Source organism: Schistocerca nitens, chromosome 1 (genome assembly GCF_023898315.1).
Source record: "Schistocerca nitens isolate TAMUIC-IGC-003100 chromosome 1, iqSchNite1.1, whole genome shotgun sequence".
Classification (NCBI taxonomy): domain Eukaryota; kingdom Metazoa; phylum Arthropoda; class Insecta; order Orthoptera; family Acrididae; genus Schistocerca; species Schistocerca nitens.
Genome location: NC_064614.1, coordinates 869,407,529 through 869,551,707, shown reverse-complemented (window position 1 = coordinate 869,551,707; position 144,179 = coordinate 869,407,529).

Below are 144,179 nucleotides of genomic sequence, written 5' to 3'. Positions count from 1 at the left end.
CAGACTTTAACTGTCAAAGAGTGAACAAGACCGGTGAGCAACACTAAAATGATGTTACACATCAAGACCGAGAGAGAGAGAGAGAGAGAGAGGTGCAAACATAGAGGAAGCGGAGGTAGCGTATTTATTAAGTGTCGAATTCCATAACACCAAATTGAGGAGCAATCATTGAAAGTGTCAGTACATGAAAATACAGTATAAAAGTAATAACAGATAAAATAAAACGTTTATGAAACCAAAAACAGTCAAGCCATAAGTTTAAGTAAACGCAATCAACAATATAACATACGAATTAGCCCAATTTTTCAAGGAACTCCTCAACAGAATAGAAGGATTGACCTGTGAGGAAACTCTTCAATTTCAATATGAAAGCGCGTGGATTATTACTAAGATTTTTGAATCCTTGTGGTAGCCTATTGAAAATGGATGCAGCATTATACTGCATACCTTTCTGCATAAGAGTTAAGGAAGTGAGATCCAAATCCAGATTGGATTTCTGCCGAGTATTAACTGAGTGAAAGTTGCTTATTCTTGGGAATAAGCTGATATGGATAACAAGAAACGACAGTAAAGAAAATATGTATTGAGAGGGCAATGTCAAAATAGCCAGACTAGTGAATAGGGGTCGACAAGAGGTTCGCGAACTTTCACCAATTACTGCCCGAAATGAACGTTTCTGAGACAAAAATATCCTTTGAGAATGGTAAGAGTTACTCCAAAATATAATACCACACGACATAAGTGAACCAAAATAAGCAAAATAGACTAATTTTCGTGTCGAACGAACACATTTCAGATACCGTTACAATAGTAGTAATGGCAGCATTAAGTCTTTGAACAAGATCCTGAACGTCGGCTTTCCACAACAGTTTACTACCTACCTGAACAGAAATTTGAACTGTTCAGTTTCACTAATCATATGCCCATTCTGTGAAATTAAAAGGTCGAGTTTTGTTGAACTGTATGTCAGAAACTGTAAAAACTGAGACTTACTATGATTTAGCGTTAGTTTATTTTCTACAAGCCATGAACTTATGTCAAGAACTGCACTATTTGAAACAGAGCTAATGTTGCACAGAACGTTCTTTACTACCAAGCTAGTGTCATCAGCAAACCGAAATATTTTAGAGGTAACCATAACAATAGAGGGCATATCATTTATATAAAGAAGGAACAAGAATGGCCCCAACACTGATCCCAGGAGCACCCCCCATGTAGCTGTAAACCCATTCGGACCCCACATCACAGCCATTCTCAATATTCAGAATAATGACATTTTGCTGTCTTTTGCTTAAGTAAGAGGTGAACTAATTGTGAGTTAATCCCTGTATTCTGTAATGGTCCAACTTCTGAAGCAGTATTTTGTGATCAATACATCAATCGCCTTAGTTAAATCAAGAAATGTGCCTAGAGCTCCATAATCTTTTGTTTAATAAATCAAGTACCTCACAGAGAAAGGAGAACATAATATTTTCAGTTTTTAAACGACTGCTAAGGCTGAACTGTACATTTGAGAGCGAATTATGTAATATAAAACGATCAATTATACTTACATATATAGCCTTTTAAGTAACTTTAGCAAACACTGATGGCGTAGAAATAGGTCTTAAGTTGTCGAAATCATCAATTTCTCCCTTTTTATAAAGCCACATTACTACTGAGTACATTAAACGTCAGGAAACTGACCATTCCTAAAGGAAAAATTACAAATATGGCTAAGTACAGGGCTAACATGTGCAGCACAGAACTTTAATATTCTGCTCAGCACTCCATCATATCCATGAGCGTCCTTAGTCTTCATTAATTTAATTATTGACTCAATCTCTTCTTGTCAGTATCATAGAGGAGTGTTTCAGAGATAGGTAAGGGAAAGGCATTTTCCAACAGAGGTATATGATTCCCTGCAGAGAATAAGTCTGTATTTAACTCACCAGCAATCGTCAGAAAATGACTGTTAAATTCTGTACATATATCTGACTTATCAGTAAGAAAATATTTTTGCTGTGAACTGAATTTATATCCTCGACCTTGTGCTTCTAACCAGACACTTCCTTCACATCTGCCCGTATGGTTTTGATTTTATCCTGTGAATTAGCTATTCTATTTGCGTACCACTTACATTTTAAGCACCTTACAATACTGTTTGTAATGGGCTACTGTAGGTTGATTGTGACTACTTCTAACATTTCTATATAATTCCCGCCTTGTTCTACATGATATCCTTATCCTACTAGTCAGACAACCAGGCTGCCTCTTACTGCCAGTAGACCGTTTAAAACGTCCTAATGGAAAGCAACTGTCAAATAGCATGAGGAATGTGTTAAGGAAAGCATTATATTTGTCATTTATGTTATCAGCATAAAAAATATCCGGCCACTCTTGTTCCTTAACTCTCTGCTGCCATTGGATTAGCTTTCCTATTAGTTTGTAATTACATGTGACAGTTGTTTGAATGCAAAAGCCTTTTAGGGTTAAAATTTGTGCATCATGGTCTGAAGGGCATTCACCCTTTTAGTAACAGAATGCCCATCTAATAATGAAGAATGAGTGAAAATATTGTCTATGGCTGTCCTACAGTTCCTCTGCATCCTAGTTGGAAAAAAAAAACAATCCACATCAATGAACTGTAGATGAAGCCCGACCAACAGGCATTACATGCATTGATCAAAAATGATAGTGCATTGAGAATGGCTAGTTTCTGGCTGAAATCTACATGTGCCAATAAAAATTCCAAAAGACGACTGATAGCTGAAAACTATTATTTACAAGTCAATATAACAGTCGCTGCGTGCAACAGCCTCTGGATGGAGAGTAATCTGATTATTTACAAGATCGTATCAGTTTAGGAGATCTACCAACACCTTTTTTTCTGGCACAACAATATGCAAAATTAATATTGAAGTAATTAATTTCTGGCACTTCTTATAAAGTTAACTATGAACCCTTTCTAGCTTGAGCAGAAATGCTCTGAAGTCAGAGTTAGGGGACCTATAAAAAACAATTAGAAGTTTAGTTTCACTAAATTCAACTGCTCCTGCACAACATTCAAATATCTGTTCCGTGCAGTGCCGTGATACGTCTATGGATTCAAACGGAATATTGTTTTTTTTTTTTTTTTTTTTTACGTACATAGCCACTCATCCACTCCGCAAGGAGCTCCTTGAAAAACAGCCAGCTAATCTGTATACTGGTAAAGGAAGCCTCTGAATTGTCAAATTATTCAAGTGGTGCTCCGATATGTCAGAGTTATATATAAGCATTTCACTAACTTTTTCTCTACTACCTCTTATACGAGGGCCGTTCAGAAAGTAACCTCCGGTTGATTTAAAAAAATACACCAAGTTAAATAAAAATATTTTAATATATACATCTTACAACTACATCTTTGCACTATTTTTCTACATAGTCTCCATAGCGATTGAGACACTTATCGTATCTCTTCACAAGCTTTGAAATTCCTTCTGCATAAAAATCACCCGCTTGTGCCTGGAGCCAGCCTGTGACCGCATCTTTGAGCTCTTCGTCGTCATCAAACCGCTGTGACCCGAGCCATTTCTTCAAATGCATGAAGAGGTGATAATCACTTGGCGCCAGGTCTGGGCTGTAAGGTGGATGGTTGATAACGTCCCACTTGAAGGACTCAAGAAGGGCCGTTGTTCTGCGAGCAGAGTGAGGACGGGCGTTATCGTGCAAAAAAACGATACCGGAAGTCAGCATACCACGGCGTTTGTTCTGTATAGCCCGTCGTAACTTTTTTATTGTTTCACAGTACACGTCTTGATTAATGGTCGTGCCACGTTCCATGAATTCAACCAACAACACTCCTTTGGCATCCCAAAACACCGTTGCCATCAGTTTTCTGGCAGAAAAATCTTGCGAGGCTTTTCTTGGTTTGGTAGGCGAATTTGAATGTGCCCACATCTTTGATTGTTCTTTTGTCTCAGGATTCACGTACTTAATCCAGGTTTCGTCACCGGTCACGATTCTGTTTAACAATGGTTCTCCTTCGTCCTCATAACGTGACAGAAAGTCTAATGCAGAGGCCATTCTTTGAGTTTTGTGGTGGTCGGTAAGAATTTTGTGCACCCATCGTGCACAGAACTTACGGTAACCCAATCTTGCTGTCACTATCTCGTACAAGAGAGTCTTAGAAATCTGTGGAAAACCAGTAGACAACTCCGACATTGAGAAACGTCGATTTTCACGAACTTTTGCGTCAACTGTGTGAACGAGTTCGTCAGTCACCAATGATGGTCTACCACTCCTCTCTTCATCATGAACGTTTTCTCGTCCACTTTTAAATAAACATACCCATTCACGGACAACTCCTTCACTCATAACTCTGGGTCCGTACACGGCACAAAGCTCACGATAAATAGCTGCTGCAGAATATCCTTTGGCTGTAAAAAACCTTATGACAGCACGCACTTCACATTTGGCGGGGTTTTTCTATTGCAGCACACATTTCAAACTGCCACAAAAACTAAACTAGCGCAGGTACGACGTTCACTCGACCACGGCTTGATGCCGACTGACCTGTTGAGTGCGTGAACGCACAGATGGCGTCGCTACTCCCCCCACAACCCGCACTGTGACCAATCGAAGGTTACTTTCTGAACCGCCCTCGTATTTTGATGAAATACGCTAATTCCTTCTCTACTCTGAAACATTACATCTTCTGAAGGTTAGCCCTTAGTTAGAGGGACTTCCTTTAAGCAGATATACCTATCAGCTGACTTCAGCCAAAATAAGTGCTGCTCTAACACCAATTACTACTGGAATTTTTCCATGAGTTACTCCACCCCCACTAACTACACTGTCACCTATAAGCTTTGCCATCCTCCCATTCCCACAGCTACTGAGGTGCAGGCCATACCTAGTGAAACGTGGTCTGCTAATAGAATAAACTGGCACCACTGGCCTTCTGCCATCAGCACCTTCTCAAACCCCATGTTAACACGCCTAACAGCCGCATTAAGATGATGCCGATCATAGCGCTCAAACAGATGCACGAAATGCACGTTAGTGGCACCAGTTTGGGTAGCTATCCTTACCAGGTCACCACCTATATCATATTCCCCGTCCCTATAAAGACTATTTGCTTCTCCACCCACAATCGCTACCTGATCCTCTTTCGTAAAATTCGTATATAACTCCCCTATGCCATTAGTCACCTGAGCCAACCCTGGACTAGGCGTCTTCACCGTATCTCGTCTTTCAGCGTTGCTGTTGCAAAATACAGGGTGACGCTAAATGCGTGTTAGAAAGTCTTCGTTTACTGTGATATTGTTGTATTGTAGCTCTGAAAGTTCCACAGTTAGCTCAATGACGTCTCAATCTGCATTACAGAATGTAAGTACTAGCATTGGAAGAGCGGTATTCTGAATCCACGCGTCCAAGCTGCTTCTTCGCTTCATCCACAAAAGTCACTTCTGTGCACATTCTGTGCAAAATGCAGTTTTGAGCCCATTTTTATTTAGGAACCAGTCAGAGAAGACAAGTCCGGGAACTTGAATTTGTACCGGCTGCACGACGTCGCCGAATGGTCTGGAACTACTGGTTCATGCAGGATGGAGCATGTGGACACCGTACTGTAGGCTCTTCTATTCTCTTCAGGCGACATTCAAATGTCGGATAGTCACGCTGGACGCCTTTGTATTCACTGGACATAGTGAGGAATGGCGCCCGTATAATCACCATCTCAGCCCATGTGATTATTTCTCATGGGCTTATCTAAGGGACAGAATTTTCCAAGTTGTTCCAGAAACACTTCATGATCTCCGTACTACAATTTCCACAGATTCGCGCAGTTGAAGATGCTGTTCTTCAGAAAGTCGTCACGGAGTACAGTTCAAGGGTCTGCACGATCACTGCTGCGGAAGGAAACCTCTTGGAAAATGTACTGTGCTAAATTTCAGGTTGTCTGCTGCAGAAGAAATATCACAACAAAATTGTATAGCCCCTTGTCACGTCGTAGCAGAAACAAAGTTTCTATCACCAACTTCGCCCCAACGTGTATGTATGCTCTGCTTAGGAGGTCTAGCCGGTAAGACTGATGCAGACGACACACGACTTTCAGTGGCAGAGTAACACTCCAGCTCATCTCTCAGGGAGGCTCAATAAAGAATATTCGTCGTTTTGGGAGAAGCCACTGATTCTACTACAACAGATCGTGTAGGGCCGTTATTAGATTTTCCAGACATGATTTCAGTGTACGATGCAGCAGGATGTAGTTCCACGACAGACAAATGAAATCACAGGAAAAGCCTTAACAGCAGGTATCTTCGTAATTCGGAAATAATTCTCTCCGTGGAAACGAACAATCGAGAAACTTGGTCGTTCAAGCCAGAGAGAACTAACGATGATTAGCTGGAAAGAATTTGAAGAGAAGGTGAGAAAATTGTGGTTAGAGGGGGTCAACTCATTAACAAGCAACCACCAGTAATTTGCCCAAGTATTGATAACTCTGAAAAAATGTGTGGAGAGTACTGACTGAGAAGCAATTACACACACTTGATTGGGCATTTTAAACATCTGGCATTTGGCAGTGCACCACTAAAGCTTTCTTCTAAGTTATGCACCGGGGATGACACATTAGTTATATGGCGACATAGTAAAGAAGAGGTTTATAGACTTCATAGTTTTTTAAATGACATCCACCCCAAAATCACATTCACTTTAGAGGCTGGTGTGACATGACGTGTTGCTCTTTAGAAGATCTGACAGTAGGGGAGACTGGAACATATTTACGCGGATTTCTTTTCGGAATTTTTAAATTTTTTTGGTTAAATGTATCGTGTTTGAGTAGTCTCATACGTATTACTGGGTATATACACTGATGAGCGAAAACATTATGACTACCTGCTTAAAAGCCTGATTGTCCACCTTTGGAACGAAATACATCACTGATTCTGGGTATCAGGGATCTGGCAGTTTGTTGGTAGGTTTGTGAACGTACGTGGCGTTAGATGTTTACGCACAGATCATGTAATTTGCGTAAATAACGGCCAGCAAATTTGCATATATGGTGATGGCGCCCGAAAGTGACCCAGATGGCTTCCATAGGATTTACATTAGGAAGATCTGGTCTCCGAGATATCAATGTGAGTTCACTATAACGCTCCTCAAACCACTATAGCGCATTTCAGGCCTCGAGACACGGACAACTACACTGCTGATGGATGACATCGTCAATCTCAAAGTCGCTTATCTTAATGGATTTTCTCATTCGCAGCCTGTATCTTAGTTAGGGTGGTCCCCCATCCGTCTCTGCTCGTCTTACATAATTTTTTTTACCGCATCACGTGTCTGCAACGTCACCAGGCGGCATGCAGCGTCAGGTTGGCGGTGAGCATAATGTTTTGGCCGATCACTGTATATTTCTAACTCAACATTACGTTTAAGAGTGGAAAAAAATAGTGTGTAGACTCGTCCCGGATATGGGGCAGGTTTACGCACCTATTGGGGAACGCTTATGCATATCACAGAACGCAATAACGAGTAAACAAAATACACTACTCAATTTTTCAAAAATGTTAGTTGGCAGTACACAAAACTGCGGATTTACTTACACCAATTGTCATGGTAAAACACCACAGTTTTCTTTTTTGTATTCTATGTTTTTGGTGAACTTCCAACTGTTAGCATAATGTGGCCCACGTAGAAGTTTGAATCTTAATTAAAGAACTATTCACTATCATTGTTCGGGTCACAATTAACGCACACGTAAACGGTGTTTCCTATGGCACAATCGTCGTAAGCCCACCTTTTAGATCCAAGGCAAAGGACCGATTCTTGTTATCCTTTTGAATGGTTGTATCGTTTCGAGCTGGCAGTTTTCGACCTCTTCATCAGACTGCTGCAGGTTGTAGGAGAAAGGAGGAAAAACTTTTCAGGACATCGTAGATGCGAACTACTCGTAGTTTGTGCGAGCTCTCTCTGGTTTGTGAGCCGATTGGGAGGAACGAGAAGATAACAGATGATACACGACATAAATTACGCATACTTAGACAGGATTGCAGGAGATAGGAGACCATGGAGAGTTACCATGTGCAAACCTGCCTTTGGGCAGAACACTAATGATGCCATCAGAAGTAGGCCTACCAAAATTTCTCCTTGTTTTTGAATTTAGCAATTTCTTGCCGTTATTAATCTTGTCCTCGCAGAATTAATTATGTATGCTTGAGACAGATTAGCTTCAAAATTTACTCACCTCACTCAAATATAGAAATATTTTCTGCGCACTGTGACGTTTACTCACCTGCTGCCGCTAAGCTTGTGAGAGCTCTCAGCAGAGGACACTATTAATCTTCCATTGCCGGTAGCACTCTAGCTAGCAATAACGATTCCTGAGAAAAGTGTTGTGCGTAAACGTGCCCCTCGCTTAAACCTTTACCGGACTTCCCTATTGTAGGAGACTACATACACAAAAAACATACAAAAAAGGCTTACGTGTATTAGATGCCACTTTCCACTGCCCGTCAGCACAGACGCAAGCATTGCTGAACGCGTGGCTTTCACATGCCTTCAGTTTCAGTAACAGACTGGAATCGGGGCTGAATTGCAAAAGGGAGACACAGAAGACGATGTGCTGCGATAATATGTCCATTGACAGGGCTTTAAAACGAAATAATGTTAATTATCCTGCTAAAATGTACGAGCAACCACCTTCATAATCTGTAGGATTAACGTTCGTTTCTAGAGTAACTGACTGCATGAACCAAGTTCTTCGATGATACGGTACAGATACTACTTTTTTTCACTCAAAACGGAATGAAAGACATTTTCCGACGTAAAAATTATGCATTTGATCATCTTCACACTCTGGGACGCCATGAAGTGACTTACGGGTGCGGTGGAGTGTATAAGGCGAAACTGGGGAACTAGTAAAGAACGGATCAAACAAAACGAACGTTTCATGCATGTAAAACAGTGTGAAATCTGCGGCAGCGGAGCTTCTGAGGAAAAGTGGCAAAGGATGTAGAATGCTTCAACGTACGACCGCTAGCCGTATTATGTAGCATTTATGGAAACGAAACCTGAGACACGGAGAGAGAAAGTTTTTTCAATGGAAAAGACGGCTGTAGGCTTCCCGCCAACAAGGAAGTAAATATCCAACCGCGATGCGCGAGAAATACTAACAACAATCAGGAATCTATGTTCAAGGCATGGTAAGAATATTTCTCTTTCAGCTATCGCTCCCTTCCAGTGACAATAGCGCACCAATATTTTACGTCTGTTAGAGGATTATCTGGCTTAGTATTGTAGTGCAGAACTACTAACAATTTCACTGATGAGGCATTTTTAATCCGTCAAGTGTTTTCACCTGCCGCTCCAACTTTATTTAGTCTGATTTGAACACATCGGCCAGGTACTTCTCAGATCGCTACCAAGGATACGCTCCAACGTGGAAATCGGAGCAGTACTAGACCAAATGAAAGAATATTATTCGCAGCATCTTGTTTGAATAGCACTTGGTGTTAACTCGAGATGGACTGCTCATCTGCCCGTTGAATTCCTTCGATGAATTTGCATTTACTACGACGGTGCACCATCCCATTACCACAAAAAATGACTGCGGCCACCAGAACAACAGATCACCTCATTGGTAGATATGAATGGGAGGTGTTCCCCCTAGGACAGTGTGATCGATGAATCCTCAATTAAACCATTAACATATGAAAAGTGTTATGTTCCTGGCTCTTGCATCCACAGTATTAAATCCCAAGTTTCACTTGGTAGCTGAGAAACAATGCATTAGCTACTGCCTGACGTAAGATGTAGAATGAAGTGCACTTAAATGATGTTACAAAGGGTAGTGCGCCAGTGGGCGGGTAATATGATTGGATGCAACGACATACGATGGAGCGGAAAATCTCATGCCAATGCGCCATATCGTTAAAATTCCTTCATTAGTATGGTTTGAAAGATAAAGTTAACATTTAATTGAAAATCATAGTAATTATCCTCTCGATAGTAAGCTATCACACACCATTCACATTTCATTATCACGTCCATTTTTAATAACATTAGAATTACGGTATGCGGAAGAAGCACTTCGCCGGCCGCGGTGGCCTCGCGGTTCTAGGCGCTCAGTTCGGAACCCCGCGACTGCTACGGTCGGAGGTTCGAATCCTGCCTCGGGCATGGATGTTTGTGATGTCTTTAGGTTAGTTAGGTTTAAGTAGTTCTAAGTTCTAGGGGACTGATGACCACAGATGTTAAGTCCCATAGTGCTCAGAGCCATTTGAACCATTTTTAGAAGCACTTCGTTCCTCATCGACTCCCATCAAAACTACGCACCGAACAGAGTGATTCGGGTGCCAAGCCCAGTTGGTAAGGGAAACAAGACGCATTCTAGGAGCCGCAGTCAGCTGCTTTCTGTATATGCCTTGAACTTAAGACATCGCTACGCTGAAACCAATACAGAGAGGAACAGAGATTAGGCTGTTTTATTTTATCTGTGACTGCAATTTCAGCGCCAAAGGATCTGGTGCAGGTATGTGTATTCAAATACAGAGATGTGTGAACAGGCAGAATACGGCGCAGCGGTCGGTAACGCTTATTTAAGACAAAAAGTGTATGGTACAGCTGTTAGATAGATTTCTGCTGCTACAATGGCAGGTTATCAATATTTATGGTGTTATAGCGGCGCACGAGCGATGGGACACAGCATCTCCGAGGTACCGATGAATGGAGGTTTTCCTGTACGACCATTTCACGAGCGTACCGAATCACGAATCCGATAAAACATCAAATCTCCGACATCCCTGAGGCCGGAAAAAGATCCTGCAAGAATGGGACCAACGACGACTGAAGAGAATCGTTGAACGTGATAGAAGTGCAACCCTTCCGCAGATTCCTGCATATTTCAATGCTGGGCCAGCAACGAGTGTAAGCGTGCGAACCATTCAACGAAACATCATCTATACGCGCTTTTGAAGCCGGAGACCCACTCGTGTACCTTTGATGATGGCATGACGCAAAGATTTACGCCTCGCTTGAAGCCTTCAACACCGACATTGAACTGTTGATGACTGGAAATATGTTGCCTGGTCGGACGAGTCTCGTCCCGAATTGTATCGAGCGGATGGACGCGTACGGGTATGGAGACAACCTCAGAATCCAAGGAACCTGCATGTCAAGAAGGGACGACTGTACAAGCTGGTGGAGGTTATGTAATTGTGTGGGGCGTGTGCAGTTGGAGTTATATGGAACCCCTAATACGTGTAGATACGACTCCAACATGCGAAACGTACATAAGCATCCTGCCTGATCACTTGCATCCATTCATGTCCATAGTGCATCCCGAAAGACTTAGACGATTTCACCAGGACAATGCGACATCCGACACGTTCTGAATTGCTACAGAGTGGCTCCAAGAACACTTTTCTGAGTTTAAACACTTCCGCTGGCTACCATATTTCTTCCGACGTGCTGTTCAGAAGAGATCTCCACCCCGTCGTATTCTTAAGGATTTATGGACAGCCCTGCAGGATTCATTGTGTTAATTCCCTCCAGCAATACTTCAGACATTAGTTGTGAGCCGTGGCGAGCTGGCGCCAGTGTTATTTTGTTCATGTATCCTTGAGATCGATTGTAGTTGGGCTAAGCTATCTTTGCTTTTCGCGAAGCGATTTGGTTGTTAGACTTCGACGGTTAACCCTAGAGATCTCGTGACATTCGCTGGGAGACGAGTGTCAACGGCTGCCGAATGAGCGTGATGACCGTTATATGTTGTGGTGTGAAGTTGGTCGGGTGTTTTGGGGACATGGGCAGCTTGGAGATACAAGTTCTCTGACTTCGCTGGAAACAAAATTTGAAGTGAAGCGGAGAAGCTGTGAAACCCGTGATATGAGTAAGTAGTCGTAATTGTGTTTTGTTGACCGACACACTCAGAGGAATTTAGACTTTATTATTGTTTAGAGACTTTCATATTCGAACTTTAAGATGGTGTGGAGGAGTTAAGTTGGCCTAGTTAAATCGTGGCCTATATTTAAAATCTTTTTCAAAAGTTTTACTAGTGCTTTGTGTTTCTTGTAATGCCGGCGTTTTCAAAGCGAGTGGTCGCCGGTCCGGGCTTAGTTATTGCATCTGAGTCTGCGCGTTAGGCTGCCAAACTGCTCGAGTTTGCTCAGGCAATGGTCTTTGGCGGTTGGATCGATCGGTTGATTGGTCGCGCACTGAGACACAAGACGACTTGTCCGTCTAGAGCGTCGGCGCATGTCAGGTCGTCACGTGAGTCCAGTGCGCCGCGGCCTATAGCGAGGTGTAGTGACATCGCGGTCGAAACGAGAGCAACAGAAGTCAGCCCACGACATCAGCATGGCCGGTGCGAGCTGCGACGCCGTGACACGGGAGATCGGCGCGCCTTCGTGCGTCCGTTGAAGCGGCTGGCAGCGGACGGATCGGGAGAGCGATTTGGGGGTGCTGCGCTAGGTCTTCTCGAGAAATCGCCGTTTGTTATAAGTGTTGGTGATATCTTGTTTGTATTTACTCTTGTTAAATTCTACTTGTTTTCTTGGTGAGGTCACCAGCCGTTTTGCTTTGGGATCGTCCCACCATTCTTCTTCGTTTGCCCACCCGCGGGAAAGTGGTTCTTTATAAATTGGATGGTCCGTTTTTCCCTTGTGGAGTAGGGCCGTGTTAGAGCAACCTGCGGTTCGGGTTGTTCGGTAATCTCCCTATATGTCTACCCTACGTTAGTAGCTGCCTCTGTCATGTTTGTCGGATGTGGTGTGTTAACGAATTTATCTCTTGGAGTGTAACGGCCTAATACCTGAAATATGTTTTGATCTTTTGAAACTTTGATATTATTGCCTATGATCTTGAGAGGCGGTATCTGTGTACTGTAGAGCATCTTAACTATTGCTTAGCCAACCTTGAAGAATTTTATATAAGATCGCATTTCTTGGGCTTTTATTTAAATGATCATTTTAGTATATGAAGTTTCCACCCTTTCACCGTAAGAAATTACTTAGAAGTTAAAATCAAGTTGCGCCTTCGGTGGCAAGGTTAATATTTTAATTGTTAGTGTTTTGTACCATTTCCATCCCTCTTACGGGGAGTGCATAGTTTGTGTGCTTGTGTAATTTGTTAAAACTCTTAGTTTAACGTTATCTGGTGTGTTGCAGATTTGCACCAGTGTGGTCTTTCAGAGGCTGTTGTGAGTGGTCGTAACTACAGCCGTGTCAAAAGGGAGCTCATACAGTCTAAACTTGTTTCTTTCTGTCTCTGCCTCTGAATAAATTGTAACTTTGATATTTAGAGAGTGCTTTCTGATTATAATTTTAAATCTGTTTCTTAAAAAAAATGCTTTTAGTCACTATTAAAGTGAATAAAATTCCCATTTGTTAAAAGGAATTTGGTTATGATTTCATCAGTTGCTCCCTGGCAACTACTTCCATGCTTACATAGTGTGATTAAATGTGTTAATGTTCTTGATGAATAGCTAGTAAATAAAAAAAATTGTTAAGAATATTCTTTGAAAATAAATCACGCTTCAATGGGCATCTGCAAATGGTACCCAAGTAACTGAACATATCCATTTCCAGTCAGTGATCGGGTCAGTTGGACTGGAGGACCCTGTCCATTCATGTAAAAACAACCCAAACCGTTATGGCTTCCACAGTGTCTTGTTGACAACCTGCTTCCATGGTTTCGTTTCCTCTGTGCCACAGTCAAATACTACCGTCAACCCTTACCAACTGAAATCGGCACTCATCTGACTAGGCCAAGTTTTTGCAGTCGTCTGGGAACTAACCGACATGGCACACGAGGCCAGGAGAGGCACGGCAGTCGATGTCATGGTCTCAGCCAAAGCAGTCACTTGCGTTGTCTGCTACCATTGCCCATTAATGCCATATTTCGTCGCTCATTCGTAACACATACGGTCGTCGTACGTGCCATTCATTTCTTCAGTTATTCCACACAGTCTTGCTTGCCTGTTAGCCCTGATAACTCCACATAAATGCCTGTGCACTCGGTCGTTAAGAAAAGGCCGCCGGCTACGGCGTTGTCCCTGATCAGAGGTAATGCCTGATATTTGGTATTCTCGGCAAACTCTTGACGCTGTGTATCTCGGAATACTACATTCACTGATGATTTTCGAAATGGGATGTCCCGTGCGTCTAGCTTCAACTGCCATTCGGCATTCAAAGCCTGTCAATTTAAACGTGCGGCCACAATCAAGTCGGAATTCTTTTCACCTGAATCATTTGAGTACAAATGACTGCTTCGCTAATGCACTTCCCTTTTATACCTATATTACCGCCATCTGCTTTTATGCATACTGCTATTACACAACTTTTGTCACCTCATTGTATTCTAGCGACACAAATTGACAAAGCGCAGATATTTCATGACATTATATTCGGCGTTGATTGTAGCAATTATTTTTCAAGATTATAATCTCGGAATTTTGGTTAAAAAAATGTACATGTCCGTAAACTTCGACCATCAAGGTAATATCATGATGTCAATCAGATTGTTGAGATCCGCCACTTTGGGGACGTGCGTCTCGGAAGAGGAAAAGCTGCTCGGCTGTTATTCGTATGCTGTTGCCCTAAGCATCATCTATGACGCACGAGCGGTTACAGCACGAGCAGACCACAATGTATTGGAAGCACACTACTCATCGCAGAACATGGGGGTCGGTGGCTTCCCCACACCGTAATACAGCATAGGCGGCGTTTATGGTAAAGCTGATAATAGGGTACAATGCTGGAGCAGGAACAAGTCTGTTGAAGCACATCGTTCAGTTCGCCATGTTGGACACGGTACTCTTCAGCAGACGACTCTCTCATATACTCGTATTGACACAACGACATCGCCTTTTACGATTCCAGTCGGTACGGGTTCGTTGAGATTCGACTGTGGATGAGTGGAAACTTGTCGCCTCGTCGTATGATTGAAGTTTATTGTTAACAGCCCATTATTGTCGTATCCAGATACCCTGTCGTCTGGGGGAATAGTTCTTCGTAAGATACACTGTGCCACAGACATAGGAAAATGGTTAAGGTGTCATGCTATGGCGGTATTCACATGGACTACGGTGGGACCAACGGTAGTGATCAATGTATATTTCATTACCATTATCTCGTACCAATTGCATCCCTTCATACTTGATGTAATTCGCAACGTCAGTGGAAACTTGCAGCAGGATATCTGTCCATGTTATTACACAGGAATCATGCTAATATGATTTCAGGAACGAGAGAGTGAACTTATGTTGATGGAACAGATCTGTGACGCTCCAGCTCACATCCACAAACCACCGGCCAGTAATGTATAGTAATTGCGTGGCATGTTTGTAATCTTCTGGTTTCATATACCCCGCAAGCCTACCAAGCACTGGCCGAATGCACGCCCCAGGCGATCGTTGCCGCATTGCCTTCCAAAAAAGAGCAGGGGGTCATAACGTTTTGGCTCATCTGAAAGTGAGGGAACTTTGTGCACCTCTGCAATAGACGCATGGGGATTGGATGTCACCACTTTGAATATTATCTGTGAGCTTCCGTTCTTTATGTCAAAAAAAAACCAACCAAAATATTCATTTCCAACCTAGTCCTCAATGAGCTCTATAGCCCTGAATGTTACGGCGAACAATACGTTCTGGAGTCTATCATTCCGATAGTTTTAGGGTTCCGTACATCAACCGGTAAAAATGGAAACTTTGTACGATCACTTTGCTTTCCGTCTGTTAACGCCCCGTTTGCTCACGAACGGGATGAGAGGTGATGTTGAAATTTATGTCAAACACTGAGGCCTATAGTCCCTCGGCGATGTAATAGAATAACTATTTATACAAACAATTAAGTTTGTAGGGAACTCTCCTGCTGCTGCTGCTGGTGATCACGATCACGATATCTATCGTGGTGTGTACCAGACTCCAGTTACTAGGACCTTGGGGTTGTGGGTGATACATACCATATAAGCTAAAAAGAAGTGGTACAGACCCACCATGGTCATGAAACTGTGCCGACCGATGTGGCCGAGCGGTTCTAGGCGCTTCAGTCTGGATCCACGCGACCGCTACGGTCGCAGGTTCGAATCCTGCCTCGGGCATGGATGTCTGTTATGTCATTAGGTTCGTTAGGTTTAAGTAGTTCTAAGTTCTAGGGGACTGGTGACATCAGATGTTACGTCCCATAATGCTCAGAGCCATTTTTTTGAACCATGAAACTGTTGTTAAAGCAATGAAAAATCATGATAAATTTAAAGAATGCAAAATCCCAAAGATATGCAAAGTTTTACACAAGCTCGAAATTTAGCTTAAACTTCAGTTCCAGATGCTTTTAAAAATGTCCACAACGAAACTCTCTCTCAAAAATCTGGCAGCAAATACACAGATATTTTGGCTGTATGTAAAATAGGCCAGCGGCATGATAGAATTAACACTTTCGCCACGTGATGCAATGGTAATGTCACTGATGACAGTGCCACTGAGGCAGTGTTAAAAACACGGTGTTCCGAAGTTACTTCACCAAAGGAAACAAAATAATATTCCACTATTCGAATCAAGAGTTGCTTCCAGCATGGCTAACTTAGAAGTAGATAACCTCAATGTAGCGAAGCAACTTAAATCACTAAGTAAATAGAAATATTTTGTTCCAGTTTGTATCACGTTCCTTTTGATGTATCCTGCTGCCGCAGCTCCATATTCGCTTATAGTATACAACCGCTCGCTAAACGAAATATTCGTACCTAAGGGCCGGGAAATTGAACAGGCCACACCAATACGCAATAAAGGAAAGAGGAGTAATGCGCTGAATTATGTATCACTGTCGTCGATTGGTACCAGGATTCTGAAACGTATGGTGTGTCCGAGGGTTATGATTTACCTCAAAGAAAATATTCTATGGATGCATAGTCAGTACTACTTCGGAAAACACAGTTCTTGTGAAACTCAGCTAGCTCTTTATCCGCGCTGAGTAATGAATGCTGTCGACAAGAGATCTCAAATTGATTCCATATTTGTATATTTCCACAAGACGTGTGACACCATCTCAGAAGAAGCTTTTAATCAAATAGCGTGGCTATAGAGTATCAGCACAGCTCTGCGTCTTTATTCGTGATTTTATGTCAGAAAGGTAATCGTTTGCAGTAACTGACGGGATATCATCTAGTGAAACCGAAGAGATGTCTGGGTTTCGCATGGAAGTATTATAGGCCACCTGTTGTTCTTAATCTGTATAAACTGTTTGGGAGACAATTTGAGCATGACTCTTACTGTCTATAGATGATGCTCTCATTTATCGCGCAGCAAAGACATTATCAGATCAAAGCGAATTGCAAAATGTTTGGACAAGACATCTGCTAGGTAAGAAAAGTGGCAACTGACCCTAAACAATAAAGAAAGTGGTCTATACCAGATGAGTACTAAAAAATTCAGATTAATTTCAATTACACCATAAACAACACTAATTGGAGTGTTATTTATTCATCTAAATATCGTTTTGTATTTTCGTGATATATGGGAGAGGGTCTCACGAATAGGATACGCGAGTTGAGGTGGTGATCATTAAAACAAAGGCGTTTCTCCTTGCAGAGAGTTCTTTTCGAGATATTTAAAGCACCAGCTTTCTCATCCGAAGGCGAAAATATTTTGTTAACTGCCACCTACTTCGGGAGAATTAACCCTCGTAACAAAATAAGAGGAATCAGAACTGTTACGGAAATATTTCAGATTTGGTTTTTACCACGTCCATTGTGGGGGGGAATAAGTGAAAGAGGAAACCGCCTGGTAGAATTTTGCACAAAGCATAACTTAATCATAGCTAACACTTGGTTCAAGAATCATAAAAGAAGGTTTCATACATAGAAGAAGCCTGGAGATACTGGAAGGTGTCACATAGATTATATAATGGTAAGACAGAGATCTGGGAAACAGGTTTTAAATTGTAAGACATTTCCAGGGGCATATGTGGACTCTGATCACAATGTATTGGTTATGAACAGTAGATTACAAATTGAAGAAACTGCAGAAAAGTGGGAATTTGAGGAGATGGGACCTGGATAAACTGAAAGAACCAGAGGTTGTAGAGAGCTTCAGGGAGAGCATTAGGGAACGATTGACAAGAATGGGGAAAGAAATACAATAGAAGAAGAATGGGTACCTTTGAGAGACGAAATAGTGAAGGTAGCAGTGGATCAAGAAGGTAAAAAGACGAGGGATGATAGAAATTCTGGGGTAACAGAAGAAATATTGAATTTAATTGATGAACGGAGAAAATATAAAAACGCAGTAAATGAAGCAGGCAAAATGAAATACAAACGTCTCAAAACTGACATCGACAGGAAGTGCAAAATGGCTAAGCAGGGATGGCTAGAGGACAAATGCAAGGATATAGAGGCTTATCTCACTAGGGGTAACATAGATACTGCCTACAGGAAAATTAAAGAGGCCTTTGGAGAAAAGAGAACCACTTGCATGAATATCGAGAGATCAGATGGAAACCCAGTTCTAAGAAAAGAAGGGAAAACAGAAAGGTTGAAGGAGTATATAGAGGGTCTATACAGGGGCGATGTTCATGAGGACAATATTATGGAAATGGAAGAGGAGGTAGATGAAGATGAAATGGGAGATATGATACTACGTGAAGAGTTTCACAGAGCACTGAAAGACCTAAGTCGAAACAAGGCCCCGGGAGTAGACAACATTCCATTATACTGACAGCCTTGGCAGAGCCAGGCCTAACAAAACTCTACCATCTGGTGAGCAAGATGTATGAGACAGGCGAAATATCCACAGACTTCAAGAAGAATATAATAATTCCAATCCCAAAGAAAGTAGGTGTTGACAGATGTGAAAATTACCGAACTATCTGTTTAATAAGGCACTGCAGCAAAAGACTAACACGAATTCTTTCCAGACGAATGGAAAAACTGGTCGAAGCCGACCTCGGGGAAGATCAGTTTGGATTCCGTGGAAATGTAGGAACACGTGGGGCAATACTGACCCTACGACTTATCTTAGAAGCTAGATTAAGAAAAGGCATTTGTAGACTTGGAGAAAGCTTTTGACAAGGTTGACTGGAATACTCTCTTTCAAATTCTGAAGGTAAATTACAGGGAGCGATTTACAATTATTTACGATTTGTACAGAAACTAGATGGCAGGTATAAGAGTCGAGGGGCATGAAAGGGAAGCAGTGGTTGGGAAGGGAGTGAGACAGGTTCGTAGCCTCTCCCCGATGTTATTAAATCTGTATATTGAGCAAGCAGTAAAGGAAACAAAAGAAAAATTTGGAGTAGGAATTAAAATCCATGGAGAAGAAATAAAAACTTTGAGGTTCGCCGATGACATTGTAATTCTGTCAGAGGCAGCAAAGGACCTGGAAGAGCAGTTGAACGGAATGGACAGGGCCTTGAAAGGAGAATATAATATGCACATCAACAAATGCAAAACGAGAATAATAGAATGTAGTCGAATTAAATCGGGAGATGTTGCCGGAATTAGATTAGGAAATGAGACGCTTAATGTAGTATATGAGTTTTGCTATTTGGGGAGCAAAATAACTGATGATGGTCCAAGTAGAGAGGATACAAAATGTATACTGGCAATGGCAAGTAAAGCATTTCTGAAGAAGAGAAATTTTTTAACGTCGAGTATAGATTTAAGTGTCAGGAAGTCGTTTCTGAAAGTATTTCTGTAGAGTGTACCCATGCATGGAAGTGAAACGTTGACGATAAATAGTTTGTGCAAGAAGAGAATAGCACCTTTCGAAATGTGGTGCTACAGAAGAATGCTGAAGATTGGATGGGTTGATCACATAACTAATGAGGAGGTATTGAATAGAATTGAAGAGCAGAGAAATTTGTGGCACAACTTGACTAGAAGAAAGGATCGGTTGGTAGGGCATATTGTGAGGCATCAAGGGATCACCAATTTAGTATTGGAGGGCAGCGTGGAGGGTAAAAATCGTAGAGCGAAACCAAGAGATGAATACACTAAACATATTCAGAAGGATGTAGGTTGCAGTAGGTACTGGGAGATGAAGAATCTGGCACAGGATAGAGTAGCATGGAGAGTTGCATCAAACCAGTCTCTGGACTGAAGACCACAACAAGAACAACTAGTGTGTGGAACGTTAGCGAAATAGACTGAATGTAGTTCGATGAAGCTTTTGCCAAGCACTTACACGTGAGATGCAGAGTAAGCACGCAGGTGTAGATGCACTTAGACGAAAATGTATTGAATACGTTTCTTCGTATCCTCTTGCGAACGCTTGAAAAACCTCTTTGTGTCTGGAGAACACTGCATCAGTCCTTCCACGGCGTTTTGTTTCTCTTCTGGAGCATTTCAGGAAACAAATTCTTCCCTATAGATACGAAGAATACTAGGCGATTACGGTTCTCAGTAACATGAATTCATACTTCTTACATAAATGTGAAGATACAGAACATAAAATAGTATTTAAAACTGGTTTCCACTGAAACAAATAAACATCACAGCATACATGGTAAGTGTCTGTGTACATAAAACTATAAAAAAAATTTACAGGTTGTCAAGAGACCACTGCATTAAGGCATTCTACCCTTATCCGATTCCACTTCGCATGCTTTACGCAGAAGGAGTCTCAGCACCACTCGATATACTTCCGATGTGTTTTGATTTTACTCCTGCGATCCACAGGTGAGATACGTGCAAGAGGGAGTACAGCGTATCTTTACCCCATTCTGAAATCGGCCTTTCGAAATTTTTCACCTAAGCCTTTCGCTACAGCACATCATCGCTTGTTTAACATTTAAATTTAGATTTTTTCCAGTATTCTGGTGACAGCATCGTCCCATCTAAACACACCAGCAACGAATTCAACACTTAATACCACCTGAATTTCTCTTGTCTCCTCCATAATTCTGATTTTTGAACATCTGAGTTTGACGAATTACACGCAAAAGCCAGGCGATCATTCGTTTCATAATGCAAGTATACTTAATCAAGTTTCGTGCCTTTTTTTCTTATTTTTCTTTCTTTTTTTTTTTAGTAGGCTTGGTTCACAAATGGTGAAGATCGAAAAGAATAACCAGATGAGGCAAGTAGATGACCAAAATGTTGAGACTACATAATGGGGCAAACAGTTTACCACATTACCGCATCCTCTATTAGACATGATCGTGAATTTTCTGTAAAATTATCCTAGAAACGGTTGAAGTTCTGTACTACATGTAAGCTTTGAATGGGCAAAGTAGGTATGTTGGTTAAGCCATACAGAGATATTGCAGTTGTTATATCAAGATGTTGCAGGCATTATACTGCAGAGGTTAGCTAAAGCCATTATTACTAAAGGAATGGTTGCAAGTTTCCATGAGCAGTTCCAAGTAGAGCCGTGAGGACACTGATCGACGCTCATTGTGCAGGGAGCATGGGTACCGTTCAGAGTGCAGATGAATCGCGTAAGAATAGCTCCTACATACAGAGGCAAAGCGTGTAGCAATCATAGTGGAAGTTATTAAACCAGCAGTTTAGTCGCTCATAATGATAGCTTAATCCCTTCAAACATTCCTTGACTTGGAGGAATTACAACAGAGAAATGCATAAAACCTTTGTCAGATTTTTGCTGCAATTTTTGGAGGAATTAGTACAGAAAATTGAAGGTTAAAGGTACAATGATCAAGGGAGGGGGCAGAAAGGGAGGAAGCCAGTAAACATAGATCGATGGGTCGGAGGAGACAAGGGTGTAGTTTCACTGCTTTTTCCTCTGTGAGCCTCAGGATATTTCAGATGAGGTTGTCCTCAGGCAGAGAGTTACTAACATGAGTAGATGATGGTTCCCTAAGGGCATCGTACGAACTTTTTTGTGTACTCACTGCCTTACCGAAACCACTGAATGCTGGGTGCATAGCCCCACCTAAGCTGATCATTCTCTGCGTTTCTTGTGTCGTCTTGTCGTGTTTGTTAAATTGTACTTTTTGTAGTTGCTGTCCTCGGGTTGTCCCTTCCTCCTGTGAGGTGAAGATGGCGAGCAGCTATTCGGGGACCAGGGAGTTTTTTGTACCGTGAATAAGCTATCTCACGCAACACATGAACGTCCACCTCGCCCAGTAGCGCAACGTCAGTACAGGTCATGTACTCCAGTCGTGCAAGAAGGCGCTAGTATCGGTGACTGGAATCACCGCTGGTGATGCAGCACAGCAGAGGGGAATTGCATGACTCGAATGGAATCGGCCACACCTTCTAGGAACAAGGACCAGCTCGCTGTGGGAAGTGGCTGCGAAGCCTGTGGTGTGTCACTGGAGGAAGGCATTGACACAATGGCCGTGCTTATTTGGTACCAACTGCTTGGCTCAGGATGTGATGCGGTTGTACGGCTGTGTGTGTCAGGGAACGGGTGCCCAGTGGTTAGTATCAGATAGCTGCGGTGGAGCCGGGAACTACAATTCGTGGGAAAAGTGGACCCATACTGGGAGAAGCTCATCAGTGCTGCCTGAATTCCCAGCAGATGGCGTGGAGGCAGCAAGGCAGTGGGGTTGCGGACCATTAACCCTGGGTATGGCGTGGTGATCACGTGAGGCATCCTTTGCTCCATAGATGCAGAGGAGTTCGCTGCCAGGAAACATTTGCAGAACATTTCAACGTAGTATTACATAGTCAGCGGTTGCTAATAACAGTTTGGTACTTCGACCTATGTTTCGACGTGTTTCTTCAACAGAATGAAATTTTTTAATCGTAAAATTACATTGCGGAAAAGCAGTTGTCGGAATTTAGAGCAGCTGTGTTGAAGTTAAAGAAAAAGGAAAGAAAATAAAAGGAAACGTTCCAGCCTTTGCCACCTGTACCTAGTAGACAACGACATCAGACTGAAGAAATACTTCTGTTAAAACGGGTGTAAGGCTGTGTCTGAGTTACTTGTGTCATTTTGTTGAGCTGAAATTTGAGTCCGTGGTGATATTAGAGAAAACCCAAGGTTCGACCCTTCCACTTTTACCGTGCATTTCTGTGAACATTGATTAACACGAATCTAGCGAACATACTTTATTATTATTTTCAAATAGCCACGCGGGTCAATCAAGTCGGTAGAAGTAATCAGTGAATCACGGGCAATCAAACATTCACAGGTGAAGGTCATCATCGGAGGTTCACCACCGCAGCTTGGCGACAGTGAATTTAGTGGTCTCTGATTCAGCATCCCAAACAGAGGCGCTTCCTGCACCCAGAGTGAAGCGCGACGCGTCTTCCCTCTAACTGTCCATTTGGAAGAGATCTCTTGTTCGACCGCGAAACACATTGGCCTTCTTTCGGGCATTTGCTTCAGGGAATCTGTAGCAGCGGCTCTTGCAGTTTTGTCAAGCCAGATGGTGATTTACATTACCTAAGTCTTCTCTAAAGAGTAAGAATTTACTCACTTTCTGCCCCAACAAAGCACCATTGTGCCCTGGCCACGCAACCAAGGGCCGTATGTCGCCAAATATGCGCTATGCTGTCTCTATGTTATCTACGCCGCTAACACCGTAAAACTGTATCTACAAATACATAAAATTTCCCCATTAGCAAACGTCCTGTGGTGTCGTAAAGCCTCTAAATGTTTGTATCAATACAACTGCCTATGAATGTTGGGCGTCAGATATTTAAAGAATGATGTTACTGCGCTGGAAATTTGCAGCAACTTATTAAAAGGACTGTTGCAGTGTTGCTGTACATTCTGGTTTCATGATAAGAACTCCGGTAAAGCAATTTTATGCACGATTATGAGCTGTTTCAGGTGACGCAAGTGTTAAGTCACTGCATCTGTACTACAGAAGAGCGGTACTTTAATTCAGGTCAGCCAACTGATAAATCTGTCAAATGTGAGGTGCAGGTCGAACAAAAAATTTGTGGCAAACATTGGGACTCGAGAGTCAGTATAATCTGGCCCATTTAATTTCATTGATTTTTAAATTTCAATGATAACAACAAAACAGCTCGTTAACATGTCATATTACAAAGATTTTGGGAGAGAATATAACAATAATGTTATTGTTCTATTATGGTTCTGTAACTCATTACAGTTGCAATTGCTGCTTAGAACACAGTGGTCTGTTGAATATGCTAACTATCTTGGATTTTATTCATTACGAAGAAACTCTATAGTGAACCAGTAATATTCTTGGATTTTCTGACGTTGTTCTCTTTACGTTCTAGGAAAAAATGTTCCATTTCCTGGGACGACGGTGTATTACTGTATTTACGTCCTCGAACATCATATCTCCGTATCAGTTTCGCTTGATATTTGGTTTATCTGGTGTTTTCAACTCTAAATTCGCCGAATGAAATATACTTTACTTTTAACTAGAAACAATAGAAGACTTAAAATTGCGACATAAGCAGTACAACTATTTGAATAACAATTAACATACCAGAATATGCAGTGGTTAACACAGTACGTGTTTCAGATTTAAAGAATTTGACGTTGTACTCCTAAAATAAAGACCGAAGAACTTGCCTCTGTTAAGTTTACGGAACTTCCTTGGTGTGAGTTTATTTCGGCTCTTTACTTCTATGTGTCAGTTAATACTCCACATAACAGAACGATCTTCAGCTGGACACTATACAATTATTAGCAATGTAGGTCTGATTCTATCCAAGTAATATTTTGGCATTGTAGGTGAAGCTCAAGTGGATGTAACGAACAGCTAATAGATTATCAACTATCTTAAGTAGCTCCCACAGAAATTAATTTAAAAGGGGGTAAAGGGTCTGACTTCTAGCTAAATTAAGGTGTCCAGTGCGATTGCACGGATTTATTGTCAAAATACTCAAGGGTGAAATTCGATGAGCAAACATAAATCTTAATTAGACTGAATACAAGAATTTCTGTGGTAAACATGACAGAGTAAGAAGATGGTGGTATCTCTTCACCGCCGTTCTCTCTTAAAATGGGATAACGTTATCCGATTATAATTCTCTAGACTGACAGAAATTATGGACGGAAATATATGTCATGAATATGTGCAGCTACGACTGCTGCTGTTTGTGGGGGCAAATGGCGTACACCGTGAGCAGTTTACCTTCAATATTCCTCAAACTGTGGCACCGCAAGCTTACTGCACAACATCGGGAGTCTGCGAAGCGGCACCGTGCGCCACAGTGGTACCGATGAACCAGAGTCTCCACTGATCGATATAGGAGCCAGATCAGTGTCTCCAAACAAGACACAAAACTGTACTGCCATGTGAACTAACGTTTGGTCAGAAAATTGGCTCCGTTTAGCAACAAAACGAAAGTTGACCAGAGTTACCTCGCACCAGTCGCCTAATCTATGCTGACCTTACAGCTACCACACAGCACTTACGCCTCCATCTAATTATGTCTCACTCCAGCAGTCTGATCGTGTAGCTCCGTTTTCCAGCTACTCACTGCCTCTACTTCGCCTTAGTACTCTTCAGGATAACCCTACACTGCACATGGAGCTCCTTCAAAACACACAATCAGCCAATGGCGAGGTGAGAGTGAAGGCTTTTGCCAATAACATATTTGTTAATACTCGATATGGTCTCCCTCCAACAGACAGGCAGGTACTTTTCCACCAACCCCCTACTTTTTACGGCTTCGATCATGCGCCCTGCAGTACATGCATTAACAGTACTACGTTTCAGCCCGCCAGTCATGACATAGATTCACCATTCGCGGAGAAACACTGGCGTTTTAGCGACCATCCCAGTCACCGACGCTAGCGCCGTCTCGTACGACTGGAGCACGTGACCTGTGACCTGTGCTGACGTTGCACTACTGGGTGAGGTGGGAATTCAGGTGTACCGTGAAATAGCTTATTCCAAGTACCAACTCCCCCGCCCCCAGCATAATTGTTCAGCACCTCCACCTCACAGGGGTAAGTAACAACCAGAGGACAGCAACTAGAAAAAATACAATTTAAGAAACACGACAAGATTACACTAGCATTACACTAGCATTGCAGAGAATAAAGTGGCTGTTCTGAGTAACTACCACCCCAGCAGCAGCTTTTGCTGTCCATCAGGAACACACGCTTCCAGCTTGAGCACGAATACCATCATCTCAAAACATCGCATGCAAAGTTCATTACAACCAACACTGTGCCTGGTTCTTGATACTGTTCATTGAAATTGCCACAGTGCCTCTGTAATACCACAAGAGTGCCATAATGTGAATTCTGTCCATAATTTTGATTAATCAGATGAATGAGTGGTGAGTTTAAAGGATTACCCATTTTTCAGATTTCCTGGTAAGATCTATTTTGCGCGTATCCTGGGACTGACACTAAACCTCGTCTTCTTTGCCGACTTTTAATTTAACGGCCCACTCTCTTACTGTCAGAAGAAGTGTGTAAAATCGTTCCCGACATGTATGTAAGAGCTTCGTGTTGCATAATGTTTTGCGTCTCTATTTTAACTCACTTGCATCTGAAAACTGTATCTATAAACACAACATTGACCAATTAGTATATGTCCATCGGTGAGGTAGAGTGTCAGAATGGTTGTATCACTACACTATGGTAGGCATGTGGACTGTCATTTGTCATTCGTCTTACTTCTTAAGATGTAGTAAGTTGCTTATTGCTCTTACAATTTGTTATCATTCAATAAGAAATAACCTACAATCTTTTCGACATGTTCCTGAAGAATGGAGATGGAAATAATTGAGGCATGATGTGGCATAGAATGCAGCAAGAATTCTTATCTATGAAAGTTTGAAAACGCGTTGGCAGATTTAACAACCGTATTGCACGTGTCCATAGCACTGAAATGTTCTAGTTATCCTCCACAATAAACTTTCTTGAAGGCTACCACCTAATATCCAGTTGTGATGGCTCTACATGTGGAGCATATTGAGTTCCCTCAAATTATTTCTATAAGGAGTGAACGAGAACCATATATCACGGTCATATTGACTAAAAAAACATTTGAATTTCTTGGAATACCTTAACTCTGATGATACTTGCAGGACTTGAAGTTAAACGGCAGCCATTTCTCGCCGGTTCTCATACTGGAGGGGCCACTATATTTATAGGAAATCAAAAGTAACGCCATTGTTCCCTATGCCTTCAGCTATCATAAGCCCTTAATATCCCATTACAGCCCTCCGTAGAGTTGCCGTAACATCAGCCTTAGCCAGGCAGATAAATTACACCTAATCATTACCTTTTAATTGGGTAGTTATCTGACTGGCGCAACAAAAGACAATCAGATCGCTAAAGGAGAAGAAAACACGATGCCATGTCCATTTCCTATCTGCTAGGAAATTCGGCAGATGGGTACGAAAAATGAGATCTGAGATAATTAAGGGGAGACGATGGCAGTCTTGCACTACTATTTTTGTAAATCCATATCTTTGCCATTTTTCGTTCAATCTCATTGAAATTTTGCACTCTTATGTATAGAGATCTAATATAATTTTTTTTTTAATTCAGAATTTTTAATAACAATCTAATGATGTGAGATAATTCTGAATATTTTATTGCATTATTGTTTTAAGGTACACTTTTCCATAATTTCTAGACAAATTTGGCAAAATTTTTAATGGTAAAATAATCTACACTAATAGGTGTACAATTAAGTGCAATAACTTTTTGGTAAATTAATGCTATTATTTTCTGTGATATTTTGGATTCGAACATGTTTTACAAGCAAACTTTTCAATATATTATCAACCATAAAACTGTGCATAATATCTCGATTAAAAATTTTTTCCACTTAAGTATTGCTTCAAAGAAAAAGAATAGGTGTGCCAAATTTGATTGCAATCCTTCCGGTAGTTTCTGATATATGTGTTCCTGAAAGCAGAAAACATTAAGTTGCAGAAAAATCATTTTCAAGTTTGGATGAAATGCAAAAAAAAAAAAAAAAAAAAAAAAAAAATCTATCAGACCTTACCTAAAACTGCCCATATCCATATTCTATTTCTTCCTCACCATCCTCTACAGCTCTTTTAGCTTCTCTGCTCCTTTGCCTAGCAAATTTTTGTATGTTCTGGACTGAAGTCTCCGCCTTCGCGACTCTTTGCTTATCGATGATCTGCAGTATCTGCTCAGTGAAGACTCCAGGTGTGAAGTCCATCTTCAGTGGAGAACAGGATTTACTAATGCCGAAATAGCCGACATGCTCATGTTGTATAGAGAATGTAGGAAGAGTGCAGTTGGTTTTTCGTACAGTGTATGCGGCAAGATATCCCAATAGACGCCAACCATTTCGGCAGTTATTATTAATAAAAAATTTCCAACAGAGACTGTTATATATTTTTGGAACATTATACTGCAGTAGATATTTTTCCTACAAATTTATACGCAATTTTACCTTATCCTCTGTGTATCAGAAATGAACTCATTTTATTACACAGCTATCAAACGGATACAATTAAGTAAGAATAAACCAATTCATACGAATTCAAAATTTCATTCTGTAAAGCAAAATTGACGTTATGAGTAATTTCATCTGTTTTAAAGAAGTAATAAGGATGGAGTTGAACATAATTTTTTTATATTATAAATTCGTTTTCTCACTTCTATCGTTGATAGATCCCTCATCCGGGGCCTCCCCAGTTGGCAGATAGGGGAAAGCCACCCAGATACTGGTGATACTCAGGAAATGAAATACCCATGGTAGACCAAACACTAACATACGCCTAAACCCATTGCTGACCTTCCAGAGATCCAACGGCTAGTCGTCAGCGTGAATTCACCAAGTTGGCGGTGCTGCTACAGATATGTCTTGATCTCAACAGTCGAGTCCTTAACATTGCAAAAACAGACATATTGTCTGATGGTATACCGCAATCACTCGTTATACAATGTTACTTACAATCCGTCTTGGTTTCAAAAACGTTTATTTACATAAATATTTAAGTAAACATTTTTGCGGTCAAGACGGATTATAAGTAACATTGTAAAATCGAGTCCTTAACTTCAGAAATCGTGGTGGAACAAAATAGGAAAAATATCCACTACCACGGCCCCAGTAAATACTTTGGACTTTCCTGGTCATCGGATTCTGGAGAACCAGGAACGTCACGAGAAGGAAATGAGTCGGAGCTTCTAGAAATCTCTTCGCAAACACTTTTATATTGGTACATTTGTGTTAAATACGCTGGACACGATAGGCAAACTCAAAAAGCTTACGGATGTTCTCGAACAATTCCACATCAAAATATTTGCAATGCAAGAGACGCGTTTAGCAGACGAAAACCACTTCAACACAGAAAAATACAGGATATACAAAGGAAAACCTGCTGTAAGAAGAGGAACACCGACATTGTTTGGCACAGTATTTGCTGTTCACAAATCAGTCATAGACAACATCATAGACTTCAGTGCAGTATCAGAAGAAATCTCTGCAATTACCTTCAAATACGGAGACAAAAGATATACAGTCATCGATCCACTTGCACAGACAAACTACCACAAAAGAGAGAAACCACAAGAGGTTGAAGACTTGTAGCAAGACATGGAAAAAGTAACAAATGAAATACTAGAAAGACATGTTAACATTGTTTTAGAAGACTGCAATGCACAACTAGGAAAAAAGATGAAGTGTAGGCTAATAACAGCCCCATACACAACACCCAAACTCACCCACAGGACTGGGAAACATATTTTACTGTCAAAATTTGAACTTAAAAATCATGGCAACACAATTTTAAAAGCCAAGACGAAAACACGCAACATTAAAAACGCCTAGAAACATGTGGGGAGAATCCCAATTCGATCACGTAGCCATAACAACAAACAAAAATACAAGAGAAATTCTGAATGTGAAAGCAGGCAAAGGATTCTTCGAGTTCGACCATTACGTGCTACAAGTAAAAATTAGGCCACTCTCAAGAAACAGAAATTACACGTTCTGCAAGAAAGACAACACAAAAAATTTATTAGACCAGGGCCAGAATACTTGAAGATTAACAAAGGTAAAATTTTTAATGATACTGCAGTTGTACAGAAAATTGGACAGACCTCGCGAAGGCAATTCCGAAGACAATGCGTTGGGGTCAGCCTCCTACGAAACGAAAACATCTATGGTGGAATGCAACCCGTGATCAGGCCATTGAACTTAGAAACTAGGCCTGGAAGAAATTTAGCAGCAACAGAACAAAAGAGACAAGGCAGGTCTTCCATAAAATTCAGAAACAATCCTCGAAAGGTATTAGAACAGTGAAAAGGAGATACAAAAAAGTAGAGTAACTGAAATCGAGGAAGACATGAAGAGATGTAACACGAAAAGTTTCTACAGAATTTTCATGGGAAATATGAAGAGTTATGAGCCTCAAAATAATTGCTTCGATAGAAGAGACCGATCTCTGCAAACAAATACTGAAGAAAACTGAAAATTCTTAAAAACTGTTTTGATAAACGCCGCAACTGCTGGAAGCCTAGAGAAAAATCACGCTTAACGAAAACAATATCAAACGCAGATTCAAGATCGCCTACAGTAACAGAGTTAGAGATTATAAAACAACTAAAACGAAACAGTGCCTCGGGAGAAGATGGAAAATATTGGAACAATTCCAATATCTTGGGAAATGTATACAAATTTGAGGATCAAAGAAAAATTTTAGAAAGAGCACAGAGTGACGTAAACGTACTGCTATCCACGAAATATTTAAAACCAAGCCGAAGTCAGGTACTACAACGCATTTGTACTACCAGAAGTACTATCCGCATCAGAAACAAACACAATGGGAGCGTCAGGCATCACAGAGACAGAAAAAGTAGAACGTCAAATCCTCAGAAAAATTTTTGGTGCAGTACCACATAGGAGGTATATGGATGCAAAGATCAACCAAAGAATTGTATGAAAGCACAAACAGGATCACAGACACGATCAGAGTACACGGATTAGCATTCTGTGGACACATACATAGTAGTGTAAGCAGATAAAAAAAAACGGAAAAGCCAATTGGTTTCAAGAAATAGAAGACCTAACACAAGCCGAGGTCAGTACTGAAATGAAAATAACGGAGACAAATTCAGAAACAAAATTATCAACACGACATATGAAGCAAAGGTAAGGAAGGAAACAGTCAAAACATGGACAGAGCCATGGAAACAGGAACACAACCAAAGAAAGAAGAGATTTTTGGAAGGGAAAAAGATGAAGGAAACAAGAAAAAATTAATAATCTTGTAGCATTCAAGTTAACCACTGTCCTGGAGTCAAAGATGTGCAATAATAATAATAATGATAATGATAATAAGATTCGTTTTTTGTGTGAATTGCATATATATTTTTTCAGAACAGATTGTAACTGATATTTAGACTAATTTCGATAGCATACTGTTTACTGCTCCTTTCGTACGTAAACGAACATGAAAAAAGAATCATTGTCATTAATTTGTCCACTACAAAGTAAGTAGTAGCAACACCCCTAAGCAAATCCTGGCTACATAGAGAACTGTGGCGAAATGTCCGTTGCATATCGTAATTCAGTATTCAAGGTGATTCTGAATATAAACTGGAAAAAGAGATAACAACCCAGAATTAATATAGGAAGGAGAAACCAGAAGAAGATATGAAAAACATAAAAAAAAATTGCTTTACTGTGGGAAGTATCAAGCAGTCTTCTGAAAAGTTGCGTTGGATGAAGATGCAAGGTTGACCTCACGGAAGTTTACATCCTGAATAACGGCAGGGACGGAAGACGAATTTCTCAGCTGAAAATATGACGAGGGGCAAGCTGCTCGCCACCTCCATAAGTAAATAACGCAAGAGGAAATTTTACAAAAATGTGTCGCAAGCCGTAGATTTTTCGCAACAAGATAGTTTACTGTGTTCACCGAATTCACCAAAAATTAAACCTCGTGAAGTATAGGTCTCAATCAGCAGATCGAAGGGTACAGTGAAAGAAATGTCTTTAGTGTCCTTGCAAGCTGTAGCATTAGCGAGCTGTCGGAGCGCAGTTCCACAGTTACCAGTGTACGGGCTTTTGCTTTTGTCATGTCATCTGCGTGAAACTGCAGATCTGTTGCGCATCAGAATGAATGACAGTCATTTGAACCCGTGTCGCCTGATTCATTAATCTGGCGCGCCCCGAATTATAGATGAGTGACGGGTTTGGCGCCGCGGCGTGTTTGTATCATCAGCCGGTCTAACTCTACACGACAGGCGTCACCGCCGCGAACAAAGCGGAGAGACCGGCCGCGGAAGACTACGGCCGGCGCTACTGCGTCATCGGATTCCTGTCCACAGCAATTCCCTTGCGCTTCAGTTCTGCGCAAAGGCAGGAGAAAACGCAAAAGGGGCACGCAAATAATTCACCGCAGCGCGTAAAAGTACGCTACTGCACGGAAAAAGATACCTGACAGTTACGCAACACCCGGCAGGTTTACTGAAGCGACTGATTACTAACGACAAGTGGACAGGTCTGGAATCCACAGTGTCAGTGTCAGATCAGACCGAGTGTTAAACATGAACAATATTCATATTGTGTAGTATTTCGAGACGAGAGAAACTTCACTCACTGTATTCCAGTTGCCACGGACAGACGTTGATTTTGTGTCTCTAGGCATTACAAAAGCTTTTGTTTTACCACATGCACGCTTTCTGTAGAAAATATGTCATTATGTGGTCGGGGTAGCATCTTTGACTGCCAGTCAAAAACTCCTGTGTCCTGGGCTTCGGATCCAGTCACTGCTTCAACATCGACTAAAAATCACCAGCAATCACGGCCAAACCTTTCGCCATAAGAAGTCACCCTCACTCTATAAATGGCCATTTCAAAGATGGTGGAGACCAGACAGTGGTTCAGGCCTCTCTCTTGCTCTTGGTGTGGAAAACTATCCATAATGGACAACGGCATGAGGTTGCTGGAAGTATTATAGGCACACGACGTGTATCAACAGGAAATGTGACAATAAACTGAAAAAAACTATTTTAATGATATCTATATTGTAAAACGGTTCCAGATTACTGCTCCATACGGATTTCCAGTAGGGGACTGCCAAGAGGAATGCCGACCATGAGAAGAAGTTAGCATAACCAAAGAAGTGATACATTCTACGCGTCTGAACATGGAATGTCAGAAGTTTCAACGTAGTGGGGACGTTAGATTATACGAAAAGGGAAATGCAAAGACTCATTCTAGATATGGTGGATATGGTGGCTGTCAGTGAAGTGAAATGGAAAGAAGATAAAGATTCTTGTCAGACAAATATAGCGTGATACCAACAGCAGCAGAAAATGGTGTAACAGGTGTAGGATTCGTTGTGAATAGTAAGGTAGGGCAAACAGTGAGGTATGATGAACAGCTTAGCGATAATGGTAGGCCAGCCGGAGTGGCCGTGCGGTTCTAGGCGCTACAGTCTGGAACCGCGAGACCGCTAAGGTCGCAGGTTCGAATCCTGCCTCGGGCATGGATGTGTGTGTTGTCCTTAGGTTACTTAGGTTTAAGTAGTTCTAAGTTCTAGGGGACTGATGACCAGAAGTTGAGTCCCATAGTGCTCAGAGCCATTTGAACCATTTTTGATAATGGTAGTTTTCATCAGATTCGACAGCAAACCATCACCTACAACAAGCAGAAGAAGATGAGGAAGTGAAGAAAGTATGTGAGAATACCGAACAGATAGTTCTGCTTGTAAAAGGTGATGAAAGTCTACTACTCACGGGGGATTAGATCGCGGTTATAAGGGAAGGAGTAGAAGAAAAATTTAGGGTGAATATGAACTTAGTAGTAAGAAAGAGGAGAAACGTTGAAACTTCCTGGCAGATTAAAACTGTGTGCCCCACCGAGACTCGAACTCGGGACCTTTTGCCTTTCGCGGACAAGTGCTCTACCATCTGAGCTACCGAAGCACAATTCACGCCCGGTCCACACAGCTTTACTTCTGCCAGTATCCCGTCTCCTACCTTCCAAACGTTACAGAAGCTCTCCTGCGAACCTGCTTCTGTAAAGTTTGGAAGGTAGGAGACGGGATACTGGCAGAAGTAAAGCGTTTCATATCAGCGCACACTCCGCTGCAGAGTGAAAATCTCATTCAGGAGAAACGTTAATTGATTTTTACAATAAATTTCAGACGGTACCAGCGTATACCCTATTCAAGAATCACAAGAGCGTGAGGTATACTAGAAACTGTCCCAGAGACAAGAGAAGATTCCGTCTGGATTACTCCATTGGTCAGACAGATATTCGAAAATCAGTTACTAGCCTGTAAGGCGTACCCAGGTGCAGCAGTAATGATGAAAAGTAGACTCAAGTTCAAGAGAATAGTCTGGAATAATCTGTGTGACAGGAAGTGGGATATTGAAGTAGATGTGTTTGCAGTTGGCTAAGGATATGGACAGTGGTGTAAAGAATACAGTAGGCCGTTCAATTCAAGAGGTGTGAACATCTCTGTAAAGTTCAGTTATAGATGTTGGACAGAAGACGACACATCAGCGACCAATCTGGAAACGCGTGGTCTAGGGGTAGCGTCCTTGACTGGCAATCGTGCACTGTCCTATGATCGTGCTATCAAAGAAACCGAGGAGCAGTGAGCAACAGCCATAGCGTGCAAAAAATTCTGAAGGTGGTTTTAACATAAACCTAGACATACAATCTGACTTTCGGAAAAATATCATCCACACAATTTCGAAGACTGCAACAGCCGACAAGTGCGAGAATTATCACACAGACAGCTTAACGCTCAAGCATCCAAGTTGCTGAATGGAAAACAAAGTTGAGCATGTGCTAGTGGTGGTCAGTTTAGCTTTGGAAAAGGTAAATCACCATAGAGGCAACTTTGACGTTGCGGTTGATACTGGAAGTAAGACCAAAGAAAAAGCAAGACACCTGCGTTGGATTTGTTGACCTGGAAAAAGCGTTCCGAATATAAAATACTGCAAGATGTTCGAAATTCTGAGGAAAATAGAGGTAAGCTGTAGGGAGAGATGATAATGTACCCTATATGAATAGGGTGTAGGATGGGTGTAAGATAGGTACGTAATCTTTTGCCCCTAATGTTCAAACTGTACATCGAAGAAGGAAAAAGCTCCCCAACAGCGAACAACCAAAACGAATCACACAACATGAACGTACGTGACTTGGTTACATAACACACCACTCAACTTTGACGTCCTGGGTTGGTGAGCCACGAAGCTCGTACCGATCGGACAGCCCCACACATGCTCCGACACTGTGCAGGAACCGCCAGCGCACCCAGCCGACTGCATTGCACGGAGATCCTCCCTGGTCCGCACCAACCGCCCGACCACACTCAGAATGCTGACAACATCTAAAATAGTCGGCAATGGAAATAACCCCAACTACACATACAACCTGACAAACACTGCATGAAGACCTGAACGATACCCAACAGTAACTAAGAACGCACGAAGACAAATCGGGAGTCGATGCACACACACACGCCCACAGCCGACTCATGAGCGATCGGCGAGCCAGGACACGTCGCCCGGTAGGACGACCGACCGATGATCCTCCAAGACCGAGGCCCAGATAAAGCGATGTCGAGCGAGCCATGTCGACGCAGACCTCATTGCTTGAACTCAACTGCACTAGTGCCGCATTGCAAGTCCCCGACTGGTCGGTCCGGACTGCTCTCCAGACACTTTCCACTGACTGGCAGCCCGAACTCGCTATCCTAACTCCCATACGACAGGTAAAGACCGGGAACCAATAGCAGTAGCGCGAAGATACTACGACAGGGGATATATCGATACGCGCTGCAAGCAGCAACACAGTTACAGTAGGAATTTAAATTAACTTAGTGAGGTGGAAGCACGTTAAAAACAGGGTGTAAAATACGTGATGGTGGGAACACGAACCACGCACGGCTGAAGGACGTAGGTCGCAAGTGCTACTCTGAGATAAAGAGGTTGCCACGGGACGGGAATTCGTGGCGGGCCGCATCAAATCAGTCGGCAGACAGATGACCCAAAAAATGTGGCATATAGGCAGAGCCAGTCTTCAGTCTTTTCATTCTTGTGTGTGTGGTCGTCTCAAAATCGAGGTTTGCAGCCCTCCGTCTGATACGCTTGAAGAATCGGATCAAGGAATTGACAAGATGATCTGAAGGTGTTTATAAAAACGCGTAACTCACTACAAGGACGGGTGCACTACTGCAACAAAATGCGAAGAGGGCTCGTGGAATACCTCATGTAGCACGTATGGGACGAGTGCTCGTAGAAGATAACACTTAACTTTCAGGAGTAGTGTTATTTCCTTTTAAGGTAAGCTTTGTGTGAAATTTGAATCTAGTCAGATGGGAAATTATCGAAAAGTCTGTATTTCAAATTAATTAGTACTTACTAGGAAAATATTTCATACCGCCGTCAGTGGTGGCTTCTAAGCGTAAGTCGCGATAATTTCGTAAGCAGCTCGATTGCGGACACACTTTACTTGAATACTTTTGCTCCTATTATAACACATTTTCTCGCAAGATAGTTTTCCCTATTATGGTATACACACTGTCCAGTCACATTAGTGTGACTACCTGTAAAAAGTCTGATTGACCACCTTTTGCAGCTAGGAAAGCTGCGAGACGTTCAGGCAATCAGTGAGGTTCTAAAATGTACCGACATATATGTGGAGCGAATGCGACTGAGGCCAGATGCGCCATGTTTCTCGCTTAAGGATCGATGGAGCGAACAGCCCGATCGGGATAGTCCCACAGATTCTCGATTGGACTTAAATCCGGGAAGTTGTTGGCCAGGGGAACACGGTAAACCCACCCTTGTGCTCTTCAAACCACAAACATAAACCGCGAGCTGTGTGACGCATTGTCCTGCTAGTAGCCAAGGGAAGACGAACTGCGTACAGGTGTGGACACACTGGTGCTTGTATACCTGTATCGATCCACTGTTATTTCCAGAATGACGAGATCATCCAGGGAACCCCACGAAACATTCCAAGACCTTAATGCATACAGGCTGTTTGCCTTCAAACGTTTCACGTCGTATACACGAACGGCCATCTGTACGATGATTCATCTGAGAAGGTCGTCACCACTCAACTGACGTCCAGTTGCGCTGCTGGCATACAAATTCCAGCCTTCGTCGCCGATGATTAACAGTCGGCACGTGTGCTTGAAGCAGGCACCTGCTACGGAGGCCCACACACAGGAATGTTCGGTGAACAGTTGTTCAGGCTACACTGCTGGTAGCTCCTTGGATCATCTGGACGGTCGATTTCTCAACAGTTAAACATCCATTAGCCCGTACACACCTCTGTAGCCGTCGTTCATCCAAATCATCTAAGGCCCGTGGTGCCTCGAAATTGCTTCGGCACCGGTTTTGTATTGCGCCATTTTCCCATACACGGTATACTTTAACCACGACGACACGCGATCATTTACTAACCATTCGTGTCGGAAACGCTTCCACCCCTGACCCAAAAGCTGAGAACGATACCCTTTGGGGCATTGCTCCGTTTCCGCAGTATAGTAATGAGCGCACTGTTTTCCGCGCCAGCCCGACACTCTTCATGTACCGCTCACTGCTGGTGCTGCCACCAGTCGCCTGTAACTGGTTATTGTACTCTGATGTCCAGCGTGGGTGGTGGTCGCATCAGTGTGGCTAGATTGTGTGCTATACTTACTACTGTGCCTGAAACGTATCAGCACTGTAAAACAACGTCGTCCTGGGCAGAGATTTCGCTAGAGTTTGCTGCGCTCAAATGCTACAGATGTCGTTGTGAAGTGGAAACGTCAGGGAAGCTCGAGACGAAATACAATTCTAGTATACCTACGATGCGAGAACTGTGTCACATACCGTACGTACAAATTATCAGACACCCTTGTGTTATGGCTTGTTCAGTTTTTATTTGAGCTCAGAGACTGACATCAAACATAGGTCGACCCCTGAAGATTCGTTGTTTACAGTAAAATATGTTCGACGGTAGCAGAAGCAGAAAGTCTTTTGGAGCGATGAATTACGACTAATGACATATCATCACGAAGGGGTGATTGAAGGTGCCGATAATATGCCCAAGCTCTTTGACGCGAGTATTTTGTGGTGACAGTGAAATTAAGTGCAGGGACTGTAACTGTGTGACGGTTTATTTTAAAAACCGTGATAGTGAACAACGCCTCCGTAGGGCGCAATATAAATCAGCACACACCAGTCATGTGATACTCTTCATGATCTGTTTGTTTGCAACGTCTAGACGTTAGAGACGCCGAGTTTCGAGACTCCAAGAAATAATTCGATGTTGTTCCTCACGTCTTCACTCCAAAGTTTGATTTGAGCCACCTCTCTGCAGTGGACCACCCCGTGCAATCTTATTACAGCAAACTACATGCATTTGAATTTCCTTAGTGCATTCGTCCATTGGTCTTTCTTTACAGTTGTTACTTTGTCACCCAACTCCAGTGCCAAATTTACAATTCCTTGCTGCTCTGAATATGTCCTATTAACTGATCCCTTCTTTTGTCAAGGTGTGCCACAAATTTCTTTTATCCCCATTCGATTTAGTACTCCGTACTTATTACCTATCCATCTGATCCTCATCATTAAAATGTAGCACGTATTTCAAACGCTTCTATTCTCTTCTCGTCTGAACTCCTCATCGTCCATATTTCACTTCTGCACAAGAGTACCCTCCAGATAAATACTCTCAGGAAGATCTACCAAACAGTTAAATTTATATTCGATGTTAACAAACACGTCTTTTTCAAAAATGCTTCTATGCTCTAACCAGTCATTATTTTATATTCTCTCACAGTTATTTTACTGCCCAAATAGCAAAACTCTTCGATAATTTTAATCTTATTACCTAACCTAATTTGATCAGTATCACCTAATGTAATTTGACAACAGTCCATTATCTCTGTTTTGCTTTTGTTGATGCGCACCTCGTAACCGCTTTTCACGACACAATTCCATTCAGCTGCTCTTTCCAGTTCTTTGTTGTTTCTGAATTTTTTTTCGCTGAACTGCTATTCCTTCTATAAATTTTTCTTTTTGTCCTTTACTTCTTGCTCGATGTACTCGTGTAGATTGAACTACATCGGGAATAGTCTATAACCCTGTCACTAAACCTCTTTTCCCTTTCTAGCCCTTCAACTCCTGCAACTGTCGTCTGGTTTCGGTACAAGTTGTATATAATCTGTCGGCCCCTATATTCTAACCCTGCTACCTTCTGAATTTCAGACTGCGTATTGTAGTCAACATTGTATCAAGCTTTCTTTAAGTCTACAATGGCTGTAAAGGTATGTTGGCCTTTCTTATCCTGTCTTCCAAGATAAGACGTTGGATCAGTATTTTCTACATATCTCCGGAACCCAAGCTGATCAGCCTCGAGGTCGGCTTCTATAAGTTCTCTCATTTTTCAGTAAATAATTCGTGTCAGTATGTTGAAGCCATCACTTATTAAACCAACAGTTCCGTAATATTCACACTGCACCTGTTGCGTTGGAATTAGAATGTTACATTCTTTCTGAAGTGGCAGGCTACTTCGCTTTTCTCACATACCTTCTGCACTAGTTTCTTCAGTCCCTGCTCTCAGGGATCTCAGTAGTTCTTAGGGAATTTTCCGATTTTTGCTCAGTAATGGTCTGCCATCGGACTTCTTTCTATTCACGCTGTTACTTGTCTTTTCTCCAAAGGCCTCTTTCATTTCCCTAATAGCGGCATCTATCGTACCCCTAGTTATACATGCTTCCTCGCCTCGCATTTGTCCTGCAGCCATTCCTACCCAACCATTTTATGCCATTTCAGTTTTCTTTTTTATTTTGACGTCTGCTTTCAGTTCGACCTGCTTCATTTTTATTCTCTCTCCTTTCATCCAGTACATTTACGAATGTCAGTAAATTCTGTGCATTTGGAGTACTGTATAGATATGCGACTGAACTGAAGACCTAGTAAGTCGAGGAGAAAGTAGCCATTCCATGACAGAGTTTGAAATTCAATCTTCGTTACAATTTTTCCCTAATGCGGGTGGCGCGGTTTTACGTGGATTCCATGGGTCACTGAAGCTGTGGGGACAGCCCGCAACTCACGGTTTATTAATGAATGTATGCCTGACGTACATCAAATATTTGTTCAATTGAGTCCTGAATGTTTTCAGTAGGACTTACATTGATGGCGGTGGTGACCACACATCCTTATATCAGTGGACAGTGGGCAGTGAACCGTACACTTACCCTCATATGGCCGAGTCCCAAAGTATTGTCTAATGGTGCCGTAGGTAATTGACACTGGTCACGACGATTTAACTACGGTACAAGCTCCACAGAGGGGACCTGAAAGGCCAAGTTTCATATGTTTCCAGCGACAGTCTTCTACGTCTTGCATGCACTATGTGGACAGTACCACATGCCCCGATATTGTGTTTCTTGCTTATCTTTTTCTCTACGGTTGCTCAGGCATCGTGGAGTTCTAGACATACGAATTGTTCCATTTTCCATTGCGACAGTAACACTGTCTTTCACCGACACAGGAGATAATCATAACAAAATCTTTCACGAGTTCAGGTTGGCACGGAACATAATAATGGCCTACAACGGTCCGCAATGCTGCAGAAATCGTTGTATATTTCAAAGATAGCAAGATATAAGAAAAACCAAGACATGTTCGTCTGTCGATCTACAAAAAGCGTACGACGATGTAATATGTGGTAACATCCAAATTCCCTACAGAAAAGATGTAACCTGTAGAAAGAAAACCGGTATCATACAACATGTACAATAATCACGAAGAAAAGGGAAAGAATAGACTGGTAACGAAGTGCTCAGATCAGAATGTGTGTAAGATTTCTTTTTTTTGTTTTTGAGTCAACAGCCTCATGACTAGAAATCATTTCCTTCACCATCCTCTTTATCTCAGAGAAGCACTTTCTACCTACATCCTCAACTATTTGCTGGATGTATCCCAGTCTCTGTCTTCATCTACAGTTTATGCCCTCTATAGCTGGCTCTAACACCATGGAAGTCATTCCCTGATGTCTTAACAGCTGTTCTGCCATCCTTCCTTCTCCTTGTCGGTGTTTTACACATATTCATTTCCTCTCAGATTCTGCGCAGAATCTCCTCACTCCTAACCTTATCAGTCCATTTTGAATATTCATCTATAGCAGCACATCTCAAATGCTTCGATTCCCTTCTGTTCTTGTTTCCCACGGTCCATGTCTCAATACCACACAATGCTGTTCTCAAAACATACATTCTCAGAAACTTCTTCCTTAAATAAAGGCCTATGTTTGATACCAGTAGACTTCTCTGGATCAGGAATGCCCTTGTGATAGTACTAGCCTGCTTTTGATGTCCTCCTTTCTCCGTCCGTCATTGCTTATTTTCCTGCCTAGGGAGCAGAATTCCTTAACTTCATCTACTTCATGACCATCAATCCTGATCTTAAGTTTCTCTGTGTTCTCGATTCTACTACTTCTCATTACTTTCGCCTTCCATCGATTTAATCTCAGCCCATATTCTGTTCCCGTTAGATGGTTCATTCCATTCAGCTTATCATGCAATTCTTCTTCACTTTCACTAAGGATGACAGTATCATCAGCGAATCGTATCATTGATATCCTTCCACCTTGAATTTCAATCGCTTTCCTGAACCTTTATTTCCATTATTGCTTCTTCGATGTACAGGTTGAACAGCGGGGGTAAAGACTACACCTTTGTCTTACGCTCTTTTTAGCTCGAGCACTTCGTTCTTGGTCCTCCAATTTCATTATTCCCTTTCTGCTCATGTACATATTGTATATTACTCGTTTCCCCCTGTATCGTACCCTGTTTTTCTCAGATTTTCGAACATCGTGCATTATTTTCCATTCTCGGACACTTTTTCCAGGTCGACAAATCCTACGAATGATTTTTCCTTAGTCATGCTTCTAGTATTTATCATAACTTAAGAACTGTCTCTCTGATGCCTTCACCTTTCCTAAAGTCAAAATGATAGTCATCTAACATCCGCAATTTTCTCTTCCATTCTCCTCTATATTATTCTTGTCAGCAACTTGGAAGCATGTGCTGTTAAGCTGACTATGCGATAAGTCTCGCTCTTGTGAGCTCTTGCAGTCTTCGAAACTGTGTGGATGATATTTGACCGAAAATCAGATGGCACATCGTCAGACTCACACATTTTACACACTTGAGAAGTTCTGAAAGAACTTTATCTGTTCCTTCTGCCTTATTACTTCTTAAGTACTCCAAAGCTCTCTTAAATTCTGATTGTAATACTAAATCACCTATCCCCTCTCAATCGACCCCTGTTTCTTCTTCTATCACTTCAGACAAATCTCCCCCCCCCTCCCCCCCATAATAGAGGCCTTCTGTGTATTTTTCCAGCTATCTGCTCTCTCGTCTGCATTTATCAGTTTTATTGCATTTTATTGCACTACCAATGTTACCAGCCTTGCTTTTAGTTTTAGTGTAGGTTGTTTTGACTTTCCTATATGCCGAGTCAGTCTTTCCGAGAAACATTTTTTTTTTATTTCTTCACATTTTTCCCTGCAGCTACTTGGTCTTAGGTTGGCTGCACTTCCTATTGATTTCACTCCTCAGCGACTTGTATTTCTGTATTCCTGAATTTTTGTACTTCCTTCTTTCATCGATCAAGTGAAGTATTTCGTCTGTTACCCACGGCATGTCTAAGCTAGGGATACATTATTTCCCTCCTATTGTCGAAGGTATTAATCTGAAAATCAGTGGCGGAAATGAAAGATTCAGAAATATAAGTACAATTCACGGAGAAATGATATCAATGACGAGCTGATGACACTGCCGTCTCAGCTAAAGTGAGGAAGAAATACGTCTAATGAGCAAACACTATGGACTGAGAGTAATTTTTGAGAATGTATGATCGGAATACAGCCTCGTATGGTACTGAATCATGGACTGTGGAAAACCGGAATAACAGAGAATCGGAGCATTTAATACGTGGTGCCAGGATTTTTGACTGGTGAGGTAAGAATGAAGGCATTCTCCACAGAATGGAACACATGGTAAACAACGGAAAGAAGGGACAGTATGGCAACAACGTGTGAAGATATCGGGGAATAACTTCCATGCTGCCAGAGGAAACTGTAAATGTAAATATCGTGGGGGAAGACTAAGTCTGTAAAACATCCAACAAAATCCTGTGGACGTGCGGTGCTAGTGCTACTCTAAGACCCAAGAGAGAAATTTGTGGCCGTGACTCATAAAATCAATTCATGACTGGTGATAATAAAAACAGTAAAAAAAAGTGCAACACGTCAAAATTCAATCTTGCGACTTAGCACATTCTCCCGTCGACCCCATCAGTTGCACTTCAGCGTCCTTCGCTTCCCCTGTGTGACGAGACGCACTACGAGAGGCAAGGTTAGTGTCGTCCTTTCGGCACACGATCGTGGTTAAGTGTGTAGTTGTCAGGTAGTTACTAGTTACGACCACCACTGACAACACTGGAGTTACCACATGAGTTTACCTGGCGTAATGTTGAAGAGTATACAGGAAATATCAATAAAGGAATTAAATAAGTCGGAAATAAGCCCTGACTTGAGAAGCCATCTCATACAGAGTGATTTTTTCCACCATGATCGATGATAGGATACGGAGCAAAGAAGATCTAATAAACTTGTGTCCGGAAATGCATGATTTCTGTGCTACAGACCATTTATTCATGCATACATTGTTACAGAGACTGCGGTATACTACGCTCCGGATCATGCAGACACAGTTACAGAATGTATTGAAAATGGTTTCCACGTACCTCAACGTATGCGTAAAGACGCCGTAGCATGTTCTGTCTCACACGTCCACATCGGCCAGGCTGCATCCGAACAGTGTCAAACGCAGCGTAAATACACTGCTCATGTGTCTCCACATATCGAGTGGGCTGTGCATAAACGATGCTTTTGAGACGGTCCACACAGACAACCGACGCGAGTGCCTTTGCTAACATAATGACAAGGCCTGCAGCGTCTTTCCTCGGCCTGTGATCGTATCTGTTTGACCCTAAACGAGTGGAAAACCGTGTCTGGTCCGATTAGTCTCGATTTCAATTGGTAAGAACTGTGGTAGGGTTAGAGTGTGGTGCAGACCCCACGAAACTACGGACTCCAATCTTCAAAAAGGTACTGTGCAAGCTACCGGTGTCTACATCTTTGCTGGGTCCTTTGGTGGAAATGGCTAGGTCCAGATACTAGGAGGCCAGTGTCAGCCATTCGTGGACTTCATGTTCCCAAAACTACGAGGGAAGTTTTCGGATGAAAATGCGCTGTGTCACCTCGGCCACAGTTTTTCGCGATTATTTTGAAGAACGTCGCAGATAATTCGAGCGAATGAGTTGGCCACCCAGAACACCTGACATGAATCCCATCGAACATTTATGGGGCATAATCTAGAGGTCATTTGCTGCACAAAATACAGCGCCGCCAACACTTTCGCATCTACGGACGACTGTAGAGGTAGCATGGCTCAATGTTCCTGCAGGGGCTTCCAACACTTTTCTGAGTCCATGCCACGTAAAATTGGTTCACCGCGCCTGGAAAAAGGCGTTGTGACACTTCATTTGGAGGTTTCCCCTGACTTTTGCCTGCCCAGCGTAACTCTGTTTTGTAATTACAGTGCACCTGCTATTGTACTTAATTTCATCTTTGTCTAATTTCACACTGCATGAATACGTTCACAGATTTGAAAATGGTAACCATGTTTACCGAAACCGGAAATGGACAATAAAGTTTGTTTCCAAGTGATCTTGGTTAAGAAGTTCATCTTCTACACAATAGTTATTAGCGAACACCCTTGCCCACTGAAAATGAGTAAACTAAGTTTCAGTATTACCTGTGGCTACATCGGAGCATCAACGATCTCTCTGTTTAGATTTCATGGCCTGTGTGAGGCACGTTACGAGTCAAGCGTGAGATAAGCCTGAACGGGGCTACGCCCGTAAATTTAGATACAGGTGCGGCTGAGAACCGTGAGTACTTCATTCCCTCTTTTTTCTCTCCGGGCCGGCGCGCCTCCTTGCGCTGGCTGTACGTGCTCTCGGCTGCGGCTCGCGTGATTTCTCTCCGCGCCGCCCTTCCTCCCTACCCTGTGCAGGGCTCGTCTGGCTGCCAGCCAGCCGGCCGCCGCATTGACAGCCGGCGATTAATTGCTCCGCCGCCAGCACGACCACACCAGGACCAGGAGCACGTCCACGACCGCAGCCGCAACAGCGGAAACGGCACGATCGCGCGGCACCCGATCCGGGCTCCGTGCTCTCGCGTGCTGGCAGAGCTCGCAGCTCCGACGCCGGTCTCACAGTAAATGACTGCCCCTAGCTCCCTTCCGAAAAGTTGGAAGAAAGAGGCTAAACGCGTGGTTCATAAATGGGGACTCAACGAAAGGAGATGGCTGGATCCATTCTTGATGCTCCTGGTTCGTCCGCAAAACGATGTAATACTACCGTGTAAGGGAATTAAGGAGATAGACCAGGATACGCTGAGAGTTGCAGAGAGAACATTAAGCAACGGTTGACTCTAACAGAAGATAGGAATACAGTAGAAGAAGAAAGGGTAGAACATATACACTCCTGGAAATGGAAAAAAGAACACATTGACACCGGTGTGTCAGACCCACCATACTTGCTCCGGACACTGCGAGAGGGCTGTACAAGCAATGATCACATGCACGGCACAGCGGACACACCAGGAACCGCGGTGTTGGCCGTCGAATGGCGCTAGCTGCGCAGTATTTGTGCACCGCCGCCGTCAGTGTCAGCCAGTTTGACGTGGCATACGGAGCTCCATCGCAGTCTTTAACACTGGTAGCAAGCCGCGACAGCGTGGACGTGAACCGTATGTGCAGTTGACGGACTTTGAGCGAGGGCGTATAGTGGGCATGCGGGAGGCCGGGTGGACGTACCGCCGAATTGCTCAACACGTGGGGCGTGAGGTCTCCACAGTACATCGATGTTGTCGCCAGTGGTCGGCGGAAGGTGCACGTGCCCGTCGACCTGGGACCGGACCGCAGCGACGCACGGATGCACGCCAAGACCGTAGGATCCTACGCAGTGCCGTAGGGGACCGCACCGCCACTTCCCAGCAAATTAGGGACACTGTTGCTCCTGGGGTATCGGCGAGGACCATTCGCAACCGTCTCCATGAAGCTGGGCTACGGTCCCGCACACCGTTAGGCCGTCTTCCGCTCACGCCCCAACATCGTGCAGCCCGCCTCCAGTGGTGTCGCGACAGGCGTGAATGGAGGGACGAATGGAGACGTGTCGTCTTCAGCGATGAGAGTCGCTTCTGCCTTGGTGGCAATGATGGTCGTATGCGTGTTTGGCGCCGTGCAGGTGAGCGCCACAATCAGGACTGCATACGACCGAGGCACACAGGGCCAACACCCGGCATCATGGTGTGGGGAGCGATCTCCTACACTGGCCGTACACCACTGGTGATCGTCGAGGGGACACTGAATAGTGCACGGTACATCCAAACCGTCATCGAACCCATCGTTCTACCATTCCTAGACCGGCAAGGGAACTTGCTGTTCCAACAGGACAATGCACGTCCGCATGTATCCCGTGCCACCCAACGTGCTCTAGAAGGTGTAAGTCAACTACCCTGGCCAGCAAGATCTCCGGATCTGTCCCCCATTGAACATGTTTGGGACTGGATGAAGCGTCGTCTCACGCGGTCTGCACGTCCAGTACGAACGCTGGTCCAACTGAGGCGCCAGGTGGAAATGGCATGGCAAGCCGTTCCACAGGACTACATCCAGCATCTCTACGATCGTCTCCATGGGAGAATAGCAGCCTGCATTGCTGCGAAAGGTGGATATACACTGTACTAGTGCCGACATTGTGCATGCTCTGTTGCCTGTGTCTATGTGCCTGTGGTTCTGTCAGTGTGATCATGTGATGTATCTGACCCCAGGAATGTGTCAATAAAGTTTCCCCTTCCTGGGACAATGAATTCTCGGTGTTCTTATTTCAATTTCCAGGAGTGTATATGGAAGTGAAACGTGGACGATAAACAGTTTAGAGAAGAATAGAACCTTCTGAAACGTGGTGCAACAGAAGAATGCTGAAGATTACATGGAAACATCATGTAACTAATGAGGAGATAATGACAAGGGAACTCCGCGGCACCACAATCAGATTTAATGGTAAGATAGCGAAGTTGACGACCCGTCAAAAACTGAACACAAATCAAGAATGAAAACAAGAAAAAGTTTCACTGAGCTTAGAAAAAAGAAACAAACTCGAAACAGTGGAAGGTCCAAGCTCAAGATGTGCAGCATCGAGTCGTGGTTATGTGGTCACCGTATTATTCGCGAAGGGGGAGATTCGTGGTCAGATCTCCCTCGTGCCCTATACATTTTCTTTATTCACCAAATTATGAATGTCCATCCGGTCATTGACATGTCTGGTAGCTGTGTTCCGATTTGTCTCTGTTTCGTGGTTTAACGTCCGTCTCAGCTGCGAGATGTAAGGAAGGGACCTCTAGGCGTACGTACCGCGTGTTTGTCCTACACAAGTACCACGTGTTATGGCTCTTGAGTTCGGTTTTGTACGTTTTGCCTCTTGAATTCCTTTGTTGTAACGTAGTTCACATCTGTTTATTTGCTGTTTTCATTTTTGTGAGTGGTCTATGCGGCATCTCGCCTGCTCTCACAATTGCTCACATTCACTTGTGACGTTAACATATGCTTACCACATGACTCGTAAACTATAACGGAAGTATTGCGTAGGATGAGAATTTCCAAGACTACAGTAGAAGGAGATGCACATCAGTGACTGGAAAGAATGTGGGCAGAAGGAAGACTTGAACACAGATCTCTCGCTTTACTGTCCGACACCGTAGACGACACAACCACGATTACTTGATTTCTGACATTCGCTCGATGTAGCGCATCTTGAGATTGGACCGTTTATTGTTTGTATTTTGCTACTTTTTCATAGTTTAACACAACTTCTTCCTGTTTTCATGCAGTCTGTCCAAAAAATGGTTCAGATGGCTCTGAGCACTATGGGACTCAACTTCTGAGGTCATCAGTCTCCTAGAACTTAGAACTACTTAAACGTAACTAACCTAAGGACATCACACCATCCATGCCCGAGGCAGGATTCGAACCTGCGACCGTAGCATGCAGTCTGTGTTCAGTTTTTGACAGACTATCCACTGGGCCATTTTACCACCAAATCTGAGGGGGTTGTGATTGAGACTTTCCCTTGTGAGTAGAATTGAGGACACAAGAAATTTGTAGCACATCTTGGCTGAAATAGGGGATTGGTTGGTAGGACACATTCAGAAACGTCATGGGGGATTAACGTCGTGGAGAGAGAACAATAGGTGAGTACAGTAAGCAGATTCAGAAGAATGTAGATTTGGTCAGTTATTCGGATATGGAAATGCTTGCACAGGAGAGTGTAGCATGGAGAGCTACATGAAACCAGACTTCGAACGGAAGATTACAACATTAACGGTGTTTCATGAAGAACTGAACTTCTGAGTACGCAATTACATGCAAATTTGTTAATGAAATTAGGTAATTGCCCATATTATTGCAGCATATGCTAGCCACAACTACGTATGAAATATATTATTCAAATATCCTCCATAATTCTGCCGGCACACTCCCGTTCTTGAGATGAAATTTTCCTTTGCCCTTCGGGTTATTCGAACCCCTGTTACAGAAATTGCCCTGTGAAATTGATTGTGCCTCGCTGGCGTACACATGGAATCCCCAGTACCCCAGTAGAAAGAAATCACATGCTGTTACGTTACAAGATCTCGTTGGTCATTTCACTTTACAATTGCGAGAAATCACCCGGCCAAGCAACATTTCTCCTAACAAATGCATAGTCTCAATCGATGTTCCGCAAGTTGCACCTTCTTATTGAAAGCAAACCTCTTCAGCATTCTCTCGATTCAACTCAGACCATAAACATTCTCTTAATACTTTTTAGCACCCATCGGCGTCAACTGTTAATACGTGTCTGCACCAATGAAACTTTCATTCCAAATGCCACACCATAAGGTCACTCTTTGTCGATGTAATTGTTTATCTGTTTTCAATGGATTGGAAATAACACACGACCAGCTACAAAATGCAGGTTTATTAAACCGTGACAATAATTTCTACAGTTTTAAAGCGGTAGAACTCTGTTGCAAAACTTTTAAAAACATCACACTGAGAAAAGTACTTAAGACAAAGCTCTACGGTAGATAGCTACTAATTTTAAATCATATGTTTTAAATGGTGATTAAGTGGGTGACAAAAAAAATGGTTCAAATGGCTCTGAGCACTATGGTACTTAACATCTATGGTCATCAGTCCCCTAGAACTTAGAACTACTTAAACCTAACTAACCCAGCCATCACGAGGCAGAGAAAATCCCTGATCCCGCCGGGAACCGAACCCGGGAACCCGGGCGTGGGAAGCGAGAACGCTACCGCACGACCACGAGATGCGGGCTAAGTGGGTGACACTCACACGTACTTGACAGAATTAACGACTCTGACATTGAATATAGACAGTGTGATTCTACGTTCAAAATCTTCTGAAGAAAACAATTTCTTAATTCTCAAAATCATGGTAAAGGTTTACTAATCCTGTATTTTGTAACTGGTTGGCTATTATTTTCAATTCGCTGAAGCTCTTGCATGCACAGTTTCTGAAGCGCTGCCATGTTAAAAATCTTATTCACTTGAAGGTTATCTGTGCAAAAATCCTACAAATTTGCTTCTTCACAAATCCGCTCAACAAAAGTGCGCATCAGTGAACATTATTTTGCAGATAAAGTTTGAGTTCAACTTTTATTTAGCAGGCACCCAATTGAAAAATCTTGGCGCTTCAGTTCTTGGGTCAGGACCAAGGGTGCAGTTCTCCTTTCAGAATTCGTTTCATTCTGGTTCTGGGAACACCCAGTTGTTTTGAACATCAGCGAACAGATTACACCGGCCTTACAGCAGATACTATCACTTACAAAGACACTGTTTTCAACACTACGACGACGCCCGTAGGGTTTAATGTCCACAACCTAAACAGTGGTGTTCTTTTTTTTTCAAATTTAGCTATGAATCTCATCACAATCGACGTGCAGTACGTTGACGAAACGTGCCACGGTTTTAGAGATTTTGCGAACAGTCTTTCGACAGCATTCAGCACATTTAGAATTACCTTTCACTATGAAAACATGCTGTTCCTTCCTGAAGCGCTCCATTACTAACAAAAAAAAAGATGAAAATCGTATAACTTTCTGTGCTACAAAGCTTACTAGAGTAAAAATTTAAAAAATTTTTCTTTATGGGACACTCTAATAGAACTGTTTGGATGTTTTTAGATTACGATAGTTACGTTAGAGTAATTGACCGCATTTTTTTTCTCAGCCGAAAACAATGCTACGAACACAATCGTTACATATGTATTTGAAGTCTCCTGAGCGAGTGCGCCAAGTTTCCGTCACTTCCGGAGGGCGGCGTAGCTGTAGGACAGTCTCAAAATGGCGTCTGCAGGTGATGTACGTTACAAGCAACTCCCGTCATTGAATTTCTCACTGCAGAGAAAGAAACGGTGGAGAATATTCACAAACGCTTGTGCAAACTCTATGGAGCATCTGCTGTCGTAGGCGGCGGTGGCCGAGCGTTTCTAGGCACTTCAGTCCGGAACCACGCGGCTGCTGCGGTCGCAGGTTCGAATCCTGCCTCAGGCATGGATGTGTGTGATGTCCTTAGGTTAGTTTTACGTAGTTCTAAGTCTAGGGGACTGATTGTAACGTCTACGCTACTGCGCACGATACTTATTAAAACCTGTACTATGGTAAGTTGATGGGCTTCACCTTATAAGAAAGGATTTTGGTATATATGTTGACCGCGTGTACCTGAATGGAGGCAAAATCAGACTTTCACCCACTCAGTAACAACAATAATACGTCAAGCAAGTCTGAAGTGCTACTACACGTTAGGACGGACAAGAAACAACACCGCAGATGCTACCAAATTGTTAATAATACGGTCGCCAGCCTAATTAGGCATTAACTGGGTTTCTTCCCAGTACAAGTTGATGTACGTTCATACAAAACAACACGTAATAGCACTGCATAATATGGTAAATTTTGGAACCAGAAAATCTACTGAACTAATAATTTCACTTTCTGTACTAATATGGACAAGCCAAAAATACACAACAATACAGTATAATGTTTACTACAAACTTCGTACTGTCTATTGATCTGACTAAAATCGGGCATAGGTTACCCTAGAAACAGCACTTTCGAAACACACATACAATGTCAATTTTGAAAAAGGTAAAACACTAATAAATTTTGATTTTATATTGACTTTAACTTTGCTGGACAAATCAGTTCAGTACACTTCAGAATTTAAATGAATAGAAAAGAAAAAGGTGTGGGGGGGGGGGGGGCTGAAACTGTTATGTTCACTGTACTGAAATTTTGGTTATTTAAATCATTAAGCACTCAAGAATTCCAATATATGATTTACTACTCTTTTTGTCTTATTTCTTGCTCATTTAACTACCATTATTTTTGACTCAAATTAATTAAACTTCATTACTAAACCAATTTCAATATTATCTTCCAACTTTGTCAGACCTATATTGTTCGTTTATTATTTCATTAACAACAAAGTTCTTTAAACATCATTCTAACATAGATAGGTCTGCCGGTAATTATTATTAACATAAACTCTAAATCTTCATCTCGGGACACTCGGATTGCGCAACATGTGGAAAGGACCCTGTCTAGGTTAGTGATGAGGATAATTAAATGATAGGACAGTTCTGGTAAAATTTAAGTTGTTATTGAACAGTCAGGAACAAAAGTAACACTGGTCCACACGAATACAGTACTAAAAGATTCAACCTGTTCGTATCGATGCGGCGGTTGGCGGGCGGCGAGATGGCGAGGCGCAGAGCACACATACAATCACAGCTATGGCTCTTGATGTATCGGCACTTTACTTCTTCATAGCGTCGCAATAATTTTCCATTTAGTGCCTATAGAATTTTGCCATGCTGTATAGTCGTCGGAACCGGCACATCCGAGGCTCAATGAAACTACGTTTTCCAGGAGAGCCTCCTCGATCCAGAACGTGTTACTCAGACCGATGCCCAACTCCGACTACTACTGCTGAGCCCGTTATGCCGTGCCGCGCCCGTGTGCATTTTCCCGCGCTCGCCTGCCATCCACCTTTTACCGCTCCCCTGCAGACGGGGTATTCACCAAAGGTTTTGCATTCTACATATCCTAATACATTGCCTACGTATGGACCAGAAACACAAGTACAACTTTAACATCTTACAAAAGTTTCAACATTTCTTACATTCCCATTTTGTTATAACATTGCTTGAAATTTGACATAAACATTAATATTCACATCGAGAATTGTTTACAGTTTCTTTACCATAATGACATGAAAAGAAAAAAGAAATGAAGTCAGAACATCGCTTACACTAATTTATCGAAAATCAGAAGAAAAAAATTATTATATGTACAGTTGTTGTTGTTACATGATGACCTCAGATGTTAAGTCCCATAGTGCTTAGAGCCATTTGAATCATTTGAGCATCGACAGAAATTCAGTTGGTGGCTGGACACGGAGGGTGAGGTCATCAGAAGGCGGTTCGGCGAAGCTCCACGATTTGCAGCGGTCGGGGAGACCATCCGGCAACGGCCTTCCCGCAGTGGATATACCGGTTCCCGTGAGATCATCGAAGTTAAGCGCTGCCGGGCGTGGCCGGCACTTGGATGGGTGACCATCCAGCTGCCATGAGCTGTTGCCATTTTTCGGGGTGCACTCAGCCTCGTGATGCCAATTAAGGAGCTACTCGACCGAATAGTAGCGGCTCCGGTCAAAGAAAACCATCATAACGACCGGGAGAGCGGTGTGCTGACCACACGCCCCTACTATCCGCATCCTCTACAGAGGATAACACGGCAGTCGGATGGTCCCGATGGGCCACTTGTGGCCTGAAGACGGAGTGCCTGCTAGGGAGACCATCCACGGCTGTCACACCTGACAGCTCTGAACTAGCCCCCTCGGAATTTCACTTGTGTGTAGATAAAACACCATTCTTTCGAATGTGTCATTCTCATTATGTTCAATAGAGAACTGTCGAAGAAAAAAATGCGGTGCACTACTTTCTAGGCAACCCTCGTAATTATAAAAAAATAACCTTTATCTGTGAAAAAGGTAAGTAACTGACAGAAACGTTTTACACAGCACTGAACGCAGTATATCTTCACGTTTTATTTACAAATGTTCAATATGGCTTTCTTGTGTAACACGACCTACGCCTCACGGATAATTAGTTTCCTGACACATCCTTTGAACCAAGTTATGATGTGTAGTGGCAACGCTTATGTTATCCCTTGTCGCATCTCATCGACGTTTCTCGGAAGTGGAGGAGCAAACACTTTTCCTTTAATGTAACCCCATATTCAGAAGTCGATTGGGGTTCAATCAGGTGATATTGTTGACCAGCACAGTGTTCCACCACATCAATCCAAGTCGGAACATTCCTATGGAGATTCGTGACAACCCAGGCCTATAACGTGTTGGTGTGCCACCGTGCTGAGAAATAAATTCTGTGCCCATATACTGTTGTAATTTAGGCATTATAAAATGTTCAAGAATGTTCAGACGCTATACGGCAGTTACAGTGACTAGAGAAAAAAGATAGGAACTTAAATATTGTTACACAATTTACCTTAGGTGAGTCTCGTACATGTTGGATTACGTGTGGAGTTTCTGTTCACCCCGTATCCGAACATTATGCTGATTCACTTTACAGCAAGTATGGAAGACGGCTTCGTCAGTAAAAACAGTTTTATTACAGAAATCATATTCAGTCCCCATTTTCTCACTCATTGCAACACAAAACACACCTCGTTTTTCTTTGTGTCATTTTCACAAAGCTTGCAACAGTTCCAATTTTTTAAGGTTTGAATGACGAGCGTTTGCGTAATACCTTCCATGCTGTAACACGAGCAATATTCTATTCTAAATTGGCACGCGTCGCTGATTTAGTCCAACCGGACTATGAACGTAAGAGTGTCAAACTTCAGCTGCTGCGTCAGAGACTTCTGGCTGACCCTGACCCGGTGCCCTTTGCAAAACACAACCCGTTTCCGCAAAACGAATGAACCAGCTGATAACAGTTTACGAAATTCCAGCATGCTGGAGCAGCTGTGTTTCAGCAACTTCTGTTGATCAGTAAAACAAAAAAGCAGATCGAAGGTGCAAATTTTACTTTTTTATTCACTCGTTGACTAGTTTCAAGCCGAGACTCATTTTGAAATAATCGGCTATGTTATGATAACTTATAAATAGTTCTCGGCCCTAAACTAGTCATCGAATGATTAAGAAAGTAAAATTTGAAACTTTGGACTGGTTTTTCGTTCTACTGGTGCAAGTTTGTCTTTGAGATGGTCGCTTGCGATATTTAGTCCTGAAATGTTTCTGAATCGTAGTAGCGGATTTGTATTCATGAAACCAAAAACAACACTGCGCGCACAATGCACTGTTATACGACTCCATGATGACTGTAGGAATACCTCATATGCGCATGCCACCTAGCGAGAACGTCGCGAAATAACAGCGTTAAGCGGGAGTAAAACTTTAAGATATACTGCATTCAGTACAGTACTAAACATTTCTATGAATTATTTACCCTTTTCACATTTAAAGGTTACATTTGTTTAACTAATTTATAAAGATCCTGTACATTATTGTTATAAATACATGACCTTCAGTGGGTGGTGAGAAACTAATTAATATCTTTCCAGGTGTACTGCCGTCATCCTATGAAATATTACTTCTTTCCTGCATGTCAAGTATTAAGCCTCTGGATGTTACGGCGCCCATATCGTCCTTAGTCTTCCCAGACTTCTTCGGCTCCCTCGACTTTGGTGTCGCTGTCGTTGTGTCAACTATGTCTATATATTCCATACGCACAGTAAAGCAGGGTGTTCGTTTGTGAAAGAACTTGACACTTTATGTATCAACTGCTTATGAAATGCTACGTTCTTTTATTAATGACCAAAACTCCTGTCCTATTTTACACACGGAATATGTGAAGATGAATTACAAAAGGACGCTGTCCTCTTTAAAAGAACGATGCATTGACGCACTTTATTAGCTATCACCTGAAAATGGCATTGTAAATTAAAACCGCGATTTTGGTGGCTAAATAAACTTCATAACGGGCCAGGCGGAACAATGTGTAGTTTGAAAAATATTGCACGGTTGCGGACACGAGCAAACAGAAAATAATCAAATCACTGAAAAGTTAACATACAAAGATAACAGATATTTCGGCCTTATTGCAGTGTTCTTCTCAGAGCTGATGATGTTACAATATATTGCATTTGTACTGGTGTCATACGACCAACGACGTCATGTTTATTAGATTTTATCAGCTCCAAATACGGTAAGAAAAGAAATCATCAACGCCGGCGGCCGAAGACTCCCGGCACAAGCAGTGACCATCATTCTGCCAATGTCCTTGTCAAAGAGAGCGGAAGATCGGACAGAGGTTCACGGCACACTCTTGCCAATCGGGTGGGAGACTGATCCTAAGATGCAGGATGCAGGAGGTATTGGAAACTACTGCATTAAAGACACATAATGTCTACCCAAAGGACGTGTGGACTGTAACTGAAAAAGTGTCATAATGATCTCTCCACTGACAAAATAGATAGTCCTCCATTCGTATCACTGGGAGGGGATTACCAAGGGAGAGGTTGCCACGAGAAAAAGATGGAATAACCAATGAAAGGATAACGCTCAACGAGTCGGGGCGTGTAATATCAAACATGGCAGGGAGGCTAGAAAATATCAAAAGTGAAATTCAAACGCTCAATCTAGGTATTGTGGGGCTCAGTGAAGAGTAATGTCAACAGCAGCAAAAAATGGTGTAACGGGATTACGAAATGTCGTGAATTGGAAGGTAGGGCAGCAGGTGTGTTTCTATAAATAGTTCCGTGATACGGCTGCCATTAGAATCGAAAGCCAACCAACACCGATAGTTCAGGTATGCACGCTGACGTAGCAGTGTCAAAATGAAGAGACAGAGAAAGTACAAGCTGGTACTGAACAAGTAATAATACATAAAGAGAGATGAAAATCTAATAGACATGGGAGACTGGAATGCTGTTGTAAGGAACGTTGTGGAAGAAAGTGATACCGGAGAAGACAAGCTAGGAATGCGAGAGGAGAAGATTATTTGAGTTCTGCCATAAATTTCAGTTAGGTATAGCGCATGCTCTGTTCAAGTACCACAAGAGAAGGAGGTGTACCTGGACAAACGCGGGAGATACGGGAAGACTTAAGTTAGTTTACATCATAGTCGGACAGAGCTTCCGAAATCAGATACTGGACTGTAAGGCGTACCCAGGAGCAGAAATAGATTCAGATCGCAATGCAGCACTGATGAAGAGCAGGCTAAGGTCTAAGGTCAGTAATTTTTGAGAACATTTCTCGTGGACAACACCCGTTTCTCTTAGTACTTTAAAATAAACGTAAACAGTCTCGACCGCAAGAAAGCATTATTTTTGTGGGTACCTGTTTCGGTCAGTCACTGACCATCTAAAAATCTCATACTGTGTTGGTAGGCGGAGACGGTGAACGGAGCAGGAACTTCACGAACGCCGACTGCTTAGTTTACGGGGGTTAGTCAGCACGAATCAGTAAGCAAAGTAGTGCGATACGGAAGTACAAAGGAGTGAAGAGATACAATTGAAGTTGTCTAAGGCTATATTGAGATAAGGAATAGCTGAGTAGTTAGTCCAGTTGAAGAGGAATGAACATCTCTAAAAAGGGCAAGAACACATGGGTAACAGAAGAAATACTTCAGTTTCTTGATGAAAGAAGGAAACGCAAAAATCTGATCTGGGAAACTGAGGAATACAGAAAAAAATTGCTTAGGAATGTAATCAATATGAAGTGTAGGAAAGCTAAGGTGAAACGGCTGCTAGAAATGTGAAGAAATCAAAAAAGAAATGATTCTTTGGAAAGACTGACTCACCATACAGAAAAATGGAAACAACCTTCGCCGAAATTGAATGAAAAAGTGGTAATATTAAGAGTGCAATGGAAATTCCACTGTTAAATCCAGAGGAGAGAGCAGACAGGCGCATTGAAGGCTTCTTTGAGGGGGAAGATTTGTATGATGCGACAGAGAAAGAAACGGGAAGCGATAGGGAAGGCATAGCTTATTCGGTATTAGAATCGGAATTTAAGAGAACTTTGAAAGACTTAAGATCGTATAAGGCAGAAGGCATAGATGACATTCCAATAGAATTTCTAAAATCGTTGGGGGAAGTGGCAACAAAACGACTATTCTCGTTGGTTCAGAATGTATGAGTCTGACATCATACCATCTGACTTTCGCAAAATGTCAGCCACACAATTCCGAACACGGCACGAGCTGACAAGTGACAGAATTATGGCCCAATACGTTTAATAGTTCATTAACCAATTTTTTGGACGAGAACAATACACAGAAGGATGAAAAAGAAAATTGAGGATACTTGAGATGACGATCAATTTGGCATTTGGAAAGGTAATGGCACCAGAGAGGCAGTTCTGACGTTGCGATTGATAATGGAAAGGAGATTAAAGAAAAATGTACACACGTTTATAGGATCTGTCGACGTGGAAACAGCGTTCAACAATTATAATGGTGCGAAATATTCGAAATGTTGAGGAAAACTTGGGTAAGCTACAGGAAGAGAGCATTGTATGACATTGAAACATGGACCCCGAGACAGCCGGAAAGAAGATGGTTCAAATGGTTCAAATGGCTCTGAGCACTATGCGACTTAACTTCTGAGGTCATCAGTCGCCTAGAACTTAGAACTAATTAAACCTAACTAACCTAAGGACATCACACACATCCATGCCCGAGGCAGGATTCGAACCTGCGACCGTAGCGGTCTTGCGGTTCCAGACTGCAGCGCCTTTAACCGCACGGCCACTTCGATAAACATTCTTTTAGAATAACTAATTCGTCAGTAGTAATGTTAGGTAAGTGATAAGGTCCTATCGGACCAAAATCGAATCATTTCAGATGTGGCGCTACAGACCAATGTTGAAAATTAGGTGGATTGATAAGGTGAGAAATGAGGAGGTTCTGCGTAGAATCGGAAAAGAAAGGAATATGTGTAGAAAGACTGACAAGGAGAAGGGACAGGATGATAGATTATCTGTTAAGACATTATCAATAACCACTATGTTACTATAGGAAGCAGAGGGAGCTGCAGAGGGTGAAAACTGTAGAGGAAGACAGAGATTCAAATACATCCAGCAAATAAATGGGGACATATGTTACAAGTGCTACTCTGAGATGAAGAGGTTGGCACAGGAGAGGAATTCGTTGCGGGTCGCATGAAACCAGTCAGAAGACTGACAACCCAAAAAAAAAAAAAGTAAGAAGGAAAACAATGAAATTCCTTGCCGATTCGTGGTGGGCAACTAATTACCAGCAAGTCGGGTAACCAACAAATAATTAGCTGCTTATTGTCTGTCTGTTTTTCATAGCTCCATTGGCATTTGGGGTCGATAAAACGTAAGTAACTTAATCAATGGTCTTTTGACACAGTTGGAAACTCACTTTATTGAAGAAACAAGATTAATCTATGCCCTTAGAAAGGTCTTTGCAACACGTCAGGAACCTCAGGTGTTTACAATTTTAGCAATGTAAATGCTTATCACCTGACGCGGTAGCACATCTAAGAGGATTTTAATGAGCACTAAAATATTGTTATGTGTTTTACGATCAGTGTAAGGGCTGTAAGAAAGCTACAAATTGTCAAGGAAATGTGTCTTTAATCATACAATTGTAGCTAATGTACAAGCTTTTGCCAGTCTATGGAACTTGCTGTATGTTCGCTTCTTTCGAGAAACAAATTTCACCTCTGTAGGAGTCAATACGTGTTCTGCAAAAAGTGAGGCTGAGAAACTTGGTACATTCGGTTCGTACATGAGACTCAGAAATGGTTCAAAAGCCTCAAAGCACTGTCAGACTTAACATCTGAGGTCATCAGTCCCCTAGACTTGTTGTTGTTGTTGTTGTGGTCTTCAGTCCTGAGACTGGTTTGATGCAGCTCTCCATGCTACTCTATCCTGTGCAAGCATCTTCATCTCCCAGTACCTACTGCAATCTACATCCTTCTGAATCTGCTTAGTGTATTCATCTCTTGGTCTCCCTCTACGATTTTTACCCTCCACGCTGCCCTCCAATGCTAAATTTGTGATTCCTTGATGCCTCAAAACATGTCCTACCAACCTATCCCTTCTTCTAGTCAAGTTGTGCCACAAACTTCTCTTCTCCCCAATACTATTCAATACCTCCTCATTAGTTACGTGATCTACCCACCTTATCTTCAGCATTCTTCTATAGCACCACATTTCGAAAGCTTCTATTCTCTTCTTGTCCAAACTGGTTATCGTCCATGTTTCACTTCCATACATGGCTACACTCCATACAAATACTTTCAGAAACGACTTCCTGACACTTAAATCTATACTCGATGTTAACAAATTTCTCTTCTTCAGAAACGATTTCCTTGCCATTGCCAGTCTACATATTATATCCTCTCTACTTTGACCATCATCAGTTATTTTACTCCCTAAATAGCAAAACTCCTTTACTACTTTAAGTGTCTCATTTCCTAATCTAATCCCCTCAGCATCACCCGATTTAATTTGACTACATTCCATTATCCTCGTTTTGCTTTTGTTGATGTTCATCTTATATCCTCCTTTCAAGACACTGTCCATTCCGTTCAACTGCTCTTCCAAGTCCTTTGCTGTCTCTGACAGAATTACAATGTCATCGGCGAACCTCAAAGTGTTTACTTCTCCTCCATGAATTTTAATACCTACTCCGAATTTTTCTTTTGTTTCCTTTACTGCTTGCTCAATATACAGATTGAATAACATCGGGGAGAGGCTACAACCCTGTCTCACTCCTTTCCCAACCACTGCTTCCCTTTCATGCCCCTCGACTCTTATAACTGCCATCTGGTTTCTGTACAAATTATAAATAGCCTTTCGCTCCCTGTATTTTACCCCTGCCACCATCAGAATTTGGAAGAGAGTATTCCAGTTAACGTTGTCAAAAGCTTTCTCTAAGTCTACAAATGCTAGAAACGTAGGTTTGCCTTTTCTTAATCGTTCTTCTAAGATAAGTCGTAAGGTTAGTATTGCCTCACGTGTTCCAACATTTCCACGGAATCCAAACTGATCTTCCCCGAGGTCCGCTTCTACCAGTTTTTCCATTCGTCTGTAAAGAATTCGCGTTAGTATTTTGCAGCTGTGACTTATTAAACTGATAGTTCGGTAATTTTCACATCTGTCAACACCTGCTTTCTTTGGGATTGGAATTATTATATTCTTCTTGAAGTCTGTGGGTATTTCGCCTGTCTCATACATCTTGCTCACCAGATTGTAGAGTTTTGTCATGACTGGCTCTCCCAAGGCCATCAGTAGTTCTAATGGAATGTTGTCTACTCCCGGGGCCTTGTTTCGACTCAGGTCTTTCAGTGCTCTGTCAAACTCTTCACGCAGTATCTTATCTCCCATTTCATCTTCATTTACATCCTCTTCCATTTCCATAATATTGTCTTCAAGTACATCGCCTTTGTATAAACCCTCTATATACTCCTTCCACCTCTCTGCCTTCCCTTCTTTGCTTAGAACTGGGTTGCCATCTGAGCTCTTGATATTCATACAAGTGGTTCTCTTCTCTCCAAAGGTCTCTTTAATTTTCGTGTAGGCAGTATCTATCTTACTCCTAGTGAGACAAGCCTCTACATTATTACATTTGTCCTCTAGTCATCCCTGCTTAGCCATTTTGCACTTCCTGTCGATCTCATTTTTGAGACGTTTGTATTCCTATTTGCCTGCTTCATTTACTGCATTTTTATATTTTCTCCTTTCATCAATTAAATTCAATATTTCTTCTGTTACCCAAGGATTTCTATTAGCACTCGTCTTTTTACCTACTTGATCGTCTGCTGCCTTTACTACTTCATCCCTCAGAGCTACCCATTCTTCTTCTACTGTATTTCTTTCCCCCATTCCTGTCAATTGTTCCCTTATGCTCTCCTTGAAACTCTCTACAACCTCTGGTTCTTTCAGTTTATCCAGGTCCCATCTCCTTAAATTCCCACCTTTTTGCAGTTTCTTCAGTTTCAATCTGCAGTTCATAACCAATAGATTGTGCTCAGAATCCACATCTGCCCCTGGAGATGTCTTACAATTTAAAACCTGGTTCCTAAATATCTGTCTTACCATTATATAATCTATCTGAAACCTTCTAGTATCTCCAGGGTTCTTCCATGTACACAACCTTCTTTCATGATTCTTGAACCAAGTGTTAGCTATGATTAAGTTATGCTCTGTGCAAAATTCTACAAGGCGGCTTCCTCTTTCATTTCTTCCCCCCAATCCATATTCACCTACTATGTTTCCTTCTCTCCCTTTTCCTACTGACGAATTCCAGTCACCCATGACTATTAAATTTTCGTCTCCCTTCACTACCTGAATAATTTCTTTTATCTCGTCATACATTTCATCCATTTCTTCATCATCTGCAGAGCTAGTTGGCATATAAACTTGTACTACTGTAGTAGGCATGGGCTTTGTGTCTATCTTGGCCACAATAATGCGTTCACTATGCTGTTTATAGTAGCTAACCCGCACTCCTATTTTTTTATTCATTATTAAACCTACTCCAGTATTACCCCTATTTGATTTTGTATTTATAACCCTGTAATCACCTGACCAAAAGTCTTGTTCCTCCTGCCACCGAACTTCACTAATTCCCACTATATCTAACTTTAACCTATCCATTTCCCTTTTTATTTTCTAACCTACCTGCCCGATTAAGGGATCTGACATTCTACGCTCCGATCCGTAGAACGCCAGTTTTCTTTCTCCTGATAACGACGTCCTCTTGAGTAGTCCCCGCCCGGAGATCCGAATGGGGGACTATTTTACCTCCGGAATATTTTACCCAAGAGGACGCCATCATCATTTAATCATACAGTAAAGCTGCATGTCCTCGGGAAAATTTACGGCTGTAGTTTCCCCTTGCTTTCAGCCGTTCGCAGTACCAGCACAGCAAGGCCGTTTTGGTTAATGTTACAAGGCTATATCAGTCAATCATCCAGACTGTTGCCCTTGCAACTACTGAAAAGGCAGCTGCCCCTCTTCAGGAACCACATGTTTGTCTGGCCTCTCAACAGATACCCCTCCGTTGTGGTTGCACCTACGGTACGGCCATCTGTATCGCTGAGGCACGCAAGCCTCCCCACCAACGGCAAGGTCCATGGACTTAGAATTACATAAACCTAACTAACCTATGGACATCACACACATCCATGCCCGAGGCAGGATTCGAACCTGCGACCGTAGCAGCAGCGCGGATCCGGACTGAAGTGCCTAGAACCGCTCGGCCACAGCGGATGGTAAGGACCAGAAGGTGGTAGAGCGGGTTGAGGTATTAGACAAACTTCCACCCACGAATAAAATACGAGGATAGCGGAATACAGACCAGAATTGTGATTGGATTCATGACGTCCTACCTGATACAGGTCGTAATCATTAATTTAGTGTCATGGTCAGACATACGGGTGTTGTAGAGGAACGATCAGTATTCAGGGAAAGGAACGATGATTCGAAGCAAGGAAGTCACGCAAACATGCCTTCTAAAATGCATACCTTAAGAGCAATAAGCACTTGTGCAACCTAAGAGGTCTGTTTCACGGTAGTAAATATGAGCAAGTGCTCCTACCTCTAAATCTATTAACTTTCGAGTCCATTTTTAATGCATATTTTCTTTCTTCCTGTGGTTCATACTACCAACTTTCAGAGTATGTGAGGCAAAGAACTTCCAGTAGAAGTGATTCGTTTCACTTATAGCAAGGATGAAGTGCTCATAGCTTTTAAGGTATGCATTTTAGAATGCATGTTTAACAGACTTTCTTCCTTCGAACTGTTGTTCCTGTCATGCTGCTGAATACTGACGATTCCAACACCCTGTATACCTAGCAAAGTCACTACACTAAGAATTACGAGTTCTATCAGATAGGACTCCCTAAATATAATCACAACTCTGGTCTGAATTCCGCTACGCTCGTATGTTGTTCGCTGGGCGGCAGTGCGGACATTTCTCTAATTCCTTCACGCTTTCCACTACCTTCTGGATGTCATGCACGAACCGAGTGTGCTACGTTTCACAAGCTTACAATTTGCCGAATAGATGTTGACTTATACAGTGACGAAATTTCTTTACTAAAAGTAGTAGGCACAAAGCTGGATCCATAATTTTGCAACAGCAAGTACACTGGTCTATCGTTAGAATTTTAAAGAGTCTTTCCCACACTGTGCGTAGCTTTATTGTCTTCCGATACATAACAACATTTTAGCAATCTAAAACTCTGCTGGATGTGCTGCCACGTCATCTGATAAGACATTTAATTTGCAGTAATTCTAAAATATCTGAAGTTTCTGTCGTGTTGCAGCAACCTTTCTGAGGACATATATTAATTTTGCTGGGCAGTTGGTGCTTAAACACTTTCAGTTTCTAACCTAATGTTTTGTCTTACTGCTCGCGATATTCACCACCGGATAAAACAAGTGAATAACCTAGAAGACATGGACTGATGCCAGTGTAGCTACGTGCACGTACGTAAAGTCGGCGGATATTTAGATTATAACAGTTGCAGTTCTATGTGACAGGTGAAACGGCCACGGTGTATTGGTGTTGTCCGTGGTTAGTCTCGTCACTAAGCCTGCTAAAATACACAATGGGCGTTAAGAGAGCAGGCAGTGAGTGATCACTGAGGACACGGAACTGCCGCGTAGTTGTGTGAGACCGCGCTATCAACACCTGTCAGCTTGAGCAGCTTGAATGAAGAGTTATTGTGAGCCTTCATCCGGCCGAGTGGCCTAATCATGCAGCATCCAGACTCGTGGGACATTCGGATGTGACAATCGCCCACAGTTGGACGGCATTGGAAGGTAAGGTCACGCGTCTGACCGCCACCCGGAAGGTTCACCGTACTGCCCGCCAAGCACACCTTTACGTCTGCGCCTGCCATCCGAGAACATGTAATGGAATACATTGCTACATTCTGCGCCATTAGCGGAGATTAGCAGCAGCCGGCCTAGGGTATTACTGTCTCGTGCATAGACTGCTATTAACACAGCAACACAACTGGATGCGTTTCGAGAGGTTCGATTAACAAGAAACATGGACTGCTGATGAACGGCGTCGCACTGTGTTTAACAGTGAATTGCAGCTTTGCTCAACTCCGGATGACCTCGATGGCAAATTTGGCAGCTACATTGTGGAGGACTATTCCTCTAATGTTTGGGAGAGGCACAGTGCTGCAACTCCTGGTGTCGTAGTGTGCGGAGTCACCGGGCATGACTTTAGGTCGCGGCTGGAGGTAACTGAGAGAACGCTGACGGCCTAACGTCACGGATGTCTTGCGTCCTCATCTGTTATCTCACGTACCACACACCCGTGATATTATTTACCACCACACATGAATTAATCTCTGTACACCTTTTTGCGTAATGTTGAGGTATTCAAATGGCCAGGAATCTCCAGATCTGTTTCTACTGAACATTTGTGGGACGAGATTGGATGTCACATTCTTTCAGTGCCAGTACTCAGTGTCAAAGACCAGTCACAAGGGTTATGGGCCAGGTTCTCTCAGAGGAGTATATAATGGCCTTAGGGCATCCTTTCCAACAGAGTCAGTGAATGCATTCAGGTCAGACAGGGTGCAACGTCGATCTGATGAAAGGGGTCGTACTGCGAAGTTCTTTGTAAATTTGATTCAGTTTTGTAGTCACAGAAATAACATCACGTAACTTCTCATCCGAGAAATCCCATTTTCGCCTCCTTTTCTACTGAGAGCTTCACTTTCTTTTGTCACGGTGCGTGCACCGGGGTTGGACCAAAATTTGGAAATACTAAAAACAGAACTCATAACCATACTGTGCAGGGAACTCGTTGGCGAACAAAACTGCTTCCAGTTGTCTCGGATAAATACAGGTTCTGTATGGTTTTCGAGCAAGTCGTATACCGTTCCTCCTTCTAAGTAGGGGAAATTTCATGTAAAAATATATGGAAATGGATACGGATCACGAACCATTCTCTCAAAATATTATTGTGATCTGGAACTGTGACGGCCAGCGGAGAATAAATAATTGATCCTCGTTGTCACAAAACCAGTCCTAGATGACGCGAGCCGTGTGAACTGGGGCCCCATTGTCTGTGAACTCAGCGCCAGCACTGAGAAACAAACTTACCACGACGACATGGTCCTTGTCGATAGTACGACTACGCAGAAGAAAAATGGCGCCCTTGGAATATCATGATATCGTTGACCAACCGATACCATGCCATTTTCACATTATCAAACCATCGCCTCAGTCTAAGTACTGAAACATAATACAAGAAGCACATCTGCAAATAGTGTTAGGTGCTGTGTGGTAGAAAGTACTGCTACATTGTAGATTGTAGATAATTTTGTACATATTACTCATGACTGTCGATTGGGTACCTCTTGTATTATGTTTCAATACTTACCACGGAGGCGATGGTTTGATAATAGACATCGTTTTCGAAGTTATTCAATGAAAATAAAGGACACGTTTCATTGCAGCTTGGACCAAATTAAAAGCAGTACTTTTAATAAGAATTAAGTTGCTGTCCCGTTTTTCCTGCACTACGCTCGAGGTTTCTCTGTCGTTATTTGTTGGGATACTGCAGCTACTGTATACTCATGCGTTACGATAAGCACTTGATTCTCTCGATGTACTTTTCGACGTGGAATATCTGTTACCCCTGGAACTAGTATCTACCGCTGCACTTGCAAAGGTAGCTCTTACTATATGTGACTTTTAAATGGATCACATGCTCCCATGAAGGCCACTAGACTAAGTGAAATAGCTTTTCAGCAAATAGTCGAAAAAGAACGTGTCGTCTCTGACGGAAATGTCACAACTTTATCGAAAATCTTAAATTTTTGGTTTGTCAAACTTTAACGAATATTTTCATCTGGGAAGATTCCGAAATCAGATGCTGAACTGTAAGCCACCCAGGAGCAGATAAAGACTAAGATCACACTTTAATAATGATGAAGAGTAGGCTGTAATTCGTGAGAGTATTTAGAAAGAATCAATCGCAAAGATGAGGGGTTCACAAATACTAGACAATGAAGGGATAGGCTTGAAGTTCTTCGAGGTTATAGATAATGCAATAATGAATAGCTCTGTAGACAGTTTCCCTGAAGACGAATGGACATCTACAATATGGGCAAACACAGAATTTGTTAAGAATAACGAAGGGATGAGAAAATTAACTTATAATGAACCACGGGTAACAGAAGAAATACTTCAGTTGATCGATGAAAGATGAAAGTACAAAAATGTTCAGGGAAATTCAGGAATACAGAAATACAAGTCACACGGAAATGAAATAAACAGGAAGTGAAGGGAAGCTAACATGACCATGTTGCACGAAAAATTTAAAGAACATGGAAGAGAAGAGATACTGGCTAAGTATATAGAAAAGTCAAATCAACCTTCGGTGAAATTAACCCGGTCACGTTGTTGTAGGGTCAATTTGGCCCAGTTCATTTTCTTTTGTTGGCAGTTCTTTGTTGCGCAGATGCACATTGTCGAAGAATGTAACTCACCTCCCTAATGCAATCAAGCACTCAGCCGGCTGCTGTCTGAGAAAGGAGATGAACGATTGCAAACGGTAAGACGGCATTTTTGACCCTTAGAAGTATCTGTGCCGTTTTTCAATATATCTTTTTTAATAAATGTTTCAGATTTTTGGTGTTTTTGGGCAAGCGGATAACGAAGAAAGGGAGGCTGAAGTATACGTAGTTGGCTGGCGGAAGTATCAGACAGTGAAAACGACTTTATGACAGATGACAGTGAAAATGAAGATTGTGTAAGTGATCGCAGTGGCACTAATAATATTGACTAAGATGCAAGTGAAGGCAGTGACAAAGAAGGTAATGTAGCACTAAATCAACTACAAAACAATGCCCACAATGCTGCGTTACCAGAATTAGTCGAGCGATCGGAAAATCAGGTACGGAGTTCATTTTATTTTGGTAAAGATGGATCCAAGTGGGGCAAAAATCCACCTCAACAATAAATTTGGACCCGTTCTGAAAATATCATCAAGCAGGTACCTGACGTGAGTTTAGTGGCAAGATTAGCAAAGACAGAGCTAGAATACTGGAGTCTGTTTTGCAATGAAAATATGCTTATTATTATCTTGCCATACCCCAAACTTGCAAATTGCAGAAAGGAAAGCCGCTTGAGAATTAGTTGCAAATCACTATTTTATGAAGGAAATTACCATGAGCGAGCTGAAGGCTTATATAGGCATATTGTATACTGCTGGATTTTACCGACAGAACACGGTTGACCTTTGGGCCTAAGACGGAACAGGCATTGAAATATTTGGGCTGGCAATGACGCGGCAACGTTTTCATTTTATTCAAAGCAGTCTTCGTTTTGACGCTAAATCCACACGTGAAGAAAGAAAACAACTGGACAACGTAGCACCAATACCTCAGATATTTAATAATATTAGTTGAAAACTGCAAGGAAACCAATATACTAGGAGAATATACAACCATAGGTGAAATACTGCTAGCATTCAGGGGCAGATGCGAAGTTAGATAATGCATTCCATCAAAAACGGCCAAATATGGAATAAAAATATTTGCCTTGGTCGACGCGAAGAATTTCTGTGTCTTCAAACTTGAAATATTTGCTGGGAAGCAGCCAGAGGGACCGATTTCAATGCGGAATAAACCATTTGTTTTGGTGAGTGAGCTGTTGCAACCTATTTCAAAAACAAGCCGTAATGTAACTTTCGATAATTGGTTTACAAGCTATGAACGAGTGTCACAACTGCTGAAAGAACACAAGCTAACTTCTGTGGCAACAGTGCGTAAGAACAACAGGGAAATTCCTCCTGAATTTTGCAGAATTCGATGTTGAGAAATCTATTCATCTATAAACGGTTCACAGAAGAATTTTACACTTGTTTCCCATAAACCAAATAAAAACAAAGTTGTTTTGCTCTTGTCTAGTCTTCACCACAATGCTGAAATTGATGAATCGACAGGAGATAAAAAGAAATCGGAGATAAACATGTTTTATAATTGTACGAAAGGAGGAGTTGATGTTGCAGATGAGCTGTCAGTGACGTATGATGTTAGCCGCAACACAAAATAAATGGTCTCAGACTGTCTTCTATGCAATACTGAATGTGGCCAGCCTAAATCTTGCTGTTGTTCAGCGATCAAATAACAATAAAAACCAAAAGGGTCTTAATTTTATTAAAACACTAGGTCATATGATTGTCAGTGAACACTTCAGTGCCCGACAAGAAATACCTCAACTGCCAAGCACTTTGCATAAGAGAATCAGAGAATTTAGTGGAGAATCTTCACAAGAATCACCTCCCAGAGTCCAAAGTGTACGAACAACATGTCAAAAGTGTCCCTATGCTAGACATCGTAAGACACCTCATGTTTGTGAAGGTTGACATTGAGCACATTTCTCAAGAACACATTGTTCCATTCTGTAAACGAAGTGCTACGTCAAAATTTAATTCTTAATTTTGTATTGAAAGGAGATTTATCCCGTAAATCCTTTACAAAAAGTTCGAATTACTTATGTGAATCTACAGTTTTGTAGCTTTTAAAAAATGTGTTAAGAGCTGTTAAAATGATTGTTTCGTAGACCTTCTGTAAAAATGAAGTAGTAAATTATATGTACGCTTAATGTTGTTTATTTCTAGGAAAAACCTTTAATTAATAAATAATTCTTAAATTTAATTCCCATATTTTGTTGAAAAGTGACAATAAATACATAAAAATATAAATGAAAAACCGTTTCAATATCTACATCTACATCTACATCCATACACCGAAAGCCACCTGACGGTGTGTGGCGGAGGGTACTTTGAGTACCTCTATCGGTTCTCCCGTCTATTCCAGTCTCGTATTGTTCGTATATGATCCTCCACATCCTTGATGTACCCTCTTTTCAGCACATCCTCGCCAGGTTGAAAGCGAGGACAGTAACATTAAGAGTGCAAGTAGAATTCACTAGCGGACGGACGGGAAGAACACATTGAAGGCCTCTATGAGAGGGAGGGCGTTTCTGATGATTTGATAGATCAAGCAACCGGAAGAGATAGGGATCCTATACTAGAATCAGATTTTAAAAAAGCTTTCGACGACATAAGATTAAATAAAGGAGAAGGATAAATAATATTCCACCAGAATTTGTAAAATCGATTGATGAGTAAGGCAGAAGGGATAAGTAACATTCCATCAGAATTCGTGAAATCATTTGAGAAAGTGGCAACAAAATGATTAGTCACGTTGATGAATAGTACATATGAGACCTTCGATGAACCATCTGACCATCGGGTAAATATCATCCACACAAGTCCCAAGATTGTATGAGCCGAAAAATACGAGGATTATCGCACAACAGATTAACAGCTCATGCATCCGAGCTACTGACGAGAATAAGATACATGACAATGGAAAAGGAAGAGAATCTGTTAGATGACGAACAGATTAGCTTTAGGGAAAGTAAGGGCACCAAACGTTGCGGCTGATAAAGAAAGAGAGCAAGACTGAAGAAAATCAAGACACCTCCATTGGATACGTCGAACAGGAAAATGCGTTCGTCAGTGTCCAATGGTGTAAGTTGTTCAACATTTTGAGAAACAGAGGAAATAATCAATAGAGATGGACGGGTAATATGCAATATGTACAAGTACAAAGAGGGAACAGTAACGGTGAAGACCAAGAAAGAAGCGCTTGGATTGAAAAGAGTGTAAGGCAGGGATTTAGTCTTTCGCCCCTAAATTTCAGTCTATGCAGTGAAGAAACAATTACAAAAATAAAATAAAATTTCAAAACTGGGGTTAAAATTTAAGGTGAAAGGGTGTTAGTGATATGCTTCTATGATGACATTCCTATCCTCCGTGAAAGTAAAGAAGAATGACAGGATCTCTTGAATGGTATGAACAGTCGGACGAGTAAATAATATGGCTTAAGGCCGAAGGGAGAAAGGGGGAAATAATGAAAAGTAGCTGAAATGATAACGGCGAGGAACTTAACATCAGGATTGGTAATCTTGAAGTAGAAGGAGTTAAGGAAGTCTGATACCTAAGGACAAAAATGACCCATCACAGACGGATAAAATGCATTCCTGGCCAAAAGAGGTCTAGTAGTATCGAACATAGGTCTTAGTTTGAGGAATGAGCATTTGGAGAATGTGCATTTGGAGCACAGGACTTTACTGTACTGAAATATGGACAGTGGTAAGACCAGAACAGAACAAAATCGAAGTATTTAAGAATCCTGAAAATTACGTGCAGTTCTTAGGTAAGGAATGAGGTTCTCCACAGAATCAGCAAAGTAAGGAATGTATGGAAAACAACGACAAGACGAAAGGTCTGGGTGATAGGATATCTGTTAAGACAATGGGAAATAACTTGTGTAATAAACTACTGGTCATTAAAATTGCCACACCATGAAGATGATGTGCTACAGACGCGAAAGTTGACCGACATGAAGAAGATGCTGCGATATGCAAATGATTAGCTTTTCAGAGCATTCATACAATGTTGGTGCCGGTGGCGACACCTACAACGTGCTGACATGAGGAAAGTTTCCAACCGATTTCTCATACACAAACAGCACTTGACCGACGTTGCCTGATGAAACATTGTTGTGATGCCTCGTGTAAGGAGAAGAAATGCGTACCATCACGTTTCCGATTTTGATAAAGGTCGGATTGTAGCCTATCGCGACTGCGCTTTATCGTATCGCGACATTGCTGCTCGCATTGGTCGAGATGCAATGGCTGTTAGCAGAATATGGAATCGGTGGGTTCAGAAGGGTAATACGGAACACCGTGCTGATTCCCAACGGCCTCGTATCACTATCAGTCGAGATGACAGGCATCTTAACCGCATGGCTGTAACGGATCGTGCAGCCACGTCTCGATCCCTGAGTCAACAGATGGGGACGTTTGCAAGACAACAACCATCTGTACGAACAGTTAGACGACTTTTGCAGCAGCATGGACTATCAGCTCGGAGACCATGACTGCGGTTATCTCTGACGCTGCATCATAGACAAAATCGCCTGCGATGGTGTACTCAACGACGAACCTGGGTGCATCTGAGTTTGGTGGCATCGCGGTGAACGCACATTGGAAGCGTGTATTCGTCATCGCCATACTGGCGTATCACTAGGCGTGATGGTATGGGGTGCCATTGGTTACACGTCTCGGTCACCTCTTGTTCGCATTGAACAGTGGACGTTACATTTCAGATGTGTTACGACCCGTGGCTCCACCCTTCATTCGATTCCTGCGAAACCCGTCATTTCAGCAGGATAATGCAAGACCGCATGTTGCAGGTCCTGCACGGGCCTTTCTGGATACAGAAAATGTTCGACTGCTGCCCTGGCCAGCAGATTCTCCAGATCTCTCACCAATTGAAAATGTCTGGTCAATGGTGGCCGAGCAACTGGCTAGTCACAATTCGCCAGTCACTACTTTTGATGAGCTGCGGTATCGTGTTGGAGCTGCATGGGATGCTGTAACTGTACACGCTATCCAAGCTCTGAATCAATGCCCAGGCGTATCAAGGCCGTTATTACGGCCAGAGGATGTTGTTCAGGTTACTCATTTCTCATGATCTATGCACCCAAATTGCGCGAAAATGTAATCAAATGTCAGTTCTAGTATAATATATTTGTCCAATGAATACCCGTTTATCGTCTGCATCTCTTGTTGGTGTAGCAATTTTAACGGCCAGTAATCTACTAGAGGGAGCTTCATAATGTAAGAGAAAGACAGAGGTTGGAATTCAGCTAACAAATAATTGAGGACAGGGTTACAAATTCTTCTCTGAGATGAAGAGGTTGGAGCTGAAAAGGAACTGAGAGCAGGCAGCATGAAAACAGTCAGTACCCTGATAACTCAATTTAAAAAAAAAAAGGGATGAATGAAGGTGAAATGATTTCAAGAATTAAACTGGGACAGTTACTAGTAATTTTCCGTTTCCATCTTAAGTTGCCGTTAATTAAATCATATATTTGTTATTTATATGACTCGACGTATTAGGGGTGTGAGAGGGGTAGTACTTTCCGTATATTCGTGCGGGAGGCACAAGTGCGTATTCGGGCACGGGCGCGCCGCGGAGCTTCTCGATACACAGCCGGCCTCGCCTCCCTCAGGGTATTGCGTGCGAAGCTGAACGCAATAAGTCGAGCGCCGGCGCCCGGCGCGCTTCCAGTCACGCACGAGCGCCGCGCCGCCTGCCGGAGGGCCCAACACCTGCTGCATGGCCGCCGCCGCCGCCGTAAGGAACCTTGACGAACGGCTCAGGCCGGGCGTAAAAATACGTCCTCTGGCCGAAAAATACGCGCCTCCCGCACGGCAGCTGCTCGTAAAGCAACGTTGTATTTTGTGCACTCGAGCAATACTGCCAGCCTGAGGATGGAAAATTCTCTGTGTCTAGGGCTTGGTCGAAAGTTTCGACACACCGAACGTCTGTGCAGACTGTTTCAGGGAGTTGTCTTGACAACTTTAGCACACAACATCATATGGGCATCTATTTGCGCAGCAACGACTAATTAAACGGCTTTCGGTGGTGTATTCGTGACTAAGAGTATAGACTGCTTTGTTGATCTTTTTGTGGAGAGAATAAATTGAGGAACTGTTTGACGAGACGCCTTTATCTGCGTGTGATACAGGAGGAGAAGGGGAAGCAGAAAAAGATGACAAAGGAGACGAGGAGTATCAGAATATTGGTTCATATCCGTCACATATATTACGTATGACTTGTGATTTCTCGGTCTGTTGCTCGCTACCCGCCGCTTACATGATGTATCCTCTTACGATGTGATCAATTTGTTGCTTCTGTAACTAGCCGGCCGCGGTGACTGTGCGGTTCTAGGCGCTCCAGCCCGGAGCTGCGCTGCTGCTACGGTCGCAGGTTCGAATACTGCCTCGGGCATGGGTGTGTGTGATGTCCTTAGGTTAATTAGGTTTAAGTAGTTCTAAGTTCTAGGGGACTGATGACCACAGCAGTTGAGTCCCATAATGCTCAGAGCCATTTTTTTCTGTAATTATGAACGCCTTCGTCCGATCCTTACTTCACGTCGACTTACCTGTGATTCGAGCTTATTTCAAACTTCTGAAGACGGCGAGTTACACTGTTCAAACCAGTACATTGAATCTTACACAATTTTTATGCAGCTAACAGCTGATTTATACCTTTGTTGAAAAAAATTTGAGAGACAGGAGAGATACCAACCGAATTCCAGAAATGCACCATGATTACCATACCGACGCAGAAGGCAGCTGCAAGATGAACAGTACCGAACCTTATGACTAATATCAAACAAATCAAAAAGTAGCAAAAAGTTAATGCTGATAAGAATTTTAGAGAAGGTGCAGGATATGCTGAGTGAAGACCAGTTTGCATTCAGAAGGGGATTAGGAACAAGCGAGGCGATTGTAGCGCTGAGGCTTCTTGTCGAAAAGCAAATGTAGAACATTAAACCGACTTACATTGCCTTTGTAGACTGGAAAACGCATTTGATAACAAGTCGCTGAGGAAAGCAGATCAAAAATGTAACGACATGCGGATGATAGCAGCGGATGATACTGCAGTAGCCGGACGACCTCAGAAGATGTCTCCCGCAGATGGAGGCGAAACGCTAGGTGGAAATTTTATACATCGACCATGGCCTCTCAGCCCGAAAATTTCAACTGAAGACAACATCAGCCGTGAAAGCCTACATTCTACGAATATGACTGTGTTGCCTTTTTTTCATATTCTGGTCGTTTCCCACGTAATGCTCAATTCAAATCGATCATTTGCTTTTGGTAGCGATCAGTGGTGACTGTTTCACCAGGTTTTAGCAGATGACGCCCTTCTGGTCCTAACAAACATAGATCACTGCCTTCTTTCCAAAGCGATTTGGGTTTGCAGTGGATGTCGATGGTGTGCCTAGATTCATCCGTGATTCTCGGCGCTTAGAATTCTCATAATTTACCCATTTTTCATTGCCCGTCACTATTCATTGGAGAAACGACTTTCCTTTTTATCTTGTGAGCAGAATTTCACAAATGGTCTTTCGAATTGCTTGCTGTCTTCCATTGCGTTCACGTGGAACATGTTTTCCCACTTTCTGCACCTTTCCCACAGCTTTCAATCGAAGAGAAATGGCTTAAATTGTTCTGCAAAGTTCCTGTTGAGTTTGAGTACCATCTTCATCGAGTAAGGCCTGCAATTCGTTGTCTCCAAATTTTCGGCGGTCCCCGCGCTCGTCGTTTCTCGCGTTCAAATCACCACTTTTGAAATTTTTGCACCACGCGAAACAATGTGTTTTTCGAAGAGCATGTTCGCCGAAATCTTCGACAAGCATTTCATGCGATTATGCAGCAGTTTTCTTCAAACGATAACAGAAAACAGTTGCTGTCCGCAAATCGTAGTTCGTAGACACAATACTTGACATGTTTACCGGTTTGAAACAGATGGCAATGCATGGAACTCGGGTTAGTGTGTGTTGACATTCGTCGTCTTGCAGTGGATGGTGATGCAGTTTCTAATTTCTGTGTGATGATGTGGGTAGATGACTGCCTATTACACACTAAGACCCTCTTCAACTGTCGGCGGTCTCTGTCAGTCAACAAATGAGGTCGGCTTGTACGCTTTTGTGCTGTGCGTATCCCTTCACGTTTCCACTTCACTATTGCATCGGAAACAGTGGCCCTAGGGACGTTGAGGAGAGTGGAAATCTCGGGTGCAAACGTATGGCACAAGTAACACCCTATCACCTGATCACATTTGAAGTCCCTGAGTTCCACGGAGTGCCCCATTCAGCTCTTTCACTATGTCTAATGACTACTGAGGTCGCTTATATGAAGTACCTGGCAGTAGATGGCAGCACAATGCTCCCAAAATGTAAATTGTACGTTTTTGGGGGTGTCCGTATACTTTTGATCACATAGTGTAATTTGATGAGTGAGTTTTCATCAAATTTCGACGAAATGTGTGACATAGGTGAACGTATGTTTTAATTTTATCGATTTAGATGCCTAAATGTTTTACAATGCCAAGGGACCGTACACTTTAGTGTGTGACATAAATTTCAACTTGATGCATCTACATGTTCCCGAGGAATAAGTTTTTACCAGTCGGATAGACAGGTAGAGAAGCATACGATTAACAGAATGTAGAATAACAGTTGCTCATTAACAAAGACGATGTTGTTTATAACAAATGCTCAACACGTCGGCCGACATTCATCAACAACACCAATGGTCGAGGAACAGTGTTGGGCATAGCACTGCACGGCGTATTACTAGGCATGGTGAGCCAATGCCGTCGGATATTATCTCTCTGTATACCTAATTTCAGTTACTGACCGGTGTGAAAATTACCGAGATATCAGTTTAATAAGTCATAGATGAAAGTAGTAACATGAATTTTTTTTTTCATAAGAATGGAAAAACTCGTAGAAGCTGACCTCGAGGAAGTTCAGTTAGGATTCCGGAGAAGTATAGGAACACACGACTTATCTTAGAGGATAGTTTAAGGAGAGTTATACCTACAAAAAAAATGGTTCAAATGGCTCTGAGCACTATGGGACTCAACTGCTGAGGTCATTAGTCCCCTAGAACTTAGAACTAGTTAAACCTAACTAACCTAAGGACATCACAAACATCCATGCCCGAGGCAGGATTCGAACCTGCGACCGTAGCGGTCTTGCGGTTCCAGACTGCAGCGCCTTTAACCGCACGGCCACTTCGGCCGGCAGTTATACCTACATTTATAGCATTTTTAGATACGGAGAAAGCTTGCGAAAATGTTGACTGGAATACTCTCCTTGAAATTCTGGTGGTATCTGAGGTACAATAGAGGCTATTTACAACTTGTACAAAACCAGACAGCCGTTATATGGGTCGAGGGGCATGAGAGGGAGGCGGTGGTTGAGAAAGGGTTGAGCCAGGGTTGTAGGCTACCCGGATGATATTCAATCTTTACACCGAGCATGCAGTTAAGGAAAACAATGAAAAATGTGGAGTAGGAACAAAAGTTCAGGGAGATGAAATAAGAACTTGAGGTTTGTCTATGACATTATAATTTCGTCAGAGATTGACAAAGGATTTTGAAGAGCAGCTGAACGGAATGGACAGGGTCTTGAATGGAGGATATATGATGAACACCAGCAAAAGCAAAACAACGATACTGGAATGTAGTCGAATAAAATCACACGATGCTAAGGGGATCAGATTAGAAAACGAGACAGTTCAAGCAGTAGGTGGGTTTGAGTTTTGCTATTTGAACAGCAAAACAACTGATGATGGCCGAAGTAGAGAGTATATAAAATGTAGACTGGCACTGGCAAGAAACACATTTGTGAATAAAAGAAATTTATTAACACCAGCTATAGATTTATGTTAGGAAGTCTTTTCTGAAGGTATGGAAATGATAAACAGTTCAGAAAAAAAGAGAATAGAAGCTTTCGAAATGTGGTGCTACAGAAGAATGTTGAAGATCGGATGAGGCGATCACATAAATAATGAGTAGAAACTGAATAAAATTGGAGAGACAAGAAATTTGTGACTCAACCTGACCTAAAGAGTGGATTGGTTGACAGGACACGTTCCGCGACTTCAAGGGATCACCAAATTGATATTGGAGGGAAACGTGTGGAGTAAAAATCGTAGAAGGAGACCATGAAATGAATACAGTAAGCAGATTAAGAAAGATGTAGACTGCAATAGTTATTTGGAGGTGAAGAGCCTCACACAAGATAGAGTAGCCTGAAGAGCTGTATCAAACCAGTTTTCGGACTGACGACCACAAAAACCACGACAACATTGAGGTAAGACAATCTCGGCAGATCTGCGACCTCTGGTAACCCAAAACCAATTATCACACTGATTGACGTCTGGGGAACGGGGACACCAAGCCTGCCGAACTTGGTGGCTCAGCACGCGATCCTCAACAAATAATGTGAGCAAGATATCTTTCACACGTCTAGAAATGTGGGGTGAAGCGTCACCCCGCATAAAATTTAGCCGGCCGGAGTGGTCGAGCGGTTCTAGGCGCTTCAGTCTGGAAACGCGCGACCGCTACGGTCGCACGTTCGAATCCTGCCTCGGGCATGGATGTGTGTGTGATGTCCTTAGGTTAGTTACGTTTAAGTAGTTCTAAGTTCTACATTACGTAAATCAGTCAGTGAGAAACTGCGAAAGTATAATGTTATTTCCAATCCATTGTGGCGCGGTGGTGCTGCAACCTTACATTGTGATTAATACTAAAAGACGGCACTAGGCTGCACAATGCTCTTTAGTGGCTCAAAAACAACGCGTTTCACCCGAGCAGGGCATAATCATACTATCTTGTGCGATGTGTTTCATAACTCATAGCAGCGTAGAGTAAGACCAAGCTCATTAACTGTAAACAGGGCCCAAGAACAAAGTACTCGTGGCTGATCCGCGTTCCCACAGAGCAGGTTCTTTATACATTCATTTAAATCGTTATTTGTTAATAAACGACAGTGTTAATTAACAAACACTGAGGTTTTCATTAAAATGAGTACTTTTTATTTTTCATTATCGCAAGAATATATGAATATTCACAATAAATGAAAATTAGGTACAAAATTTGAAACATCAAATAGAAAATGAAATACTTTTTGTATTTCAGGTAACTGAATAGTAACATTGGAGTACGGTAGATATTTTTTTCTGTTAAAGGTAAGGTATTTCGCATGTCTGTATCAAATTTTAACATAGTCATTTAGTTAGTAATTGAAAACTAAAGATTCTATGCTTATTAAAAATTATTGGGTACTTGTTACTGAACCTTTCCACTGGATTATAAATACAGAAATTAAATAAAAAATCTATTTGCTATTTGCTTCTAGAGAGATTAGGAAAACCGGCATTACGATTACGAGACTTTTAAATTACCCACTTTCTTTACATTTTTAAAAAAATTTTAGCTGTGCATGTTGTACAACCTTGCAGTTAATATTATCAGTATCCTTAAATTTTCATGGATGATACAGCTATTAGACTGAAATATTTTCTCGAAAGCTGTACAACTTTTCAGTTGGATCTTGATATGATTTCAAATCCTTAACCGTACAGAAATGTAAAACAGTGCACTTCGCAAAACGAAATACCGTACTATCACGTGACTATAAAACTGTCTGTGAGTCACTGTGGACTCTGTCAACTCATACATATATTTGGGTCTAACGATTTGGAGGGACATGAAATACGTATTTAAAGGTGATTCGTTGGTAAAACGATTGGCTGATTTCCATTCATTGGGCAAACGACATTTTTTACAAAACACTCGTGGATTCCAACCTAGGAAATTGTTCGATTGCGTGGGTCCGTATCCAAAAAGGGTTAACAGAAGAACAGTGGGACTGGTCACAGATTTGTTTGGCCCATCGCAGAATGTCATGGAGGCGCTGAAAAAACGCATATGCATGATGTTGAAGGTAGATGCAAACTGTCCCGCAGAGGTCTGTTTACTAAATTTCTAGAACCAATTTTATGAGAGGAATATAATGTGTAGCCTCCTAAGTAATATTCACGAAGGGATTGCGGGGATCAGAGTAGTCGCAGGGCACACAGAGTTGTTTAAGCAGTCATTCCTCCCACGCCACATTCTTGAATGGAACAGGAAGAAGGTCTGATAACTGCTACAGTAGGAAGTACCATCTGATATGCATATCACTGTGGTTTACTGACTCTTGGTGTACGTGAGGGCTCAGATGTGAATACGAGCCACGAAGTTGTGTGTCATATGTAGTTTACTTCGGACTTAGATGCAATCGCTTTTTACCTTTTAATGAGTTTTAATTAACTTAACGTAAGAATTTCATGTGTATTAGTGCGCCGAACTAGATTATGAAGAGCATTATCACTCACTTTTTTACATCTCGGAGTCATCAATGAGTGACAAATATTTGGTGCCGCTGTGACTAATGAGATACTGTTTCCAAGAGAGAGAACAGGCTCTTACATTGCAAGAAAATGTTAAACGTTAACCATCAAATGTTTGACGCTGCCATGGTGATTTTAAATTCACCTGTTCCTTGCGAGTAAGTTATCAGGAACAAATCTCATGGAGTTAAGAAAACAGTTTTGAACATAGTCTGAGTTTGAAGCAAAAGCAAGAATTGTTCCCATTATTCCTAAATTTCTATCATTTATCGGAATACAACCAAATGTTTGTGACTTAGAAACCCAAGCACCATGTTACATTCGCAGTAAGCGGACAAGAACGATCCTCGAGACATTAAAGAAACAAAGTCTGTTTTCTGAAAATAAACAGAGATTACTTTCCAGTTGTGAGGACCTAATAAATCGGCAATACTTGGGCTGAAGCCCAAATCACAACAATAGCAAACAATTTCTGGGTAAATGACCAGACAGCAAAACAGCTCTTGGCAGAAAGCCAGTTGTAATAAGAACAACAACAATAAGATCAATTAATTAGTTCTTGTGGAAGGCCGTCAGTGAAAAGTACTTAAAGAAAGTGAAATAAGACAAACGGCTATCAATGTAATTGATAATGACAGGTAGGTCAATTACTGTTTCTGGAGTTTATCTTCAGTCACTGATATTACGGTGTGCTGATAATCAATATACCATAATGTTACACGTAACTGAGGAAGACAGGAGTACAAAAGATGAAGATGTCGATCACTGATAGTCAAGGCCCAAAATGGATGAGAGATTTTAGAGTTCCCTGTAACCAAATGTAAAATCTGTTCTAAGCCAAATTGCTGATACGGCGTCGCCGGCCACACGTCAACTGGTAATGGTCCGGAGCATTGCGGTTACCTTGGGACGATGCCTTAATGGTGTAGATACCGATGGACTTCGACGATACTTCCTGTATGCAGCGTAGTATGCCTCGTTGTGAAAGAACTGTGGCTCTCGCCGCCCGGCGCACTGGCTTACTGGGCGAAGACTGCTTTCTGCACGGCCTTAAATGGGCTTCTCGCAGCAGAATACTTCGCGCGCTACTAACAGTCACGTTTCTATGCGTAATAAACTAGTTAGTGTACGCTGCGACCAATAGCGGCATATCAGGCACCTCCTGACGGCTGATGGCTTGATCTTGTTTCTGCTCGACGGCAGACAGGTTGGCCCCTTCTTCGTCTGTGACCCGCATGACGAATATGCTGTGCAGGTGGCGAGGGTGTGAAGGCGCTAGGGTGCAGCATCTTTGGGTGAGATGGACTCGTTTCTTCCAAACAGAGCCAGGCATAACCTAATTATGTTTAAGTATGCTACATGCAAACAGGATTTGACATACCCATCTAGTGCGTAAATGGCAGGAACGACGTTAGAAATAGAGAAATATGATGAGCAGCCTTCTAAGGCTTTGTTCACATAATGTCTGTTACCATTAATTAAAAAGGAATAGGTGTCTATAGCAGAAGAATTAGTCCGTGGATGACGGAGATGTGGAGGCAGCGCAGAATAGGTGAAGAAAATTACTTCGGATTTCGGAATATTTAAAATCATAGGTGATATAGCAAAGCAAACGATTATTTGATTATGTCTATTCAATGAGAGTGTAGAAATGTCAACGGAATTCCGGAAGAATGCCGTCCACACTATCCCGAAGACAGCCATGTCAGATAAATTCAAGAAGTGAAAGTTGATGTATGAAAGTTGTTAACCAGAATCATAAGCAGAAGAATGAAAAATTAAATTAAATTTTTGTCGTATGACAGTGATTGTGAAATGTAAAATCACGGGACAGACAGTTCTGACGTTGGGCTTGTTAATGCAAACAGGACACAACAAGTTTATGATACATACGGAGGCCTTGCAGATACATAAAGGGCGTTTGATTATATAAAGTATATCCAAATGTTAAAAATCCTCAAAATAAAAAAACTATACGCTGCAAGGGAAAACGAGTAACACTTAACGGTACAAAAACCGTCTGCCACAGGCCGCTAAAACTTCAGGCTTCGTCCTTATGGTACAGAATCATTCCCTATAAAAGGAGTGGTGTAGTAACAATTCTTGTGTAAGCAGTTATAAAACTAATGATAAATTAAATATGCATAGATCCATGCTCTCGAGGCGCTATCGGTTAACAATTCGCGTCAAGTGGTTAACTGCCCACGAGCTTTCGGCAGAGATCTTGTCTGCCATTTTCAACAACTTTATAATAGCAGAGAAGTTCTCTGCCGATGCTTGGAACCCGATTATATTTTCTTAATAAACTAACTATATTGATCTTGTTCATTTTTAGCAGAAGTCCCATCTATCATTGTCAGTGGTATATTGTACCCGCACGAATCGACTTAGGCAACTGGTTACAACGAGGAAAACATACTTGACAGATTTCTACCACATCCAGCCTGTGAAAAACAGTCGTATAGAACAATTTATGTTTAAAATCATCAGTTATAAGTCCTTTTATCATATTTTTAAAGGATCACTAAAAGAGCCTGCATTAAACGCAGTTATTAATTATGTGGTGTCACCGCCAGACACCACACTTGCTAGGTGGTAGCCTTTAAATCGGCCGCGGTCCGTTAGTATACGTCGGACCCGCGTGTCGCCACTGTCAGTGATTGCAGACCGAGCGCCACCACACGGCAGGTCTAGAGAGATTTCCTAGCACTCGCCCCAGTTGTACAGCCGACGTTGCTAGCCATGGTTCACTGACAAATTACGCTCTCATTTGCCGAGACGATAGTTAGCATAGCCTTCAGCTACGTCATTTGCTACGACCTAGCAAGGCGCCATTACCAATTTATATTGCGCTTCTTATTACTGTACCGTCAGACCGATGTACTCCAATTATGGATTAAAGTTAAGTATTATAGCCACTGCGTCCGTTTTTCTAAGTTCTCACTTCTCTGACCTGTTCCAGACCTCACGCCAGTCTGCGTGTAATTAAACGCGTGCATTTCGGCCTCCTCTAGTAATACGGTGTTGGCTCTTCTGCCAACACAACAAATTCATCACTAAAAAGAACAACAACGTAATTTTTTGCCTCGTGCGTGTATTTATCTCAAGAGGAGAACACAGCAGGTACTAAAGGCCGATTTAGCAGAAACTTCACTCGGTGGAAGAGGAGGCAAAATGAATAAACGAGTGTTCTGGCTTAGCCTTAGATACTCGACCGTTTCTGAGAAAACAACCGTCAAAGTTCTTGACGCAATTTAGAAGCCTTCTAGCTTTCAATAACCTAATCACAAGTGGTGTCACAGTGGCTAACGTCATGGTCTTTCCTTTTGTATCCCTTGTTCAATACACGATAATTAGTTTTATTTTATTTTTCTCATTTACCCACTCATGACGGTAGAAGATTAGTACACGAATGTTTCTTTTCTAGTTACGGAAAACAAGGACGTTATATTCATTGTGTGTATGGTATTTTCAGGGGTTACTACGTTTTTAAGTCTCTCATTTTTGTATTTCATTCTTAATACGCATATTATATTCTTATGTTTATTCTTCAGGGAGATTTTGTCGATTTCCTTGGCTTATACCAATCGTAGACAAATTTGAAAAACATAAATTCTGAACACCACGAGCATCACGCGAAGACAGGTTTGTCAGGTACCTTTCTCTTACTCGGGAAAGAAATACTTAACATTGGTCAATACTTCCCACAATTGCAATAATTTCACTTCAGACCATGCTTAACAGATCACTTTTCCTAAAACTGGTGCTTGTAGCTGATTACGGATCGTCATACACTACAGAAATCTCACAGAGGAAAATTTAAAATAATTTTTTCATTCGTTTATTTTATTTTATTTTTTGTAATTTATTACTTTTTAATTCATTCACCAGAAATATTATACCACCTGCCAGAAAATTTCCACGATTGAGGTTTTTATTTCTCAGTTTGCTATATTAAAAAGGAACAAATGTTGTCTTACGTTACCTGGTACATGAGTGTCCTTGAAATGACCTTGGCCCTATTTATGCTCAAACTCGCTAGGTGGCAGGACTGTGCTGAGCAACATACTGTTCTGGTTCTTGGCGTATCAGTAACCGTGACACAATGGATACTGGTTGTGAGCAAGAACTGAACATTAAGTTATACGTTAAGCTCGGAAAAATCCCTAGTAAAACGTGGACAATGATTGAGAAAGCATATGTAGGCGAAGCTCTTTCGAAAAGTAGTGTTTTCGAGTGGCACAAAAGGATTCGTGGAGGCAGAAGTTCGGTGCAAGACGATCCCAGAGCTGTTCGCCCGTGTGCAGCAAATACTGGTGCAATCGAAGAGCTTGTGACGCAATTATTGCAAAAAAAATTTCAAGTAATTGTGCTTGCGACATCAGAACTTAATTTGATTCGTCTTTTGTGTCATTAAGATTTTACGCGAAGACTTAGGGAAACGGTAACATAATGCATATATCATCCCTCACACACTAAAAGACGAAGAGAAAGGAAAGATGTAGAACTTCTGCTGAGCTACGAGACAAAGCCAGACGTGATCCCAAGTTTCTGTCAGAGATTTCTGCTGGGGAAGAAAGCTGGTGCTACCAGTGTGACATGGATACGAAGCGTCAGTGTGTTGAATGGCAGAGACCTAGATTACCAACGTCGAAAAAAATCAAACGACAACTTCGAGAACAAAGAAACTGTTGATCACTTTCTTTGATAGTGATGTAGATGATGATGATGTCTGATTTGCGGGGCTCTCAGCTGCGCAGTCATCAGGGCCCATACAAAGTCCCGGTTTTTACACAGTCCAATTTTTCTCGCGGTCCAGTCAGGCCACTGTCACGAACGATGAGGACAATACAAACACTCAGTCCCCCGGCTGAGAAAATTCCCAACCCGTCTGGGAATCGAACCCGAGACCACATGTCTCAGAGGCAACAACGCTAGCCACTAGACCACTAGCAGCGGACTTTTTTGATAGCGGAGGGTTAGTTCACCATGAGTATGTTCCTCCAAGTCAAACAGTGAACCAAACTCTTTACAGAGAAGTATTACAACATTTGCGACAAGCAATTCGACGGCACTGCCCTGATTTGTGGCTTTCTTAGGACTGGTTCTTATTGCATGAGAATGCAAGACTCCATACTTCTTTATCTGTTACCGAGTATCCGGCCAGATATTCTGTTATTGCCATCCCGCATCCACCATATTCGCCTGATGTCTCGCTCTATGATTTCATCTCGTTTCCTTGAGTGAAAAGGCGACTGAAAGGAAAACTTTATCAAGGCATCTCCGGCATCCAGTGGGCTGTGACAAATGGCATTACAAGCACGCAGTTGAAAATTTCCCTGCTTGCTTCACAGAGCTCCAGAAACGTTCGCAACTGTATATAGAATGCTAGCGAGGGACTACTTCGGTAGGAGATAGGATCGTTATTTGGTAGGTCCAATTTTATATATAAAAAAACCTGTGCTGGAACTTTTGTGACAAAGGGAGTATTAGTAAACGAGTGAAAACAGCGTTAATTCAATACACATTAGCTATTAAATATCTGTGAGTTCTAGAGCATTTCGGAGAAAATGAGCTGGTGCTCCATCATGGATGAGCGATATCTCCAACCGTAGTCGAATGGTACCTTCTGTCTTGGGGCAGGCAAGCTATTTGATAGAGACTGACGACACCATATGCCGTCTCTTTGGTCATGTGTAATGTCCTGTTAGCGTATCGGCAACAATTACTGCCCATGCGTCGATTGAAATCGGCTCTGATGTCTTGCTTCTACAACTGCACGTGAATTTGCATTAGCCCTCACATGTTGGTTACGAAAACTGACGATCTCATCTTGCATGAAACCAGCCTTGTTTGTTAATAGTATTCTTACTGTAAAAAGTGGACCTCAATCACATCCTTGCAACAGCCATTATCAGAACTGCATTCTAGCAGGCTGAACTTGTGGCCGAAGGGCTTTGATAGATTGTGCATGATACGGAAATAGCAACTGTTCATGCACGATCGCTCAGACTAGAGGAGGACTAAACATGATAGGTGCTAATATTCTATATACAAATGTACCAAGATCTTCTTCCACTCGTAGCAGTACTGATGATACCTCACAACAAACGTCTCAAAAATGAGATCGACAGGAAGTGCAAAACTGCTAAACAGGGATGGCTAGAGGACAAATGTAAGGATGTAGAGGCTTATCTCACTAGGGGTAAGATAGATACTGCGTACAGGATAATTAAAGAGACCTTTGGAGAGAAGAGAACCACTTGTATGAATATCTAGAGCTCAGATGGAAACCCATTTTTAAGCAAAGAAGGGAAAGCAGAAAGGTAGAAAGAGTATATAGCGGGTCTATACAAGGCGATGTACTTGAGGAAAATATTATGGAATTGGAAGAGGATGTAGATGGAAATGAAATGGGAGATACGATACTGAGTGAAGAGTTTGACAGAGCACTGAAAGACATAAGTCGAAAAAGGCCCCGGGAGTAGACAACATTCCATTAGAACTACTGACAGTCTTGGGAGTACCAGGCCTAACAAAAGTCTACCATCTAGTGTGCAAGATGTATGAGACAGGCGAAATGCCCTCAGACTTCAAGAGGAATATAATAACTCCAATCCCAAAGAAAGCAGGTGCTGACAGATGTGAAAATTACCGAACTATCGGTTTAATAAAGCCACGGCTGCAAAATACTAACACGAATTCTTTACAGACGAATGGAAAAAACTGGTAGAAGCCGACCTCGGGGTAGATCAGTTTGGATTCCGTAGAAATGTTGGAACACTTGAGGCAATACTGACCCTAGTACTTATCTTAGAAAATAGATTAAGGAAAGGCAGGCAAACCTACGTTCCTAGCATTTGTAGACACAGAGAAAGCTTTTGACAATGTTGACTGGAATACTCTCTTTCAAATTCTAAAGGTGGCAGGGGTAAAAAAAAGGGAGCGAAAGACTATTTACAATTTGAACAGAAACCAGATGGCAGTTTTAAGAGTCGAGGGCATGAAAGGGAAGCAGTGGTAGGGAAGGGAGTGAGAACAGGGTTGTAGCCTCTCCCCGATGTTATTCAATCTGTATATTGAGCAAGCAGTGAAGGAAACGAAAGAAACATTCGGAGTAGGTATTAAAATCCATTGAGAAGAAATAAACACTTTGAGGTTCGCCGATGAGATTGTAATTCTGTCAGAGACAGCAAAGGACTAGGAAGAGCAGTTGAACGGAATGGATAGTGTCTCGAAAGGACGATATAATATGAACATCAACAAAAGCAAAACGAGGATAATGGAATGTGGTCGAATTAAGTCGGGTGAGGCTGAGGGAATTCGATTAGGAAATGAGACGCTTAAAGTAGTAAATGAGTTTTGCTATTTGGGGAGCAAAATAACTGATGATGGTCGAAGTAGAGGGGATATAAAATGTAGACTGGCAATGGCAAGGAAAGCATTTCTGAAGAAGAGAAATTTGTTAACATCGAGTATAGGTTTAAGTGTCAGGAACTCGTTTCTGAAAGTATTTGTATGGAAGTGAAACATGGACGATAAATAGTTTGGACAAGAAGAGAATAGAAGCTTTCGACATGTGGTGCTACAGAAGAATGTTGAAGATTAGATGGGTAGATCACATAACTAACGAGGAGGTATTGAATAGGATTGGGGAGAAGAGAAGTTTGTGGCACAAATTGACTAGAAGAAGGGATCGGTTGGCAGGACATGTTCCGAGGCATCAAGGGATCATGAATTTAGTACTGGACGGCATCGTGGAGGGTAAAAATCGTAGGGGAGACCAAGAGATGAATACACTAAGCAGATTCAGAAAGATGTATATTGCAGTAGTTACTGGGAGATGAAGAAGCTTGCACAGGATCAAGTAGCATGGAGAGCTGCATCAAACCAGTCTCAGGACTGAAGACCACAACAACAACAACAGTACATGAGTTATTGGAGGTCAAATTGGGCGATTACTGTTAATCGCGGCAGGCCATAAGTACTCCACAGTGACTCGAAAAAACGCTAGCAGCATGCTTATAAATATATTTATCAGTCTATGTCTCTTTCATAAAGAAATTAGTTAAATATTTACTGGGTTGTAGAGAGCACGGGCTCTATTGGCCCACCTTTTGTCTCTATTCCTTTGATATATGTCTATTTGATTTATTTATGTATTTAATAATGTGTGTTAGAGCGTGTTTGTGGTCCAGTTGTAGGAATATTTATTTAATTTCAAGTTATTTAAATATAAATCCAGTATTTCCTTTGTGTTCAGTATGTTTGTGAGCGTGCGTTGGCTTGAAGACATGGCGGGAATGCTCTAGCCAATCACAGTGCTCGTTAATGCCGAGTACTGAACAGAATGCCGAGACGATCGGGTCGCACAGGACACAGGGGAGTGATGGGTGGGGAAGCGCAACGGCCAGTCACAGGAATGACTTGGAGAGAGGAGCAGTTTGCACGTGGTCGTGGGAGGTAGAAATATTTTGTAGTGCTGACTTGTGCACTTGTGAAATTTCCATGGTTTCTGCGCTGAAGTCGTAGTATTCGTTTAGAAGTGAATATCTCACGAGCTATTTTGTTGTTTATAACTAATTACGTGAAGTAGATATCTATTGTTTCCCTGTTATTCAAATTATATTTTATTTAATTGCTGGACCATCGACACCAATAAGTGTTTTACAGTAATAAATGGCATTCTTCAAGGTACTTCTGCTACCGTACTCATCATTTAAAGTCGTTACAATAGTACCTGCAGATTTTATTTAATTGCAACTTTCATTTACGAATTTCTATGTCATATTAAAAATTCGCAATTGCCGAGTGATAGGTACCTTCGACCATTCGATTAATGTGTATATTCATGTTGTATACTGTAGACTCAGGAGTACATGGCTTGTAATGCGGCAACTACGTATCCCAGCCCCTAGGCAACGAAACCAGCCAAAACTTTTAATATTTCAACTCTGAGTCTGAGGGTACGTAGTTGAAGGCCACCACATTTTATGCCTTTTTATTTGAAAGCCCGCATGCTGCCATGTGTTCATTGAATCTAATCTCAAATGATCTGCCCGTCTGGCTTACTGTATGTAGAAGCAGTCACATTCTAAATATTGAATTTCGTACACACCTGTGTGATGACGTGGATTTCCTGTGCTGATGTTGTGATGTAACTTCAGTCCAATCTTGTTGCCTGTGGTAAAGTATATGCTGATGCCTTTTCGTTTGAAGACATTGGCAGTCTGATATGAAATACCTAGAAGGGGATTTTATGGAAGATGTTATTTTTTTGTTTTTTTGTTTTGTGACTGCTTTGCCATTATTAAGTGTTTTAGGGTGTCTGCTGTGGAGCTGTTATAACCATTTGCAACAGCTGTTTGTTTTATTATTTCAGATTCTTGATCAAATTTGTCTTCAGAGAGTGCTAGTTGGATAGCTCCATTGATCATGTACCGAAATTCTGCCATTTTGTGGGCTTAGCAATATATATGCCTTAATAAAAAAGGTACATTAAGCAATAAAATACACAATCTCCAAAAACAGACGAAAAGGGAATGTATAAAATTTAAATATCAATCCCAAACAGTACAACCCAACCAAACATTGAAATTGACCTTTAATGAATACATAATTGCCCAAAATTCAAAATAAGTTCGAATTAAATGTAATTAAAATTTACTTCAGAATGGTACAAACCATCAGAAACGTTGGCAATAACCTTTCATAAATATACAATTGCTCAATATTTAAAGTAAGCTGATAGCTACAGCAACGACTATCACATCCTGCAAGGAACGAGCAGCAAAGTTTCACAATAAGTGGAGTTAGCTAATGACTGTGAACCAAGTTAAGATTTGACAGTTTAGACTGATAAGTAACAGGTATTCTGTGTCGCTGCCGATCTGGATACTTCTTCGCCATATTGGTTGGCGTAGTTGTATCCCCAATGAGTGCTGTGACAGTTGAAGTCTCCCATGATGACTGCAGGGTGTTGGATATCTCGGATGCTATTGTCATTCGAACCTTGGGCTGGACGTTTATAAAGGTCTATAATTTCATATTAGAAATTTTAATGTGTGTGACATACATGCTTCCTTCTGTAGTGGATACCATGTCATTCACTGTCTCGATGTTATTCCTGACATAGGCGGTAGTGCCATATATCGTATGGTATGTGGCAGCAGCTAGGGCGAAAACAGGTAGTTTGCATCGGTTTCTTACTTGTGTCTAATTAGCGCAGTGTGTTTCCTGAAGTAAAACTGCATTAACAGAGTGATCAATCAGGATCTTTAGTAGGTACTCTGCTTTTGATCTACTTGTACCTTCTCTGTTTAGTTGTAATATTTTCAAGACATCTCCAATATCCCTCGTCGGATGGTTGTGATAAGAGACGTTTGTTTTAGCATTTGCTATGGTATTCAATATGCTGTATTTCTATAAAGCTGGGAAATCCCGTTCACCAGGCGGTATTGTGGACCATGTAGCCGTGACAAGTCGCATTGGCCGGTATGCGCCACGTGGAGGCTAGTCTACTTTGTATCATCAGAAATTACTCTTGAAAACGACTGGAAAAAGATGGATGAATATTTCCAAGTACGGCGACTTAAACCCAACGCCATGAAGAGAGAGACAACCTGCTTTAACCTAAACAACAAGCAGGCGCACTATGCACCCAGAATCGCTTTCGGAAACCAAATACTGAGATACAAACCTCCACCAAAATATCTTGGAGCAGCGCTTGAGCGCACTTTTAACTTCAGAGCCCTCCTGTAGAAGACACCCTGCAAAATAAAATCTAGGAATAACAAAATCCAAAAACCGATAGACAATGGCTGGGGAACGAATGCGATAACACTCAGGACATCGGCTTGCTCTTGCCTATTCAGCAGCAGAGTACTGCAGTCCTACGTGGTTAAATAGCGCCCATACAAGAGCAGTAGATACTCACCTCAATGATAGTATGAGGCTGATATCGGGAACCATCAAGTCAACACTAACCCAGTGGCTCCGTGTTCTGCCCAGCATCTATCCACCAGACTTACGAAGACAGCTAGCACTGGAAAACAGTGACAAAAATGCCTAGACAATCGTCAACTTCGTATCCATCAAGACCTCATCTCGACTAAGGTCTCATAAACCATCATGGAAGATGGGAGAGTGTTTAGTAAGAGATAATTTTAACATTGATGACGCTTATCGCCGAGAATGGCCTTCCTCCAACCCATACTCAAATAATCTAACCAAAGATCCGAGCCAATGCCCTGTCGGATTTGAACTACCAAGGAGATCCTGAACATCACTCAACCGGTTCCGAAGAGGGCATGGAAATTGTTACTACTGAAGGCATAAATAGGGCGTGGTTCATAGACCTGACTGCGACAGTGGCCACAACAAACAGCCACTACAGCACATCGTCACTGAATGCCGTTTAAGATAATTCCAAGGCACATTCCAGGACCTTCATTTGCTTAACGGCAAGCTACCGCCTGGCTGAAAGGAATGGACATCCATCCCTGAGCAGTACAGTAATGCCAACTACATGGTCACCTTATGTTATTATACATCAATTATTATTTTATTCTATGTGACTTGATATAATATGCGTTTGTCGTTATCAGTATTTTATTTTATAATCAATATGTACTGTACATATATCTTTCATATCAAAATGTACTAGCTGTAATCTTATTCTGTATAACTGATGAACTCTGATGCTGTATTTGAAGCCATACGAAATAAGTAAATAAATAAGTAATAGTTCTTCAACTTAACACTTTGAGAAGTAGTAATAAGAGTGCAAGGTTTAAACGAGTGGTTAAAGTTGTGTAGCGAGGAGGTCTTAAACCCACTGAGCTTATTAAATTCAAAAAATACAGCAGATATGGACGAGCGCTTATAATCCTTGATTTATGCGCACAAGACCCTGTATTTATTGGACATTTTGTGTTATTTTTGCCCACGTATACTGCCACCCCTCAAAATATGGAAAACATTTTTCTTAACACGCTGTACATAGGTCTCGTGAAAGTATTCACAGAATTTATGATACTTGTTTTCCTTTTTTTTGTGTCTTGTAAACCAAATAAATTTTGTAAGTCACTTTTATGTATTTCTGATACTGGACCCAGTTTTCTACTAACAGAGTACGGAGGAGTGTTTCGATCAACAACTCGACGATAACCTTTTAAGGAAGGTACGCAACAAACATTTTTCCGCCTGTAGGTTATCGTACTGTGGCCTTTGGTAGCCCACGAAAACTAAAGCCAGTGGAGGTGCGCCAAACTTTTAAATTTAGCAGCCAATGGAGAAAGAGGCCACCACTGTTTACGGGAAATATTCAATACGTATCATCTATACGGTCCATGAAAATGTATCACTGGTCGTCCACACCTCATGACAGAACTCGGAGGTCGGAGGCATGCCTCCTCTGTAAAGCAGGTCTGTGACAGATCTGAAGACAAGAGTACAAAGATGGTGCAGGAACAAGTGTTTCGGAGCATGCTGTTCAGGAAACACTGTTGAACATGTGATTCTGCAGCTGTCGTCTCATACGTACCCCATGTCGATTCAAGGACAGCAACCATTACAATTGCAGTGGGCACGGAAACGAGTTAGGACGGTGGATCAGTCGAAACGCATCGCCTCGTAGCATGAATCACTTATCTTGTTATACCATATCGTCACTGACACGTTATCATACATGGTAACAGATGCTCTAAACATAACTGCGCCATTGATTAATGCCGGTGGTGATAATACTACACTGCGGGAGCGGGTGCGGGGGTGGGGAACATTCGTCTTGGCTTGTGTGTGATCTATGGTAGCATTCGAAGTCAATATGGCAGCTGTCGACCAGGTGAACATTATTGAGGACCACATCCATCCTGTCATGGTTAATGTACTCCATGACAGCAGCATCATCTTTCAGTAGGATCACTGTTGCCGGATCATGAGACCAGAAGTGAACTACAGTGGATTTGAGCACTTGACAGTGAAGTCACTTTGATATCTTGGCTACTAAATTCGCCCTGATCTAAAATGGACGAGGCACATCTGAGACATATCGGGTGCCAGCTCAGCATCTTCAAGCAGCAGGCGAGAAATTTACGGGAACTGTGTGAACTGTGCGTATAAATATGATGCTACATACCAAGGACAACTTACCAAGGACTTGTTATATCCAATCCACGCCGAGTTGCTTCTGCATTGCCTTCCAAAGTTTGACAAATACGCTAATAAACATGTGGTCATACTGCTTCGGCTCATTACGTCAGCTCGCAATCGACCTTCGATAGTGGTGTCACCCTTTAAAAATATTTCCGTAAGCGAGGCGGATGTGATCAGCGGCAACGTGAAGTGGGGTAGTTCTCAATTGTTTCTTAGCGGGCTACAAGGAAATCATTCCCTGATGTCTTAACAGATGTCCTATCATCCCTTCTCCTTGTCAATGTTTTTCACATATTCGTCTTCTCTCCGTTTCTGCACAGAGACTCCTCATTTCTTACCTTATCAGTCCACCTAATTTTCAATATTCGTCTGTAGCATCACAGCTCAAATGCTTCGATTCCCTTCTGTTCCGGTTTTCCCACGGTTCTTGATCCACTACCGTACAACGCCGTGTTGTGCTCCAGACGTACATTCTCAGAAATTTCTTCCTGAAATTAAGGCCTATGTTTGATACTTCTCTTGACAAGGAATTCCCTTTTTGTCAGTGCTAGTCTGCTACTGATGTCCTCCTTGCCCCGTCCGTCATTGCTTATTTTGCTGCCTAGGTACTAGAATTCCTAAAATTCATCTACTTCGTGACGATCAATCAATCCTGATGTTAAGTTTTTCGCTGTTCTCATTTCTGCTGCTTCTTATTACTTTAGTCTTCCTTCGATTTACTCTCAGTCCATATTCTGTATACATGAGATTGTTCATACCATTCAGAAGATCATGTAATTCTTCTTCACTTTCACTCTGGATAACAATGTCATCAGCAAATCGTATCATCGTTATCCTTTCACCTTGAATTTTAATTCCACTCGTGAAACTTTATTTTCATCGTTGGTTCTTCGATGTACCGATTGAATAGTAGGGGCAAAAGACTACATACCTGTCCCACACACTTTGTAATGGGAGCTCTTCATTCTTGGTCGTAAACCGGTACTATTCTCCCTTGTTTCTTGAACGTACTGTACGTTACCCAACTCTCCCTACATCTTACTCCTAATTTTCTCAGAATTTCGAACATCTTGCGCTATTTTACATTGCTGAATACTTTTTGCAGGTCCCCATATCGTATTAACCTATCTTGGTCTTTCTTTAGTCTTACGTCCATTATCGACCGCAATGTCAGAATTGCCTCTTTTGTCCCTTTCTTTACCTTTCCTACAGCCAAACTGCTTGTCATCTAACGCATCATCAATTTTCTTTTTCATTCTTCTGTATATTATTCTTGTCAGAATTGGAATGTATCCAGCAAATAGCTGAGGCCGTAGGTTGCAAATGAAACTCTAAGATGAAGAGGTTGGCACAGGAGATAAATTCGTGGCGGGCGGCATCAAACCAGCCAAAGACTGACGACTCAAAAAATTAAAAAAAGGTGTATGCTTTAGTGACCTGCAGTGATTCTCAGGCGGTTGACAAGTGGTCAGATTCAGAGTAGTGTACATCGCAAGCGATGTACATTAAAGTGGATAGATTTCGTCTGTACAGTATGATGTGTTCATTGCAGTCCAATTATTGCATTGTGTGGCCGTGGAAGGGGTGGGGGAATAGTGTGCCTTTTGTTGTGTTTCATCACATTCGTTGATTGGGTGTTATCGTTGTACAAAAGAGGAAGTTCTAGCCATTGTTTTCCTTGTTTTAAAATATGCTGAGGGCACATCCAATATTGTACATAGCTATAAGTTACTAAATTTTGTTGTTGTTGCTGCTGTTCATTGCATTGGTTACTTCGTACCAATGTTGCCTGTAGTAGTTATAAATAGCTCTTGGTTGTCCTAGGTAGAAGAGGTATATACTATTGTGATTTTATTCATATATTGTACCATATTGATCCGGTCGCCAAACTGTAATGTTGTAGGTCACAGACTTACTATTTTGTTCTCTTTTTGTTGTTCTTGCTTGATGCTCCCTTTCTGCGTTACATGTGCTGAATAAAAAATTTCAGAAGGCCTTTTTTCTTTTCATTCCGTTATGGTCTGGTGCCCAATTTATACAAGAGGCAGCACTGGGCAGTACACCATTCTTTCATATTATTGTTTAATATTACGTCGTGTCATTGTGTGGAAATATTTACCTTATTAATAAATGTTGTTCTGAAATAAGCTCATGCACGCCCAACTCCGCGCTCGAACGTCACTCCACGCCATGTCAACTACATCCTCGCTTTGATGATTTCACCCTTCGACACTATTCGACCCTGAAAGGCAGGTTTTTTTTGGCGAACAGCCCACACATCACACAGCCTCTAGGGAAGTGTGTTGCTATCGATAATGAGCTCACGAGACTCTTACTGTATTGGGAACAGTCACCACCAGACTGCTGCTCACGTCATATGGAGCTGGTGGACACCCCTCTATAGCGTCATTCAACACTGCTTCAGATGTATTGCTTTTTAGGATGATCACACGTAGCTGTTTAAGATACCATTGACTTATTCTTTACCGTCTCATGATTTATGAAACCAGTTTGTGAGAATATCATTCTATGGCGTGAAGACAGTTTAGTGCCGATCGAAGCGTGATTGTACAAGGGACGATCAATAAGTAATGCAATACTTTTCTCCCGAAAGCAGGTTGGATTTATTCAGGAATCCAATACAATATATTAGTCCCCACTCTTTGGCTACTGAATTCCATTTTTCAACATAATCTTCCTTCAATGCTACGGCCTTACACCACCTCACTGGGAGGACCGGTATGCCAGCAGGGTACCACTCTGCTGGTCCGACATCGGAGCAAATGTAGTACTGCATCAGTTATCTACCTATCACCCAAGTACTGCTTCCTGTAGAGTCCATCCTTCATTGGGCCAAACAGGTGGAAGTAGAAAGGTACGAGATCCGAGCTGTATGGTGGATGAGGACGAACAGTTTAATTTTTATGTATTCCTCCCGAGTGCGCGAACCTGTAATGGAGAAACAAAAGTTCGATAGCATTTTGAGCGACGAACACGCTGACGACGTTTCTTCAATTTACTGAGGGTATCACAACTTACTTCCGAGTTATTCATTGCACCATGAGGACTGACATCAGAATCCCAGAAGACCATCACCATGATCTTATAGGCTGAGAGTGAGGCTTTGACATTTTTCCTCTGAGGAAGTTGAAGTGGCACCACTCCATGGATTGCCGTCTTCTTTCCGGTTAGAAGAGATAAACCATGTCGAACGCCCGTGACCATGTTAGACAAAATCGGTCCGCACACATGGTCCTTCATTGCCCCTTATGGTCTTTCGTTAGGCGGTGAGGAACCAAGCGGGTACCTCTCGTTGAGTAACCGACTCGTCTAGTTGTGCAGAGAGGTGTTTGGCTGTTATCTGTCCATCACCTAGAATGAGAGAGTCCGCACTTTCCAACATTGTCAGAGTCACAGTTGTGTGCGGCCGGCCGACACGCGGAAGGTCGGACGAATCAGAACGAGTTTTTTGCGACTATGACGGAGGCCTCACCCATCGACTTATCGTGCTTTTGTTCAGTGTCATGTCTCCACAGTTGTCAACGAATATCTGCGATGCTCGCTTTTTCCGCCAGAGGAGACTCATTGAGACCAGTTGATAAGGTACAAATAGTGCAGCCACCTACTTCAACATCGTGAAACAATAGGAACTGAAGCGGGAATATTCCACGATATTCCACATTTTTTTCAACTGAAACTCGTCGAGGAAAAGAATGTGTTGCTGTTGAATGACCCCGTAGTACTCATCTGATATTAACTCTCTCGCACTTAACGGACACCCCCCGCCTTAAACTGATGGGACCAAAAAGTGTGCGTAAAGTAGCGGACTCAGGGCGGCGAGCTATCTCTCGGGAGCGGTGCCTTCGGCGGCGGCCGAGATTGTCACTTTGCGGGGATGAAGATGTGCGGCGGCTGGAGGCGGCTTGCCACACAACTTACCATCAGAAGGGCTCGTGTGGGCACAAAGGATGAAACAGCGGGCTACTGCTGCCGAGGTATACAGCCAAGTGGGTGTCGGCCACGTGGAACAGATATTGCCTCTTATACTCCACTGACGAAAATCATCAGTACAGGACAGAAGGGGCACAGCAAAGAAATTTCATATAGGACATAAACTAGTGCTGAAAATCATACTTGCAAAAGCAGGAAGTCGAAAATATTACTACTAGTCATGGTTTTCGCAGAAAAGTCCTATGTCCTTGTAGAGAGATTACAATGAATTTTGTTTCCTTTTGTATGTGAAATATGCTAAAATTGATAAAATTGATTGAACCCAAGCCAGGGCACTTTGACAACTTCGTGCAAGCTATTATGGATATCTCTGTTAAGACAGTCCAGTAGAAAATCAGGTTGCATACGGAAGGTATTATGGTCTCTACAATAAGAATCCTCTCTCCAAAGAAACAATCGAAACTTCGGAGGAATTACTAGCAGCTTTACGTGGCCAAAGGCACTGTAAAGTTGTAAACTTGAGGGCATTGTCATGACGCATAGCAGTAGAAAAGCATAAGGACTTGTTAAGAAACTATCAAATGATCCCACGATAAACGCTCCGAACGTTAATGTAACATTTAACCTAACAACCAGCCGACACCCATGGATTTCACCTTAGATTTTGATAGTGTCAAGCTTAGTCATCACTGTGACTCAGAGTTTTTCATTCGATGTTCATGATGCAAGTCAACGATTTGTTCTGAACATTTCTTAAATGTCCACATAGTTCATTTTGTGAAGTACAATACATACATCCCACAGAAAGCTGACCTCTGCACCTCCTGGACACTTTTTTTCTGTCACTCTCCTGACACACATAGTGAGTAATTAGCAGGTAATATCTTTTCTGTCGTAACTGTTAAACTGTTAACGGAACACTTTCAAATAAGCCTTACTAAAGGTTGAACGTGCGACCTCACACTTATTACACCCTTCTGCTGCACCGGACTGCCGATTTCGTCAAATCGCCCTGCTGTACTGCCCTGGGTAATTTGTCAGCAGTGCTCAATTCTGAAACACGTCCTCTTGATGTGTGTGCAGCCGTGGATATCGAGTGGAAAACTATAAAACTGATCGTGTTATTGCGAAGTGTCCGTTTAAGATATGGAAATTAAAGTGCCATAAGCTTCCACATAATTCATTTTACTGTCGCGATATACGAGTAAGTTGTATTATTGTTCCATTGTCAGTAAACATTGTAACCATGAAAGTGTTTACTTATTGCTGTAGGTTACAACAAAATATGGGTGACCTGAGGGCGACGTCATCTTAGAAGGAATGAATATGTATAAACACTGTAATATATCCCATTCGGAATAAAATAAGAAATTAGACTGAAAGGAAATTATTACACCTAATTCCTTCGAAATACTAATTTTGCATAGGTGGGAGGCATCATAATGACCACAGCAGGGGCAGAATAACTGTTCTCCAAAATGAAACTCTTTCGTCACCTGATTTCGTACTGGTCTGGTTCAGAGTCGTTTCTGGGGTGAAGGTAAGTTTGGTAACGGTTGACCGTCGTAAAATAAAGCATAATGCGGCAGCATGTTTCGCTTTATACATGAAACATTGATCATACTTGGTGACAAGAAATGCAAACTGCAAGGATCGACATACGTCGATCCTTGCATACAATGGCAAAGCTGCAAACAATGGCGCGCGGGTGGCGTGTAAATCCACACGTTACGAAACCAGTCGCTTCCCAAAGTAATAGAAAGTGTAACAGAGAAAGTTTGTGAATATTTCGTTAATAACAGGATCTCTATTGGACTACGACAAAATAAACACTTAAATAGCACTGTAGAGCACTGCATTGTGTGGTAGTGAATCGTGGGCTCTGGGAGAACCGGACCAGATGAGAGAGAGAATCGAAGTGTTTGAGGTGTCGTACTGCAGAAGAAGGTTGAAAAATAAGTTCAGTAATAACGTAAAGAACGAGGATGTTACCCTCAGACTCGACGAAGAGAGCAACATATAGAAAACACTGCAAGGAGAAGTGACAGGATTAAGGGGATGTGGCTGTAGCTTCCATGGTACCAGAGGTAGCTGTATAAAATAAAAACTGTACAGGGAGAATGGAATACATCCAACAAGTAATTGAGGATTTAGGTGGCTAGTGCAAAGGGAGAGGAATTTGTAGTGGGTCGCTTCAAAGGACTCAGAATGCTGACTAGGAAAGAAAAGGAAGTTTCATTCCCACCTTCCACCTTGAACAAAGAACCTTCTTAGTATCAAGTAAAAAATGATATGTAGACACGTCATTTTCCCTGTACACTTGTACACCTTGAATCACTCCCTTGGTTCCCTGAATAACTTCAGGAATACACCTTGTTGATATTTACTTTGTTATAACCACAGAATTATGTATGTCTTCTTCTTATGAAGTTAAAGTTTGCTTTTCAAAATTTTTCTTAATTCATCTAGTTCCGTGTTCCCGTACTGTTGCATTTAAATCTCCTGATAGATCTAAATATTCTGCTTTATTCTTTTAGTCTGTTTCTGCTTTAGTATATATTAAAACTTCTCTACATCTTCCTTCATTCCATCCCCTGGAGAATATACCTCATTGGTGGTCAGGTCCCATTTTGCAATCTTAAAACGAGCACTAATTATTGTCCCATTTTTTTAGCTGTAGGACGTGAGAACTGTTCAGCACACCTTGCCTATTAAGTTTTCCAAATCCATCACTTGCTCTGTTTTAAAGCCTTATGTAACTGCACTCATATGTCAACATGTACTCTGTCGATATTTGAGGAGCTCTTAAGTCTTTCATAGGTTCACTAATCACTGCCATATTTAAGTGACGCATCAACGTGCAGATATAATTGAAACAAACAACGATGACTGCGAATCTAACAAGTATTTTCATTTCTATACGGTGAAAAACTTAATGCTTTTCTATGTGCTCGGTCCACTGGACGGCTGTGGGAAATTTAGGACTACAACTGCTAGCGAGTCAGAAGAAAGCTGTTCCTGACTGAAGAGCAGAGAGTGCTGATCCAGGAACACAGTGAACGGGTGGCCACTGGAAGAGACAGTGTCCAACATTCCGATAGGAGCCTCACAGAAGGCAGGAATCCGCATTCGGCAAGTTGTAAACTTACGTCGTGAAAAGTAGCGTAAGGAATGCTTTCTAGAAGCATAAAGACCTGCAAGCAGATGTGAAAACATGGCGCATTCAGAACGAAACTAAAGAAACTCCCGATAGATTCACAAAAATTATATTCATAGTGGCGATGAAGACTCGTGTGTGCGTATGTGCAGCCGCTGTGACCCATATAAAGGTAGAACCACGTTCATAGCGAGAGAGAATTTCTGCTTTCTGCCCCACTCTGTATATTACTAGCGAAACACAGCTGATTCCTTAGGAGAAGGACGATTATTGCTATTGTTATAAATTTTCCACTGATGGAATGTGGAAGATCTACACCGATTGCCTAATGAGAATCCAGTGCTGGCAGACAACCAGCAAGATTTTAACAAAAAGATTAAATACACACTTTGTGTTACATCTCCAAAGGAAACTTCAGCGGCCATTTTGTCTTACATCTCTAAAGGGAACTTCAGAGACCTCGATGGAGAGGTGTCCAGCTTACAACTGCAGAGAGGGAGGACATTTTCCTAGACCTGATCTAAGGTTTAGAACGATGCTAAGCCTGAGCCACTTTTGTGTGTGTCTTGAACAGGAGACCGCGAAGTTGTTCGTTTCAAGTTAGAGTTGAGTTTCTAAATTAATTCACAAAGTCCGCTAGCTGAACTCGCCATTCACTTAGGCAACGAAGGAAGCTGGTGCTTATGTATTCTTTTCTGGATCTTCCTTCAGTCTGTTGACTAATTCAGCAATCACTCTGCCGTGTAAGTGGACATAGCTAACTGTATCAATTCATTTTCACTTCGACAAACCTGTGCAAAGGGATTATCGTGTTCTTTTACGATTAATTGGGACCTTTATGCACTTTACAATGTACAAGGGTCGTTCAATAAGTAGTGCCCCACAATTACATTATCAGAACATATTTATTGTTAAGAGGCAGAATTTGGTAACTATTTACATTAACATGTCTAGTCCATGTCCTGTTTCTCCACGTAGTCTCCATTACGTTCTATATCCGTACGTCAGTGTTGTAGAAGAACATATATTCCCTACTGGCAAAAGCTCTTGTCCTGTAGGCGTAGCCATGTTTCCACTGCATGACTGACACTCTCGATATCTTCAAAGTTTATTCCCCATAGAGATTCTTTAAGCGGCCTAAAGAGATGGAAGTCAGAGGGTGCCAGGTCTGGACTGTAAGTCGAATGAGACAATGATGTCCAGGCTAATTTGGCGATGTATTCCCGGGTTCTTAGACCTGTGTGTGGGCGTGCATTATCGTGTTGGAGCAAGATTTCTGTTGGATTCTTGCCCGATCGAACACGTCGGAAACGGTTCTTGCGTTTATTCAGTCTTCACGTATGCCTCTGAATTGATGGGTGACACTCTTGGCATCACATCCACGAGAATGACCAAATCACAAACCCAGAAGGCTGTCACTACGACTTTCCTGGAGAGGAGGTTGTCCTGAATTTCTTCTTTTGCGGTGAATGAGAACGATTCCACTCCATGGACTGCCTTTTTGTTTCCGGCACAAAGTGGTGCACCGAGCTTTCGTTCTCCGTAACGATCTGTTATAGGAACGCCTCTCCATCAGTTTCAAAATTTTCCAACAGTTCAGATGCAATGGCCTTTTTTTGAATCTTGTGAGCATTCGTGGAACTCATCGTGAGCATCTCTTTGAATATCCGAGAGTCTCGATCATTGCAGTCGCACTTCAAATGCAGACCGTCAACCGTACAACCACTTTTCGAGTTGTGATGCGCCGTTAGGCACGAATAATGGCATAATGGCATGCGCATCATTGAGCTTGTCTGAAGCAGTGGCTGTGACAGGACGTCCCGAGCGTGGCTCATCATGGAGCTCTGTTTGTGCATTTTCTGAGGTTGTAACTTTCTTTACCTGTTGCCCAACTGTACACTTGTCAACTGCAGCATCTTCATACACTGTACACAGATGTTTGTGGATGTTCACCATGGTTTCTTTTTTCTGCATATAGGAATTCAGTAACAGCACGCTGCTTGTAACGTGAGTCGCATGTAGACGCCATTTTGATGCTATACTACGGCTCTGCCGTCTGTCAGAACGGTTCGAATCTTCATGGGCGCACAGAATAAACATCAAATGTGAAGCACCATCAAGGACCTTTGTCTATGTTTATTTATAGCATTTTCAAAAAATGTGGGTCATTGCTTATTGAACGACCCTGGTATTTGTTTCCGCTGTTCAGTAACTGGAATAAATGAACCTTAGTAATAAACGGGACTTGATTGTGACCTTCGGTTTCATTTCGTAGTTTCATGAAACCACTTTCTCATTATATCCATTTGACCTATGGTTCCCCGTATTTCATGTTTAATGGGGCTATCCATGTTTATATTGAGATTTCCAATACTTTCTGTTGGGCGACAATTCCTTAATATTCCACTTTTTCTCATGATGAGTAGTCTGTCCATTGTATACGTCACCGGGTTAAGATGTTACTAGCATGTTAATGGTATCCAAATGCAAAATAACAATCTCACATAAGAATTTTTCGGCCCTGGTCCACGATTTTTCTGGAGATTAACGATTTTCTAATATCTGCAGTCCCCTTGTAGCTAGCCCAATTAAGAATTTTGCAATTCCTGGGCTAAGATTTTACAGACGTTAGCCATTCTGTTCTTACATTCCACGACCAGACAAGAACACGAGGGCATCATAATAATAACACACATTAAAACATAATTATGTTGCTACCGCTCCGTTAATTTGTACTTTTCTTGCAGCAAGAAAATGGAGGTAAGGATAGTCAGTCCTTGTCCTGAGTCACAACACTGAACGTTTGGGATTTTCTTTATTTGTGTTTGTAGTCTACGAAATGTTCATCGTGTTTCCTTGGGGTCAGAGATTACGTGGTGAGCGAGAAGTATTTTGTTGTTTGTCAGCGTCAGTTCAAGTCAGAGTTGACTGGTGCTCGTGCATGTGGTTTAGTTAGGGTGAACGAGAGTGAAAAATTAGTATATGGTCAGGCAGAAAGTACTGATAGTGATTTAACTAAGTATTTCTGCCGGATAGTATGCAATGCAGGGAGACTACGGAAATTCAGATTGATGATTTACAGGAAAGTGAAGCTAGTAATATGCAGGAAAGAGGGGACAGGATATAAACTAAGTCTATGAGTGAGGAAAATGTGACGATGTCACAAGCGTCGAAAATCTCTGAATCTTCAAACCACGAGGAAGTAACACAGAGTGTTATGAAGCGTGTGCAAACTCCTTCCGTACTGGCGATATTTCATCATCAATCTTGAAAATCGAGTGAGAGTTCAACAGCCCTAGCTAACTCAAATAATTCAAGACGAAGTGCGTGATTGAAAGTGTAAAATAGGTACATTGTCGCAAGAAATAAAAGGCACAACGTATGAACCACGTAAAGAAGTTCACGTTATCAAAGAATGGAAAGGTTAAATCACAGAAGAAGTAACTAACGTCAAGGAGAAAGACGAACTGCTGTCGTTGCGAGGTCTTATGGGATCGGAGAGGACAGTCCCGGTTAATTTAAGAGATTGGGAAGAAATCAAAATATTATTCGAGTTCACAGAAATTCAGACGGTCGTTGACCGCAGAACTTGTGAAGCGTTGGTCGAATTATGTGAATAAAGAGAACGAAGCAGTTGATCATGAAATGGCAGCAAGGATAGCGACCCAGTCAAAGCAAAGACGATAGGAGAGAGGAAGAAATAGAATTACGGCAGATATCTGGCAGGTTCTGTGGTATCCGCAGCGAGACGGATCAATCAATTCCACCTGAACTCCACATCAGTAGTCATGTGATAGCAGTTGGTAAAGGTGAGACACGCAAGCACTTTGTCTCTGAACAAAGATATGCTCTATTCGCTGGCGATTGAAACAGCCTTCGTCCAAAAATTTTGACTGAACGTTTTCAAGAAGGACTGCCAAGGGCATGGTCTGCAGGATATAAGATAAATTATTTACGCGCAACTCAGAGAGGAAGCATCAGAAACCATGCGAGTAACTGGAAACAAGTACAAAAGGTATGAGGGGTTCAAGCGTGCATTTTAAATGATTACTACGTACCAGATAAACAAGAGCGAGTAAAACTGGGAATCTCAAAGGTTGAACCCTATGCTGAATCGCAGTACCGACATTCGATGCACTGAGATGGTGGGACGTAATCAGTTCCTGGATGTGACTTGTGAACAGAAGGACTTGTTCGGAACGAAATTACTACATTCGGTTCTGAGGTATGTCGTGATTGCACAACATGGTATGAACGATATTAATGCATTCCAGAACTTCTTACAAGTACTAGGGTTAGCTCATAGAGCAAGAGTAAAGGAGCCTGTACAGTTCGTACAAACTCCCTTCAAGCCAGCGCTATATGATTCAAACAATCCGAAATGGCGGGCAGGGCAGCCATCCTGCAAGAACAGGAATAAGTGGCACAAAATCAACCATCATGAATACCAAGGGCCACCTACCGACCATAAGACAGATGTAGTAATAGGGATCCCAATGATCAGCGTAGAGAAAGTACAGAAGTTGTTAATGTCTATAGTACAGACCAGTGAAGAAATCAACGGAACGGTGACGGAGATAAGAATAATCAGCGCAGTTGACTAGTGGCCGAGGCCCCAACTCTGCCTTTAGGTAGTGTACAACTACATGGGGCCTCAATTGTCTGTTGCTATGAATGAAACAGAAATTGTGAGAACGTTTCGCGATGTTCGATAACTGGGCGGAGAATATTGTATATCCCATTATCGACGTGAAAATAGGTGATTAATCTCTAAGACAAGTAAACGGCGCACCATGAAGGAATTATCCGAATGGGATGGACATCGGTACTTGTGATGAACATGTACAGACAGACAAATGGCTACAATTTCAGAAAAATATGGATTATGTTTCAAGAGAAAGAGCTTTACAAATTTAGCAAGTCAGTCACGCATTGGTCAGCCTCTGGTCCTTATGCAACCAGTTACTTGGTTTGTCATTGACTGACAGAGACGTTGTATGTCCTCCTGAGGGATATCGTGGGAAATTCTGTCAAACTGGTGTATTAAATCGTCAAAATCCCGAGCTGATTGGAGGACCCATGCCACTATGCTCCAAACGTTGGCCAGGGAAGCGTTTGATAAGCACGAAGGCAAGCAGCAGAAATGCCTACCGTATGCAGAAGAACATTATCTTGCTGAAATGTAAGGCAGGGTGGATCGTCATGAACAGAAACTAAAAGGGATGTAGATATCGGCGACGTACAGATGTATTCTACAGGTGCTGTGGTTAACAACCTTAGTGGTCCTGCTATGAAAAGAAATAGCACACCAGACAATTATTCTTGGTTGTCAGACCATGTGGCTGGCGACATGCAGGTTGGTATCCCACTGCTGTCCAAAGCATCTCGAGACACCTCTTCGCTGGACATCAGCGCTCAGTTTGCCGGCCGTGGTGGCCAAGCGGTTAAAGGCGCTACAGTCTGGAACCGCGCGACCGCTACGGTCGCAGGTTCGAATCCTGCCTCGGGCATGGATGTGTGTGATGTCCTTAGGTTAGTTAGGTTTAAGTAGTTCTAAGTTCTAGGGGACTGATGACCTTAGAAGTTAAGTCCCATAGTGCTCCGAGCCATTTGAACCATTTTTGAACCGTCAGCGCTCAGTTTCAATGGGGTTCATCACTGAAGACAATTCCGTCCCAGTCAATGAGATTCCAGGTTAAAGATGTATCCGGAGAAGTTCTGGACATCAATGGGATACCAACCGGTCTGTCGCCCACCATAAGGCCCGGCAGCAAGGAGTGACGGTCTGGAGTGTCATTTCTTTTCGTAGCTGGACCCCTTTTGTTCTTATACACGGAAATCATACAGGAAAGCGATACATTGATGGTATTTATGATTCGTTTTATTTCCAATCATGGCAAGTCCTCCTGGATTACAATTCAGCAATATGCTGTCCATCCCCACACGGAAAGAGTTCATCTACATCTACGTGGTTACTCTGCTATTCACAATAAAGTGCTTGGCAGGGGGTTCAATGAACCACCTTCAAGCTGTCTCTCTACCTTTCCACTCTCGAACAGCATGCAGGAAAAACGAGCACTTAAATTTTTCTGTGCGAGCCCTGATTTCTCTTATTTTATCGTGATGATCATTTCTCCCTATGTAGGTGGGTGCCAACAGAATGTTTTCGCAATCGGAGGAGAAAACTGCTGATTGATATTTGATGAGAAGTTCCCGTCGCAACGAAAAACGCCTTCGTTTTAATGATTGCCACTACAATTCACGTATCATATCTGTTACATTATCTCCCCTATTTCACGATAATACAAAACAAGCTTCCCTTCTTTGTACTTTTTCGATGTCATCCGTCAGTCCCATCTGATGTGGACCCCACACCGCACAGCAATACTCCAGAATAGGGGGGACAAGCGTGGTGTAAGCAGTCTCTTTAGTAGACCTGTTGCACCTTCTAAGTGTTCTGTCAATGAATCGTAATCTTTGGTTTGCTCTACCCACAATATTATCTATGTGATAGTTCCAATTTAGTTTATTCGTAATTGTAATCCCTAAGTATTTAGCTGAATTTACAGCTTTCAGATTTGTGTGACTTACCGCGAAATAGAAATTAAGCTGATTTCTTTTAGTACTCATGTGAATAAATTCACACTTTCCTTTATTCAGGGTCAATTGCCACTTTTCCACCATACAGATATCTTATCTATAACCTTTCTACTGATTGTCTTCATGCTTGCCAAAGCCTACCATCACCAGCAAGATCGCTGGATCTCTCTGAAGTTGAGAACACTTGGAGCATTAATGGGGGGGAGGGGTGGGGGTTTCAGTCAGCCAGGGATTTTGACGACCTAACATAACATGTCAATTTGACAGAACCTGGTACATAACCCACAGACGACATCCAACAACTCTGTCACTCAGTGCCAAGCCAAATAACTGCATGGGCATAAGGGTCAGAAGTTAACGAAATGTTACTGATTTGCTCAGTTTGTGAAGCTCTTCCTATTGAATAAATCATCCACTTTTACTGAACCTGTAGTAACTAATTTCCTGTACATTTACATCGCATTTACTGATTCCATCCCACATACAAGGGGAGGCCGCCAATTGTGAAATTCAGATTCTATTCATACTGCGCATAATAAAAGCTCATGGCCAGAGGTGTAACGTGGCAAAGCACCAAGATGCACTTCTCAGCCGTTGTCGAGAAAATCGACAGTTAAAAGAAACCGTTTGGGTGAAATACTCTCTACGATTAATAATTTTCTGCAGCGTCGTGGCGCAGCGGTAAGCGCTTGGGTTCGTAATCCGAAGGTCGCCGGATCGAATATCACGCTATGCAACTTTTTTATTACTTGTTTTTTTGTAATTCAAATATATATATATATATATATATATATATATAATTCCCGGCAATCAGTTGCAACAATTATGTATATAATAAGTTGTTGAAAGTCGTTTGTCGTGGAAAAATAAAACTTGAAATAAAACACAATATCACAAATAGTATTCAAGTGGATACAATTTATTGAAAAGTTCGGTATACAATCGCACATAATTAACAATTAGTGACCAGAAGTAGCTGGAGTATCGCACGAACCAGAGTGATAGTTATCATAGAAACATGGAAAGCAGAAAACAGCACGACATCGAGCACATCTGATAAACGATACGTTTTTACAAGAACAATTGTTTTTTAAATTATCTGTTGGGAAACACACCTGATTGACATTCTGAAAAATTGTTCTATCGTTCGTCAGGTTTGATGCATACCACGCGTATCGTATCGGCAAGAATCGGAGAAGACAATTGGTGGTGGACGATGGATTGGTTTTTATATATATATATATATATATATATATATATATATATATATATATATATATATATATATATGTGTGTGTGTGTGTGTGTGTGTGTGTGTGTGTGTATGTGTGTACATTTGAATTACAAAAAACAATAAATAAAAAAGAGTGGCATAGCGCGAGACTCGATCCGGTGACCTTCGGATTACTATCCCGAGCGCTTACCGCTGCGCCACGACGCTGCAGAAAATTATTAATCGTAGAGAGTATTTCACCGCAACGGTTTCTTTTAACTGTCGATTTTCTCGACAACGGCTGAGAAGTGCATCTTGATGCTTTGCCACATTACACCTCTGGCCATGAGCTTTTATTATGCACAGTATGAATCGAATCTGAATTTCACAATTGGCGGCCTCCCCTTGTTAGATAAATCCTTTTGGTGAGTTTCTTTTTTCCTTGTTCTTCCTAGAGTGTAAATCTGATATGAATTTTATACTCAGGCAGTCAATTTCAGTCGTAGATAAAGATGTTTACCAGATGTACAACAAGAAAAAACAGTGGGAAATATTCAGAATGCCTGGGACGCAATTCTGCACACTGCAGTATAAGAGAAATCCACAGAAGTCGAAGATTAGATCAAAGCCGGAGTGTCAATTGCAAACTTCAGTCACACGGAACCTCACAGGTTCAAAATGGCTCTGAGCACGATGGGACTTAACTCCTGAGGTCATCAGTCCCCTAGAACTCAGAACTACTTAAACCTAACTAACCTAAGGACATCACACACATCCATGCCCGAGGCAGGATTCGAACCTGCGACCGTAGCGATCGCGCGGTTCCAGACTGTAGCGCCTAGAACCACTCGGCCACTCCGGCCGGCGAACCTCAGACGGATGACTATTCTAGGTCTCGACTTATTGAAATTCCATGGAGTAGTACAGCACCTGAAACAAAGACTGTCTGATATGTTAGGGACTGTGCTCACTTGCGAAGAAAACAAGCCATCAGAAAGCGAGCAAGAGCAGTTAAAGAAAATGGCTGAAAGAGAATGGCCGGAGGATTTAATGCGTTCCTCCAGTTCCAGATGGGGTCGCTTCAGAAGCTAACCAAAATCTTGACATAATTCGCCACACACCAAGCGGCAGCTCAAACAGTATGCAGGGCATCGCCAGCTACGCCTGCAGCTTCCGTGCCACGGTTCCTGCCACCGTATCGCACCTTCGACGAACGGAGTATTTTGCACAATTCAGGGCCCACCAGGCTGCCCACCAAACATCAGGTACTGTGGCGCAGGCTTACTTCCTTTGAGTCGTTGGTGTGTGTGCGTGTAGGACTTATATAAAACTCTTCCCTACATGACGGCCTGATGTCGTACACTTTGAGGCATTATGCAGCGCATTAAATAAATACAATGAAGACCGTAGCACCATTGCAGCTGCAAGGTGTAAGGTTTTTCGTTTAACGAAGCAGTCAGGACAAACACACCCTCTGTAGGTGACTCAATTACAAGGCTTAACAAGGAAATGCAAGTTCCGTTGTGACTATGGACAATATTACAGTGACTATATTATCAGGGACGAAATCACACGGGATTTGTCGACAGTAGGATCAGAGAACAGATTCTGAAATATTACGATCCTACTCTTTAGCAGGTACTGCAGACCATTGATTACCAAGACTGCAGACAGTTTTCAGCAGTCTGGTAACATTTGTGCTGTAGAACGGAAAGGCAGTAACTGCTCTAGTGCTCCGAAGTCCCCGTAAACAGCCACACTTAACACATAAACAGCCTCGCCTACAGAACGGCGTAACACAACAGCTTAAGCGCAGGCCGCTCTTCACTCACCTACAGTGTGGTACAAAATCTTGCCCCCGATGCCATTCAGCATGTAAATGTGAACATTGCCCGTCACGACAAGCCACTTGCTAGTCCTGTCATCCAACTGGACATGTCCGAAGTGTTTGCTTAAAAAGGCAAAATTCCCCTGGTCACAATGGGAAACAATTGCGCCTGCTATTCCAGTGCATGTTGAAAGTTCATAACAAATGGTTCAAATGGCTTTGAGTACTATGGGACTTAACATCGGAGGACATCACACACATCCATGACCGAGGCAGGAACCTGCGACTGTAGCAGTCAAGTGGTTCCGGCTTGAAGCGCCTAGAACATCTCGGCCACCGCGGCCGTTAAAAATCAGAACAGCTTGCTCCCACAGAACACTCATGTGCAGTTACTCATAACAGTAGTTCCAAAGCGCAGTGTCTCTCTAAGAAATTGTATGTGGCTTTATTTATTGCAGGCTATATAGTAAAACTTCAGTTAGATGCAGGTGCATCAGTGTCCTTGTTAAACTATGAAAGATGTGAACTGTTAGGCAAACCAAATGTGTGCCACTCTACAAATACGCTTACAGCGTATAGTGCCCAGAACATTCTAGTGACGGGAACACTTAACATTGCGGCCACGTATCAGGATCTGAAGAAGACGGTTTCCTTTCAAGTGCTACGAAGTGGACAATCAGTTAAATTTTTGGTCTCGACTTGTTTGGGCTAAACATTGTGGCCAGTGTGCTAGCCGTGTCTCATTTCTGTTCAAGTGTCGGTGTCACTTAGCTCTGTGACGAATTTCAAGAATTGTTTGTTCCTGGTGTAGGTAAAGCCAATAACTTTGTAGCGCACGTTATGCTTAAAGTGATCGCGCAGCCGCCTTTTTTAAAAAACACGCGCAGTGTCTATTGCACCTCGTGTACTGGTTGTAGAAGAATTGGTTCACTGGCAAGAAAATGGAGTGATCGCACCAATCTCTTCAGGTCAATAGTCTTCCCCAGTAGTTTATTCGCAGGCAAAATTAGGATTTGTGCTGATTTCAAAGACAGTGTCAATTCTCACACAGTTGTGAATACTTACCCATGGACTCGACTGTCGAACTCATGGATCGCATGGGTGTAGGTCGCTGTTTTTCGAAAACTGACCTTCGCTATGCCTACATTCAGATTCCTCTAGATGAATCTTCGCAAAATATGTTTGTCATCAATACACATTTAGGAGTTTTCCAATTCCTTCGTTTGCTCTTCAGTAGCTCTTCAGCACCTGCCATTTGCCAACGCTACCTGGAAGACCTGACTACTTCTGCAACTTCATTTACAAATTACCTCGACGATATAGTAGTTACTGGCCGCACAGCAGAAGGACATTTTGCCAACTTTATTCAAGTTTTGTCTGAAGACGAAGCATAATAAAGAAAAGTATGTCTTCTCCCAGACTGAAATAGAATATTTAGGTCTGTTATCAATTCTCGAGGTGTTCATCTGACAAGGGCACATTTGCAAGCAATACGTGATCCCAGACCGCCTCATAATGTCAAAAAATTGCAATCTGTCTTCGCAGCTCATATAGCGACTCCGTTGCGTCGTCCTCGCCGCAAAAATGTTACTTTTGTTTGGTCCCAATATTAGGACAGCTCTTCAGAAACTGAAAGAGGCATTGCTCAGTGATGGGTGCTTGGTTCATTTCGATTCAAAAAAGCCTGTCGTTTTGGCCAGGACGCATCGTCCTATGGAACTGCTGCTGTTTTGTCACACTGGACTGGTTCGTCAGACAGTTTCCAATCCTCTGACAAAGCTCAGCAGAACTATTCCTAAATAGAAAAGGAAGCTTTCGCAATAGTTTTCTGGGTGACTAAATTTCACCAGTACTTATAAGGTCAAAAATTCTATTTGGTCACGGACCACAAGTTTTTCAGTCATTCTTCAATCCGGCCAGACCGATTGATATCCTCATGAATTGCAACGTTGGGCTCTTCTTTTCTCCCGATAGCAATATGAAATCATTTATCAGCCCACTTCTAAGCAAGCGAATACAGATGCTCTCTCACGTTTACCTACGGGACCTGATGCTGCCTTCGACACTTCCGATGCAGCTTATTTTCAAATTGATGCCCAAAAAACTGAAAAACCTGACATTGTCGAGCAGTTTCCCCTAGGTCATCGCAAAATAGCGCAAGCCACTTTTCACGATCCCGATTTGCAAATTTTGTTCCGGCACATTCGTACACCTCACTGCCTTCTATCAAGCACATTGTCAGGCTTCATTGTTCGTCGATATTTTGCACGTATACATGATCTTTCTGTTGTTCATGATGTCATTTTGTTTCACACAGGATCAGAACGTTCAAGTGTGATGTTACCGAAAGCGCTTCAACGACATGTACTCAGCTTATTGCGTCAACGTCATTGGGGTGTTGTCCGCAGATAACAATTAGCGCACAGACGTTGCACATGGTTTGCCACGGCACCGCCGCTGCGGATCCACGCCAACAAGAAAATGCCCTGCCGATGGGTGCGTCCCAGCACCCCCTGCGGCGCTTTGCGGCCGGTGTTCCCTCGCAGTCTAAAGACGAATGTCAGGTTGCGACCAGCAACTCAGCAAAGGCTACAGCAACGGTGGCCGCTCCAACACTTGTTGGAATACCCACGCCTCCCCCTCACCTCGGTGTGGTGCTCGGCGGTGCAGTGATGTTTTTCTTTTTTGCGGCGGGAGAGGGGAGGAGAGGTGTGTCGTGCAAACAAGAGGCAGCCAGGGAAGAAGAACCACAGGGACAAAGATGCGAGCTGGTGCCACTGTCATGGAGTTTTTCCATGGGGTGGGCTGAGGACTAAAATGTCGACTTCACCTTGGGCAATTACCGGCCGAGTACAATCCGCTAGTGACCGGACGACAACGGACAGAAGACTACTTGAAAGACAGAAGAGCAGCTTTCGCCCACTTGGCTATAAATCATCGTCCAGGGAACGTCGTTTAGCGAACTCTCTGACAATATTTTCGACTCATTTCTTCACACACGAGAATGGATAGATAAAGTATTAAATTTACCTGAAAACGATTATGAGTTGTGATGAGTGCTAATGTGTAAACGACGAATGCATAGTGAAACCCCAGGAGGTTAAATATGTTGCGAACGCAGGAACTCGCTCTGTTTTGATTGTTGAAACAGAAACGAAGATGGAAGAAGCAACAAACAGTGATGACAAGGATGACTCATGGGGTAATTTATGCAACTTGGAAGACGAGAAAGGACGTCACACACAGGATATATGTGGATACATGGTACAAGTTAGCTGTCAACGAAAATATCTGTATACCTGTGGCTGCAAATGAGAACTGTGTTTTATAATTCATCAGTAAGGTGCAATAAGGATTATTAAGTTCGGTGAAGGCGATAGTTTTATTGAATCTGAGAAGAAGATCACGGAAAAGCACGTTTTTAAGCCACAAATTTTTCTATATGTATTGCGGATCGTACGATATGTGGAAAATTATCCCAACAACGGAATACAAATTAAAATTAGAGGAGGCATAAATAGAAGGGATGACAGCACATTTCTCATCTCAAACGATATGTTTGTTGAATAAAGAGGATCTGAAACTGCATTGCAATTCTCGCATCCGAGGAAGGAGATGCACTCAAAAAAACAGGAAATACAACGTAACCTCTATTTAAATACGAGTTGGGTTTTGGTGAACTAAATTTTGAATTACTTTCTGCGGAAGTCTGAACCATTTCAACCACACAGAAGATGACAAGGAAGAAAATAGCGGACGAATGTGCCCAGTGAGTATCGTTTGTGTATCAGAGTTTTATTAGGAACCAGCAGTGAGGTGCACTGACACATAATTGACACTAACTGGGAACTAAAGGAAGCACTGGACCTTTATTGACCTGCTCGTGATGAAGTAGCGCTGTGCTATTGTGGATTCACTGAGCTGTTGAAAGTATGTGTAAGGGTAAGCAGCCCACTTTGCGTAGATAATGATGGTGGTGTTTGGTTCGTGGAGCTCTCAACTGCGCCGTGTTTGGCGCCTGTACCAAGTCCCAAATTTTTCACACTCCAATTTTGTATGCAATCCAATCTATCCACTGTCACGAATGATGGTGATAATGAAGAGGACAGAGAAAATCCCCAACCAGGCCGGGAATCGAACCCGGGACTCCGTGATCCATGTGCAGCAAAACTAGCCACTAGAGCTCGAAGTGCGGACGCTTTCCGTCGAGGTACTTGGGCTCCGATTAACCGAAGATACAAAATTTTTTGTGTTCACTGTAACGGTCATAGGGAGTGCAGTTGATTTTAGAACTAAGTCCATATGTGAGCTACTCAGTAAGAAAACGATGTGCATAGAATTTGAACTGGCACGCGGAATAAATGAATCACATGGATTCTATGAGGTAACGGTATATCTTTGAACTATTATGTGTGTGGTATCTTGTATGCTTCAGATACTATTTTCGGTAAAAATTACCAGCTGAAGTAGCGAGAAGAATTCAGCGACCTGTTTCACGTTGACCAGGACTATTTACCAATAAAAAGAAAAATATGCTGAAATGGATATATTGCGGGAAGAGCATATAGTTTGGCGCTGTAGTAATGATAAAATCATTTAAAAATATGGTGACTATAGTACACGAAAAGATAATTCTGTGATGTCTGCAAGGCATCGGTGAATGTTCCAGGTATTAGCGTATTTGCATGTGACAGAATTAACAGCGCGGAAACTGACAAATTAACACTTCCATGCAGTTCTAATTTTAGAATGAGATCTATTCAGTGCTACCTTGTATGTTATTTTCCAATTATATTAGGCCGTGAAATTCTCATAGTCACCTAACCATTTGCTTTGAGGTATTATAAAGATTTAACATTCGTTTTTCAGTGTGAAGGTCAATAAGCGTTTAATTTTAATGTTATGACGCCTCATGATCTGTGACCCTTTCTGTTATAAACTTATATTTTTCGGGCCAAAACTTTTTAATATTTATTATGTGTTTCTAATGTACGATCCTGTAGCTCTGTGGGAAGGACGACCAAATCACATGGCGTAACAGAACGCGAGACGGGAGAAATGCTAGAAGATGGACATGCACGGCCTCGGGTATGGTGCTGGGTGTGAGTGCGCGTAGGATCGTGTTTACTTGAGTCGGCTGTTGTCCGCCAGCAGCTGAACTCTCACTCAAGGATATTCCCACACTAGCTGCATGGCCCCAGCGGGGGTTCTCAGCTCAGGCATCTACCATGCTGCATCACACTACAGCTGACGACAACAGAAGAAGCGGCATATGGCACAAACCGGGTGTCGACCACCTACCCTCCTCGTATCCTCCAGGTAACCAACTTGCCAAGAACCACCAGCAACGTCAACAGTCTACACCATGCGTGGCAGTTCCTCCGTCTCTACGATAGTAACCACACATGTTAATAGTCGATCTGGAACACCAGATGCTTCGCGAGTCCTCTGCACACGAACACAAGAGATTTCGCAATTAACATGTTGCTCATACAAGTCAATGGGCATCAAGGAGCAATAACACTTGTATAACAACCACTTCGATACTCCGTTATAAGCGCAAATATCGATTCATTTCTATCCATTCTGATGTGCATTACAATTCTTGACCGTTTAACATTCTTCTGTAGTTCACACTAGCATCACTGCATTGGTCATATTAGCGTGCTTCATTGTCATACAGACATTGTACTATAATTTTGAACGTTAAGAATACTTTAATGTACACTGCGAAGAGTATAGCTTCTTAACAGTGTAATTGTTTCGTCATGTAGGCTATGGACGTGCACGATCACAGTCATTGGCCTTTGATAAGCAGACATGGATGAGTGGAGAAGCTACACTCATAAACTTTAAATTCATAGTCGCAAATCGCATCGTACTTTCGCGAACTGGTCTTTTACGTGTCAGTAAACATTAACTTCATTATTCTGTTTCTGGTGCTGGCCAAATAGACAGATCAATTTGTGTGATAAACAGTGCACTTTGCTTAAGCCAGTGAAATGTGTTTGTCCTTTTTCAACATGGTACTTTCAGGGACAATATATGTCTTTAAATGTAATTTCGTATTCTTTCAACACTGTATTATCATTGGCTATGCGTACTTTTATAGTTATATTTTACGTGTCTGCAATTCCGGATTTTAAAGGAAAATTTATATATATTTTTATGCATTGTCGTTGGACTGGCAATCATAGCCTACGGTCGGAAAAAAGACTTCGTCTTCTTTCTTCTTCTTCCTTTTTGTGACCGAGGACTGTTATTGCTGTAATACTACCTTGTAAGTAGTCGCTGACCACGCAGCCACTCTCAAATTTTTAAGGTTCCTGCCTGCCCAAGCATCCTATGCTGCCTCTAAATATGAGGATTTGAAGAAGAAACTGCTACGTACAGCAATGTGTAAAAAGGGGGCTAGTCCCTAATTATGTGAAATCCCATATTAAAATGGCAAATTGTAGGAAAGATTCCAAGCGTCTTAGACCTGTAATTAAAATTCTCATTTGTGATCATGTTAAAAAGCTGTATCCTGAGAAAGATGTTCTCTATGAAGAGGTATATTATCTATATTTAATTATTCCGTATCAATTATAATTTTAACGTTGACGGTTTCTGGATACAGTATAAGTAAAATTTTGAAATTTATAAACAAGGCATATTGCGTAAGCACGTAAAGAAGATTAGTAAACTTTTTGGTCTATTTCCTGCTGAAAAATGATCTCAAAGCACTTTTTAGAAAATCTGTCATGTATTTTCTAAACGAATTGTAAAGAAGAATAACATTACTTTTACACAGGATGAAACCGTCTTACTTGAAAAAAAGCTAAAGTACAATGTCATGCCCAACCTGGCAGACGAACGCGTAATAGAAAAGATGTTTCCCGATCTAAAAATTTGTCTTGATTGTATAAAAATAGGTAACTCGTCTCAAACTAAAATTTCCTTTGATGTAGCTAACATTCACACTAAATGCATAGACTTTCAAAATGATTCGCTTAACGGCAGGATGGTGGTTAAATCTATTAATAATAAACTTAAAGAAGCTGATGCTATTATAACTAAGTCTCAAAAGATTGCTTTTTGGTTATTGCCTACAATTCTGATTAAGGCTCTAAAAACTTAGATTTTTTTAACGAAAATAATATTTCAAAACTGCACGGGGATCCGAATATGGAAGTAAAAAAGAAGTCAGGTCAGTTATCGTTGTTGTTGTTGTTGTTGTTGTTGTCCTCAGTCCTGAAACAGGTTTGATGCAGCTCTCCATGCTACTCTATCCTGTGCAAGCTTCTTCATCTCCCAGTACTAACTGCAACCTGCATCCTTCTGAGTCTGCTTAGTGTATTCATCTCTTGGTCTCCCTCTACGATTTTTACCCTCCACGCTGCCCTCCAATGCTAAATTTGTGATCCGTTGATGCCTCAGAAGATGTCCTACCAACCGATCCCTTCTTCTTGTCAAGTTGTGCAACAAACTCCTCCCCAATTCTATTCAATACCTCCTCATTAGTTATGTGATCTACCCATCTAATCTTCAGCATTCTTCTGTAGCACTACAATTCGAACGCTTCCATTCTATCCTTGTCCAAACTATTTATCGTCCATGTTTCACTTCCATAAATGTCTACACTCCATACAAATACTTTCAGAAACGACTTCCTGACACTTAAATCTGTACTGGATGTTAACAAATTTCTCTTCTTCAGAAACTCTTTCCTTGCCATTGCCAGTATACATTTTATATCCTCTCTACTTCGACCATCATCAGTTATTTTGCTCCCCAAATAGCAAAACTCCTTTACTACTTTAAGTGTCTCATTTCCTAATCTAATTTCCGCAGCATCACCCGACTTAATTCGACTACATTATCGTCGTTTTGCTTTTGTCCTTTCAAGACGCTGTCCATTCCGTTCAACTGCTCTTCCAAGTCCTTTGCTGTCTCTGACAGAATTACAATGTCATCGGCGAACCTCAAAGTTTTTATTTCTTCTCCATGGACTTTAATACCTCCTCAGAATTTTTCTTTTGTTTCCTGTACTGCTTGCTCAATACACAGATTGAATAACATCGGGGACAGGATACAACCCTGTCTCACTCCTTTCCCAACCACTGCTTCCCTTTCATGTCCCTCGACTCTTATGACTGCCATCTGGTTTCTGTACGAATTGTAAACAGCCTTTCGCTCCCTGTATTTTACCCCTGCCACCTTCAGAATTTGAAAGAGATCATTCCAGTCAACATTGTCAAAAGCTTTCTCCAAGTCTACAAATGCTAGAAACGTAGGTTTGCCTTTCCTTGATCTTTCTTCTAAGATAAGTCGTAGGGTCACTATTGCCCCACGTGTTCCAACGCTTCTACGGAATCCAAACTGATCTTCCACGAGGTCGGCTTCTATCAGTTTTTCCATTCGTCTGTAAAGAATTCACGTTAGTATTTTGCAGCTGTGACTTATTAAACTGATAGTCCGGTAAATTTCACATCTGTCAACACCTGCTTTCTTTGGGATTGGAATTATTATATTCTTCTTGAAGTCTGAGGGTATTTCGCCTGTCTCATACATCTTGCTCACCAGATGGTAGAGTTTTGTCAGGACTGGCTCTCCCAAGGCCGTCAGTAGTTCCAATGTAATGTTGTCTACTCCCGGGGCCTTGTTTCGACTTATGTCTTTCAGTGCTCTGTCAAAATCTTCAAGCAGTATCGTATCTCCCATTTCATCTTCATCTACATCCTCTTCCATTTCCATAATATTGTCCTCAGGAACATCGCCTTGTATAGACCCTCTATATACTCCTTTCACCTTTCTGCTTTCCCTTCTTTGCTTAGAACTGGGTTTCCATCTGAGCTCTTGATATTCATACAAGTGGTTCTCTTTTCTTCAAAGGTCTCTTTAATTTTCCTGTAGGTAGTATCTATCTTACCCCTGGTGAGATAAGCCTCAACATCCTTACATTTGTGCTCTAGCCATCCCTGCTTAGCCATTTTGCACTTCCTGTCGATCTCATTTTTGAGACGGTTGTATTTCCTTTTGCCTGCTTCACTTACTGCGTTTTTATATTTTCTCCGTTCATCAATTAAATTCAATATTTCTTCTGTTACACAAGGATTTCTACTAGCCCTCGTCTTTTTACCTACTTTATCTTCTGCTGCCTTCACTACTGCATCCCTCAGAGCTACCCATTATTCTTCTACTGTATTGCTTTCCCCTATTCTTGTCAATTGTTCCCTTATGCTCTCCCTGAAACTCTCTACAACCTCTGGTTTAGTCAGTTTATCCAGGTCCCATCTCCTTAAATTCCCACCTTTTTGCAGTTTCTTCAGTTTTAATCTACAGTTCATAACCAACAGATTGTTGTCAGAGTCCACATATGCCCCTGGAAATGTCTTACAATTTAAAACCTGGTTCATAAATCTCTGTCTTACCATTATATAATCTATCTGAAACCTTCTAGTATCTCCAGGGTTCACCCATGTATACAACCTTCTTTTATGATTCTTGAACCATGTGTTAGCTATGATTAAGTTATGCTCTGTGCAAAATTCTACCAGGCGGCTTCCTTTTTTATTTCTTAGCCCCAATCCAGCAACAGCAACAAAACAGCAAGGCCGTTTTGGTTAGTGTTACAAGGCCAGATCAGTCAATCATCCAGACTGTTGCCCCTGCAACTACTGAAAAGGCTGCTGCCCCCTTCAGGAACCACGCGTTTGTCTGGCCTCTCAACAGATACCCCTCCGTTGTGGTTGCACCTACGGTACGGCTATCTGTATCGTTGAGGCACGCAAGCCTCCCCACCAAGGTTAATGGTTCATGGATATGCAATAACCGGTGAAAGGAGCCTAATATGTAACATAGTAGTTGACATGTAAATGAGTATATTCCGGTCTCTAGTTATCAGTGTGGTTCCTTAAAGTCGTTTCAGACATTCCCCTGAATTCTAATACTACTGACGGATGACCTCAGCAGTTTGGTCCCATAGGACCTTATCACTTACCTAATATTACTAATGACGAATTAGTTATCCTAAAAGAATGTTTGTGTCAATATCCACGTGTACTCCACGTATCAATAATTTGTATACTGTAGGTACGAGGTACGCAACTGTGAAGAAACCTTGAGTAACAGAAGAAATACTGTCATTGATCGATAAAAGAAGAAAGCATGAATATGCTCAAGGAGTGACAGAAGTTCGCTATATACACTGGCGGAAGAGAATAAAACAAACGCAAAAAATAATTAATGTAGGGTAATGAAATTTCTGGAATACATTTGTTTGGGTAAAGTATTTAAGTGATTTACATTGTAAGATAACAGGTTAATGTAAGTGCGAGATAAGCTTCTGCAGATGTGAAATGCTGGTGCATTAATAACCTGTGTAACCACCAGAATGTGAAATGCGGGGATGCTAACATGCATGCAGTGTGTTATAAAGGCTTCGAATGTCAGTTTGTGGGATGGAATTCCATGCCTGTTGCGCTTGGTCAGTCAATACAGGCACAGTTGATGCTATCGTACGGTGATGTCCCGTATGTGCACGACTGGACACAGAGCCGGTGATCGAGCAGGTCAACGCACCATGTCGAGACTCTATATAGCATATTAGGTTACAACAGCGGTATCTGCGTGAGCATTATCCTGATAGAAACCACCACTGGACTGCGGTTTATGAATCGTAGCACAACAGGTAGATCACCAGAATGACATAAGCAGTTAGAGTGAATGGGATATCCACGAGGGTGCTCCTGCTGTCATGCGAAATCACACCACAGAGAATATCTCCAGATGTAGGTCCAGTGTGTCTAGCATTCTGATAGGTTGGTTGTAGGCCTCCAACTGGCCTACTTGTTACCCACAGAGGGAGAAACATGTTTCTTTCATCAGAAAATATATCATACCTCCATCCGCCCCCCCCCCCCCCCCCCCCCTTGTGAGTTCTCCTTTGACGCACGCTACTACTGACGAAATAGTTCTTCTAAATGCTGCTTTGAAGTAGCCGATTTGAAGCAGTTCGGTGTATCACTGTGGTGCCAACCGCTGCTCAGATAGGGTGTTGCAGATGCAATAAGATGCGTTAAAGCCACACTCCGATGACGATGGTCTTCCCTCTCGTTTGTGCCAAGTGGCAATCAGGAGCCGGGTCTTATGGCTTCCGCACGCTCTCGTGACCACCGCTGCCAGCAGTCATTTAGACTGGCTACATTCCTGCCCAGTCTTTTTGCAGTATCAAAGAAGGAACATCCAGCTTTTCGTGGCCCTATTGCATGACCTGGTTCGAACTCGGTGAGTTATTGATAATGGCGTCTTTGTCATTTTGAAAACATTCTTGACTAACATCAACGCACCACGTCCGATCTGAAAGGTAACTAACGCTCACGAACGTTAAAGCATGTATTTAAAACAAACCTGAGTTGCATCTTCAAAGTGGCGCTAGCGCCACTCTTATGACACTGCCGTGAAATTTGAATAGACGTTATCTTTCAGACACGGGGCCGCGCGGCATTAGCCGAGAGGTCTAGGGCGCTGTAGTCAGGGGCTGTGCGGCTAGTCCTGGCGGACGTTCGAGTCCTCCCTCGGGCATGTGTGTGTGTGTGTGTGTGTGTGTGTGTGTGTGTGTGTGTGTGTGTTTGTCCTTAGGATAATTTAGGTTAAGTAGAGTGTAAGCTTAGGGACTGATGACCTTAGCAGTTAAGTCCCATAAGATTTCATACACATTTGAACATTTTTTTCAGATACAGGAACATGCCTACCAACTTTAGTCTACGTCGCACAACTCCGTCTTGGTGCTCCGATTTTATTTTATTTTATTTTAAATTTTTTTGCGTCAGCGTATGTTGAAGATGCGGTGATGGAAATAAAATAAAGGAAAACTTCAGGTGTGGGATAAAATTCAAGGTGAAAGGATAGAAATGATGAAAATCTCTGATGAAGCTCAAGAAAAATTACAGCATATGTTGCGTGGTATGAAGAGTCTTATCACTACAGAACATGGGCTGAGAGTAAGACGTAAAAAGAAGAAAGTTTTGAGAAGCAGCAGATATGACAGTAGTGCAAGAACATCAAAATTATTAGCCACAATGTACAAAATAATCCATTACGGGCGAAGCAAGGATGACATAGGCAGCAGACTAGTACAGGCAGAAAGGGTATCTCTTCCAAGAGATTTCTATTCGTATCAAATACAAGCGTTAATTTGAGGAAGAACTAGATCAGAAAGTACGTTTGGAGCACATCATTGCGAAAAGAACAGAAGAAAATAGAAGAGTTTGGGATGTGGTGCTACAGAAGTGTTTTGAAGATCAAGTGGACTGATAAGACCTGAAATGAGGAGCTTCTTCGCAGGGTCGGCGAAGACAGGTGCATATGGAAATAGCGATCAGAAGAAGGGACAAAATTACAGGACGTATGTTCAGACGGCAGGGAGTTGCCTCCATGTTATTATAAGCAGCTATCTACATATACGTCTGCATCTTACTTGGAAAGCAACTTAATGGTGTGTGGCGGAGGGTACTTTCAGTAACACTATCCGATCCTTCAAACCCCGTTCCACCCGCTAACAGTGCTTCGGAAGAATGATGGTCGGTAAACCTCGGTATTGGCTCTAATTTCTCGAATTTTCTCCTCGTGGTCAATACGCGAGATGTATGTGGGGGGAAGTAATATGTTGTCTGACTCCCCCTGAAAAGTTCAAGAATGGCTCTGAGCACTATGGGACCTAACATCTGAGGTCATCAGTCCCCTATAACTTAGAACTACTTAAACCTAACTAATCTAAGGACATCACACACATCAATGACCAAGACAGGATTCGAAAAGTGCTGAAAAGGGCTGTCCAGAGATTTTAGTAGTAAATCTGTTCGTGATGCACAACGCCTCTCTTGTAACATCTGCCAGTGGACTTCGTTTAGCCTCTCCGTAACGCTCTCTCACTAGCTAAGCGATCCCGTGACGAAACATGCCGCTCTTCATTGGATCTTTTCAATCTCCTGTATCAGTCCTACCTGATAGGGACCCAGATAGATGAACAACACTCAAGAATGGGGCGAACAAGCGCCTTATAAGCCACTTCTTTCGTGGACGAATTACATTTCCTTAAGATTCATCCGATGAATCTGAGTCTGGTGTCTGCTTTTCCCACTATCTGTTTTGTATGGTCATTCCACTTAAGGTCGCTACGCTCACATATTTTACGGCAGACGCTGTCTCCAGCTGTTTGTCATCGATAGTGTAGCTCTGCATTAGTGGATTTCTTTTCCTATGTAAGAGCAATATGTTACATTTATTTGCGTTCAGGGTCAACTGCTAGAGTCTGCACCATTCATTAATTCTGCGCAGGTCATTCTACAAATTCTTACTGTCTTCAGGCGTTGCTAGCTTGGTATAAGCAATTGCATCATCTGCGAGTAGCCTTGAAGAGCCTCCGACGCTTGCCTTACTGACATGAAGGAACACGGCATCAACCTAAGCGCAGTTGACTACTGCGCTATGGATCTCATGGAGCACCAGAGGGAGCTCAGTTTCGCAGGATCTCTGTTTGCTGAATCCGTGTTGATTTTTATACAGGAGCTGTTCATTTTCAGAGATCATCTTAATTCTTGAGCGTAAAACATGTTACGTAATTCTACAACGTCAACGATCGACGTCAACGATATAGGGCTATAATTGTGTGTACCTTTCTTACGGTCTTTCTTAAAAATGAGAGTGACCTGCACTTTTTTTCCAGTTGTTAGGTACCTTCCGCTGCTCAAGTGATCTACGATAAATTACTGCTAGAAGGGGAGCATGTACTTTCGCATAATCTTTATAGAATCATATACACTACTGGCCATTAAAATTGCTACATCAAGAAGAAATGCAGATGATAAACGGGTATTCATTGGACAAATATATTATACTAGAACTAACATGTGATTACATTTTCACACAATTTGGGTGCCTAGATCCTGAGAAATCAGTACCCAGAACAACCATCTCTGGCCGTAATAACGGCCTTGATACGCCTGGGCATTGAGTCAAACAGAGCTTGGATGGCGTGTACAGGTACAGCTGCCCATGCAGCTTCAACACGATACCACAGTTCATCAAGAGTAGTGACTGGCGTATTGTGACGAGCCAGTTGCTCGGCCACCATTGACCAGACGTTTTCAGTAGGTGAGAGATCTGGAGAATGTGCTGGCCAGGGCAGCAGTTGAACGTTTTCTATATCCAGAAAGGGCCGTACAGGACCTGCAACATGCGGTTGTGCATTATCCTGCTGAAATGTAGGGTTTCACAGTGATCGAATGAAGGGTAGAGCCATGGGTCGTAACACATCTGAAATGTAACGTCCACTGTTCGAAGTGCCGTCAATGTGAAAAAGAGGTGACCCAGACGTGTAACCAACGGCACCCCATACCATCACGCCAGGTGATACGCTAGTATGGCGATGACGAATACACGCTTCCAATGTGTGTTCACCACGATGTCGCCAAACACGGATGCGACCATCATGATACTATAAAAAGAACCTGGATTCATCCGAAAAAATGACGTTTTGCCATTCGTGCTCCCAGCTTCGTCGTTGAGTACACCATCGCAGGGGCTCCTGTCTGTGATGCAGCGTCAAGGGTAACCGCAGCCATGGTCTCCGAGCTGGTAGTCCATGCTGCTGCAAACGTCGTCGAACTGTTCGTGCCGATGGTTGTTATCTTGCAAACGTCTCCATATGTTGACTCAGGGATCGAGACGTGGCTGCACGATCCGTTACAGCCATGCGGATAAGATGCCTGTCATCTCGACTGCTGGTGATACAAGGCCGTTGGGATCCAGCACGGCGTTCCGTATTACGCTCCTGAACCCACCGATTCCATATTCTGCTAACAGTCGTTGGATCTCGACCAACGTGAGTAGCAATGTCGCGATACGATAAACCGCAATCGCGATAGGCTACAATCCCATCTTTATCAAAGTCGAAAACGTGATGGTACGCATTTCTCCTTACACGAGGCATCACAACAACGTTTCACCAGGCAAAGCTGCTGCAGTTTGGCCAGAGATGAGTAAAGCAAAAACGTTTTTTCGTATCAGAGGTTGGTCATGAGCCTCCACTACCTCCTCGGGTTGTTCGGATAGGGCTCCGCGCGACGGTTATGGGGAGTTTTTCGGAAGACAGGTAAGCGACCAGACGTTCCTTCAGAACGTCTGTGTCGAACGAAGGACAAAAGGTATTTGAATGTGTTAATAATATCTGATCTCAACATTTGCTTCTCCTAGCTATTTTGAATTACCGTTTGGGTTCTGGTTACAATTTCGGTTCAGTTAATCAGTCCCGTAATAAGATGATTTCCGTTAGTCGCGACCACGCGGTCCCTAGATTCAAATCGCAGCCCAAGCCTTAACGATTTCGGCTTGCCATATCATTACATTTGAGATGGACTTCTAAATTATCAGTAAAATTGTATCGAGCGTAGATTTGGCAAAGAATGAATCGAGTTGATTCGAAGCGCTTCACGCAAGGGTATGCAGCCACCGAAAATCCTGCTCGAAGCCAACCACGAGGTACATACAACACTTCTTACAAAAATGCTATCAAAATTTTGTTCGGCATGTGGATTTAGTGCACGTGAGTGTTTGTGTTTCGAAACTGAGTAGTGATCACGTGCTCTCCAGATTTTCCCACCCCACAGGACTCGCCAGATTAAGCGAACGTGAGGCCATAGGTTCGTTTATATAAATTTATCAAGAATGTTCTGTATATCTATTGATTACAAAAGACTACTGTTATCATGCGAAATCTTAGCCAAAATAAATATTTCATCATATGAACCCATTGCCGTGCTCGTTTAATTCATCCCTTTTCAATACGTCCGAAAATAGAGTCACATTTATTTAATTGATGATTGTTGTTGTTGTTGTCGTCTTCAGTCCTGAGACTGGTTTGATGCAGCTCTCCATGCTACTCTATCCTGTGCAAGCTTCTTCATCTCCCAGTACTTACTGCAACCTACATCCTTCTGAATCAGCTTAGTGTATTCATCTCTTGGTCTCCCTCTACGATTTTTACACTCCACGCTGCCCTCCAACGCTAAATTTGTGATCCCTTGATGCCTCAAAACATGTCCTACCAACCCATCCCTTCTTCTAGTCAAGTTGTGCCACAAACTTCTCTTCTCCCCAATCCTGTTCAATACCTCCTCATTAGTTACGTGATCTACCCACCTTATCTTCAGCATTCTTCTGTAGCACCACATTTCGAAAGCTTCTATTCTATTCTTGTCCAAACTATTTACCGTCCATGTTTCACTTCCATACATGGCTACACTCCATACAAATACTTTCAGAAACGACTTCCTGCCACTTAAATCTATACTCGATGTTAACAAATTTCTCTTCTTCAGAATCGATTCCCTTGCCATTGCCAGTCTACATTTTATATCCTCTCTACTTCGACCATCATCAGTTATTTTACTCCCTAAATAGCAAAACTCCTTTACTACTTTAAGTGTCTCATTTCCTAATCTAATCCCCTCAGCATCACCCGATTTAATTTGACTACATTCCATTATCCTCGTTTTGCTTTTGTTGATGTTGATCTTATATCCTCCTTTCAAGACACTGTCCATTCCGTTCAACTGCTCTTCCAAGTCCTTTGCTGTCTCTGACAGAATTACAATGTCATCGGCGAACCTCAAAGTTTTTACTTCTTCTCCATGAATTTTAATACCTACTCCGAACTTTTCTTTTGTTTCCTGTACTGCTTGCTCAATATACAGATTGAATAGCATCGGGGAGAGGCTACAACCCTGTCTCACTCCCTTCCCAACCACTGCTTCCCTTTCATGCCCCTCGACTCTTATAACTGCCATCTGGTTTCTGTACGAATTGTAAATAGCCTTTCGCTCCCTGTATTTTACCCCTGCCACCTTCAGAATTTGAAAGAGAGTATTCCAGTTAACGTTGTCAAAAGCTTTCTCTAAGTCTACAAATGCTAGAAACGTAGGTTTGCCTTTTCTTAATCTTTCTTCTAAGATAAGTCGTAAGGTTAGTATGGCCTCACGTGTTCCAACATTTCTACGGAATCCAAACTGATCTTCCCCGAGGTCCGCTTCTACTAGTTTTTCCATTCGTCTGTAAAGAATTCGCGTTAGTATTTTGCAGCTGTCACTTAGTAAACTGAATGTTCGTTAATTTTCACATCTGTCAACACCTGCTTTCTTTGGGATTGGAATTATTATATTCTTCTTGAAGTCTGTGGGTATTTCGCCTGTCTCATACATCTTGCTCACCAGATGGTAGAGTTTTGTCATGACTGGCTCTCCCAAGGCCATCAGTAGTTCTAATGGAATGTTGTCTACTCCCGGGTCCTTGTTTCGACTCAGGTATTTCAGTGCTCTGTCAAACTCTTCACGCAGTATCTTATCTCCCATTTCATCTTCATCTACCTCCTCTTCCATTTCCATAATATTGTCCTCAAGTACATCGCCCTTGTATAAACCCTCTATATACTCCTTCCACCTTTCTGCCTTCCCTTCTTTGCTTAGAACTGGGTTGCCATCTGAGCTCTTGATATTCATACAAGTGGTTCTCTTCTCTCCAAAGGTCTCTTTAATTTTCCTGTAGGCAGTATCTATCTTACCCCCAGTGAGACAAGCCTCTACATCCTTACATTTGTCCTCTAGCCATCCCTGCTTAGCCATTTTGCACTTCCTGTCGATCTCATTTTTGAGACGTTTGTATTCCTTTTTGCCTGCTTCATTTACTGCGTTTTTATATTTTCTCCTTTCATCAATTAAATTCAATATTTATTCTGTTACCCAAGGATTTCTATTAGCCCTCGTCTTTTTACCTACTTGATCCTCTGCTGCCTTCACTACTTGATCCCTCAGAGCTACCCATTCTTCTTCTACTGTATTTCTTTCCCCCATTCCTGTCAATTGTTCCCTTATGCTCTCCCTGAAACTCTGTACAACCTCTGGTTTAGTCAGTTTATCCAGGTCCCATCTCCTTAATTTCCCACCTTTTTGCAGTTTCTTCAGTTTCAATCTGCAGTTCATAACCAATAGATTGTGGTCAGAATCCACATCTGCCCCTGGAAATGTCTTACAATTTAAAACCTGGTTCCTAAATCTCTGTCTTACCATTATATAATCTATCTGATACCTTTTAGTATCTCCAGGATTCTTCCAGGTATACAACCTTCTTTTATGATTCTTGAACCAAGTGTTAGCTATGATTAAGTTATGCTCTGTGCAAAATTCTACAAGGCGGCTTCCTCTTTCATTTCTCCCCCCCAATCCATATTCACCTACTATGTTTCCTTCTCTCCCTTTTCCTACTGACGAATTCCAGTCACCCATGACTATTAAATTTTCGTCTCCCTTCACTACCTGAATAATTTCTTTTATCTCGTCATACATTTCATCAATTTCTTCATCATCTGCAGAGCTAGTTGGCATATAAACTTGTACTACTGTAGTAGGCATGGGCTCTGTGTCTATCTTGGCCACAATAATGCGTTCACTATGCTGTTTGTAGTAGCTTACCCGCACGCCTATTTTTTATTCATTATTAAACCTACTCCTGCATTACCTCTATTTGAATTTGTATTTATAAACCTGTATTCACCTGACCAAAAGTCTTGTTCCTCGTGCCACCGAACTTCACTAATTCCCACTATATCTAACTTTAACCTATCCATTTCCCTTTTTAAATTTTCTAACCTAATTGCCCGATTAAGGGATCTGACATTCCACGCTCCGATCCGTAGAACGCCAGTTTTCTTTCTCCTGATAACGACGTCCTCTTGAGTAGTCCCCGCCCGGAGATCCGAATGGGGGACTATTTTACCTCCGGAATATTTTACCCAAGAGGACGCCATCATCATTTAATCATACAGTAAAGCTGCATGTCCTCGGGAAAAATTACGACTTTAGTTTCCCCTTGCTTTCAGCCGTTAGCAGTACCAGCACAGCAAAGCCGTTTTGGTTAATGTTACAAGGCCAGATCAGTCAATCATCCAGACTGTTGCCCCTGCAACTACTGAAAAGGCTGCTGCCCCTCTTCAGGAACCACATGTTTGTCTGGCCTCTCAACAGATACCCCTCCGTTGTGGTTGCACCTACGGTACGGCCATCTGTATCGCTGAGGCACGCAAGCCTCCCCACCAATGGCAAGGTCCATGGTTCATGTAGGGCATGATTATGCTACTAAAATACGTAGTTCTTGGCACAAGTGTAGCTAACGGGACGTAGTTTTGTCTGACTGCCCCATAATAATTCATTGCGTTATACGTTGTGACCTTTATAAACTTAATCTGTGAAGGGATTGTTCGTTAAAATTTAGATGGTCCTAAACCTCTTTTCAAACAACGGGAAACGTTATTCAGAGAACCTTACGTTACATTACAGTACAAGCAACGACTTCAGCGTTATTCTCGTAGCTAGTTGCATGAATGCGACCATCCGAAAGTAACGAAAATGCAGACACCCAACATTCGTAAGCAAGTCACACCAGTGGTGCACAGAAAAATGTAGAAGTGTCAAGATGAGTCAAAAGCCAGGAACGGAACAGAATGATAATGCCTTGGCCACCCTTGAACTGGGCTCACAAACACTCGAGACGTACTGGAGCAGGTGTGTGACTGGTTCGTACACCGCCTAGGAAGTTTAAGCTAGCAGACATGCCTCCACTCTAGTAATCGAATATTGTAATACACTGAGAAATCGATAACCTGTTACAGAATGTCTTTGTAAAAGAGTTGCGATTCAGAATTTCCAGCCGGCCGCTGTGGTCAAGCGGTTCTTGGCGCTTCAGTCCGGAACCACGCGGCTGCTACGGTCGCAGGCTCGAATCCTGCCTCGGGCATGGATGTGTGTGATGTCCTTAGGTTAGTTAGGTTTAAGTAGTTCTGTGTGTAGAGGGCTGATGACCTAAGATGTTAAGTCCCACAGTGCTTAGAGCCATTTGAACCACTTGAACTACAATTTCCATAAGAATGTATGACATTACAATTGGCATTTTACCGAACTACTTTCATTGTGTCGGAACTGCATATTGATGTTGTTGTTAAAGTAACAGTTATAAAAAGATTTATTCTTCATTTCCATTAAGGAAAGCTGTGTAACATTACCATATATCCATTTGTACTGAGAGTCTTTTAAGTATGTGGTAATAAAATGGAAGCACATGGAGCTGGTGTGATGTGACATCTTATATAGACTGCGAACTCTGTCTGAGGGGAACTCACTGATTATCTCGTGAGCAAACTTCTTTATTGTATTTTTCCACAGTTATCAGCAGTGGGACTGTTTCAGCTCTGCGCTTCCTCGCGTTGCCGCACATCACACATATACTAGGTCTCACCCTGCAGTACGTGACTGAGATCGGGCCGTCTGACACCAACAACCAATCTGCTGCTGAGACACCGCCACGGGCGCCGACCTCCACAAAACAAAGCAATCAGCCGGGGCCAGAAGACTCCCCTCCGCTTGAGACGTCGTTTCATTTCCGTAGGCAGGGAACTTGTTGGGGACGAATCGAAGCACTCACGCCAAAGTGTCAGTCGGCATTTGATATCTGGCTGGAGACAACAGTGCCCAGTGTGACGGCAGCTTTACTGCGTTCTCGCTCCCTCGCTCTCACCTGTAGTCAGAAGACACAGCGCAAGGTGACGCAGCAGTGAGACAAAGGACGTGTTTTTTGGGGGAGGGGGGAATTAGGCGGTTCGAATCGCCATTTAGCCAATACGATTAAAGTTCTACAAACGTTATTTTATTTGTTTCAGATTTAGGCAGTCTCGATCATACTATAAATTTTATTTATTTCGGATTAGGCAATGTCTGTCATACAACCTGCGTTAGTTGTGGTATCGATAGCTACGATGCCACGGCGTAAATGCAAGTTCTTAGTTTGGAACTACGACACCGACACAGACGACAGCGCCCTCTAACCGGCGCAATTTAGCTCTACGAGCGCCGCTGCAGATTCTACCCTTTTGATCAAGAGCAGACGGCCGGGACACTTCTCTTCAGCTTCGCTTCATATAGAGACTTTGCACTACTTACGGCGGGTCTAAGGCATCGTACCTACGTGCTCATCTTACAAAGTTATATATGCCTCTGTATATAGTCATGCATCAGTAAACCACTTTTACTCTACTTGCAGTACCGGCGTGTTTTACCTCACCTGCTCCTAATCGCTTCCTTCATCTACATCTACATCTACATCTACATGACTACTCTGCAATTCACATTTAAGTGCTTGGCAGAGGGTTCATGGAACCACAATCATACTATCTCTCTACCATTCCACTCCCGAACAGCGCGCGGGAAAAACGAACACCTAAACCTTTCTGTTCGAGCTCTGATTTCTCTTATTTTATTTTGATGATCATTCCTACCTATGTAGGTTGGGTTCAACAAAATATTTTCGCATTCGGAAGAGAAAGTTGGCGACTGAAATTTCGTAAATAGATCTCGCCGCGACGAAAAAGTCTTTGCTTTAATGACTTCCATCCCAACTCGCGTATCATGTCTGCCACACTCTCTCCCCTATTACGTGATAATACAAAACGAGCTGCCCTTTTTTGCACCCTTTCGATGTCCTCCGTCAGTCCCACCTGGTAAGGATCCCACACCGCGCAGCAATATTCTAACAGAGGACGAACGAGTGTAGTGTAAGCTGTCTCTTTAGTGGACTTGTTGCATCTTCTGTCCTGCCAATGAAACGCAACCTTTGGCTCGCCTTCCCCACAATATTATCTATGTGGTCTTTCCAACTGAAGTTGTTCGTAATTTTAACACCCAGGTACTTAGTTGAATTGACAGCCTTGAGAATTGTACTATTTATCGAGTAATCGAATTCTAACGGATTTGTTTTGGAACTCATGTGGATCACCTCACACTTTTCGTTATTTAGCGTCAACTGCCACCTGCCACACGATACAGCAATCTTTTCTAAATCGCTTTGCAACTGATACTGGTCTTCGGATGACCTCACTAGGTCATTTATATATAGATCAGGAACAGCAGAGGTCCCAGGACGCTTCCCTGGGGAACACCTGATATCACTTCAGTTTTACTCGATAATTTGCCGTCTATTACTACGAACTGCGACCTTCCTGACAGGAAATCACGAATCCAGTAGCACAAATGAGACGATACCCCCATAGGCCCGCAGCTTGATTAGAAATCGCTTGTGAGGAACGGTGTCAAAAGCTTTCCGGAAATCTAGAAATACGGAATCAACTTGAGATCCCCTGTCGATAGCGGCCATTACTTCGTGCGAATAAAGAGCTAGCTGCGTTGTACAAGAACGATGTTTTCTGAAACCATGCTGATTACGTATCAATAGATCGTTCCCTTCGAGGTGATTCATAATGTTTGAATACAGTATATGCTCCAAAACCCTACTGCAAACCGACGTCAATTATATAGGTCTGTAGTTCGATGGATTACTCCTAATACCCTTCTTAAACACTGGTGCGACCCGCGCAATTTTCCAATCTTTAGGTGAGCGATCGGTTGTATGTGATTGCTAAGTAGGGCGCTATTGTATCAGCGTAATCTGAAAAGAACCTAATCGGTATACAATCTGGACCTGAAGACTTGCCCGTATCAAGCGATTTGAGTTGCTTCGCAACCCCTAAGGTATCTACTTCTAAGAAACTCATGCTAGCAGCTGTTCGTGTTTCAAATTCTGAAATATTCCATTCGTCTTCCCTGGTGAAGGAATTTAGGAAAACTGCGTTCAATAACTCCGCTTTAGCGGCACACTCGTCGGTAACAGCACCATCGGCACTGCGCAGCGAAGGTATTGACTGCGTCTTGCCGCTTGTGTACTTTACATACGACCAGAATTTCTTCGGATTTTCTACCAAATTTCGAGACAATGTTTCGTTGTGGAACCTATTAAAGGCATCTCGCATTGAAGTCCGTGCCAAATTTCGCGCGTCTGTAAATTTTATCCAATCTTCGGGATTTCGCGATCTTCTGAACTTCGCATGCTTTTTCCGTTGCCTCTGCAACTGCGTTCGGACCTGTTTTGTGTATCACGGGGGATCAGTTCCATCTCTTACCAATTTATGAGGTATGAATCTCTCAATTGCTTTTGCTATTATATCTTTGAATTTGAGCCACATCTCGTCTACATTTGCATAGTCAGATCGGAAGGAATGGAGATTGTCTCTTAGGAAGGCTTCTAGTGACACTTTATCCGCTTTTTTAAATAAAATTATTTTGCGTTTGTTTCTGGTGGATTTGGAAGAAACGGTATTGATCCTAGCTACAACGACCTTGTGATCACTAATCCCTGTATCAGTCATGATGCTCTCTATCAGCTCTGGATTGTTTGTGGCTAAGAGGTCAAGTGTGTTTTCGCAACCATTTACAATTCGCGTGGGTTCGTGGACTAACTGCTAGAAATAATTTTCGGAGAAAGCATTTAGGACAATCTCGGAAGATGTTTTCTGCCTATCACCGGTTTTGAACAAGTATTTTTGCCAACATATCGAGGGAAGGTTGAAGTCCCCACCAACTAAAACCGTATGAGTGGGGTATTTATTTGTTACGAGACTCAAATTTTCTCTCAACTGTTCAGCAACTATATCTTCGGAGTCTTGGGGGTTGGTAGAAGGAGCCAATTATTAACTTAGTTCGGCTGTTAAGTATAACCTCCACCCATACCAATTCGCACGGAGTATCTACTTCGACTTCACTACAAGATAAACCACTACTGACAGACACAAACACTCCACCACCAATTCTGCCTAATCTATCTTTCCTGAACACCGTCTGAGACTTCGTAAAAATTTCTGTAGAACTTATTTCAGGCTTTATCCAGCTTTCTGTACCTATAACGATTTCAGCTTCTGTGCTTTCTATTAGCGCTTGAAGCTCAGGGACTTTCTCAGCACAACTACAACAATTTACAACTACAATTCCGACTGTTCCTTGATCCAAGCACGCCCTGTATTTGCCATGCACCCTTTGAGATTGCAGCCCACCCCATACTTTCCCGAGGCCTTCTAACCTAAAAAACCGCCCAGTCCACGCCACACAGCCTCCGCTACCGGTGTAGCCGCCAGCTGACCTATTCAGCGGAACCCGAAACCCCACCACCCTATGGCGCAAGTCAAGGAATCTGCAGCCAACACGGTCGCAAAACCGCCTAAGCCTCTGATTCAGACCCTCCACCCGGCTCTGCACCAAAGGTCCGCAGTCGGTTCTGTCAACGATGCTGCAGATGGTGAGCTCTGCCTTCATCTCGTAAGCAAGACCGGCAGCCTTCACCAAATCAGATAGCCGCTAGAATCCAGAGAGAATTTCCTCGGATCCAAAGCGACACACGTCATTAGTGCCGACATGTGCCACCACCTCCAGCTGGCTGCACCCTGTGCTCTTCATGGCATCCGGAAGGAACCTTTTCACATCAGGAATGACTCCGCCCGGAATGTACACGGAGTGCACACTGGATTTCGTCCCCTCCTTAGCCGCCATATCCCCCATTACGCGCCTAACATTGGAGCTCCCAACTACTAACAAGCCCACCCTCTGTGATTGCCTGGACCTTGAAGGCTGAGAATCATCCTCTGAAACAGGGCAGGCAGCTGCATCTGGCTCAGCCAGAGACAGTGCCTGAAACCTGTTTGTCAGACGCACCGGCGAGGCTTTCTGATCAGCCTCCGGGGACGTCTTTCGCTGCCTGCCACGCCTTGGAACGACCTCCCAATCAACCACAGGCGAGGGCTCAGCCCCACTGCGGGCAGCAACCGGGGCAACCACAGCGGCAGACCGATCTGGGGACAGACGGGACGAGGTTGACATCCCCGTGATACCCAAGTCCGGCTCCCCACAGTGGTGCCCATTGGCAACAGCCTCAAGCTGCGCGACCGAAGTCAGCGCCGCTTGCATCTGTGAGCGAAGGGATGCAAACTCAGCCCTCTTCCGAACCCAGCAATCACAGTCCCTGTCCATTCTAATCGATGTTGAACAACAGTTGCTGAAACACGAGTCCGCGCCTAGATAACGCAAGGGAAACACGCAAAGAATGTATTAACTATCCTGTTCAAATGCCTAACGACTGCGCTACAATCTTTCTGAATTCACGATTACAGTAACTAAAACTCGAAATTACACCTCCTATACGAAACTAACACGCAATTTAAGTAAGAATCTACGAAGTAAACACTAAGGCGCGATGCTACAACTCTCAAATACTATAACACGCTCGAAATTTATGAATTAAACAATGCAAGTACCCAAAAACACGCAAAGAAATTAAGAATTAAACTATGTAACAAATAAGTAAGCTGGGGGTATACGACTTGCTGCTGCAGCTGCTTATCCAACGGCGGCAGGGAGTTTCAGTTTTCCGGTGCAGACCCACCCACCTCCCTTCCAGGATACAGAATTAGTTATAACCGTCGGACTTAGAGTTCGGGTTAATGTCGACTGAAAGAATAAGCTCATCCTTGTGGTTAGTACAATACATAATGAGATTTAATTAAAATTAAGATTATATTACGGACCTGTCTACTTAAAAATGGTTTCGTAAGGAGCAACTTACTTAAAATAGTTTTAAACTTCGCATACAATGACCTCTATCGACTACTCTGCGTGTTGGGTTGGTTGTTTTGAAAGCGCATGGCTGGCGGCCTTCCGTTCTTTCTGTGTCGTCGTTTTTGAAACTGGTTTTATGGTACCCACCTGTGATTCATCCACTGTGCCAACTTCGTCATCGCAGTTCAGCACTTGTATTCTAAACTCTTCATCACAGTGGCGTGCAAAACGTAAGGACGAAAGTAGCTTACATGTGATGGGTCGCTGCCAGTAACTTAGCTCCATGAAATATGGACCTTGTCTTTTCAACGGTGAACTGTTGGAAGCGCTCTCAATATGTGAGAACCTCTCGCCATATGATAACACGTCAAACAGCATGTAACATTATCGTGTTGGTGGTCCTGGTAATGCAGTGCATAATGTTGCATGGACATACAGATCTCCGAATCTTTGAACACGTTCGGCTGACCTGAAAATGTTATTGTGACACTGTAATACTTCTACAAGTACGTCTTTTTAGGGATCCATTCGTTCCAGTCTTCAGTTTAATGGCAGACAATGCGCGACCGCAAAGACGAGCGCAGGAGGAGGAAGAGGAAGAGCAGGAGCTCTTCGAATGGGAGGATATTAAGCACATGGACTGGCGTGCCAGTAACACCTATTTAAATACCACGGATCACGTGTGGGATGCGTTAAGAAGACATTTTAAAGCACGTCCACAGGCGCCAACGACCATCCACCAGTTGTCAAGTGCGCTGATGGAGGAATGGAATTCCCTACCAGAAGAGGTCCTTACCAACCTTGGGGCCCACGTGCGAGCACATTGTAGAGAATGCATTGTCGTCCATGGTGGTGAGGCACACTAGTAAGAGCCATGTCCTGGCCTTTGCACTGTACAGTGGTCCATCATCAATCGCGGTGACTTTATTGTAAATAATGTCTTTGGATGAAACCATCTTACCTATTCGTCTTATTGTATATTTCTGTGCAATACTGCAGCAGGTCTTTCTGCGTGTGGTGCAAGTTTCATCAAGCTACGTCATTGCACAGATACACACCATGCGAAAATTATTTTCGTCCTTAAGTCTAGCACAGGACGGTATTTTTCCCCTTTTCAACTACATCAGTTACCATGGAAGCTATTGCCTTCATTTTGGCAGTGTCTGATATCCTCTTTGATTCTGCGGAGATCCTGATATCTTATCATGTCAGTCTATTTAATTTACAACACTATACGCTTCGATTCTCCTCTTTTCGGGTTCCCATAATCTAAGATTTACTTCCAAACGATGGAAAGCTTCAAACCTATATCGAAAGTAAGTTCTTTCTATAATATTAAGACAAATTCTTGCTTTTGGCGCCGGAAATACTCTCTTTTTCGTTGCTAGTCTGCTTTTCATGTCCTTCTTTCGTCGTCCAAGAAGTGTTGTTTTGCTTCTAAGGAACCAGAATTTCCTAACTTTGTCTAGATCATGGTCCCCACTTTTGACGTTAAGCTTTCGGTAATTCTGTTTCTGTGCACTTCGTTAGTTTCGACTTCCTTCAGTTTACTTTCAGTCCACAGTGTTTGCTCATTACACCGTTCATTCCATACAATGCTCCTGAAGTTATCCCTTACTTTCACTGAGAAATTAACACCACCTGCGCGAATCTTATAATCAATATGGTTTCAACCTGGCTAAGCGTATTCCTGAACCTTTATTTAATTTTCGCAATTGCTTCTTCTGTGTGTAGTATGAACATAAGGGGCGAAAGACTACGTTTCCTTCTTATACCCTTCCTAAACCGAGCAGATAATTCTTTGTCTTCTATTGTTTTCTACCCGTCCCTTGCACTTCTCGAAGTTCTCTCTGATGTAAAAATACTTATTAATTTACTGTTCGTTCAATGAATGGCTGAAGATCGGACACTTTCTCTTTTTTTACGAAAAAAAGTAGGGAAATAAGGGTTAATTTTCTGTCAGCGGTATGGGTGTTGCGAAATAGGCCAGTAGCTATTAAAGGTGTAGACTGGTTAACGAATTCGGCCATGTCAATCTCGTAAAGGAGAAGATTGGCGAAAGTATTCAGCCGCGTCCTTTTAGAAGGAAAAATCCTGGTAGTTGTCGCAAGTGATTTAAGTAAACCTCTAAAATCTCAAATTGGGATTGCCAGACGGGGATCTGAACCGCCGTCTTCTCGAATACGAGTTTATAGTCTTACTGCTGCACCACAACATCTGTTCGTTTCACATGGGTTATTTCTAAATAATCCCACCAATATACTCTCTAAAAAGTGCAGTCCTCTAAATTACAAATCAAAACAAAATTTCAGCGAAATACCATTTCACGATGTCCTGTCAAAACACACACAAAACTCGTAGAACGTTGGATAATACAAAGTAACATTACGTTACAGTCTGGTAGCCATATAGACTAAGTTAGTGTCGAGGAACAGAAATTTAGCATACGAGAAGTTTTTTTTCTTTTTATTTATTTATTATTTTTTTTTTACGGGGCTTGTCGTTGCGCTGTCCTGCACTGACGTATGGTTATGTTACGTCTCTTATAACAACTCCAGGAACTGTCCATGGGGGCCACTCAACGAGGGTTTTAAGTTGTTACGTGGACTCGCTATCAGTACAGTCCATACGACGGGTTTTCGTAGTGTGTCGCAGTGTACACATTCGTAGAAGGTGAACAAAAGAATCCATAGACACACATCTTATAAAAACGGTTGTACGTAAGTGTGTATGTATGTTCCACATCTCCTCTTAAACCAATGGACTGATTTGAACCAGACCTGCTACGCATATCACTTTCGCTATATGGGTAGAAACCACGTATCTATCAAAGGGATTGGGGTGAAAAGGTATTTGAAAATGAGAGCACTTAGAGACTTGCAAAAAACTGTACACGTTATTTCAGTCTTTTACGAAACTTTGTTTCGCAGATGATCCCCACAATAACATAAGAGGAAACAAGTTTATCGCTTACTACATTTTAGCTGTTAAGGCAGTAAAAGTGCCCTACGAAGCATGACGTTTTAATTTATTTCTTATTTACTGCTAACTACATTTACGACACTACTAAATGTACGAAAAAAATTGTATCATTGCACGACGTGTATTTCAGGAGGTTTGACGTCAATCATAGGTGAAATATGTATACAAACACCAGTGAAATATGTCAAATATATGTGAAATATATTTGATATGTATGTACGAAGGCAAAGACACCGGTAAAAAGCTCATCGTAAAGCCCTCGACCGATTTCAACTAAAATGGTAGCCGTGTTAGTTACATTCCCGAAAGAAATACTATGGGAGTAAGAACCACCAGCCTTCTACTGGGCCGGCCGAAGTGGCCGTGCGGTTCTAGGCGCTGCAGTCTGGAACCGCGAGACTGCTACGGTCGCAGGTTCGAATCCTGCCTCGGGCATGGATGTGTGTGATGTCCTTAGGTTAGTTAGGTTTAACTAGTTCTAAGTTCTAGGGGACTAATGACCTGAGAAGTTGAGTCCCATAGTGCTCAGAGGCATTTGACCCATTTTTGACCTCCTACTGGGGTGAGCATGATAACGTTGAGATGGGGGAGGAGGAGATGGAAGGAAAGTAAAGGAGAAGGATGAGATGGGCAGATATAGAAAGGAAGAAGGAACGAGAGAGGGGAGGGGGGAGAAATGAAGAGAGAGAAGGGGAGGGGATGGGCAGAGAAAGGAAAGAGGAGATGAATAGGGAGAGGGGAGGAGGAGATGTGCAGAGAGGCAGAGAGGTGGAGATGAACTGAGAGAGGGGAAAGAGGGAATGGACAAATAGGGAGGAACAGATAGGGGGAAAAGGGAGAGGAGAAGGTGGACAGAGGGAGGAGGAACAGATTGACAGAGAGAGGGATGCGGAGGAGATGGACAGAGAATGGGGAGGGGGGGGGAAGTGGATAGCGAGGGTGGCAAGAGGAGAAGAAGTAAAGGAGGAGATGGGTAGAGAGAAGGGGAGATGGACTAATAGAAGACTACAATAAATATATAGTCAGGCAACGACGAATACTCAGTAGTATTTTATTAAAAGCACATACTTTCATGTATATCAGTTCCAAGTTCCTTAGACAATTTGTGGAAAATGAAGCCACACGAAAAAAGTTTCAAAAATGACGAAAATTTCTAGAAGTTTACAATGTCTAACACGGGACACACTTCTGTTGCTCGCTTCAGGGCCAACTCACATTAGTTTTCTTAGGGACTGCTCGGCTACGGAGAGCGCCCTAACCAGATAAAGGCGCACACTCAATGGCTGGCCATACCACTGTCAAACCAAATAGTACACGGTTTTTGAGTAAACAGGCACAATCGGCAAATTACAGGAAGTTGAGTAAGGCATCAGAGGAGGGGAAAGGCCATCCACTACAGAATATATTACAATAAACAATTACTTCCGTGACACTACGTGGATACGACTGAAAGGAACAATACTCCGCTTATTTACACGCTCGCACAGTCTTCAGACCAGTACTCACCAGTGCGCAAAGTGAAATACCGGTAATGCTGACTAATACCCCCTGTGAGTGCGTGTGGTCGAGCGGATCTAGGCGCTACAGTCTCGAACCGCGCGACCGCTACGTTGCAGGTTCGAATCCTGCCTCGGGCATGGATGTGTGTGATGTCCTTAGGTTAGTTAGGTTTAAGTAGTTCTAAGTTCTAGGGGACTGATGACCTCAGATGTTAAGTCCCATAGTGCTCAGAGCCATTTGAACCATTTGAACCTGTGAGTGCGAGGTCACAAAAGGTCAATAATGGTTATGGCAGTCGACACTCCACATATTGCCTACCATGTAACCACAATATTCATCCTAATAGCAACATCGGGTGGGACTGGAGGTATACAATGGTGAGCACAGCATGGGGCTACGGAACATAGTAGAACTGCTTAGTCGACGAGTATCTCACAGTGGTGTCAATAAAAAACGGAGCAATGGCAACTGTAAACAAAGCAAAAGTTTGGCTAATCTCACATTTCATCAGGAAGGAAATCAAGGAATTTCGCAAGTTGAGAAAGAACAGGCAAACGACACATTCGCTTTTCTGCAAGATAATTCACTGGACTGTGTGCTGTCATATTTGGTTGACTGTGCGGACAACGTACATGAGAAGTACAATGATGACGATACATGCTTAAGAAGTGAAAGTAATACTGAAACAGGTGTCGCACAGGGTCATTAGTATTGTCGGACAGGGAGATACGAATCCTGTCTCAAGTGAAACGTAGTAAAGGGGAAACGTGTTCCAACCGGATGTGTCCAACAAGCAGTCTAGATGCTCGGTGAAAATGGAGACTGTAGGAGGTCTGTCCAATCAGCTAATGCGGAAAAAGGCTAAATTGAAGTCTGAGAAAGTTAGGGAACTTGGCCGAGAAATAATGAAACAAAGACAAGAATTGACTAACCACAATATTTAAAGTACCCTACTCTTGACTGCAAAATCCCATGGAGGGAGGCTTGTGCCTAAGTATGAGTATGAGCAGAGCCAGGGTAAATACTGCAAATCCAGGCCCCGGGCCTGACCTACACAGACATCCCTCCTGGACCGCTGTCTGGTCGGAACTCTCCCACAGGCTCTGGCACTTCTGCCTTTATACTGTGCGGCAAGCCACACTGCCCCTTCCACGTTGCTGCTTCCGCCAGACTTGGGCTCGTTTATGATCATACGTGGTCATCGTCAATGCAGGGCGATGCCTCGCGGCTCTCCATAGAAGCTGTCGTGAAACCTCATGACTCTATGTAATGCAGTCAACCCCCAAACCTACACCCTTCCTGTCGCGTCTCCTTTGTACTCTGAGAACTTTCTAGAAAACTTCCGGCTGATGTTCTGTTACATTTTTTAAAAATATGTGACACCTCCTCTCCTTAGGAAAAAAATTGTAGGTACTGTCCTCAGCGACTACAAATTTTTATGAGTGGTTTTCACCAATTTTATTCTATTAATCGGGGAACATACACATTTTCTTTCCCATAATGTATAAAAGACACACGTAATTGCTTTACAACTGTCCACGAAAGAAATATGTGTATATCAACCTTTTCTGTTAGAGAAACATATACATTTTTACATTTCATTGTTAATATCATCATTACCTGTTCTAATACCTGGGATAAAGTTACATTTTATTTTACTATATTAGACTTTCCGTATTATCCTACAAATTCTCTTTTCTGATAGGATTGGTATATAAGCTATTTTACAATCAACTTTACAATGAATTGCACCCGATACACTGATGTAACATAATTACAATTTCAGTAAATGTTTCACACTAGTTTTTTTCACATTTCTACCTGTCTTATCAGTTTTCGGCGTGTTAACACTTTGATAAACACCACTTATAACTTCATTTCTAATGTGTCTAGCAGTACTAGAGACCTGTCAAAAATTATCTCTTCACTCTATCTAGATGTGCTTCTCGTAGGATGGCACCTGACTATTCCCTTTTCTGAGTAATGATTTACAATAGTGTTTTTAACACATATTTTTCTACAACAATCGTTACCCATTGTTTTGCATGAAAATTTAAAACTGTTTCGGCAACATTTATAATATCTGCACAGACAATATTACTGTAATTACTTCACTAGAACCTATGAAACCCCAGGAAGAGAAATGCCTTAACGAGTAGTTGCTGAACGTACTTCTCTCCTGGTATTGACTCTCATTTTTTAGCTAATACACGTTATGTCCTGCAGTCATCAGCTCATCTAACTGCCTAAATGTACGAGAGTTATTTGTAAAGTAAGGAACGATCGGTCGCGAAATGGAAACCACAGTGGAAATCCGATGAAGTTTTGCACAGGTGTGTTGGTCAGTGTCTCTAGTACGCACGTCGATCGCATTACGTCGTTCTTTTTAGTTCTGAGCACACAGGGAGGACATAAAGATAGCTACAACAATAGCGTCTCCCATCAAGTACGAGGACCTGGTGACAAACTTCGCCTGAAGCTACGCAGCCAACATTATATAACTGTCGTGCGTTTTCGTCTTCAAGGCAATTCTCAGCCGCATTCTGCAGGGGCAATGAAGATTCTCCTGCATTGTATTCAATTGCCCGTAATTGTCTCCCTCTGAGTTTCACCTCTGCTCACATGAACCGCTGGCTATGAAGACAACATTTTGGCACCGACAACGAGCTGTAGGCCAGCGTAGAGAATTGGCGGAAAGCACTGTTGGCTGCCTTCTATAACGAGGGTATAGGAAAGTTGGTACAATGCTACGAGAAACGTTTATGTCGGATCGGCGACTATAGCGATAAATAGCTGGAAGTTGAAGCTAAATGTTACAAAAACAGTTTTGATTTTCATTGTGGTTCCCATTCCGCGACCTATCGTTCCTTACTTTCCGAATAGCCCTCGTAGGTCGAACTTTTTGTTCCAGCTTAAGTTCACTTACCTTCTTCCTCTCATTATTCAGTACCAGCAATCTACACTCCTGGAAATGGAAAAAAGAACACATTGACACCGGTGTGTCAGACCCACCATACTTGCTCCGGACACTGCGAGAGGGCTGTACAAGCAATGATCACACGCACGGCACAGTGGACACACCAGGAACCGCGGTGTTGGCCGTCGAATGGCGCTAGCTGCGCAGCATTTGTGCACCGCCGCCGTCAGTGTCAGCCAGTTTGCCGTGGCATACGGAGCTCCATCGCAGTCTTTAACACTGGTAGCATGCCGCGACAGCGTGGACGTGAACCGTATGTGCAGTTGACGGACTTTGAGCGAGGGCGTATAGTGGGCATGCGGGAGGCCGGGTGGACGTACCGCCGAATTGCTCAACACGTGGGGCGTGAGGTCTCCACAGTACATCGATGTTGTCGCCAGTGGTCGGCGGTAGGTGCACGTGCCCGTCGACCTGGGACCGGACCGCAGCGACGCACGGATGCACGCCAAGACCGTAGGATCCTACGCAGTGCCGTAGGGGACCGCACCGCCACTTCCCAGCAAATTAGGGACACTGTTGCTCCTGGGGTATCGGCGAGGACCATTCGCAACCGTCTCCATGAAGCTGGGCTACGGTCCCGCACACCGTTAGGCCGTCTTCCGCTCACGCCCCAACATCGTGTAGCCCGCCTCCAGTGGTGTCGCGACAGGCGTGAATGGAGGGACGAATGGAGACGTGTCGTCTTCAGCGATGAGAGTCGCTTCTGCCTTGGTGCCAATGATGGTCGTATGCGTGTTTGGCGCCGTGCAGGTGAGCGCCACAACCAGGACTGCATACGACCGAGGCACACAGGGCCAACACCCGGCATCATGGTGTGGGGAGCGATCTCCTACACTGGCCGTACACCACTGGTGATCGTCGAGGGGACACTGAATAGTGCACGGTACATCCAAACCGTCATCGAACCCATCGTTCTTCCATTCCTAGACCGGCAAGGGAACTTGCTGTTCCAACAGGACAATGCACGTCCGCATGTATCCCGTGCCACCCAACGTGCTCTAGAAGGTGTAAGTCAACTACCCTGGCCAGCAAGATCTCCGGATCTGTCCCCCATTGAGCATGTTTGGGACTGGATGAAGCGTCGTCTCACGCGGTCTGCACGTCCAGCACGAACGCTGGTCCAACTGAGGCGCCAGGTGGAAATGGCATGGCAAGCCGTTCCACAGGACTACATCCAGCATCTCTACGATCGTCTCCATGGGAGAATAGCAGCCTGCATTGCTGCGAAAGGTGGATATACACTGTACTAGTGCCGACATTGTGCATGCTCTGTTGCCTGTGTCTATGTGCCTGTGGTTCTGTCAGTGTGATCATGTGATGTATCTGACCCCAGGAATGTGTCAATAAAGTTTCCCCTTCCTGGGACAATGAATTCACGGTGTTCTTATTTCCATTTCCAGGAGTGTATTTCCATGCTTATGTTCCGCACAGTATGACTACTGAGGGCATTTTTTCATAGAATATGTTCACACTGTATTACCATGTGAGCTTTATAACCACGACATTCACCTAAAAATTTTACCTTTCCTGTGCCTCGGCGCATGATATTTGCGGGACTTCTGGCATGACATATGACGGTAATGCCTTCGTCTATCGGGGCAAGAAACAGACATTCATTGTTACTTAATGGTGCCCACAGCCTTCGGTTGAACACTATTACTTCTGCATGCAATCCTTCGGAACTACTCGCATCGGTTGCAGCATCTTAGCCTCACACTACTCATAACCATATGTGAACAAAAGTGTAAGTACTTGCTAGCATGTTCATAGGTTCTGATCTACCGTCTCACACTATAATTGCTCGTTATTTAACTTCGCGTATTGACGTTTCGTTTCATCAGTGAGGAGTCGCTCTTTCTCTGGGGAAATATGAGTAAGCAAATGTCTCGTTCAGTCCACTTCTGACGGTAACGATAGTATTTTGTGCACGTGATACACGTCGTTCTCTACTAACGGGACATTTAACACTCAACTTAAAAGGTTTCAAGCAATGGAAACATCCAGATCAAGGATTCTCAACGATTCTCAATGATTCTAATTAAGTGGTATCCTCTGTCTGCCTTAAGGTCGACAAGGATTCGCTTTTCTTTGATGTCACCTTTTTTGGCTCTAGATACTTCACGATGTAAACTAAACTGACCAGTTGCGGTTCCAGAATACCAGTATGAGTGTTGACAATTGCTGATGTTAATATATCGTATTTCCTTTCTAACTTATTCAAAATGCCTGTCAGTTATATCACCCGTTGTCATATTCTCCTATGGCTGTCTTATTGTTTCATTCCACGCGTGATAATCTCTTCATTTTTTGCTATGGAGCTTTCCGTTTGATTGCTTTAACTATTGTCACTATTGTCCTTCGAAAGTCGGAGTAGCTGTTTCTGTTCTGCTTCCCTGTCATCTGACT